Below are 144,179 nucleotides of genomic sequence, written 5' to 3'. Positions count from 1 at the left end.
CTAGGAAAGCAAAGTGGGGGTGGGAGAGAGATAATTTTCAGCAGAGAAGTGGTAGGAGTTATGTTTTTCGCTGCTCGTAACCTTTTAGTTGCAACCACCTCTGGCTGATTGTCCAGCCTTGCAAATAGGAAGAGAAAGAGTTGCAGCAGGAAAAAGTAGCTAACAGGGGAATGGTTAAGCAACCCCTTCCTCCATCATTTCTCCACTGAAAGTCACCCCCTCCCAATGCTCCTTTTCAATAAAGAATTGGGCAGCTGGGGGTTTCTTACATGAAAATGTATATTACAGGTCTGGGAAACCATTGACCCTCCAGATGTTTTTATTTTATTATTTTATTTATTAAAATTGTATCTCGCCCTTCCAGTAGGAGCCCAGGGTGGCCCAGGAGCCCAGTAGTTGCTGAATAACAACTCCCATCAGCCTCAGCAACCACTGCCAACCCAGGGATGTTTGGAGTCATGATACAGCAACATCTGGAGGGCCAAAGGTGCCCCAAATTTGGCATACAAAATGTAGTTTGGCCCCAACTGTGATTACTTAAAAGCAAACAGAATGTCTACTATGGTAAAAATCACAAGTAGTCAAAAGGCTGTCTGAGCATCAGAATGGCAGATGAAATTCAACCAAAGTTATTGCAAGGGGATGTATTTTAGACAAAAATAAAGGCCTAAATCCATATACACATTGAGATGTATTAGCTGTGGTACACTAAGGCCTAAGATGACACTGTGCCATTAACAGGTCCATCAACCTATGGACTTAGGACACCCTCAAAATGGGAAACAGGATATTTCCTAACCAGAGTGGGACAGTTGAGCTTCTGTGCTCAGCTAGTTTAGACTGTGCACTGGAGAGCAGGACTTGAACATTTGTCTCCACCCTCCCATGAACCCATTGTGTGGCCTTGAGCAAGTCATTTACTTAGTCTTGCCATCTATGAAATGGGACTTATGTGGCTTACATTGCAGGGTTGCTGCAAGAGCAGAGACAACAGATCATACAGATAGATCATACAGCATTTTGAGAGTTGTGATAAATATATACTGTTTTTATGCATGCAGTTGTTTTAAGTGTATTGTTATTGTATTGTGAAATTACTTTGAGATGCTTCATGGGAAGCAATTCAATAGATAGATAGATCTCACACACATACACTACACACACATGCTACAGCAACCAATTTCATTTGAAACCCCCTTAATATGTGCAGTTACAAGCCAATTGTTCACAATGCTTCATTCAGCTCTAGGCAGGCCTGGATGCAACTGCAGTCTACGCAGTGTGTTGGTGGTGGGGCTGGGGCTGGCAAGAGGAAGAGAGGGACAGAAATATTAAATGCCAGAATGCAAACTTCTGCTTTATTCTTAGACTCTAGCAAGGGGGGGGGAACAGCCATGGTTCTCCACAGATTTTATTTTTTTAACACAGCAAAGGGAAGCTTGACCCACTGATAGACGAGTGTGAGGATCAGTAACTAAGAGCTTGGTGTGAGCAAGGATTCCCAGATGAGAACAAGTGGCAACTGTCTGTGCAGAGTGAAAGGAGAAGCCTGGAATCTGTAAATCCATTAAAGCTGCCTCATGGTCACCTCATTGTATTTTATGAACAGCATAGAACAGAGAGGCATGTAGGATAGAGAGAGGAATTTTAACGAAGTATCCACTTCTTCTAGCTCCCTATGGGGTGCCTTGAGCTCTGCTTGGCCACATTTCATGTAATTTGTGTGGCAGGAGGTGGCTGAATGGGGTCTACAATGCAATCACCAAAGAGCTGGTGTTCTCAGAGCTCAGAAGCCTGGAAATGTCTCTCTCTCTCTCCCCAGCCCCATTCCTTCTGCTCTTTTGTCACAGGAAATGGCACCAGGCTTTGGCTATTGCTTCTATGGGCAGATTTTCAGAAAGCTTCACTTTGGCAGGCAAAGGCATAAGCGATATTAACAGCCAGAGACTATTCTGTTCTAGAGAATTGTTGAGCACCTGAAAAGGAAAAAAAGACTTGCAAAAAAAGCGTGAGGAGTCACATAAATAAAAAAGGAGTTTGTTGCCTTGGAGTACCTGCAGTGATTCAAGATGAGAATTGGGGTGGAGTAAAAATTAGCACTTCTGTAAAGTGGTCACAAACAATATAGCTATGAGAAAGTTATCTATATGCTTGAATTAAAGAACCTGAAGAATCTATGGCACACTACAGAGAGAAAGACTGTTTCAAACAGACACCAGGTATATCTATGAAATCAATAACATCACTTTTCTTTATGCTGTGGCACAGTGATCCTCTGTGCTTCCTGCTACTTCCTTGGATCTGGGCTACTGCAGGCTAGGACAGGGATGGGCAGCTTTCAGCCTTGCAAAATCTTCTTTGCTTTATACTGGAACCCCAAGACCTACCAACTAGAGCCTTGTGCAAAAGACGTACATTGAAAATTAAAGAATCCTGAGCCCAGGAATTCATTCTGAGTGCCAGAATGGAACAGAACGCACAGCACTTCCATACAAAGATTCTCTCCTGATCACCCCAAGCTTTCCTCATTTCAGGATACTTTAGGACAGGAGGGCTCATTTTGTTGCTATGTTAAATGATTGGGAGCCAGAAATCTTTGCTGATGTACTACAAATTACCCAGAGATCTACCAGGAGATCCAGCTCTACTTTGTGCCCACCCCCAGACTTAAAAAAGCCCAATTCCAATCATTTTAGTATGTAGTACTGCTGCTCTAGAATACTTCCCATTTTTGACATGTTGATTTTATTATCCCTAAAAACACCACAAGGTAGTTTTCCCTGAGATAAATGTATCAGAAATCACATATAATTTACTTCTGGGTGTGCCATTCTTTGCTCCAGGCCTCCCTGCAAAGTGTAAAGCATAGATTTGGGGAGTTGGGGGTCAGAAATAGTTTAGATTCAGTTTAGTCAGCTTGATTTGTTTCTCAGTGGCTGCCTTTTAGGTAGCAGTCTCCTCCACTACATTTTTCAAAAGGCAATGAGTGTTGGGACCTCTAGATAATGAAGGCCTCTGGATAACTTCAAAATAACCAACAGCCATAGGTCTGAGGACTGCAAACCTGTAGGTTTCTCACATGAGAGGCATGGTGGAATGAGAAGAATAATTGTAACAGGACAATCAAACTCTGAATATGTATAATGCTGGGGAAATGGAACACTCATTACAAGCATATTTTCCCTTTCCTCTCTGCTGCTGCTGCTGCCAGTGTTGAGCAGGCCAACAGAATTAGCCAGGATCTGGAGGGAATGTTTTCCAAGAGTTAACGGCACAGATGTTTTGGAAATTTAAACAGGCTGTCAAATGTAACATTTGGGAAGCAAAAAAGCTGTTTGTGTTTAAAGCAATAATAACACCACCATTTAGTTCTGTGTTTTTTATTTGTAGAAGGACCATCTTTCCAATTCACACATGAGGCTTTCATTGTACAGCTCTTGCCATGGGGTAAATGTAGCATCTACACAGCATGAATACCATTGGGTAATGACAACATCCCCTTTTGGTAACAACTTATGGCAGTGTCCATGTGAACTAAGTTCAAAAAACCAAAACAGTACTCTCCCCACTGATAGTCCTCCAAAGGAGCCTAGACTTGACAAAATATGTAGGCAATTTTGACCCCTTCTCCAAAGTGTAGGCTGGGATATCATCTGAGATTCAATGTTTTACAATGTTTCTCAATGTTTGTGTGGGCAATTTTTTAAGAGATTCAAAGCACTTCTGAATGTAACCACACATAAATGCATGGAAAAGCTGAGTGGAAAATCATAGAATGTTTTGTTTTCACTTTTATACAGGGTAAATGACTGAGACATTTGTGTGGCTATGTCCTAAGAACACACAGAAGAGTCCTGCTCAGATCAAAGGCCCATCTAGTTCAGCATTCTGTTCCCAGAGTGGCTGATCAGATGCCTCTAGGAAGCCTAGGAGAATGTGAGGGCAATAGCTCTTTCTCCCCAGCAACTCATATCCAAAGGCATACTGCCTCTCACACTGGAGGTAATATCACTGGCGATCACTCATAGCTGAGTAAGATTGTCTTCCAAGATAAGGTCTTTAACAGTGGGTAAGTGACTATGGAGGTCAATTCTGGATCCACACAGCCTCCCACAGTGAGGACATAGGTTTCCAGATGGAAGATGGTCACAATGAGGATTTGTTTGACGTGCCTTCCGCTTAGCTCGTTTGTCCTGTTCGCCCTGTATTCATGCTTCTTCAAAGTCCACAGCACCTTTGATAATAGCCGACCTCCATTTGGGACATTCATGGGCCAAGACTTCCCAGTTGTTGATGTTCATGTTACATTTTTTTAGATTCGCTTTAAGAACATCTTTAAACCTCTTTTGCTGTCCACCAATGTTCCGCTTTCCATTCTTAAGTTGGGATTAAAGCAGTCGCTTTGGAAGACGGTGATTAGGCATTTGAACAACATGGCCGGTCCAGCGAAGTTGAGGTTGAAGGATCATTGTTTCAACACTGGTAGTCTTTGCTTCTTCCAAAATGCTAACATTAGTCTGTCTGTCTTCCCAAGTAATTTGCAGGGGGTCTGTAGCACCATCGAGGTATATACCCATCATGACTAGTTGCCATGGGCTATTAGTGATCACAGCTATTATACTATTCTTGTATACAACAAAGATGATCCCTTCTCTCTCCCAAAAGACGATGGAAAATCTTCAGAGTTAACAAAATGTGTCCAGATGCGGGGAAAACATGTACAGAGGAGATTGTTGCTAAGAGGCTTAAGAGAGACCTATGTAACTTTAAAGTTGACAAGGAGGACATTGAACTTGTCAAGGATTATCAATACAGTCATTAACCAAAATGGAAACAATAGTCAAGAAATCAGAAGAAGGCTAGGACTGGGAAGGGCAGCTATGAGAGAACTAGAAAAGGTCCTCAAATGCAAAGATGTGTCACTGAAGTCAGGATCATTCAGACCATGGTATTCCCGATCTCTATGTATGGATATGAAAGCTGGACAGTGAAAAAGGCAGATAAGAGAAAAATCAACTCATTTGAAATGTGGTGCTGGAGGAGAGCTTTGCGCATACAATGGACTGCGAAAAAGACAAATAATTGGGTGTTAGAACAAATTAAACCAGAACTGTCTCTAGAAGCTAAAATGATGAAACTGAGGTTATCATACTTTAGACACATAATGAGAAGACACGATTCACTAGAAAAGACAATAATATTGGGAAAAACGGAAAGAAGTAGAAAAAGAGGAAGACCAAGCAAGAGATGGATTAACTCCATAAAGGAAGCCACAGACCTGAACTTACAAGATCTGAACAGGGTGGTTTATAACAGATGCTATTGGAGGTCACTGATTCATAGGGTCGCCATAAGTTGTAGTCGACTTGAAGACATATAACAACAACAAAAAAGACTGGGATGGTTTTTCAGTACTTGAACTGAAAACCTAGACATCTCCCACTGAACACAGTGGGACTTACTGGCATGTATAGGACTGCACAATCCTTGCTCTTGTTAGTGTGTACGGATAACATTCTGCCTTATTCAAAATATATTTCTTACAATATAGTACTCATTCTTTTGTCACCGCAGGAATACTTTTCTTGCTTTTTTGATGAAAAAATATAATTAGAAAGTACTTATGGGGGAAAAATGGAAAAAATGTCATACCAGAAATTATCTTCAAAAGTGGAAGGCACTAAGCAACTTGATTAATTTAAGTTTGCTAAAACTTTGATCACAAGGAGCTCACGTACTAGATGCATGATAAATAAGCATCATGTAAAGTCAACATGGCTGTAAACATCTCAAGAAACACAGTCCTGAGCATGTTTACTCAGAAGTCCCACTGACACACAGACAGCCATTTAGACTACAGTCAATGACATGCTGAAACTTTAATGTTATCCATCGTTGATAAGTTGTCTGATTTTGAGCTGAGTACAGCAAGTGATCAAGACCTTTCTGTTGCTTACACAAGCTATCCCTCTTACATCTGTTGCATATTTTTTAGCCAAAGCCAAATAACATTTTAGCAGATCATCATTGTTCGCTAGTCTGCAGGTGTTTGGCCTGAAGTATGTCCAAGTACTGTAACTTGTTACAGTTCTCATAGCAGTCTTTCTCTTACTTAAAGTGCCTTCAGACATGTTCTTACCATACCAAAAGACCATAGCTTTTGATGTGTATGGTGATCTTTGCCACACACACAAATGCACACCTGAAGTGCCCATTTCCAAGGGAAAAAGTGCCCTGTGGCTGCTTGTCAGTGTCACATTACCAAGGAGACTACAGTCCTCCTGCGAGGTGCAAGCTCAAACCGTGTAAACAAACCATGTAAATTTCAATGGCTTTCCTGATCCAGGTATTTCTTAGTTTGTTCCGCAGAGCACCTGGTTCTAATTAGTAAACTTTATTAACAAATCCTGGCCAGCATTTCTGCTTTTAAAATTACACGAGGAAAGTCCCCTAGCAGCCAAAAGATGCAAATCGAGGGAGAAACACTAGTGCAGTCTAATTTCAGATATGGTTCCAGGAAGACATTAGGCAAGTTACACAATGTGTAAGGTGCAGTTAGCAAAAGAGCAGACAGGGCAGGGTGTTTCCCTTTCATTTAATCACCTGGTTAAGTGGGCAACTGCAGGGGAAAGGCAGCATGTTTACATGGGATTTTCACCTCGTAACCTCACTTAGTGACGACACTCAACTTCCTTTAAATGGCAAAAAATATTAAAGCACTGTCCAGGGCCTACTAATCTGCTTCCTTACTTAAGGGCTGGAAATGTTGGAAAGTGCTTTCGGGAATGTTGTCAGCTGTGTAATTATTATCCACCCATTAGAACGTCATTCTTTTATGTTGCAAAGGCTCCAGAAACCCATTGCAAAGAGAAGCGGTGAGAAGGTGAATCCCCTGGTTAGTGATGAGATGCCCTGATAATCCCCACCTACTTCTGCCTACCAAAAAAAAAAAAATGGTCTGCATTCAGCACAGGGAAACTTGACTTTTTAAATAGCTGCCTTTTCTTCTCCAGTAGATTCTCTGTAAACTAGGAAATACCTGGATCAGGAAAGCCACAGAAGTTTGCAAGGTTTGAGCTTCCACCTTGCAGGAACACTGTAGTGTCCTTGGTAACTTGACAGTCCTCCAGTCTTTTACCTAGATTCCATGTGATGAATGCAGACCATTATCTGGTTGGAAGAAGTAGGTGAGGAATATCTCTTTTCTGTGATAGGCCTTTTAGCTAAACGAATAGAAGTTCACAGCTTATAAGGAGCTTGTTGTAGGTTCCTTTCACCGTTTCTCTTTATCTCTCCCCCCCAGGAGCGTAGCGAGACAATTTTCATTGGGAGGAGCAGAGACAAAATTGGGGGGTGGGCAGAAAGGTGAGGCATTGGTCACTATAAAAGAGATTTCTGGGGGGAAACGTTTTCATAGGTGATGACATGTGAAGTTTACAAAAAAGCAAATCAGTTTAAATACAATATTTTCCACATACAAGATAGGTGTGTAAACTAAATAACAGTGACTAGGAAGTAAATGTATATTGTGTAAGTCATCCTACCGTAATGATCTGAGCTGTTAATAAAATCTAATGCACGGTGATTTCTCTGCAAACCTACAGAGGAACTGTTCACTTGAAATTCCTTCAGATAGGTTACTTTCAAAAGCCAAGATTACTAAGTTTGCTTTTCTCTCATGAAGCACGGAACACCTGTATGGTGTCAGCGCATGCGTCAAAGTTGAGAATGAATTTTCACACACAGCTGTAGATGCACGAAAGGTGAGTCCTGCAGTACACAAAGTGTACATGCATGGGAAGGCTTCCTTATACAAGTGCAATGTTTTAGTAAGCTCGTGAACTGTGAGTTCAAGTTTTCCTGAGGCAGCTGCTTCTTGGAACTAAATACCCTGGTCTCCCTTGCCATGCCAGGAAAGCAATGAAGAGAAGTTTCACTTTAAACATTAAATGAATACCTACAAACATCATTTTTCATAAGGAAATGCCTGACAGCATCACATAGGAACTATAAGTCTCTGAACTACAGGTGCTGGAATTAACTGTACAAGCACACGATCAATGTTCTACAGAAAGGCCCTGGGCCAGCCAGCTAACACTGCTTCTGATGCCTCTACCAGCAAATGTCACATGCCCTATTTTGGTAGTACATAATTTCACATGAGAAAAGTTAAATAAGCTGAATTGTTTATAATGATTTGCACAGTTGGGTGGAGGTCTAAACTGTTGCAACTAAGGCTCTAGCCGCATTATACTCTTCGAAACCATTTTTAAATGGAACCAGCTTGAAAGGATTGAAAGGATATATTTTTCAACTTTTTAAACAAACTGGGAAGAAATGCCCCCCAGAAACTCACGTACACCCAATATTCCAGCTCCCCATTGCCTGGGCTGAGTTAATAAGGTCTCATTAGGCTTCCTGGGCCTTGGAGAGCTAGTTCACCCACCTCTCTGCTTCTTTTCAGGCCCTGCCCTGGACTTGGCTAGGCTGCTGCACAGTCTAGGCCCAAAAGCCTAGGCACACCCACCAGATGCACTAATAGCACCCACCACCTACAGACAGGGCCGCATTATGACTTTCGTCGGCCCTAGGCACTTTTGCCTTCGTGGGCCCCTCCCACCATAATAATATAAATATTAAAAAATATTTTTGATATAACTTTAAAAAGTTCAACATTTTATTTTTTTCCTGTTTTAGGCAAAATTTAATAGATTTTTGTGGGCCCTAAAAAATTCATTTTTTTCTGATGTGAGAAAAAAATTAAAAGATTTTCTTCGACCCTAAAAGTTCATTTTTTTCCTTCTGATTTTAAAAGAAATTAAAACGTTTTCGTGGGCCCCTAAAAGTATCATGGGCCCTAGGCACTGTGCATACTGTGCCTAATGGATAAGTCAGCCCTGCCTACAGAGGCTGCCTAAGCACTACAGGGGAGGGGTATATAAGTGCTGCTGCCAACAAGAAAAATGTTTTCCCACCAGACCCATGCTCCAAATCCACTAAAATTTGACCTTAACCCACTACGCACCATGTTTGAAAACATTTTTGCATTATGTGAAACAGTTTTATGAGGAATTGCTTAACAAGGTGGATAATAGAATTTAAAAGTACTAGCAACCACTGGTGTGTTGTATTTAAGTTTGGAACTGCCAATATAAATATGTGTGCGTCTTTTAGATCTGAGAGAAGTATGGAGGTTTTGCATTCCTGGTTTCTTTAGGTTTAAAAAATGCTCTGTGTGTGTTTGGTTGGCTATTCTGAGAACAGGATGCTGGACTAGATGGGCCTCATTTCCATAAATGCTTTCTCTATGCCTTCATTTGTGTTGTCCCAGCAAATTCTAAGAGAACGTGCATTTCCCAGATAAGGTGTACTTCATCCTCTGGACCACACTAGATATGACATAAAATGTATTCAGTGTGATTTAAAAAAAAATGTAAATAACAGCTGTGGGGTGGGTGAAGGTGACAATTATCAGGATCTGAGCATGTAAGGAGGGAGAGTTTAATGCCTTCCACCCCTGCTGTGATACTACTGAAAACCACTCCTTTGAAATTGCTATTTGCATTTTTAAAAACTTGCACATTAAATACAAAGACACATTTAATGTCATATCTAGTTTGACCCTAAGACAGGAGTAGGGAACCATTTTGGCCCAGCAAGCCAGATCCTTATCTGTCTCCACCCCCCAGGGCAACTATGATGGGTAGGACAAGCCACCTGTCAATTACTGGATGTCATTATAACACTAGATAATTGACAGGTGGGCTGTTCTGTCCACTTGTCACAGTACCTTGCATAGTGCATCTCAGGTGCCCAACAGCCAGCTGGTTGCTAGGCACTTGGGAACCATAGCACAAGGGGCTCTGTCAGCCCTATGCTTGGAGCTTAGAAAGTGCTGAGCACAGGGCTGGCAAAGCTGTTTCTCCAGGGATCTACTGCAAGACCAAGTTCCCCATGGGGCAGCCAATCCAGCAGGCTTGAACTCACTATTCACTAGCTGATGGGCAGTGACTTCAACCCTGCTTTCCCCATGGGGAACTTGGACAGTCCAGATATATCTCTTCCTGTTCCATTCCTGACATTACATATGATGGACATGGTTTGGAAAAATATGACTTGTGTTTTACTGTTTTCAGTTTCTGAAGAAAGATGTAGAATAATCAGAGAAGAGCCATTGGAGGGCAACATGTTGAAAGTTCTTGAAATCATAGCCAGCATTGAAGGTCAGCATAGTTGTGCATCTCCTGAAGTCCCACACCCAGGAAGGGGACCACTTACAAGAGTTCTCTGGATCTGCTTCTCCTCCTTAACACTACAGTCTGCTTGTTGGTTCATTCACCTCTTGCTTTGGCCCAGACAACTGTGGTGGTAAGAAGGAGGAACGGTAGACAGCACTACCTGATTACTCATTGGTTCTCTGTCTGGCAAGCAAGCAGGTGATGATGAGGAAGAAAAGGAGCAGCAGATGGTGATAATGGCATGTGACTCACAGAGAAAGGAAGGCCCATGGGGGTGTGTGTCTTGTCCAAACCTGGAGCTGCCTGGCACTGCTAGAAATCAAAGTCACATGAAGAACCTTCAAAAGAACAAAAATATGCAAAGTTTTCAAATATTATAAGCGACAATAAATGGCAGCTGGTAAAACATTACTTCTAATGGAAATCCAGTTGTAATTTAATCACATTGCCAACAAAAACTTCCTAACTGTATGAACAGCCACATAGTGAAAAAATTTCCATTGCCAAGATAATTGGTGTAATAATCTTTTGTCCTCAGTGCCAAGGACTGGATGCAAGCATGTTATTATCTTCAAAATGTATCATCCGTTCCATTTTTTTAGACCTTGCTTACCTTATAGTTTTGCAAAAACAACCTCTACAGTAGTGGCTGGTGGGGTGGTGTTGCTGATATGGCTTCCCAGATGCTACTTGTCAAGTTACCAAAAGGAAGAGGGCAAAACACTGGGGAGTTCAGTGTGGGCACAGTGAGAGGAATGGTGGATTGGCTCCACTGCTGCACCCCCAACTGTGCCAAGCTCTCCACTGCCTTGCCCTCTCAGTAACCAGCAGTGATGCACAATGTTGGAAGCCAGGTAAGCAATGCAGCTCTGCCTGCACTGCCCTGCACAGAACCTTTAACAAATTGTGCTACTGGGAAACTGATGCGAAGGTAGACAACAAACTTTTGCTGCTTGAAGCAAATAGCAAGATGTCACCCTCCCATTCCACTTAAGAGAATCCAACTGGACTGGCAGCTTACTTCCACACTGGTAACAGGACAGCATCCTCTGCCACACCACACCTTGGGGCAGAGGCTTCTGGGGTGCAGGACAGACAAGGTTAGATGATGCAAGTGGAATGACAGGGAGTTGTCCCTGCCCCCAACATCTGCTGTTTGAGGTGGATGCCTCACTCTGTCTAATGGCAAGGCCGGCCCTGAGCCGATGTCTGCTGCTTAAGTAGATTTAATCAGTTGAGCCCTTGTGCTGTACCTCAAGGAAAATTGTGTGTGATTAATGAAGTGCAGACCTGTGTTTACTTGCATTTCTGCTGTTGAAAATCAGCTGAAAAGAGGCGACAAGGAAGAATGATTTATATATAAACAGCATCCTGTTGATAGGTGGGAATGGCAGTGGATTTTGCAAAAGAACTTGTTAAACATTATATAGCACTTTATGCCTTTGAGCTATACCAGTAACAATGAAGTTTTTTCAGAAATGCAATGCTCTGTGGAGGAAATAAGATCACTAATTAAATTGTTTTGAAAGAGAAGAAAGTAAGCCATTTCCCTTGGAAACTGACTTTTGTTTGTTTCTGCCTTAATCAAAAACAAATACTTGTTGCTGCAGAGGCAGCTCACCCAGTGATGCAAGCAAACCAAGCAAAGGGATTAAGCCTGTTTTCCTTCTTAATGCTGGTCATATAAAAGTGCTCACAAGATATTAGAGTTTTAAGTGTCTCTTATTTCAATTTTAGCATGCCCTTGATGTGAGGAGCCAAGAGGGCTGGAACTAGGAGTCTTCAGATCTTTGCTGTTTGTGCTCCATGTGGTGAGCTGCCGAGGGCTAAGCAGCTCTGAAGGCCCATAGATAATGATGCACTTACTTTGAGGCTGATTCAGAAGAACTTTCCCCACCAGTCCAGTGGTTTCTCCTGGCCTAGCAGGGCTATAAGACTTCAAGGTCAGGCTTGCACTTTGCTTGAGTGACAAGCAGTCTTGTCTTGACTGAATCTGCCAGACTGCTAAAGCTAGCTGTATGTGCACAAATCTCACTCTATTGCCTATCTATCCAGTTGCTCATCTGCAGGATTTTCCCTCAGGATTTGTTTGGGATGGCCACTTATATACCAGAAAAAGAGGAAACGCATCACCACAAAAAAGAAAGAGATGACACTGTTTGCATAAAATTTGTATTATGATAATGTCTATAGATGTATATTTAGAAATAATGACTATACTTTAAACAGAAATACATTTCACAATAACGTGAGACTGACCAGGTGACCTGTGTGGTGTAGGGATGCTGTTGATGGGTAACTGCAAGGCCCCTCCTGTTCTCCCTTCTTAGGGTTCTTTATCTTTCAACCAGACTTGGACTAGACAGCCCTTCAATTAGAGGGCTACCTCCAACAGAAGACTGTCCTCTGTAACTTAGGGCACATGGCCACCCTATTTTTGTTTCTACCAGCCACTTGCCACTTTTGGAGGTCTTCCTATATCAGAGGGAGAGATAGGCAATTTATTCAGCATTGAAGGTCTTAAGGAAAATAAAGTGAATCAAAAACTCCTACCACAGGGGAGCAGTGGCAAAGTTTCTCAGTAGGCCTTCCTCCCTTGTGTCCAGAGTGCTACCGCAGTAAAAATGTGGCTATTCACCCAGGCATAAGGCTAAAGTGGTGCCCCTTGCTTACATTAGTTGTGTTTAAATGAATATTTAAATATTTATTTATTTGATTTATTATTTGATTTATATCCCGCCCTTCCTCCCAGCAGGAAACCAGGGTGGCAATATTGTTTTGTTGTTTGTTATTTCCCATTCTGGGATTGTGTGAACAATGAAGAGTGGGTTATAAATAATTTAATTTAGAACATAAAAATATACAAGAGCAGTGTCACAGGCACCACAGAATCCTAAACCTCCTTGTTATCCCAATGTACCCCCAACAGGCTCAAAACTATGCTAGCCCTAGAATTAGCGTAGTTTAATTTTCTTCCTGTTGCAGTCAAGTGAAGAGTTTTTAAAAATACAATGTGAATGTGGCAGGAGAAGGAAAATCTGTCCCGGCTTCTGCTCTGGCCAGCACGGGCCGATAGGGCTCAGGAATTGGCAGTTTCTCTACCCCACCACCTTTAGATTGCTTTGCCTTTTATTTATAACATTTTGACTTCAACTTATCATTTGATGGCTTCTCAATATAGTTTACAATAGCAAAATTAAAAACACAAAGAAGATGGTGAAGGCAGCAGATATAACACTAAAGCAGGGCTGGGGAATTTGTGACCCTCCAGATGTTGTTGGACTACAACCCTCATCTTCCCATCACTGACTATGCTGGCTGAGGATGGTGGGATTTGGAGTCAAATGACATCTGGAGGGCCACCAGCTAACCTTAGTAAACTATCAATTAGCAGCAACCCTCGCAAAACAATTAAAAGGGTCTCTGACAATATTAAAAGCCATTATTATTTCAAGCTTACTCAAATGTTAGAAAATAAAAAATACCTCTACATCACTGATAGTGAAGTAGTGTGAGAATCAGGAGTCCACAGCCAGAATATTACTCCAATAATTACCATAATGTCTACTTAAGTTAGTTTCAGAGTAGTATTTTAATGTAATTCCTTCTAGATACATTTTTTCCAGTCCCAAAGCAAATGACTGTTCTGTTCCGAGGATGTTTAGACCTTCGCAGAGAAAGTAGAAGTAACAAACAAAGCCTCTTCAAAGTGGGCTAAATCAGATCAGTCACAATCAAAGGAAGTCCAGGAAAAATCAAAAGATGTCTCTCTAAGCAGGTCAGGACCCTGGGCAGCTCCCATGGGCCCTCTTGGCTGAGCTATAGAGGAAGTCTCAGCTAAGAGAGCTGAGGACAGCTAAAGCCTTATGTAGACTGGAGCTTGGAAAAGTTACTTTTTTGAACTATAACTCCCATCAGCCCAATCCAGTGGCCATGCTGGCTGGGGCTGATGGGAGTTGTAGTTCAAAAAAGTAACTTTTCCAAGCTCTGCTATACTACAGTTGGCATTGACTCCTTGAAGAGCTCACTGTGCTAACTTAAAGGGCTCCTGTCCAATTCTGCAGGTGCTGACTTCAGTGCTGTAGAAGCAATGGCAATATTATTGGGGGTTTGCTCTCCAAGTCTGGGAACAAGTCTGGGAAAAGCAGGAGAATGATGTCCTCAGGCTTGGAAGGCCTAGGGAGAGCACCGAGGACCTCCCCAATAAGTGGAACTGCCAGTATCTCATCTTATATGCATTTTCCTCCAGGTTCCAGTGGAACTGCCAGTATCTCATCTTATATGCATTTTCCTCCAGGTTCCAGTGGAACTGCCAGTATCTCATCTTATATGCATTTTCCTCCAGGTTCCACAAAGATTCCATGGTCAGGGGTCATGGCACTGACATCACTCCTGCTCTCCAGCATCTCTTGTGATGTTGACGTGTGGTGGCTTGAAGAATAGCCCCTGCCTGTAGTCATATTCTGGTTAGAAGGAGTCACCAGCAGGAGGGGGGAAAAGACCTTACTTGCAGCAGCCTGGTAAAATGGAGGGTTTCTCTTCCATTTTGTCTGACCCAGTTCTCTGCCTGTATTATAGATATTAACTATATATATTAACTAGATATTATAGCTAAAACCAAGAAAGAGTTCCAGTGAAGTTCCAGTGGCTCTGCTGCTCTTCTGCCCTCCATAAACACAAAGCATGAGGCAGAGAAAACAGGCCTCACCTTGAAGCAGCATGACTGGCAGCACTCAGGAAAATGGCTCATTTTAAATATGCAGTGTTAGGACCAGATTAAGGGTATGAGGGGATTAAGGCTAATATGAGGAAAGGGCTTAAATTGTATGTACCACATATTGCAATAAATAAATAATCAAATAAATTATAAAAATATATTTAAATCAAAGCTAATATCTTCAAACATAAATAATTTGCGGCAATAATTTCTTTGAACAATTTTTCTTTTTCTGGTTTTGGCTGTGGCAAAGTCATGAATCATGTCATTGCTTCAAGGGGATCAAAATGGCATACATACATACATGGATTTCCTTTTCTGCCATTCTCACAACAACCTGCTGAGGAAGATAAGAGAGACCGACTGGGCCAAGGTCACTTAGTTGGCTTTGAGGCTAAACTGGGAAATTAAGGGCATAAAAAATGAGGGCCTAGTGGTTAATCCAGCCCTGTGCAATGTGTCCATTCAGATACAGTTGAATATTCTATGAACATCTATGATTGCTTTTTCCAGAAGCCCCTTGCTAATAAAGATGCTTCCCTCATCCTTTGTCTCATACTTCTTTTTGCCCTTGGACTCTTGCTTCAAATGCAAACATGTCTCCTTTGTCAGGTATTTTCATTTCTAACAGAGTTGTAAGCATTTCTCTTTGGCAGCAATGAGTCAGGGAGGTGGCTTTAGAACTTTAAGCTGTTGCTGTTAAACAAAAATGAAAGGGTGAAAAGACTGGAGATGATATTTACCAGCAGAGGCATCACTCACCAGAAAAATAAAGTCTGCTAAAGCAAAATCAACTTCTTTGTAGGGAGGAAAAACTGAGCATCTCACCAAGACAAGAAGTTTCCATAGTGTTTCACTGGTGAGATATTAGCATCCTGCTGTTGTAGCATGAATGTTTGGTACCGGGGAATGGTTTCATGGGAACACAGAGCATGTGGCACTCCAGGGTCACTGGAAGCTCTGAGCATCCCAACTTGTTGCTGTTATTTATTCTAGGAGTGCCTCCAATAGTATGGCTTAGTAGTACTAAAACTTGTTTTGCTATTTTGGTCTCCTAATATCTAGAGAATGTGATTATCATTATTCTACAGCAGGCAAACATGCTAACCAGAAGCAGCAACACTTCCAATGTGTCAATTCATCTTAAACAGCAAGGAAGAAGAAAAAAAGCTTCTTGCTACAGCATAGCTTGCTCTGTTCTGTATACAGAGAGAACATGGAGGAAAAAGACAGACAAATCACCATTATAATGTGGTTGCAGAATGAGGAATTTACTTCTTTACCGAATGTTGAATTACAACAGAGTTGTTTCTCCAGCTGTCATCCTCTGAAATTGTGAAGCAAAATGCTGGAGCAAAGTTTTCTGCCTCTAGTTTGCCAGTCATCAAAGTCTAGAACTTGTTTTTTTTTATCATTAATTTTTATTCAAAGTTTCAAAAAACAAAACAAAACAAAACAAAAACAAATTAATAACTAATACAATAAAATAAAATGTTGACTTCCGATTTGTCGCAGATCAGTTATAGGTCTATAATATATAACAAACCTGTCTCTAAATATATTACAAAATCACTTTCCTCCAGTGGTTTTCTTAATTAATCATCAAATCTCATTAACATCACTTTATTCTTTCCGCAAAAAGTCAAAGAGAGGTTTCCAGTCCTTGAGAAATATATCCATCAATTTTTCTCCAAATAAACATGTTGATTAATCCATCTCATCAAGTCTGCTAGGTCCAGTAATTTCAATAGCCATTCTTCCATTATCAGTGTTAATTCCATCTTCCATCTTCCATCCTTGCATCCATAATAATCTTGCTGTCATAGTCATATAATAAGAGTCTGATGGGAATTTCCTTCCTCACAAATATTTTCTTGCCATCAATTTAGAATGTGTTACTGAAATGTTGTTGTAAAGTCATATCTCTGTTCCTCTTTTTTACAAAATGCACTGGCACATCTCTTGAGAGTTTTTCCATTGTCACATATCTATAGTTAATTCTATAGATTTTCTCTATTTCAAGCTCCATCACATCATTCCAGTCCAGAAATTTTTTTGAAACATTAATAGCTTTATCTCTGATATCTTCATCAATTTCTTCAAGGACAACGCTGAATTCCAAACAGTAATCTTTATCTCTAAAATCCATAAACTCCAAATCTTTTTCCAGTTCCACATTTGATATATCTGTTCCAATCTCCAGGACTTGCATCTTCCCTTTAATTTTTCTTTCTTCTTCTATTGGTTGTCTAGTTATATCTTTGATCTCATCAACCTCCTCCCTCATAAAATCCCCTATTTCTTTCAGCTCCTGCTTGATTTTGCCAAATTCAATTTTCATCTCTTGCTTGCCATGTCTCAGTTCCTGCCTCGCCATCTCAATCTCATCCATTATTTTCTGAAACATATTTACTTCCAGAGTCTCAGCCACTCTCTTAATCGTCATTTTTAAAACCAAGAAGAAGAAAAAACCCTTCAATTTCCAGCAACAAAGGAGTTAATATTCCAAACCTGATGACATCATAATGTAGACAGCACAAACTGCCTTATCTCTTATGTGTCCAAGAATGCAAAACAAATTTAGTTCACAGCATCCAAATAGTTAGTGGCATATAGAACAAGCAGATTAGTCAAAATGAAATAGACCAGAAAAAATAGTCCCAGACGTATAATACTCAAAAGCTCATATAAATCAATTTTTTTCTCCTCAGATCAGATATCTCTCATCCGTTTGTATCTTTAAAATGCTCAATTCCAGGCCAGCTTTTTGCAATAAAAACAAAGATAAGCTATTTCGATTTCTTTCCACCTTAATTCCGTGTATAAAAGAGAAAAGTTCTAACTCACCCAGGGATTCTTTACTGCTGATTCTATTAACAAATCTCTTTTACTGCAACAATTTAAGCCAAGTGATAAGGATAGATAGAAGAATGCTTGCCTGTTAAAATCTGTTTTTCTTTGAAGAAAAGAAAAACATATCGCTTAATCAGTTTGAGCTTGCTTGAAATTCCCTGGCTCCGTCCGACGTTGCTGGCTGGTCCTTCGTTCCTAAAGAATTCAAGTCCCCCAACAAACACCACAAAGCTTGTGGATAATCTCTTCGTTTCTCCCTAAATATTCATCTTCAGACTCAGACTCTGCATGGGGTCCTATATTGAACTTTACTAATAATACTCTGCTTATGTGAACTAAATCACACTTTTTGCAGAGATCCTGGTAAGGGTGAAACTAGATATTATGAGGAAATCACAGGGTTCCCAAATCTGTGTTACCTTCATAATGCTAATGCAGAGGCTAGGAGGCATTTATAGAGAATTTATAGAGAGGATGCTGGATGAGGTGCCTAACCCTCTCCTATTTGCCAGTTCTGCCCTACCAATGTCCCCAGGACATGTTAAATATGTTTTTCCCCCAAGCCAGCCTTTGAAACCAAAAGTAAGTAGTCAATAGATCTTCCTCTATAAATGCCTCCTCTGAATGCATGTTATCTTGGCAAATGTTGGTTTGGGAACACATTTGTCAAGTTACCATCTAGTTCTACCCTTGGATGGGCACTGAAGTACTTTAAATTAGAAATATTAGAATAAATGTAACTGTACACATTACACGTAAATGTAAGCTTCATGTAAACATTTAAGCCACAAAAATTTATTTATTATTTATTTATTATTTGATTTATATCCCGCCCTTCCTCCCAGCAGGAGCCCAGGGCAGCAAACAGAAATGTTAAAAACAATTTAAAACATCATAAAAACAGACCTTAAAATACATTAAAACAAAACAATGTTACAAACATTTTTAAAAAGCTTTAAAAACATCTTTAAAGAAAGGGTTAAAAACATATTATTTAAAAAAACATATTAACAAGCAATTCTAACACAGACGCAGGCTGGGATAGGTCTCAACTTAAAAGGCTTGTTGAAAGAGGAAAGTCTTCAAAAGGCGCCAAAAAGATAGCAGAGATGGTATCTGCCTAATATTCAAGGGGAGGGAATTTCACAGGGTAGGTGCTGCCACACTAAAGGTCCGTTTGCTATATTGTGCAGTGGGGTGACATGTTGGTGATACCCTGCCCCAGTGAGCAGACTCGCCGCCGTATTTTGCAGTAGCTGCAGCTTCCGGACCAACCTCAAGGGCAGCCTCACATAGAGCGCATTATTTATTTATTTATTATTATTTATTTATTAAATTAAATTTATATACCGCCCCATAGCTGAAGCTCCCTGGGCGGTTCACAACAGACAATATCAAAATACAATAAAACACATATTTAAAACAATTCAAACAACATTAAAAATGGGCTTCCTTAAAATTTTTTAAATTTAAAACGTTTATAACACATATTAAACACATATTAAAACACTTATTAAAATGCCTGGGAGAAGAGGAAGGTTTTGACCTGGCGCCGAAAAGATAGTAATGTTGGCGCCAGGCGTACCTCATCAGGAAGACTATTCCACAATTCGGGGGCCACCACTGAGAAGGCCCTTTTTCTTGTTGCCACCCTCCGAGCTTCCCTTTGAGTAGGCACCCAGAGGAGGGTTTTCGATGTTGAGCGTAGCGTACGGGTAGGTTCGTATCAGGAGATGCGTTCCACCAGATATTGTGGTTCCGCGCCATGTAAGGCTTTATAGGTTAAAACCAGCACCTTGAACCGGGCCTGGAAACATATAGGCAGCCAATGCAGGTGGGCCAGAATCGGTGTTATATGTTCGGACCGCCTGGTCCCCGTTATCAGTCTGGCTGCTGCATTTTGCACGAGCTGCAGTTTCCGAATCATCTTCAAAGGCAGCCCCACATAGAGCACATTGCAGTAATCTAATTTAGAGGTTACCAGAGCATGGACAACTGAAGCGAGGTTCTCCCTATCCAGATAGGGACGTAGTTGGGCCACCAAACGAAGTTGGTAAAAGGCACTCCGTGCCACCGAGGCTACCTGAACCTCAAGTGACAGGGATGGTTCTAAAAGAACTCCCAAACTACGAACCTGCTCCTTCAGGGGGAGTGTAACCCCATCCAGAACAGGTTGAACATCCACCATCCGGCCGGGAGAACCACCCACTAACAGCATCTCAGTCTTGTCTGGATTGAGCCTCAGTTTATTATTATTGTCGCAGCCAGGCACTGGTTCAGCACATTGACAGCCTCACCTGAAAAAGATGTAAAGGAGAAGTAGAGCTCCGTGCCATCAGCATACTGATGGCAACGCACTCCAAAACTCCTGATGACCGCACCCACGGGCTTCATATAGATGTTAAAAAGCATGGGGGACAGAACTGACCCCTGCGGAACTCCATACTGGAGGACCCAGGGTGCCGAGCAGTGCTCCCCAAGTGTTACCCTCTGGAGACGACCCGCCAAGTAGGAGCGGAACCACTGCCAAGCAGTACCGCTGTCAGGTCCAGGATGTGACTCAGGAACCAGACCAGCAGTTGTAGTTAATTCGTGTTTTATTAGGGTAATGTCCAAACAAAGACTGCGTTTTCTCATGAAGCAATACAGGGATACAGGTCCTGCGGCATTGGGAGAAAGTTGACAGAGCAAGGGACTTCTTCCCGCCTGTTCTTTAAGAAGGGGCCAAACGGGTGCGCAATCTTTCGCTCCTCCTTAACTGCCCCTCAGGTACTGCCCGCCTTCCCCCCCTTCTCTCCTGTCTTTTCAGCTGTCTGTGTGTGCGCGGTGAGGGGGGAAGCATCACCCCCTCCTCTTCTGAAGTTTCCGATTCCAGGATGGGGGATAGGGGAGCTGTGAGCAGCCCTCCCTCTTCCCCCTCTTGCTCTGAGCCTGAAAGAGGGGGAGGCGTGAGAATGTCCAGGGAGGGCTCAGGCTCCCCGTTGCTAAGCGACCTTATCACTGGCAGTTCCTCTGTTTCGTCTTCGCTCCAAAGGGGGGAAGTTCCTCCCCCTTCCCTGTGCCATCCATCCAAATACTCTTCTCCCAACTCTCCGGGATCCAGCTCCCCGGGATTGGGACCCCAGCTCTGCCTTCCGACAACCGCCAACTCCCAAATCAGCGAGTCTCCCCAGAAGGATACCATGGTCGATGGTATCAAAAGCCGCATTACAGTAATCCAGCCTGGAGGTTACCAGTGCTTGGACAACAGTGGTCAGGCTATCCCAGTCCAGAAATGGCCGCAGCTGTCTTACCAGCCAAAGCTGGTAAAAGGCACTCCTAGCCACTGAGGTCACCTGGGCCTCTAGTGACAAAGATGGATCCAGGAGCACCCCCAGACTACAGACCTGCTCTTTCAGAGGGAGTACGACCCCATCCAGGCTACTGACCAATTATCCAAACAAGGGAACCACCAACTCACAGTGGTCTGTCTTGCTAGGATTCAGACTCAGTTTATTGGCCCTCATCCAGGCAGCGGTCCAGGTCTTGCACAGCCTCTCCTGATTTAGATGTTACGGAGAAAGAGCTGGGTATCATCAGCATACTGCTGACACCTCGCCCCAAAGCTCCTGATGACTGCTCCCAAGGGCTTCATATAGATGTTAAACAGCATGGGGGACAAAATGGTATCCTGCGGCACCCCACAGCACATCTGCCTGGGGGCAGAAAAACAGTCATCCCATGCTATTCTCTGAGAACAACCCTGGAGATAGGATTGGAATCACTGTAAAACAGTGCCTCCAATACCCATCTCACCAAGTCGGCCCAGAAGGATGCCATGGTCAATGGTATCAAAAGCTGTTGAGAGATCAAGTAAGAATAACAGGGTCACACTCCCCCTGTCCTTCTCCCGATAAAGGTCATAAATATTTGCTATCCATTTGTGTGCAGGATGGTACACTAATCCCTTAAGTCAAATTTCAGAAAGCCATATGTCTGGATTTAACTCTACACAATTAATTTCCAGGTCTGGCTTCTAGGTCCAGGTCAGGATTTTTATCTAAGCAGAGAGAATCTATTTTTAGTTAGAAAAAAATGAAGAAATAATAAGCAAATCACTAGTTACGCAACTAGAGAAAAAGTGGTTTTTCATATACTTCCAGTGGTGGATTTATGGTCTGTGGGGCCCTGCATGTAGCCTTTTTTTGAGGGACCTAGTCATTCATCTGTATTATTATATTATTAAACAGCTACTAGACTTTAATCGGGGAGTAGGAGAAATGAAGAATGGAAACAATGCGACCAACTAAAATACTAGAATTTAACAATAGCAATTCATTGTGGCTGAGATATTAAACCCAAATGTCCGTGTTCAAGAGTGAAGTTCACTGGTGGACTGAATGCTCTGAGAACTTTCTAGAATGATCCAGATGAATCCAGTATTTTGAACCCAATGTCCAGTTTTTGTTTTTTTTAACCTTGGGGGACTTTATGGTCAGGCTGGGAGGCAAAAGGCAAGAGCCAGATAGAGGGATCTTCTTGGCCCAGCCAGGGCTATACCCTCTTCCGGTGCTACAAAGAGGGCAACGCAAAGAAGAGGACAGTGTGAGCAGCGGCATTTGGGATAAGCAAATAAGCTCTGCCCTCCTGTCGCTGTTTTTATTACTTTCCAACTTGTGGATAGTGACGGCTTCTGAGGCTCCATGTATACAAATATTTCCCCCTGCACTACACAGTCATCTTCGACGAATTGGAAGGTGATGAAAATAGCAAGTGTGTGTGTGTGTGTGTGTGTGTGTGTGTATGTGTGTCAAAGCCAGTGCACTCATCTCCACTGTCTCTCTTCCCAATCCCCATGTGTTTGCATTGCCTTTTTAAAGGCTTGGTTATGGGAAGTTCAGGATCAAACTTCTGCTCAGCTATGAAGCTCACTGGGCAGCCTTGGGAAAGTCAATACTTCTCAGTCTTATTTCTCATCATTATCAAAAGGCTAAAACACCACAGCACACAACCACAGTAATAAGTAACACCTCATGTGCTACAGAGGCCACCACAAGTATTATTTGATTTTCTTAAGCAAACTTTGGTTTAAATTCCTGTTCATCCTTTTAGCCCTTTATAAAAAATGTTTTAACATAAAATAGTACATTGTCTGTGGGAAACCAAAATATACCCACACCTACGCACCATGCAAGTATTCTGAAGCAATATAATTATTTGCTCAAAATTCAAACCAAAACAACCACTCAGGTGTTCAAACTCTGAAATATGAGGTATTTCTAGAATTCAGCAACAGAAAGTAAAGTGACATCTGCACTATACATTTAAAGCATTATGATACCACTTTAACAGTCATTGTACAATTCCCAAATTTCCCTGGGAAGATGGATTGATTGTTAAAGCACTCTGGGAACTGTAGCTCTGTGAGGAGTTTCCATACAACTCTCAGAAATCTTAACAAACTACAGTTCCCAGGTTTCTTTGGGGGAAGCCATGACTATTATGATACTATTATGATAAAGCACTATGATTTTATTTATTTATTTATTTATTAAACTTGTATACCGCCCCATAGCCAAAGCTCTCTGGGTGGTTTATAATAATTAAAAACAAATACAATTTAAAATACATCTTTAAAAAAACAATTTAAAACACAATTTAAAAATTTAAAACAATATAGAACACATGCTAAAATGCCTGGGAGAAGAGGAAAGTCTTGACCTGGCACCGAAAAGATAACATTGTTGGTGCCAGGCGCACCTCATCAGGAAGTTCATTCCATAATTTGGGGGCCACCACTGAGAAGGCCCTCTCCCTTTTTGCCATTCTCTGAGCTTCCCTCGGAGTAGGCACCCGGAGGAGGGCCTTTGATCTTGAACGTAGTGTACAGGTGGGTTCGTATTGGGAGAGGCGTTCCATCAGGTATTGTGGTCCCAAGCCGTGTAAGGCTTTATAGGTCAATACCAGCACCTTGAATTGAGCTCGGAAACATAAAGGCAGCCAGTGCTATGGTATCACAGTGCTTTAAATGTATAGCATGTATGAGGCCTAAGTTTACAGCTCTAATTTCTACAGAGCATGTAAGAGCACTTCTGCTGGGTCAGACCAAAGGTCCATCTAGTCTAGCAACCTGTCTCCTACAGCAGCCAACCAGATGCCTTCTGGAAGTTCTCAAGCTGAGCATAAAGACAATTGCTCTCTCCAGTTACTGCTTCCCATGCAACTTGTACTTTGAGGCATTCATTTTCTGAACCTGGAGGTTGTATATATATCCATCATAATTAGTAGTTATAGTCTTATCCTCCATGAATTTATGTAATCCCCCTTTAAAGCCATCTAAGAATGTGGCCATTACCTCATCTTGTGGGAGTGAATTCTATAAATTAGTTATGGACTGTGTAAAGGAGTACTTCCTTTTTGGCTAGCCTGAATTTTCCTTCAATCAATTTCACTGGAAGAATATGCCAGTAAAATTTCTCAGGCATGCTTAGGGGACCTGCCAGCCCCATTTCACCATTCTCAGGTAAGAAAATCACTTTTTGTTCATCCACAGACCTAGTGTTTATGGGAAAGGGCTGTAGCTCAGTGGCAGAGCACCTGCCTTGCATGCAAAAGGCTTCAAGTCCAATCCCTGGCATCTCTACGTAGGGCTGGGAGAGATGCTCCGCCTAAAACCCTGGAGAGCCATTGCCAGTCAGTGTAGACAATATTGAGCTAGGTGGACCAATGGTCTGTCTGACTCAGTATAAGGAAGCTTCCTATGTTCCTAACTTTCTCGTATCTAGTTTTCCCCACACATACTAGTAAAGGAATTTCAGTAGTTTTTGCAGTTGCTTAGTTACATCATTTGCAATCTGAAAAACCCTAGCAGATTACACAGCATGAATCCTCTCCCTATATTTCACATTCTGGGTTTCCCCACTTTTCCCCTTGGCATGGACAGATGTGCTTCCACAGAAAGATCCTTACAGGATTTCCTGTGATCAGTATGCCACAGGAGTCATTTGTAGCTTTGTTGTGGATGAGCACTAAACCCAGTTCACACATGAGTGTGGCTTAGAGTGAATAAATGACAGCTAAGAAATATAAGATCCTAGCACTGCTCAATTGACATCCATTGCACTGAGACAAATGGCTACAGTGTGTAAACAAAGTAATTTTATGCAATAATGTGTCCACTTGTATCATTCCAAATATAGAATGTGGGCTAGCTTGTACCAGAAGTTTGAGAATTTAGCACAAAATTATATAGGCTCTAATTCTTTTTCCTGGCTAATTCACCTGTCTGGAAATAAAAAAATGTATGGCCTTCTTAAATGCAAAGAACATTGGGTTGAATGTAGGTTTTGACTTCCAGGCTTAGTATGATAAGTCTGTAACAATCTACCAGTTAGCAACCACTGTTGTGCAGATTCTGTGTGGTGATCAGGCCATGCTGTCTGTCTTATTATGAAACTATTTTTGCAAATAATCCTTGCTTTCTTTTTATTCTTTTCAATGGAGAATATTTGTATCACCAAAAAAGGCTGGTCCAACAAAAGATATTACTGTTACATTTATTTGTTCTGTCTGTTTCATTGGCTGGGAGTAACATGGTGACGGGGTTCATACCAAACAGTTAAACTTGGTATTTGGAATTCCAGTTGTGAATGCTAGGATATCAAGAAGATGCAACTGTTTTACATTTTCAGTTTCCTCTGAACTTCATGATTTAATGCAGATGTACTACAGAAACAGTCTTTATCTCAGTCTGCCATGAGTGCAGACACAAAGTACACACATCTCATTTCTTTTTAGTAGAGCTTCTTAATGTTGGAAATATGTAGTCAACAGTTCAGTTGGACAAGGAAGGATGGCTAGTGATTTTAACAGACATCTTTTGCAAATGAACTTGATTGGCAGCTATCTCTCCCCCTGGCAAGTATAGGTGTAACTGGAAGCAGTTGGAGTAGGCTAGATGCACTACACATGCCAGTCCTCCAGCTTACTATAACAATCTGGAGAGGGAGCCCATGTCAGAGTTCCCAAGCTCTTTGAAGAGCCGCCAGGTCTCACACATGTTTCAGATTAATACAATCCGTAGACAGTACTGGAGCTGTAGTTTTGTTATGTTAATGGTAACATAATGGCTGGGCTCGATAAACCAAAAAAGCTCGAGCATTGCTTGGTTAGGACTGCATTTCTTGCCTAACTGCAATGCAGTACAGCTTAGGACTTGGAGAGGTCATGTAAGCTGGTCTGCACAACTTCTATCACTTTAGAAGATTTATTTGAGGCCCCTGAGTATTTTAGGGCAATAGTTTCATAGTACCTGCAAGTGAATTCTCCTTCACCTTTCTCCACTTAAATCTATGAATTCCCTACATAGCTAGCATCTAAGGCAGAATGGCTGCCTTAGAATCCTCCCCTCATGTTACCTTTTCATATGGCACTTGCTGCACATCTTTCCCCTCTGGAAAATGAAGCCTTAATTAAATAAGGAGCTACCAACCCTTCCACAACATAATAACGTATCATGCATATATTCATTTTATTTAGCTGCTCGGACAGTGGCTGCTCCAGCCCAGCCCCCATATACTTTTTCACAATATTACCAGCCAATAGAGGGTGCTGAAAAGCAGCTATTGCTTTGTGTCAGTTCCCCAAGAGAGAAAACATCTTGGAGGGCCAAATTAAATGTTGCGACCCCAGTGTGAAAGCTGCTGAGAAGCACTTCCACAAGATTGTACTCCATGTGGCAAGCATAACATTGGAAAAGCAATTGCCACATGCACCACTCAAATCTTTGAGGCTGGCATATGTGTGAAGACACTGTATGCTACTGAGCCTTACTGTTTCAACCATTTTATCAGGATATGCCAAGGGATTAGTACTCAGTTTCAGGGATTTGTAATAGTAAGCTAGTATCTTCTTATGGAGGTACTACCCTGCTGTTCCTTGCATTATCTGTCTCGACCCGAGACAGGCATCCTAAGAATAAAAGTTTACTGCTTAGAATGATGCACTTGCAGCTAAGCATCCTTGGCTGTAATTTCAGTCTGGAACCCAGCAAGCCACCCATTACATGAGTGAGCAAGTATTTCAACAGATTCACTGGCGAGGAGTACTTCAGTCTGCTGTACTATATTTTATTTTTACTTTGGGAATAAGACTAAGACCATAAATGGAATGAATTGTGATTGTTGTTAGGATCTGCTTGTGAGGAAGAGCGCCAATTGCAGTGCCTACCTAACGGTAGTTACTCTTCAGTAAATATCTAAGCATGTTCCTTAATATGATAGGCTGAGAGATGCTTACTCGAAAATTAATTCCTGCCTACTCCTTGCATGTATAAACTAAAAATTCTCAAAAAGCAGCCCAAGAATATACCTGGCCTAGGAGGGAAAAGTGGCTCCTCTTTGTTCTGGAAAGAAACACAGATGTGTGTGTGCAAGAGTGAGAGCGAGAGCAGTGGTGCAAATATGCCCTGACAAGAGCTTGAACAGCTAGTCTAGCCAAGAGTGCATACAGGTGAGAATCAAGTCATATTGGGTCGGGCAGACCCAGGTTCACCACTCAGCCAAAAAACTTACTTTTCCATAGGTTGTAAAATGACAGCCATTTTAATTTCCCAGAATGCTATTAGTGGGGTCTGCCATTTTGTGGTCCACCCCCCCTGTTCAGAATAGGGTATTCTGGTAAATCTAAAATTGTCACCAGTGTGATAGAGCTTTGAAGCACTCCAATACGTTGCCCCACCAGAAACTGGGGACTCCAACCCCTCAAAATGCACAATAGGAGAGGTGGTTTTACTCCACTTCCACACACATGCACCCCCAGATAGGGCTGAAGTTACAGCCTTTTAAAATTTCAGCCTTTCAGGAGAAGCAGGATTATCCTGATGATGATGATGATGGCAGTGCCTCTTCTTCTTTGTGCACTGTGTAATTTAGGGATCAGTAACAGGAAGCTCCTAGGCCAAATCTGGCTCTGTTGGGCATGATGCTGAGTGGAAGAGGGGCATGACCGGGAGTGGCAACTATATCAAAAGGACTTGCTGATAGTGTTTTTGGAGGGACAGGAGTGATCTCATCTTTCTTGTATCATGGATCCCAAGGCGGCGTATATGTGGTTTATAGGTGGTCACCTATTCAGGCACTAACCAAACTGGTAGTAGCAGCCAGCATGGTGTGGCAGAGCCACCAAGCCACCCTCCCAGCACCAGCTTACCTGGATGGGGTTGGGGGAGGGGAGAGGTCATGGATGCTCAGATGCACCTGCAGGAACACCAGATTGACTCCACCAGTCCATGCAACCCCACATTTGCTGCTGTGCTGACCCAGCCCTGTCAGGTAAACTGTAGCGGTGTCGGAAAGTTGGCTCTGCATCACCACACTATGGCAGCTACTGTCAGCAAGGTGTTCCTTCAGATCATATCACCCACCCTCTACTCCTCTTTCAAAACAGACTCCTGGCAAAATTAGTTGCTGGCCAGGAGCCTTCCACAAATCCAGCAATGCAGCAAGTAGAAATGTATAGTGGCAAACCCCCTTTTCCCTTGAATTTAGACATGTCTTCCCTGAATTGGGACCCATGAGAGCCAAAGATAAGATACTGACTTGTTGAAAATACGAGTGAAGCTGTAACTGTAGAATTGCTTTCTTTTTCATGAAAACACAGGTATTATTAGAAGAGGGATACTGCTCAGCATGGCTCCTTTATCTGAGCACAAAGAGAGGTCTATGTGGCTGGGAAGAGAGCAGTGTGCAATTACAAAAAACAAAAAAACCCAAAAGCTAAAACTAGTTGCTCTCCTGAGTTCTGAAAGGCTCTATAACTCGAGTTTGTGTGATATTTATCTTGATCTGGTTTCTTGAATAGACAGCAGCTGCTTTTTCAAAGAAAACAATGGAACTATGAAGGTTTTTGTTTGATGCAGCCTGTATGGTCTGGAACATTACAGGTTTTAGCCCAACGGTTACACTCTGGACGTCTCAACGCTGAACAAGCTTGCTCTGTCCAGTCTGGGAGCAAAGGAATCAGGAAAAGAAGGGTTGCTTTTGGATTGTATTCCCTCATAAATGGCCAAAATAATCTTTTTTTTTTTAAATGCTATGTAAACATACTCACTTCTATCCCCATTATTATTTGGCAAAAGGAAGCCATCTGTATTTTTACAACTATGGTAGGAAGAAGAATGCTTCAAGGCCCATCCTTTTAAATAAAAAAAGATTATTAATCATAGTAACATTTTTGTCACCCAATTCATAAATGTGTTTGTACAAACAGGAAAGATTTTGAACTTCTCCAGACAATCTTCAAACTACTGGCTGCTCTCACTGCAGTACTCAAGTTCATTTATTCTCTGAGAACCATTCATACAATTAGTAATTGTGTGAATGGCTTTTAAAAAATAAATTACAGATGCAAGTTGGTGGTAGTCCAGATCAGGACCCTGGCAGGAGGGTCAGAGGGCTTTAACACTATGTCCTCTGCTGGGGTCCTAATCTGGATTGTGTCACCCCTCTCCCCGCACTAGCAGTTTTCAACTGGAAGCTTTCCCTCCTGATGCAAATAGCAGACACAGCAGCCCCAATCAGGACTGAGCGCAGAAAAGGTAGAAAAGAGTTAAAGCCCTCTAACCCTCCCTTCTAGGGTCTGATGCAGATCCATGACCCCGCTCATCCGCTAATTGCATGAATGATGTCTTTTCTAATTCTCACGGGACAGAGTATCTTCAAAAGCGCCAGGATGCTATCTACATAGTTTTGTTCCTAAATGCAATTAAGATAGTGTGTGCTTTTATTGTGACTGCAGGAAGAAGTGGGTGCCTCAACTATCCACTAGCATTTTTTTATTTTTAAAAAACTGGGCTACGATAATAGGAAGTTTGTTTCAGATCTGCCAACCCTAAACTTTTTGAAAGATAAACTCTTAAGTGTTTAGGCTAATCCAGCTGAATGGTCATTGAATTCTTCTTTACTTTTGGTCTCAATCCAGTGAAGTTGTTTTATTTATTTATTTATTAACATTTCTGTCCCATTTTTTATCACAAAAATGATCTCAGGGCAGGTCATAACATACATGTTAGCTATACCACTTGGGAATAGGTTCAATGGGCATGAGAGTTAACCTGCACAGGCCTGTGGTGTAAGACAGCAATTCTATGTACACTTATTTGGGAGCAAATCTAATTGAAATCAATAAGACCTACTTTGGAGTAAAAATGGGTCCAGGCTGCATGTTCCATTGAAGGCAACAAACTAATCATAGCTCATTTGTTATATTAGCTTAAATGGGACTTTGTTAGAACTGAATTTAGCTGGATCGTTTTAATTTTAGATTCAGCTGACCCCAAAAAATAATGTAGAAAGGGCTGATGCTTTTATTACACATTGCAAACTAGATCATTTCTCTTACTACAAAGTATCTGCCCAAATGTTTCCTTTAAAAGGGTTTTCAAGGTAGTACAATTAGAGATAGGGAAAACTAATTAAACAAGCTTTGTAAGAAGTTAGCTACAAATCTATTAGAATGTATAAATAGGAAGACCACCACAGAATGGCTTAAGATGTGGTATTATGTATCTACTGATACACGGTCTGAATGAATATAAACATTAAAATATGGCTTTAATTCTGGCCTTGGTGAAGATCTGAAGGTTTCTGAACCAGGGATATGTGGAATTCTTCTAATGGACCAATATGGCAACTTCTGCTTTTGTTCAGGACCATAGAATGTTGCATATAAAAATGTTTGATGGAAAATCCTGATGTGGAGGGCAAAACGATCAAGTATTTCATTTTCAAAATCTTGGTACAACAATCATATTAATATTTCCAAGGAATGTTGTGGCTAACAAAATTGTGGAAAGCAACTTTCCTCCATTTTAATGGAGAGAGATGCCATTAAAGTACACAACACATAGGCAGTTTCCAAAAGAGTTTAATAAATAATGAGGATTCATTTCTTTACTGTATAAACTATAAATATACCATAGAGTCCTCATAACTTAAAATAATTTACAGGCTGAGGTAGGGGGCTGGGAGGTGGTGGGCACAGGGATTGGTCTATCTCAGAGGTTCTCTGTTTTCCTACTGATTACGCATACGCAGGCTGTGTCAATCCGGATGAAGCGCCAGGCTGCCTGTTTGCCTTCCATTGTCAGTGCCTTGACAAAGGTGTGTGTAGTGGTGCAGTAGGAATTCCAATGCCTGGCATCAATGCCTCTGCATCCACTGGACACTGGCTTAGGGTCTCTGCACTTGGTCTCAAAAAAGTACTGCTTGTAAGCATTGTTGTTAAAGTTTACATCCACCATCACAGTCACTTCTTTGCCTTTAATGTCTGTCGCTGTGGTTTTGTTGGCAACCCACACACTAACACTGTCACACACAGAGTACTCTCCTCGGTTGTGCACCGGGTGAGTTGCACGCTTAGCTCGGATATTCCTATTGAGAGAGTCTGTGCTGTCTAGGAACTCCACACTCTGCTCATCCCTTGACAAAGGTGGAGGCTGAGTGCTGAACAAAACCCGAGGTGACTGGAACCTCCTTTTCTGAAAAAGCTTTGGATCCACTATGATGTTTGCAGCTTGCCCGGATACTTTGTCCTCTACCTTCCCAGTAACAGGCTGGCTGTGGTCTCTGTGCTGAGATGTTTTCATAACGCGGTGTGTTTTAGTCCGGCTGCTTTCAGAAATGTCAGATGTTGCAGGAGACGCCAGTGGTGCATTATCTTCAATTTTTGGTGCTGCCCATATGCCGATCAGAAATGCTATAATCAGAGTGTAGCACAGCATGGACATTACGCTATGCACCTAGGAGAGAACAGACCAGGAACATTACTGTGAGCAGAAAGGTGTCATACAAACAGGGTCCATTCCAGGTCTAGTTGACAGATATGTGCTGATACAGCATTCCCAGTGAAAGTGTACTGTTAAGGTAGTTCATGTTCTTCATGAGACCCTTGCATGTGGATACCAGATGTGGCTATCCTCCCCACCCCTTTCAAAAAGACTCATTCACATAGCAGTAAAGTGGGAATACTAGGGAAAATATTATTTATTTATTATTTTATTTATATCCTACTCTTCCTCCCAGCAGGAGCCCAGGGGGGCACATGAGAGAGAATCTTCAGAAGGTCTATTGGGAAATACCCAAGAACGCCCTGCACTCAGCCCAGGAAAAATAGCTGGATTATTGTTAATTCCTGCGGTGTTTGTTGTTATTAGATGATGACTTATAGAGCAATTGTTTGGGGTTTTAATGTGGAGTGCAGATCCTGGCAAGACTTTCCATTGGTCACATTGGAACCTCTGTAACAAGAGCCTCTTGAAAAAAGAAAAAAAAGTCACATGAATTATTTATTTCTTCTAAATTGGAATGAGACACAAAATTAACAAATATAGCTAAAGTGCATTAGAAAAACCAGCATTGGTATATCTCCAAACAAGATACTAGACAAAGTACTTGGATGGATAGGGGGAACATAATCGTCTTCTAAAAACCATCTCTAAGTAATGAGTAAGAAACATAAAAACTGCTATACTGAAATAAAAACCATTATACAAGCCCTGACCTGTCCTGGCCATTAACCCATGTACAACTGTCAGTTTCCACAGTAGTGAAGCATTAATATAATATACAATCCAACCCACAATTAAGATGGCTTAAGGGCACTGATTTCAGGGTGCTTAAGTACATGTAACTCTGTGCTGGATTGGGCACAAGTATAAACGGAGTAAATGCTGTCAGTACTGATATCCCCTTCTTCTCTGTGTCTTGTTTTGCCTGAACACACTGAGTGGGTAAAAGACTTGAGCAGCTCTCATAAGGAAATGGTTCAGACTCTCATACTAGGTGGTTGTTTCACTATATGTTCTGAAACCCTCGTAGGCAAAGGTCACTCATTAGAGAGGCATCTTTGACACACCTCCAGTCCTTCTTATGCCCATTCGGTGTTGTCATGGGCCACTAATGGAAGAACCGCTAATTCACGTCAAACTCAAAGTCCTCTGGTCTTCCAGAGTTCTATGGAGAACTCTCACCCCCAGTCTGACACTGGGGACATGCAGGGTTTTTTTAATGGTACAAACTATCACTCGGAGTTTCTGAAAGTATCTGCTGCAATGAGAAGAAAGAAACATGGCAGCCTATTACTCTTCATCATACCAATCTCACCATAGAAGCTGAAGAGGTAGAGAGGCAGATCTTGTTACTGAAGGAGTTAACAGCAGTCCCAAATCCAGTTATGTTTAGGCCCACAGTGAAACAATGTGTTCTGTTGGAGCAAGTGGCATTTGCTGTTTGTTTGTGTAAGGGCAAAAGTAGCACATCAGCCATATACTGCAGGAATCTGCAAGCCTCCTTTCTCTAACAATTAAAATAAAAGTCAGATGTCTTAGGACAGCTCAAATGAGTTTTCCAGTGTCAATACAGATGCTGATGAAAAAAGGTTTGCACAACAAAATCCAGATAGAATTTACACACACCCAGTAGCAGCCTCTATTTTTGGTGTTTACATGTAATCCTATGGTTTATAACTCCCCTCTGAGTAGGAAAAAAGAGGTTAGGGATGGCAATAAAATGTTTAGGGTTGAGCAAGGTGTAATGTGCTGCTTTGAACTGAACTGAATTCAACAAAGGATTTACCTTCCTTCGAGTCTGTTTACTGCATAGTTAAATAGTATAGGGTCTTTGCTTCCAGACCAGCCTTCTAACATTACAAAAAACCAATTTGGATCTTCTTGTTGATTATTAGATCGGCAGGCGAAAGACCAGCATGCAAAAGATGAAGAATTAGAAAGCAAAGGCACAAGTCAGGTACTATGATTTGGACATGCAGATCCAAGCAGGCCACATTCTCTGCAATATCTGCAATTAGCATGCTTTAGTATAGAGACCAGATCACAGGTATTTTATATTCTTCCATTCACAGACCCTATAACTTCTTAGTAAGGAACTTTATATTCACAGAGCTTAGTGTGCACAGATATATATGTTCAGGCAGGCATACTTTGCAAGCATATCTCCTTGTAAGCCTTATCAAGGAGGATTTTCACAATAGTTTCAACAGAAAAACATCAGTGCTATATTAATAGGGAGACAATATAGTCTGAGAGATGGTAATGCCAACTGGATCAATCTCCATTGTAGTAATTAGCAAATTGTTTCTGTATATATTGCAGTGTAACCATGGCTGTCCCAAGACATTTTGTTGTCTGAAGCAGAAGAACAAGTTTCTCTCCACCCATTCCTGGGAAACCCCTGGTCCCGTTCCAGAATCAAAGGTGCTTTTGCACAACCAGAATCCTTTCCTTTGCACCCCTCTCTCCCTCCCCGTTACCACTTTTCTATGGAAAAAATAGCTTAAATACCTTAGTCTTTAAAAGGCGTTTAAAAAGGGTAATTAGCTTGGAATCAGTGAATTCATGTACAGTATACTTCCTTTTCTAAAACTGAAGGGCATATACATCAATTCACTGAGCCAGACGAGTTATCTCTTTTGGTACCCTTTCAATTATTTTGCAATTGATTGAATGATTAAAAGTAATGTAATGACTTTAATGGCTAGCTGTTGATTTGAACCTAGGTCTCCACAGTCTAAGTTCAACCACTACACTTCACTACACACTCTTTTTTGTGTCGGATTACCAAGGGAGGAGGGTGCTAAGACTCAGAGAAGAAGTAGCTACTGCATTCATGGAGTGAGAACTGTCACATGGTGAGGATGGGCAGGCAAGCAGCTGGAGTGCAGGGGGAGCAAGCAGCGGGGCACTGCCATTGCATGCTTTGGCTGAAACTCCCTGGCTTCCCTTTCCAGGTGATGTTGAATGACAGCCGAGGATGGGAACAGCCGAGGCATTAGCAGCGTGGAATGGTCAATAGTGGATTTTAAATGATACAACTGGGCAGGCAGATGGCTAGAGCACTGGACACTGAGCAAGCGGAGGTGAACGCTGTTGCTTCCTCCACCATGAAGAGCATTCTCCAACCATGTTCATCCTTGGGAAGCAAGCCTGGGTCCATACTCCTGGTTTATCTCTCCAGTCAGGACTTGAATGGTGGTGGGGTGGGCAGTAGGTCCATCTTGATGGTGGTAGCAGAATGCTTTCAGTGGGGGAAGCAATTAAACTCTAAAATGTATGCATCCTAAGCAGAAACCTAGCCTGGGCCACTGTCCACTATCTTGTCTATGTATGGGACCCAGGAAAAGAGACAGATTATATATGTGGCCATTTAAAACTTGGTATACAGCAGCTGCTTCCTGGCTGGCTTCCCTGCCTAGTATGCAGAAGCCAACAAATTTTGGTTGGCCTTAGCAGCCAAATTTTTGTTGTTGTTGTCAGGACCTCTCTCCCTAAAAAAGCAGGGTCTTGACTCAGACCTCATGTGGTGACAGAGCCCTGAGTTCAGGGAAAATCCTGTCCCTCTCTCCAGCTCTAAGCTTGGAGATAGGGAGGGGGGTTCTGCCCAATGTAAAAAGGAAGCCCACCCCCTTTAACTCAGAGCTGGCTCTGTGCTTGCTGCGCAGCTGGGCACTCAGAGACACCCATGGACCACCAGGTGCAGAGACATGTATCTAAGGTTTAGGAAATGGGAGGTGGAAGATTATTATCAAATGTTCTTGTACCGACCAAGCACAGTCAAAACAAATTCCAGACTTTGACCAAACTTTGGGGACAGAAACTGTGCCTCTCCTCTGCAGCCCAGTACTTTTTAAAAGGAATTTTCACTAGTGGGGAATGAAGTCAGAAGGCACTTTTAACCATGCAGAAGCCACTTTTAAGCTTTCATGAAAATACAAATTACATAAGAAAGCAATATTATTGACAAATTTGGTACTTACATTTAACAATAATTTTCTCCATTCAGCTCTCACACCAGTAGCAATTAGAACAGATCTATTCTCTGATGATTTTTTTGTTTTATTTATATTCTAGCTGCTGTTTACAAGCCACATGCACACACTTTTCTCATTCTTAAACAGCTTCAAGTAATTTCATTACTGTTCCCCACCCACCCAAAAGTAAATCTCTCACCAAAGCGTATGCTTTGAGAATAACCAATTGCCTTTTAATTGGCAGGACCGGCGCCAGGTGTGACTGGACTCTTGGGTGCTAGCCTGTCCTGAGCCCATGGCACTGCACAACCCAACACCACCTTTCAATACAGGCAGCATGGGACTAATAATAACCCCTTAAGAACACCCCCACCACTATTTTGGGTGATGGCAGGAATGCGCACACAGCATGCACACCATGAACTTACAGGAGAGGGAGGTGGAGGAGGCGGAGTTATTGAAGCCTGCGCTGCCTATATCAGATGTGTGTGTGTGCCTAGGAGCTCCTGCTCCACAATCTGCAGCAGTGTTGGGTTGCAGGACCTGCTGCTGCCACAGATCGCGGAACGGTAGCACTATCCTCCCACCCTAAGGGGGCCCTCTGGGTTGTAGGGGCCCTTGGCCAGAGCCTAACCTGGCCGCCTGCTGGTGCCAGGCCTCTTCATTGGTTGCCTCTTTTGCATGGTCAGTTTTTGCTCTATCTTTCATCTCATGCTGTGATTGTAATGCTTGTTGGAGAGGAGTGGTTTGTCCTAAATCTTTATCAGGTATTCTCTCTTTTATCTCTTTCATCATCATCATCATCATAGAATAGTAGAGTTGGAAGGTGCCTATAAGGCCATCAAGTCCAACCCTCTGCTAAATGCAGGAATCCAACTTAAAGCATACCCGACCGGTGGCTTTCTAGCTGCTTGTTGAATGCCTCCAGTGTTGGAGAGCCCACCACCTCCCTAAGTAATTGGTTCTATTATCATACTGCTCTAACAGCTAGGACTTTTTCCTGATATCCAGCTGAAATCTGGCTTCCTATAACTAGAGCCTGTTATTCTGCGTCCTGCACTCTAGGATGATGATCAAGAAGAGATGATGATGATGAATTGGTGAATTGCTTTCCACATGTAAGTCTAAAGGCGATTTACAGACATATCCTTAAAAAGAGCTACAATATTTTTTAAAAACAGTACAAAACAACCAAGTATAGATTTAAAAACAACACAGAATGAACATCTAGGCAAATAACTTTGCAACTAGCTGGTAAAGCTTATCAAAACAAAAATGTCTTTCATTGTTTCCATAAAGTACACATAGAGTACTAATTCCAAATTCATTCCTAATTCCAAATTAATTTGTCTCAGTGATGGTAGCAACATTAGCAGCTGAAGAGTGCTTGGCAAAAAGACATGTCAATTTAATACAGTAGGGCCCCGCTTCCCGGCGCTTCGCTTCCCAGCGTTCCGCTAATGCGGCGGCTTTCATTCCCCGTTTTAAAGCCGCTTTTGTGGCATTTTTACGCAACGCACCCCATTATACTCAATGGGGTTCCGCTTTACGGCGATTTCTGCTTTATGGCGGGGGTCTGGAACGGAACCTGCCGTATAAGCGGGGACCGCCTGTACATTTTTCAGCAGACTGTTTTATTTCTGTATGCTTCTTTTTGCATTTCTTTTAGCATTTGCCATCATGGAACCACCTCACCCAAGTCTCTTAGGCTGCTTGACTACTGACTTAATCTCACGACTCAGGGTGTTTCCAGGAGACTGTTGGTATTTTGGGATGGAATTCAATCACACACAAATTCAGGTTGTAAATTACAGCTGATTTGGATGTCTTGCACAACAAATCTGCTCCCCCCAAATATTGGACTGTTTGCAATAACGAAAGTGACGAGAAAATGCACTAGAATGTGTAGGATAACACTTACTTGAAGCAATGTCATCTAACCTGTTTGCAAACAAATCAGGAGGAATGCTCAATAACCAGACCATCTGGAAGTGACCTCAGACTCAAACCTAGGCCATTCTTACATACAAGAAGAGTGCCTAGAGGTGCTTCCTTGCACTCCAATTTGCTCTTGCATGTCAATAACACCTCCATGTTGGCATTTAGGTGTCTGTTTTTTAAAGTGGGGCAAGAACAGTATGAAGTAGGTCAGGGAGTTACATCTGTACTGGACTACTACTTAATCTGCAAACTAGGAAAAAAGGAGGCTTGCAAAGGATTCAAGGAATGCATGCAGTATAAGAGAATCTCTGAAGTAGATCCAAGCAAGCTAGCTCTCTCCTTCTCTTCCCCTTGACCTCCATTTAGCAAAGTAGGGTTAGATTCTCCCCTGCCCTCACCATCCTCTCTAGTGCCAGGAACAATACATAAGCCTGGGTATATTGTCCACATTATTTTCTGTCCATTTTGTATTGTCAGTTTTCATCACATTTAACATTCAAGTTTCTATTTATTTCAATGAATATTCACAACTCCATTATTTCCAATGAGGTTCAAATAGGTCCCATTGTTTTCAATGGGCATTTTTGTAATTTATTTTAGGATATCACCTGGCTCTGTGGTACTATGAACAATACATTTTGGAAGGGACAGTGTGAAAAAAGACACATGGGAGGGGCAGCTTGAGCTTACTGAAAAGAGACACAGGATGGGTCAAGATGGGCAGAGAAGCAAAGGGACCCAGGTTCTCATATTGAAGAAAGGAGTGGAGTGAATGGAACAGAGCACTTTACTGATGGGGAAGTCTGAGGTGTGGTGGGGAACTTCCCCACTACTTTATATGTTTAAAAATGCCAGAGTCTGTGAGTTCAAATCCCCACTTGTGTCTCCTGGGTGTCAAGGGCCAGCTAAAGATCACCCCCACAGTGAGTGGCTCAGGGGTTACGTGCCCTGCCACCTGTGTAGCCGTGGGCAAGCTGCATAGTCCCAAGGAGCCCAGTTGCCCCCCAACTGGCAGTTGCGGACAAGGAAGGGGCTGGCTTGTGCAGCTGTGGCAAGCTGAGCAGGTCCTAGCCCTCTGGGGAGGACTAGCCTCAGAGGGAGGCAATGGGAAACCCCCTCTGAATACCGCTTACCATGAAAACCCTATTCATAGGGTAGCCATAAGTTGGGATTGACTTGAAGGCAGTCCATTTCCATTTTCCCACAATCTGCCACCTAAGTAGCCTGCATCAATCTGTTTCATAGTAGGGTTGGCTCCAAGTATGATATGCAGAATAAGAAGCAGCAGTGATTCATTGTAGTGTAAAAAAAGGCAATTAATAACAAACACATCACCCACAAGGTTTATGGATTCTGTGGAGCCAACTACACGACAAGTAATACTTGAAGCAAGTTACTAAAGGTACATGTTAATAGTCACCTGCTTAGCTCTTCCTATTGAAAGCAACCAACAGTTACATTGTCAAATCTTACTTCTCTGTGTGATGAACTAAGCACACAGTAAGAAAAAATAGGTACTGAACCAAAAGAGACTAATGAAGAAATTAAGATAGGAATAAGCCATGTCCTTTGGTCTGTATGTCTCAGCTTTCTTTTGTATCCATGAAAAGCCCATGACATCCTAGGTTGAGCTTTCCTGTAAGTCCAGGAAGGCTGCCTATCATGTGCCTGACAAATATATATATTTGTAAAAGGATTTACCTTAAAAGCAAAACTGCAGAGTTCACTGATCTCAGGTGATCAGTAGCCTCCTCAGCAGAAGTGGGTCATTCAGAGGTACAGAGTCACTATGGCAGCTTTCCAGCAGATGGCTCACTGTTGCTTACCAGGAGGGAGAGGGGTGAGACAGCGGGGCGGTTGGAGTAGTGTGAATGCACCTGCGGAGTCAACCTGATGCTCTTGCACCATGCTGACCTTCCTACTGAGCTAGTGTAACCGATCTGTACCACCTAGCGAGCTGTTTCTGCTCTCCAGCTATAATTTTTCAATAAAGCCCAGGGGAAGAAGTCATGGGTAACTTCTCCAATGGGGCTTTTTCAGATCAGATCAGGAATAGCAGAACTGCAGAGCACTGGAGAAATGTTTAATAGGAAGAAAAGCACACACCATCCATGGCTACCTTGCAATTAAAAAGTAGGCTCAGTCCTGTCCTCACTGAAAGTGCCATGTGAATGAGACAGAAAAACAGAGTCTCTTTCCCAAGCAAAGAAAACTTTTTGGAGAAAGTAGAGGATAGGTTTCGACACAGTACTAACCTGTACATTCTTATGCACTACTATGTTCTCCCTCCTCCTTCCTTGGGAAACTAAGCTTAAGAGTATGTAGGAAGTCACTTATATTTGGGTGTTAACCAGAAAGTTGCTCCACCAGCAAGATCTTTACTGCAACCAGATAGCATACTGTACCTTATCTTAGTTCTATATCAGTTAAAGCTGTCTTCACAGCAAGCAGAGACTAAAATGTCTTATGCTTCATGCTCATGGAGAAGTAGTATCTATTTGAACAATAATTCTAGAAATAAACAAAATTAAGCAACCTTTCCCACTTTTTAAAAGGCAGCGCAGGGACATAGCTTGTGTGGTGTCTCTAAACTAAGCTCCTATGTAACCAACAAGTCTATTCATTTTTCTGAAATTACAGAAAAAGCTGGTATGAAATATCCTGTCTTACACAAAGCATAAAAAACACACCAATAATCAAACTGATCCTTTGAGCTACCTTAAACAACTGATTGCAAACACACTGATGTGTTGAAGTAACCAGTTCTTCAGTATCATTATGTATTTACTCAGACTTATGACACCATCATTGATACAGTTCCAGAGGAGGTGTCCAGAGTACCATCTGGTCCATTTTTGTGGGGTTGGTTTTGGTTGTTGAAGTCCAAGATATGGAAAAGGTGCTTGAAGAAGTTCACCTAACCACCTGTATTCTTAACCCTTGCCCATCTTGGCTTCTTGCATCAAGCTACAGGAGATTGATTGGGTGAGCCCAGGTGGTTATAAATGTCTCACAGACACACAGACACACACACACACACACACACACAGAGAGAGAAAGAGAGAGAGAGAGAGAGTATGTGTGTGTGTGTGTGTGTGTCATAGCTACCTGGAAAGAGATGGCTGTAAGACTGCTCAACAAATCCTTGAAGAACCCAGAAGATTGTAAGAACTATTACTCAATTACAGATATCCTCTGTATGACCAAGGTGCTCAAAAGGGTGGTGGCAGCCCAACTCTGCAATCATCCATGATCTGGTGAACTCCAGGTTAGACCACTGTAATGCATTATGGGTGGAGCAGAATTCAGCTGCTAGAATTCTGGTTGGGTTACTTAGAGGGATCGATGTTACATCAGTTTGGAAGAAACTATATTGGCTCCCTATTTGCTAACAAGCCAAATTCAACTTACTAGTTGTTTTACTTCAAGTCCTAAATATCCTTTTCTGATGGGACTTTGGGGTGCGAAGTGGAAGTGGAAGTGATTACCAGAACCTCTTCCAGTCCACATCAATTGTGGTGCAATGCATGACAGATCAAGACCCGGGGCAGCTCCCAGTGGGTCCTGCTGCCTGAGGTATGGAACCTCATGACCAGAGTAACCTTAAGGCTTCTAGGGCTTTTTTGAGTAGCTCAATCCCCTTGGGAGAGCTGTAGGCAATTCTTAAGGAGACCACAGAAAACCCTGCAGTTGCATGCTTCTGCAGTGGAGCAGGAGAAGCTACAGGGGACTCATCCTCAGAGTTTGAAGATAATGGAAGAGTCATGTCCTCACTGTAGAGGCAGTCTACAGGAGGGTGCTGGGAGTGCCCTACAAGTAGTGTAACAATGGGACTGTGAAAGGGAAATAGATGACACTAAATGGCTTAGGGCTCAAATATCTGAAGAAGTACTTCCTCCCACATCAATCTGCCCATGCACATTGTTAGAGGAGCCCCTTCTCTGTATTCCAGCTCCAGGAGAAGTGCAATATGTATGCACAAAAGAGAGGGCCTTCTTTGTGATGGCACCCTCAATGCCCTCCTGAGGGAGGCATGCCTGGTGCAGACACTGCATTATTTTTGTTGCCTGCATAAAATGTTTTTATTCACCCACACATTTTAAATTTTAGTATTTCTAATCATTTTAATAGTTGTATTCCTCTCAATTTTATTGTACTGTTCTTTATGTTTTATATTGTATTTGTAGATTTTAAATTTCTATGTATACTACAGTTTACAATTTTTTTAAAATAAAACAAATAATAAATTTATTATATAGTGTGGTCTTGTTCTGGAATTCTAACTTTGTTAATGGGAATTACTTCAGAATAAACACTGGTTGCTATTCCATGGACACATCAAAATTAAGAAGTGTTCTCTTCCCACAAAACACAAAAACTTAATGCCACAGAATGTACAAAACTACATTTTTGTAGGACTATCCTATTAAAATAAAAACATTTTTGCAATAAAGTCCACCACTTTAAGCAACGATAATCACAGAGCTACTATTACGGGTGTATGCCAAAAATAATTCAACAGCATTTCCAAGCATTGCCACCCTAAGAAAACACAGCCTCTATTTCAACTGGCGGCTTGTTTTAACCACAAGAAAAAAGTTCCAATTTCAGCAGTTTTTTTCAGTGTTTTTTTCCTCTATATTTTCTGGATTCACAGTCAAGGCTAAATTCAGTAAATGAAACAGTGTCAAGCAAACGATGCTAAAGACAGCATCTGTCAGTGTTTCCATTGTCTGTCCAAGTCTCAGGGATTAACATCACTCACTGAAAACTTTCTTTGCAAGTTGTCAATCCAGATATAAATTCTTTTCCTGCTATTTTTCCTTGCAATTTTAACTAACTGAAATCCATTTAGTTTAATAGCAAACAGCTACACTCCTCCACCCTCAAAGGCTTGTTCTCTTTGCTCTTGTAGATGATACCACCAGAGGTTACTATAATTCTTATTGAAGATTTACTTAGAGGCATCAGTCATATGCTGTTAACTTCTACAAAGTAATAATAATAAAAGCTGGAATGATAATTCTCTTATATTTATGCCAATAAAAGTAGCTTTGTCTAGTTATCCTCTTACAATTCTCGTTTGCTCCCCCGTTCTGCAAAATTTGTCCCTATATAAGTGGATTGCCATTGCTACATTGATATTCACTGCTGAGATACCCTGAACTTTCCTATAAACGTTGTGTTAATGGACTGTAACACTACTGTAGAAATGTTATTTGTCCTTGCAATGTCTGTTTACACTTCTATAATACACATATTTATTTCTTGCATTTATAGCCCACCTCTCCTCCAAGAAGGTAAAGGTGACGTATATGGTTCTCCCACTCTCCGTTTTATCCTTACAATAGTCCTGTGAGGTAGGTTAGGCTGAGAGGCAGTGACTGGCCCAAGATCACCCAGTAAGCTTCATGGCTGAGTGGGGGTTTGAACTCCTGTCTCCCAGCTCTTAGTCCAACATTCAACTGCTACACCACACTGGCTCTTTATATCCAAGAGCTTCCTATAGATTTGTCAGTCTCTGTTTAGTGGTGCTTTGGGGTTGTAATTTCAACAGTAACCCCTTCCTCTTTTAAAAAGTTGTTCACATTGCTAGGCATCCAATCTATATTCCCTTCCTTCTTTATGGCTTTCAGAATCCCAGTGTTGATTTTTGATAATTTATTCCATAAAATGTAGATATATATTAAAGGAAATGAGACAGTAACTTCTGCAGAGTGGGGCCTGCTCTGTGTGGCTATACTACATGAATCAAGGATAATCCAGAGCTTGGAAGATTACTTTAAAAAAGTAATAAATTACAGTTACAATTACATGGCCCCAAAAAGCAGTAATTACTGTTACAATTGCAATTGCTCTGAAAGTAACTGATTACTTTACTTTTACTCAAAAGTAATCACTACAATTACATTTTAGTTACTTTTTAAAAAAATTGCCTACAAGGTGCTGGCTTTGGCTGCTGCACATATAAGTAGCCTAAAATAACATTAAAATAAGAATACACACATAGAGGGTAGTAGAATAAAAAAAAATATCTGTAAGATTAACAGAATGGCATAACAGAATCTCACATCCCCCCACCCCACCCCCAGCAATGATTATACTCCAACACACATGTAATTCACTTGAAATCAAATTTTACATTTGAAATGCTGCTTTTACAATACATTTCAGTTATGTCTCAAAAGAACATCATGCTCAAAGAGCACGTCAGACAACAGATTTTTTTTACAGATTATGCTGCCATCAGTACTGAACAGGCGTTCTACAGCGGCGCTTGAAGGCATGCCTGTGTTGTGCTGTAAAAAAACGCAGCACCCCTTTCAACTAAAACACATTTTGATCAATATGGCAATCCCCTATCATCAAAGAAAAATGCAGACTTTAGTACCTGTACTTTACTAGTTGCCTTTGTAATTTTTTTTGTCAACAGTATAGCTTAGAGGTAACTTAATCCTGTACATACTTACCAGGAAGTAAGTCCCATTGAACTCATTGGGTAGACATGTATGCACAAACTGAACTGTCAGAAGCAGAACTTAAGAGACATAACGTAGGTAAACAGAAAATGCACATATCAAAAGTAATCCACCAGCATAAACGTTATCCCTTCTCCTGCAATTAAAAATGTGGTCTTGCCCAGCATATAGTGAAACTATGGAATTTACTACCACAAGAAGCAGTGATGGGCACCAACTTGGATGGCTTTAAAAGAGGATTAGAGAAATTCAGCGGCACCTAGCAATGATGGCTATGTTCTACTTCCACTGTCAGAGACAGTACACTTCTGAATACCAGTTGCTGGAAATGCAAGTGAGGAGAGTGCTGCTCGTGCACTCAGGTCCTGCTTATGGGCTTCCCTTTAGCACATCTCATTGGCCACTGTGAGAACAGGATGCTACGCTACATGGGCCACTGGATGGATCTAGAAGGCTCTTCTTAAGTCCTCCTTTATCCATGTTCTTGCCCACTGGCTCCTTTCTCCCTCCACTCCATTCTTCACCACCACCATCCATTTTTTAAAACAATTGTTTTCTCCACTCCACCCCCACCTCGCTCTCCACCTCCTCCCTCGTCGCCTCCTAAGCACCCATAGAGCACGAGGGAAGAGCGATGCTGCACAGAAGCCCAATTTGAAGCACATGATCCACAAATCAGAGGAGCAGAAGACTTCCCCTGCTCCCCCCCCCAAGTAATGCCCAAAAGTAACTCTGGAAACGTTACAGTTACAGCTCAAAAGTAATGAAGTTACTACTTGTTCTATTACCAGCAAAATGTAATGAAGTTACCCACTCGTTACTCAAAAAAGTAATACATGACAAGTAACTAGTTATTTGTAACTAGTTACTTCCAAGCTCTGGGATAATCAGTAGACAGGGGCAGGCTTTTACCACAGTTGTTCTGAAGTTATGGAACAACCTGCTGAATGAGGTTGAAAATTGTGCTTTTCTGGCAGCTTTTCCAAATGGACAATCTCATCCAGAAGTTGTGTAGCTGCTGAGTGGGTGTTTTGCTTTTGTAGTGCTGCTGCTAGAAAGTGCACTGTTTTAGCGATGTTTATGAACTTGTTATTTTAAATTGCGTTTTATTGTCATTGGTACTGTTTTATGGTTTATTTGCTAGAAGCTGCTTCAAGACCTGAAGAGACAGAATATAAATGTTTATATAAATAGATACATCATATAATGCCAATTGGTTTCTGACTAAATGTCAACAATATGGTTAGCTGTAATAAAGACTAGACTATCAAGGGTATTTTGAAGCTCATATTCAAAGTGGATTCATCTAGTCTTTCATTAACTCAGTAGCAAAGGTCAGGGGGAAGATGAAAACCTGCTATCCTAAATTTCCTTGATACACATATAATTACATTTCAAAAACAAAAAAAGCTCACAATCTTCTAGTGTTTCGTGTTTCTGGTTCCATTTGACCATGACATCATGAACAAAGGACAACTCTCCACCCAGGGAATTAGCTCTGGGGTTAACAAGAGCTCCATAGAACCCATCTGCCTCAAGAGACTTGGTTTATTTGAGTAAGAGAATCCTTGAGATTAAGAGCAGATTTCTTTTTTTCCCACACCTATAGAATGAAGGAAACCAGGCGCTCTCTCCCTCGCCACTAACTCCATGCAATTTAGATATTTAAGACTCAAAGGAACATGAATTCAAACAATTCCCAGCAGAAATAGCAGACTCCCTCCCTCCCTTTCTGTACTGAATTTCTTGTTTCAATTATAACCAATGCCCAGAGCTCAGTCACCCACTTTTGGGAAAGAAAAATCAGTGCAACTTCTTAATGAAGAGTGTTCTAGCACACCCCCCCAACCAGTCACAATATGGAGAATTCAAGTGAAGAAAGAACTCCAATTCAACGTGAAGAGTCTAGCTTTTGACTTTATGTTATTTATGACCTCTGGCTTATCGATATTGCAGTTAATATAATTCAGGTTTCCATCTCTTCCTAAGCATTTATTTCAAGGGATGAAGGAAAAAATTATTCAGTCCATTTATTTTGCAACGAATCAACCCAATTTGCTAGTTCCCCTCTTGCTTGCAAATCAGAACACAACTATCAGTTGGATTACTAATTTCTCTGACTTTTGTGATGCAGTTTCAGTACCAAAAATGCACAAACAAAAACATGTATATTAAGAAAGGAATGTGTACAAAACACATATAATTTAAATGCAATTTAATGCATTCTTTTAAAATATTCATAAAAAACAACAACAGAACAGACCTATGGTTGAACACACTGACATGGAAGAGAAATAGGCTGGTCTATCCATCCCTTCATACTTCTCTCTGTTGATCTCTAATTTTCCAAGCCAAATTTCTCTATTGATGCTGTGGAAAATATATAGTCAAAATGAAAAATTATATATCAAATTATGAGTTCACTGCTATGTAACATTTCCCACTCAGTAAAATGTAACGATACATACAGGGCATATTGTTAATATTTTTATGAAAAATCTAAATGCAATAACTTGTTTTTACATCTCTAATGCTCCTTTTAGATTATGGATAGGAGACTAGATTGAGGCCCCAAATTTATTGAAGTATAGGAGATATAAGGCGAACCAGGAGACCATGTTTTACATGTCCTTTCAAAAGTGCCCTGATTTTCTGTGATACTGGGGGCACTTGAAACAAAAAGAAAATATATGCACAGGGTTAAGTGGAAACACATCCTTAAGGCCTCAACAATTGGATTGATAATCCTTATTTTGCCAAGCTGTGGTCTGGCAATGGAACCACCAAAGTACAGTATTGCAAAACAGAACATTGGGGCTTTCAAATGCAATTAAATATACATTAATACATGCAGCTAAGTGTGGATTCTGACTATTGGAGCTATATTTCCATTGGTAGGATGAGTGCTTGAATTCACATTCCAGTGTGCATTCCGTCATGACTAGCGCTGAATCAGAGATTCAGAATGAGCCATGCAGCTTCTTTTGCATTCTCTGATGTCACCAAATATATAAATTTGACTGGCTACATGATGTCATAATTTTCACTATATGGTTCCTGATGGACTGGAATCATGTACTTGGAGGAGAAAGTACCTTTAAACTTTTCAGTGATGACACCAGAGCCAGGAGCAGGAGAGCAATGGCTGTCAACAGACATGAAAAATCACATGCAAACATTAAGGCAAGGCTTTGGAGAGTGCTTTTGTACTCCTTGCAAATGTTAAAAGAATGAAAATTCAATATCTCTTTGATGGATGGCCTTTCACGTGGAAATATTTTTATCTTTTCTTTTTTTCTGCTTCCAGCTGAAAAATCATAGAGACCTGCATTTAGACTCATACATATGCATTCAAGCTGCTGCACAGTTGGTTTTTTGCAAGGCTGATTATGTGATATAAATGCTGATAAACTGCTAATTCCTGTGCAAACATGAGTACTAAAATGTTCCCATTAATAACCTAATAAAGCCAAAATGTGCTCTAACTATTAACTTGTAAGTCTTACTGTGACTAGCTGGAAAGTATTCACACTATCCACATCTTTATGGGCTGCAATGCTTGGTTTTCTCTTTGAGGCCTTGCTTGTCTCATTCTACAGCTCTGTACAGAAGGTGATTTCATTACTTTGTCATTGGCCATAATATGAAACATGAAAGACCCAGAAACTGTATTAAAACCTGAGTTGTGCAATCAGTAATTAAAGCCATACAGCTGTGTTGTGCGGTTCTCAGTGTGAAATGAAAACTAAGATCTTGAGTTTATATAAGGACACTCCTGAAACCTTCATGTAATTAATGGCAAAGTCCCTAGAATACATAAGCAGCACCAATGGAAATCTGGTACGTTTTAATTGGAAACAAATGGGAAAGAATCTTCCAACAGCATCTGCACCCCCCTTTTTTCCTACATAGTATAGCGTACCAGCAATTCTCTCCTGCTTCTAATTAACAGGGATAGCCACACTTGATACATACCTTTATGACAACCAGTACATTAATAGTTTTCTCTGTTGAAACAGAGCCCTTTTCATCTTTTTTAAAAGCACAGTAATGTGCCATTTCCCCTTCCCATACACACACCATCACCCATGCTGTGTACATTCTTAAGTTGTGCATACGCTGATGAGGTATGAAATGGTGATTGCAGCAGATCACATCTCCAGGAAGACACCTTCAGAGCAGACTCAGGTATCTTAAATTTGGAATACCTTGGCTACTCAACTCTTCGTTTTGGTGTTTGCTTGTCAGGGGTTTCCAGCAAGTGAACCAAAATGCCAGCCATAAATTTGTTTTTGTCTTACCTAACATGGGGTACAGCACATATACAAAGGCATCTACCCCATTCTTCACATTTGGGGAGATTTTACTACAATACCTTTACCTTTTCAATTTCCACAGGCATCTTTGAGACTCACAACTCACATATGAGGTAATACTTTTTCCTGGGAAGAAAGATAAAAAAAAGGATATAGGCTTGCTCAGATCAGACCAATTTTGTTTCTATATCATTGAATACTGAGACTCATTGCCATCACATACATCTGATAATTTGAACAAAATTATTTTGCATATGAATGTTTTTATCTGCACTTATAGGCACTTATAGGTAGATATCATTATGTATATGAATATGATCCTCTTTCTATTCAACTGATTCTTGCTTACTACCCCAGAGGAGTTTGAAATGAATCACTGTGGTCCAAAGAACAAAGCATGTATTGGCTAAGAGCCAGCAAATCCCTGGTTCACGTCTCAATTTTGTCAAGGTATTTCTACCATAGGGTGGACACTGTGTTACAGCCCCAGAACCCACATCTGCAATGTGGGATCAGGGCTTTTTTGTGTGATAGTACTCACTGATACGAAGTATTGGCACCTTTTTCCCCCTGCTCATAGCAGCCACTTTGTGCTGAAACCAATTGCACTTTTATCCAGTGTTGAGTACCAGCACGTAATTTTTTACTAAAAAATCACTGGTGGGAATAATACTGATCTGCATAACAGAGTGATGTAGGAATTCCTAAAAATGTATGTTGATTGCTTTGAAAGTATTTATTCTTCTTCTTCACCACAACCAATAATGGTCACCCTGGTTCTTCAAGCTCTCTTCCCCATGGAAGATACAGGAAATCATCTTTGTGGGTTGCACAGTAGAGCAGGCTAAAGCATACGGAATGTCTGCATTATGAAGATTTGAAGTTTCTCACAATGAGAAGCATCTGACTGTATTATTAGACCTCAAAGCCTAGAGTTTGAATCCTATTTTAGCTCCAGCTTTACTGAAAGACCTTGTGCAAGTCATTCATTCTGGGTATCAGTTTTCCATTTATTAAATTTGAATAATAATGACATTCTTAAAGATGAAGGAGATGCTATATAGTGCTTTGCACAAGAAATTTTAAATATGAAAAACTATTTTTAAAAAGCAAAATAAGCTTTCAGTAACTGAAGGGGCAGCTAGTTGCTTGTCCAAGCTGCTGTTCATTAATTTATTTTCTTTTTCTTTTGAAACTCTCTATGGGTCTGAGTAGGGAGGGAGAAATTTGATTCAGTTCACAATTAAAGCCAAATTTATCAAATATGCACTTTCCAAAACAATATGAGAACTGAAATACAGCTATATGCACTTATCTGAATTTTGCAATACAGTTCTCCAACCAATGTTTACAAAAATGCATATATTCAGGGAAAGTGTACGTAAAAATAAATATATTAGTTGAAATAATACACAAAATGCATTATATTAGGAGATATTGGTTGAAAAAATGAGTGCACTAGTCAAAACTGCATACACAATTAATTTGTTAGGAGAAATTCTGTATGAATGAAGAATTTTCATAAATATTTTCTTTTAAATTGCAAATTACTGCAGAAATGTGGAGAACTAAAAATAAGATTGGGAAAATGAGAAATTGAGAGATCTGAAACTAACAGATCCTTCCATCACTAGGCCTGAGTCATGCTGAATCTTTCATCACAAACTGCACCTTTATAGCCAGGGGTATAGTTGTCTGGAGTCATGGGGGGGTCATAGCCCCCTTACTTTTTTGAAAGCAGGGTCCTAGTCAGGTCCCTATGTATGACCCAATCAGCATGAAAGGGGAGAGTGTTAGCCACTAACAAGAGTCCTTGTCCTTCTGTACTGATTGGAGCCAATCAGAGTGAAAGGAGGTAAACTAGCCACTGAGACGACTCTTCTCAATAGCTAACATGCAGACTCCTCTTTTATTCTGATTGGCTCTTAGAGACATCTGTTATAATGAAGTGTGGGCTCTGAGATGACATGGAGAGCATGTGGAAAAGTGGCTATGGCTGTGAGAGGACATGGCATGACTATCATGAAGGGCCCATGCACTTCTGAATTTGCCACTACACTACTGCTTACAGCCAGTAAGAATGAACTCAGTGGGACTTACTTCACAGCAGATTGCATTGTTAAATGAAAGTAATTTCCATTGAACATAATGGGAGTTACTTCAGGATAAACACATAGGATTCTGCTGTAAAACACATTACCAAGCACATCACTGAAGGATGATGGGATGTATGGCAGGCAACCAGCAAACAAACCAACAAAATGCAAGGAGCGAAATTATATTCTACTGAATTTATTTATTTATTTATTTAAAATATGTGGAGCTTATGAAGTAGTAAGTGTACTTCTCTAGGTGTAAATTATACATATGGTGTTGAGTGTCCCACAATTAATGCTCTCTGCATTAAGTGTTGAGACAATAAACCATGCCAGAGTAAATAACTTTAGAGATTTTATCACCAGACACAATGACATGGAGTTAGATTATAAACAGATTGGAGCCAAAACCATAGTAACAAACCTGAGGACAATTCCTATTTAATAATTAAATATGTATTAAAGCATCGGCTTACAATTCTCTTGCATGGGTGTTCTTGCCAGAAACTCAGGGTTAATAATGTAGTCCTCTCCATTCTTTCATCAAGATGACTACATTATTAACCCTGGGTTTCTGGAAATCAATAAAGGTTTAGCCTAAAGATTTTATACTTGATATGGATCAAGGATGCTGAGAGATACATACCCTACATTTCTCAAAAACTAGTAACTTTCAAGAATAACCGCTTGTATAGTACTGCTAACTGGCATCAATGGTATCTTCTATACAAGTATAATTTTCTTACCAGTGATCTACATTCAAGAGGGACCCACAACATAATTAAACAGTGCATATTTGAAAACAAATATTGTACCAGAACTGCCCCCTAGGGTCAAACTAAACATTATGTTAAATCTGTTAATGAATTTCAAGTGACTATTTAAAAACTATAATAGCAGGTAATTCAGGGGGTGGTGACAAGAATGGGTACTATGGTGGGTGGAGAGGGGGTGTGTCTATCCCTCCCATCCCACCACAAAATACGCTCCCCACCTGCATTGGGAGAAAAACGTTCTCCACCCAATACAAATTGCAGGTTAGAGTGGGAGGTGATGGTGGATTTTCATTGGGACTATGGTGAGAGGGGAGGGTCAGTCTCCCGCTCTCCTCAGTGGCCATTTGATTACCAGACTGCTGGCTGCTATTTTTGTTTTTTATGCAATGCATAGTTCAGTCTTAGGAACACAGAAGAATATTTCCTATCATTTTGGTCCTATCATTTTAAAAAAACAAAACCCTTGTCATATTTGCCTTTAACAGATCCACAGCCATATCATGCATTAAGTGAAAAGCTATGTAATTTTGATTTGATCAATCAAAACAAACATTTAGCTTATCACAAGCATATCCCTCTATTCTTGTATTGATGATTACCTACTTACTTTTTCTGGATTGTAGTTGAGTGTTTGTATCTCTCTAATAATATACAGTAATACATCAGTTAACGAAAAGGGGGGAGCCTGGGGCACACACTCTGCCATGGTCAGAATGTGGCTCCTTGCCTGCTGGATTGCAGCTGCCACAGAGAGCTTTCTCACGCACAGCTGGAATTGCACTCTTTACCAGATGGCATGAAATCTCTGCAGTAAACAAGGTTTTCTGGTGCAACAGAAGTACTGTTTACTGCAGATGCACTGTGTGACCTGGCAAGGATGTGATTCCAGCCACGTGTGCCAGAGTCACCTGCAGTAGTTGCGTGTGCAAGAGCTTTGGATGTTCAGTTCAGTGAGCATTTGAGCAAACCCTGTGCTCTTTGCCTGCTGGACTGAGGCTGCTGCAGGCGGCTCTCAAGCATGCGGCTAGAATCATGCTTCTTTCTGGGTCCCGTGCCCAGCAAGGACTGCGATTCTAGCTGCATGCGTGAGAACCACCTGCAGCCGCCGCAATCCAGCAGGCAAGGAGGATGGATAGATTGCAGCTGCCGAATCATGCTGGTTTTGCAGAATTTCACACCATCATAAACAATCAGGAGTTGTTTACCTAACTCTTTTAAAAGACAAAAACACAAAGTGCATGTAAAATGCATGTTTTTGACTACAACTCATGCATGTTTTGGATAAAATAAAATGAGAAAATGAACTGGGGTATGGCATTTGAGTTGAAAATGATCTACAGGGGGAAAGTATAAAAGCCAATCCCCCCCACTACTCCTCAAAATCATAACCTCCTAAGGCTGTTTTATTGTCATGAAAAGCAGCCTTAAGAGGTTATGATTTTGAGCAGCAGCAGCAGCAGCAGCAGGCGTTGGCTTCTAAACTCCCCCCACCCGCAATTCATTTTCAACTTAAATGCCATGCCCCACTTCAAAATGCATGATGCCACGCAAAGCACCAACCAATGCCTGCCTCCATTTGCTACCCACATAATATACCCTTACCCCCTGAGTTTGAGAGAAATTGGATGATGATGAGAACTGGGCTCAAAGCTTCAGATTGCTACAGTGAGATGCTACATGATAAAAGAAAAAAGGCAAGGCAGGCATCCCTGGATGCATTTTGGAAGAAGTCTTCATGTGGTCTTCAGAAGGTTCAAAATGTCTTTGTTTACTTATGCAAGGCTTACCTGACCTGGTTGTTTCATTTCAGACATGTGTATTATTAGTTTTGAATAAAAAAATTGCTGCCATATGTTGAACTGCTCTTCTTTTTTGTGATGTAGGAACCTATCCCTATTCTTTCCATGCAATTCCACCTCTGGTACCAAAGTTTCTGTTAAAGAAATAATGTCTAATAATGCATCTCCTTCATTAACTGAGGTATTACTGTATCGGATTCAGTCCATTCTTTGAAACCTTCATTTCAACCTTAAGAAGAGTTACAATCTATTAAAAATATGGATGAAAACTCTTCTGTTTCATATTGAAGCAGAGAGTTGTCATTCTCTGTACTTTTCCCAAGATCTACTGCACCTTTCTGGAAGGGATACACCCAGAGTAGGTTACAGAATGTTCAGATTATGAGCATCTATTATTAATTTATTAAAATAATTCTATCTTGCATCTCCTTCAAAGCTTCCTGAGAGGGCTAACAATAGGTTTAAAGAAATACACATTTTAAAATAGGTAATAAACACTAAGGATAAGGCCCACTGAACACAGCACAACTTGCTTCTGAGTAGACATGCATAATATTGCATTGCTAAGCAGTAAGAAATTATAGCCTCAACAGCTGCACAAAAACCAATATAAAGTACTATTAAAAGCCAAAGAAGGTAAAAATCCTTCATCACTAAACACCATTAAAGAGACCAATGTAATGCATGAAAAATTGCACAAAATTGTTTTCCATGCATGGAGTAAACTTTCAGTATACTCTCATGTTTGTAAGTCATGTTTCACATGCAAGACAGAAGAAAAATTGAACCTAACATTGCAGGAATGGGCTTCCTCTTGCACTATGTGACTTTCCCTTTCTCTCCCAACCACAGCCCGTCGCATCTCCCATCAGCTCCAGAGTGTGCAACAGCCCTTCAGAGCAGATTTTGGGGGCATATGGAGGCTGCGGGGGGGGGGAGGACTGGAAAGAGACATCCCATTGAGCAAATGGAATTCCTTTCTGCTAGTGGATGTACACCACTGGATGTCATGTCACCTCCCATTTTTCTTGGGAAAAAAAGAGCAATATGAAATACAAATCTGTTCCTGGACTTCTAAAGACCAGTCAACGTCTTTGAGAACAAATGATTTAACTTGAATTATTTGCTAGTGCTGAACTAAAAGGGGTGGGGAGATAATTTTGAGAAAAGCTTTTTCTGAATTGAAAGCCTGCCCCCCCTTTTATCCTACTGTAAGAATGTTAGAGTGATCACTAATGGGCAAGTCTAGCCTATGTGACCAATACAGGATGCACTGCTGTCACTGTAATGTCCTACATTAACCTTTAGAAATATTAGGATACAACTAAATAGGATTGGCTACATGGTAGTGTGATTTCATCACATCAAGAACATGATATTTAATTGCCCAGGATCACTTGAGAAGGAATTAAATACAAGAAGAAAAAGGCACTTCAAGTAGCAGTACATATGGTAGTGAGAACAGACATAAAAATAAAAGGAGTTTGGGGGTGGATTTCAGACCCCCTGGTAACTTTTCAAGTAAAAATTGAACCTGGAGAATATTTGGCTCAGTACTACTGTGCGAAGCCGTGGTTTGGCTTAGCATGCTGTCCGAATCTGGGCTTGTGGTTTAGCTCTCTTCAGACAAACAAGCTATAAACCAAAGGGCAAAACTTGGTTTCAGGTCATGGTTTGTTTGGAGAGAGTTAAACCATCAGTTTGGACTGGATGACAAAGTAAGCCAGACTATGGCCTAGTTTATCGCAGCACAGCAAAGCAACCAGGAAGGAGCAAAGCAGTTAAAAGTCTCTTCTCTGCAAACCCACACATTTGTTCTAACCCGTTGTTTGCCTTAGTGTTGTGTACAAACCAGAGCTTGGAAAAGTTATTTTTTGGAACTACAACTCCCATCAGCCCAATGCTGTCTGGGGCTGATGATGGGAGTTACAGTTAAAAAAAGTAACTTTTCCAAGCTCTGGTACAAACAGGATCAATATGTTAAAGTTTAAATATAAAATATTTAATTATTGACAGTAACGATTCACAAAGTTGATGATAGTACAAAAGCCTGGACTCTTGTCATTTTTGCTGGCTAAAATGGACTAACAAGGCTACATCTCTGGAAATTATACAGCCATGAGAGTGGCTGTGTACTATAGCCAGCATGGGGTTTTTGCGTTCCGCAATGTTAAATTGAAAATACCCCCCATACCATTCTGATGCTTCCCATAAGCTTACCATCTGGAGACTGTAGCTGTGGGAGGGGAATAGGGTGTCTCCTAGCAACTCTCAGCACTCTTCACAAACCACACTTCCCAGGATTCTTTGGGGAACACCATGACTGTTTAAAGTGGAATAAAGGTATGGTCTGGATGTGGGCAGGGACAGCTTTAGTTTAAATTCGGGTGGGAGACTTTATGTGCCTGCTGTAGAATAAAAAGGTGGGGGAAACCCTGAAAACCAATGATACTATTCATAATGTTTTCCTTTTGGAAAGGAAAGGAGCTTTTCCTCTGCCCAGTGCCCACCCACCCAATCTCCCCCCTTCCCTTCCCCTCCCCTCCCCTCCCCTCCCTCCCTCCTGCTCCCCTTCTCTTCCCCTTCCCCTTCCTCCCCCTCCCCTATATCAGTTTCACCTATCCTAAGCATGACTGTACAGGAGTAAATCCCATTGAACTCAATAAGCATGCAAATGATCAAACCTGCTCTCCCCTCCTCCTCCCTCCTCTCCCCTCCCTCCCCCTTCCTTTACCTCTCCCACCCCACCCTCCCTTTCTCCTTCCCTCTCTTCTCCCCTCCCCCTTCTCCTTCCCCCCATGGCCAGCTTGACCTATGCTAAGCATGAGTAAATCCTGTGAATTCAATAACCATGTAAATGATCAAACCTGCCCTTCCTCCTCCCCTCCCTCCTCCTCCCCTCCCCCATGGTCAGTTTCACCTATCCTAAGCATGAAATCCCACTGAACTCAATAAGCATGCAAATGATCAATCCATTCTCAGCAAACTTGTACAGGATCCCATTTCTTACCTCCTGGATTAAAAAGCAGAGAAATTCACTAATAGGTAAAAACCTTGCAATTTAAAAATGTACCTATAGTCAACAGATATTTCTATCAAACTTTAAAAAGCAGGGAAATTGGTCAGCTATAGTGAATACACCAGGGGAGGAGGAGACCTGACCTCCTCTCTGAGATATTGGACTGCCCTACAAATCTATCAAAATGCAAACACAATTTGGGTTGGGTTTTCACAGTCCAATCCATTTCCTGTGCAACTTGGAATAATTTGGTAACATGTGCCTCTGAGCATATGGTGAGTGGTGGCAACACCTGCAGTCAGCCCACATAACAGAAACAAGACATGTGCTATGCTGATCTTGTTTTAGGAGGGAGAAAGCAACAATATGAAGACAGTTGATATAGTTCAGATAATCACTTGAAATATGTTTGATTTACTTTGCAATTTTAGTGACGTTTCCTATAGTAAATTATTATTTTTTGCTTATGTTTCTGTGAATATGTGAAGTACAGCAACACTTTGCATAATTTACAGTAAAAAAAACTAAAAACAATTGTGGAATAATGGCACTGACTATTCTGCAGAATAGTCTCTAGTGGACATGAGGAGTGTCTCAGTTTGCACAAGATAAAACAGTGGGAGGTGAAATATATTCTAGGAAATTTCTAGGTGTGCTCTATGTTTTTAATTGACCATGCCCACCCTTCCTTAAGTGGAGTAGTTTAAGCATAGCTCGCTGGACAAGTTTGTTTTTCCCAACAGCTAGATTAATTGCTTAAGTAGCAATGTAATCAGTTTGATTTTACATCAAAATGCAGTTTCAGATCCTATTCAAAATAGAACATAACCTCCAGTTTGAAACACAAAAGGCTGTCTTTACCCATCATATGACATTGAACAATAAAAAGACTTTGAAATTCATAAAAATAAATTTGACACAGATTTCTAGGATGAATAAGGAGAGAAATATAATTTTCTAGGTTTGATTCTCTAGAAACATTACTAACACAGAAAAGAAGCAAAGTAAGAACACCAACAAACGTACCCCCCAAAAATGTAATTCTCCATCTTTGGAGATGTAGTCCTCATTGCATGTGTTTCCACCACTCATCATATGCTCAGAGGCACAAGTTACCAAATTCTTCCAAGCTACACAGGAAGTGGATTGGACTGTGCAAGACGAGCCCAAATTGTGTTTGCATTTTAACAAATTTGTAGGGTAATACAATACACCTCAGACAGGAGGTCAGGTCTCCTGCTCCCCTGGTGCATTCACTACAGCTGCCCAATTTTCCTGCTTTTAAAAGATTGATCAAAATATCTGTTGGCTAAAGGTACATTCTTAAAACACAAGGGTTTTTTTTGCCTATTAGTGAATATATATTTTATGTACAGTAGCAGGACATTTACAAACATGTGTCCAAATAAAAGCACTTTGCTAGGGTGTGTAAACTACAGGGGTAAAATAACACTTCAAAGGCCTGAATGAGTCACTTATAGCACAATCCTGTCTACACAGAAATAAGTCCTACTGAAGCCATTAGGGCTTACTCCCAGGGATAAGGATTGCAGCCTTAGTTGGCAGTTTTATCCTGTACAGCTAGTAAACAGCATCACATAAATCAGGACTTAATTTCTGTGTTATCTTAGACACGATAAAACCACCTACCTCCCTTTTAAGGTTCATAGGGCAGCAATAAATTTAATGTCATATAATTTGCATTGCCTCTTCTGCTTAGCTGAACTAAAGCTGCGCACAGCTATATTAGCTATGCAGCATGATGCTCTTTCACCAATGTGGTGCTAGTGCCGCTACATTAAAACACCTCTACAAGAATGTGTACTTTATAAGAACAGCACTGCATAGTAGCAAGGGCGGTTGCATTTTTCTGCTTTACAGATGGTTGGGTGTGGATAATTAAGATACAAGGCTTCCCACCTCTTCATTTTTTAGCACCCAGCCCAGACTATATAGCAAGAATAGTTGGTGGCCTGCTTGGCAAACAGCACACTCTCTGAGAATCACATTTAAAATCATGCTACAGGCATTGCTGGGACTTCGGTGGCTTTGGAAGCCAAGTTCATCTGGTGAGAAAATGATGGTAGAGAGAATCACCCTTTAGGGCAACAACAGACTGTTACAAAACTGGATGCATCTCAGAGTGAGCAATAAAAAGGAGAATGTTGATCCTGGCAACCTCAGCCCTCTCAAACTGCAAATAAAAAACAAAGATAGACAAGCACGCACACGTTCACATACGCACACACACCCCTAAACAGAAAGAATATATACATTTCTAATGACCAGCAACTGTCTATGGGAATCCATCACCACCAGGACACTACCATTCTTTAATTGTTTGCCCACAAGGCTAGGCTGTTGTCTCTGATAATCTGAAGTGCTAACAGGGTGACACTGCCACTGCTGAGCTACTCTGACAGAAGAGATAATATAATTCACATTAGATACCCAAGACAAAAATGACCTCTGCAGAACAAACCGTTCTAAAATTAGCACTGTTAAGGCTAAACATACTGAGGCGCCTTTCAAAAAAGGGAATGAGTTAATGCCCACACTCCAGACCTGTAGAAAATGCCTCCTTAAATAATAAGCAGAGTGTTTCTGTATGATTCTTCAGGCAAGAAAATATATGCACCTGTAATACTGGAGGGACAGGGTACACCTAAGGAGCTGGGCATGGAGCCAGGTAGTTTTGGCAAATGCACAGCATTAAAGGAAACAAGAAAGAAACAACTCTTCCACTCTGTACTGAAGATAGCATGTATACAGTCACAAGCACATGAAACGAGATTATGAAAGATATGAAAACAAACCTTAGAGTACACTCACATTCTGTTAAGCGAGACTAGTATTTTTCAGTGGTTAAGAGCATTTTAGCTTTGGTAAAAGTTTAAAAATACCTTGGATTTTTTAAAAAAAAGCAAATTAAAAAACATAAATCAACAGTCCCAACATATCCTCGTACTAGATGGGGTCAGGATATCCTGAGAAAAAAGTTGTAATCACTTTCAGAATTGTTGTGATTTGTTCTATGTGAATTTCTCCTTCAATATTTCAAATAAATCATGCAGTGCCATAGTACACCTGTTTCAAATGCAAGGATTTCATGATCCTTTGAGAAGTAGCTTGAATGGGAGGTTTATCAGCCATTCTGACCCTCAGCACAGTCAAGGCACTACAGGACACATGTTCAGGAGTCAGCTAGGTCAAGAACCATGTAAGTTGGTCTGAAAGTGAGGGTCATCAAAATGTGTGAGGCCTAAGCTATGAATATAAGGATGTCACTTAGGGCCAAAGTGACCGAGCAGAACTCACAGTATTATACTACATCATCTCAAAAAAGTCATGCATCAATAGTCAGAGATGGGCCAGCTAGAGCAAACATAGATGCAGTTCTCAGATAAGGATGGAGGAGTTTCAGGCTGCTCTATAAGGTCTTGTTCAGACAAGCATACACATTCTTAGACATTAAACAGGAGTGAGGGACTTGTGGCCCTTCAGATGTTTCTGAACTCCAGCTTTCATCAGCCTCAGCCACCATGGCCAACGGTCAGGCATAATGGAAGCTGTAGTCCAGCAACATACGGAGGTTCCTCACACCAATGCTAAAGCACCTACGCATTTTTATTTACCATAACTGTGCAGAGCTTAAAAAAATCAAATTATATCCCATTTTTAAAGTACCTAGATAATCTGCCACTGTGGCGAGAAAAGTCAGACTATAGGATGCCTTGCCTTATTTACTTATTAATTTTTTACTTATAATTTATATCCTACCTTTGCATGAACATGTGCCCAAGGTGTACAACTACAATAAAATCAATACTAAAAGACAATCCTATAATTTATAAAATACATCACAATATACCTTGAAGCATTTAAATGTACAGAAACTTGCTTCTGGCAATAGTAATTAGCAAGACTGAGCTGTTGGAAATCCTTCTAACTGACCATGACAAAGGCCTGGATTATATACTGAGGCCAAGTAGTCACTGAACTATTGCCCAGTGGACAAAAGCCACACAATTTTTTAAAAGGTAAGGTTTAGTTAAATGACATATCCCATGAATCACCAGGGCGGAGTTGAAGCTGTGGTAACATGGTTATTATTTCTAACCATGTTCCTTCTATGATTATGTAAAAATATATATTTATAAGTTTATAAAAATTGCCATGCCTGAGCCTACACTTACTCAACACATAGTCTGTGGGTTGCAGATAGCTCCTGTGGTCCCCTAACTGTTGTTAAAATTATCTGAAGAGGCCCAATTTTTCCTTTTAAAGTATTTCTACCTGTCCATCATAACTACAGAGATAAGTCTGATAGTCATCTTTCATTGAGAATGTAACTTGGAAAAAATGTCTAAAATAAACAGAATCCAACCAAGTAAATGATTTTCAGGGTCTCAAGGACAAGTAGACTAACTTGGGCTACATTCAAAATAAACAAGCTGTTGGGATGTTCATTTCTGAAATAGTGATCGAATAACAGAGCACAAAAATTCTCTCTTCAGGACTGAAATCATGTTTTTGAGGGAGAAGCTATCAAGGTTATTGGCAGGATTACTCCTGAGGGTCCTGTCCAGTTCTGCAGAGCTCGTTTTGTTCCATGATATTCTGGAGAGTTGCAGGTAGTGAAGCATGCAACTGGTGTAAGACTCACTGTAAAGATGAGTAACATGTCTAGAGCACAGAATTGTGCTACTACATGGTAGAGAAGGTGACAAAGGCACCTTCTCTGCCTCCATGGCATCCTTCAGTAGCCAACCAGCAGAGCTTTTCAGAGTGGTACAGGGCCTGCTAGTTTGGTAAAAAAGGGTGCTGGAACTCTTGGAAGCTTGCTATGACAAGTTTGCAAGGCATTTCAAGGATTAAGTTGCTTGCCTCCATGATGACATAAGATGCTATTGTTGGTACAGGTCCAGCTGAGGTGTCCGACACACCATCTAGCCTGGTTTTATGGGATCACTTTCAGCTTTTGTCATCTGAGGATACAGACACAGTGCTTGTAATTGTGGAGTCAACCACATGCCCTCTCAACCCTTCCCCATCATGGCTGATGAGAGCTGGGGAGAGTTGACAGGATGGATTCAGGGTGTGGTGAACACTGCCTGCTACCCTGAAATAGGAGATAGCGTGTTCACTCTTGAACAAAATGCTATGGACCTAGAAGCTTACAATAACTACCACGTGGTTTTGGGAAAGGTGCTCAAGAGGATGGGGCCAATGGAGCTCCAGGCACTCCTGGAGAAAACTGATTATTTCGACCTTTCCAATCTGGAGTCGGACCTGGTTTTGGAATGGATTGGCTTAGGTCACCCTGATGATGACCTTTTTTGGGAGAGGGACAGGGCAACTGAGACCATGTTGCATTTGCTCAATTTTTTGTAGAGCCTGGTACCATCAACTTGTGATATCTTGCTGTTCAGGCTCTGTGGGTTAGGTGCACTGTATCTGAGTGGTCCTACTACTATTTGCAGGGTTGGTTTCAGAGGGTGGCACTGGATTACTATACCTTGGCTGTTATGTTGTGGTAACACAGGGACCCATTCTGTTCCTGATGCTGCTTAACATCTATATGAAGCTGATGAAAGTGATAATTAGGGGATTTGGAAAATGGCATTATCAATATGTGTATGATGCCTAGCTCATTTCTCTGTTACAACGGATTCAGATATTGATGTGCAAGTCTTCAGCCAGTGCCAAGACACAGTGGTGACTAGATAAAGGTCAACAAACTATAGCTGAATCCTGACAATATGGAGATCCTATGGGTAGTTGGTTCCCAGGTCTGGGAATCAAGCTGTCTGCCTTTCTGGATGTCATTGTATATCCCCTTAAGGAACAGGTGCATAGTCCAGGGGTGCTCACTGAACAATCATTTTCATTGGAGGCCCAAGTGGCTAGGAGCATTTTTTCTAACTTTGGCAGGTGCTGCATGCATCACTAAGCTCAAGACTACTGTGCCCACTGTGAGGCTGCCCAGAAACTGCAGCTTGTGCAAAATGCCATAGTTAGGCTGCTAACTGGAGCAAACTATCACGATCATGTAACACCATTGCCTAAAGAGCAGTACTGGCTGCCAATTTGCTACTGGGACAAGTTTAAGTTTATAAATGCTTCAATAATTTGGAACCTGATTATCCAAAGGAACACCTTCACCCATATAGACCTGCCTGGCCATTAAGATCTCAGAATGTGGCCCTTCTGCAGCTTGCTAAGTGTAGCTGGTGGCAACCAGGGGCAGGGCTTCTTCTGTTGCAGTGCCAATGGAACTATATCCCCACCTGAAATAAGGGAGGCACCAACTCTGTTGACTTTTTGGTGCCTCCTGAAAATGGGTTTATTCATTAGGTTTCTGCAGATTACTAATGCCAATCCTTGAGAGACTGTCTTACTTCTGTGATTGTTATTTGTATGTTAGTGTATTTACTTAGTGTGATTTGCTTGATTCATTTGGCCACCTAAAGAAAACATAGAGGAGGATGGACTTCAAAAATGGAAGCAATGCAAGAGATACATTCAAGAATTCCATATCATCGACTTCCCGGAAGGAGTGCTCTGCTGGTGGTGCCTCTGAGTGAGCTCTGTCTCAGAGGAAGCTTTTTTCAGTTAAAAACCAGTCAAGAGGAATTTTTGACTGGCGTAAATGTTCTCCATGGCAAAGGTGAACCGAAGAGATTATCCACGGAACTACGTTGAGCTGTAGATAGCTGGAATTGATCAGGAATCCCCTGAGATAAGAAGGCTTATCTAGCAGCGGAAGACGAAGTCAGGACTTCCAGCAAGCTGTGCTGAAAAAAAGCGATACTTTTTTCCCCCCTTAAAAACGTTCTATAACGAGTGAGCCTCCTTTTGTCTAAATCTTATCATTTGGTTTAAATTACTACAGTAAAAGAGACTTGTTTACGAATCAGCAATTGAGAAACCTGGGTGAGTCACACTTTTTTCCTTTTATATAAAATTAAAGAAGAAAGAAAATTTAAAGAACTTAATTTATAGTTTAATGACAAAAAGCTGGCTTGAATTTGGAATTATAAAGATTAAAACGGATGAGAGGCAACTTATCCGATAAGATGATTTGATTATTTGAAGGAAATATATCTGGGACTATTTTTTTTCTCTTTTTTTGGACTATTCTCTTTGGACGAATCTGCTGTTCGTGTATATTACTGACGGTTGGGTGCTGTGAACCAAACTTGTTTTGCATTCCTGGACGTGCAGGAGATAAGAACTGTGCTGGCTAGATCAACTAACAGGCCTGGAATATTAACTCTTTTGTTGTTGGGGAAAAAAAAGAAACAGACTGCCTCTAGGTTTGGGAACATTGGTTAATAGCAGAAACTAAAGGTTTTTTTTTCAAGAATGACAACTAGGAAAGCAACTAAAGCCCTGGAGCGAAGAGGTTCAACTGATGCACAGGAAGGGGCTGTCTCCCCAGACATGTTCCAGAAAATAATGGATGGGATTAGTGATCTTAAACAAGATCTCAAACAAGAGATGAAACAGGATAGACAAGAAATCAAAGATGAATTTGGCAAAATGAAGATGGAATTGAAAGATATAAAAGAACATATAAAAATAGAAGTGGATGAGATTAAAGGCACAATTGGGCAAATAACACAGGAGGCAAAAAACGTTAAAGGAAAGGTGCAAATCTTGGAGAACAGAACAGATATATTAAATATGGAATTGGAAAAAAATTTGGATCATATCGCTGTGATGGAATTGAGAGATAAAGAATATTGTTTGAGATTTCGTGCAATTCCTGAAGAAACAGGTGAAGATATCAGAGATAAAATGGTTAATGCTCTGGTAAATTTTTTGGATTGGAATGAAGATCTGATGGAATTTGAAATAGATAAAGTTTATAGAATCAATTCAAGATATGCAACAATGAAAAAAATTCCAAGAGATGTGCTTGTGCATTTTGTAAAAAAGAGGACCAGAGATATGGTACTACAACAACATTTCAATAATATCTTTGAAATTGATGGCAAGGAAATACTGGTGATGAAAGAAATCCCTATTAGACTTTTACGCAAGATAAAAGAATATGCTTTCTTTACAGAAAAACTTAAACAATGTAAAATTCAATTTAGATGGGATGTTCCAGAAGGAGTGATTTTTACATTCAGACAACAAAAATATCGATTGAATACTGTTCAAAAAGCAAGGGACTTCTTGAGAAAAGCTTCAAAAGACATGGAAGAAGACAAAGAAATGGATATAATTCCTGGGAAACAAAGACAACAGGAACATGCAGAGGAGGGAAAGGAAGATGATGGATTAAAGGGAGCATCAGGTACTTTTTAAAATACATGCTTAAAGATGGATTACAAATATCTAACTTGGAATATAAATGGAGCTAATACGTCGCAGAAGAGAAAGTGTTTCATTATTTGAAAAAATTAAAATTGGATATAATTTGTCTACAAGAAACTCATATCAAGAAGAAAGATTCTAAATATTTGATTTGGAAAAATTTGGGTGAAGAATTTATTTCAGCTGGATCAAAAAAAATGGTGTTGTTCTTTATATTAACCCACAATTGTTTTCTAAATTGATATTATTGGACGACAGTGGTAGATTTGTGGGGGTTGAAATTACTTTACAAGGTACAAAATTTTTGATAGTGGGCATTTATGCCCCCAATGAAGATAAAACAAGGTTTTACACAGGACTTATGGAAAAATTGTCAGAGTTTTCATATGATCATTGGTGTGTTATGGGTGATTGGAATGGAGTAATTTTACCAAAAATGGACAGACTTTCTGAGAAAAATATTAAAGAGACACAGGGTAAATTACCGAAGATTTGTTTTGAATTGATGGAAAATTTAGAATTGGTGGATGCTTGGAGATATATAAATGACAATGCAAAAGAATTTACTTATTTTTCAGAAAGACATAAAACATTCTCGAGGATTGATATGATTTGGATGTCTAAAAACCTAGTGAAAGACATTTCCAAAATGGATATATTACCAAAAACCTTTTCGGATCACAATCCAGTGATATTGACTTAAAAAAAAATAATCTTGGATTTAGATGGAGACTAAATGAATCTTTATTACAGAATGATAAAATAGTGCAAGAATGTAAGAAGAAATTAAAAGAGTTTTTTGAACATAATTTACATAAAGGAACAGATGAAAATATTGTTGGGATACAAGTAAAGCATTTATGAGGGGATATTTTATTAAATGTAACTCTGAATTAAAAAAGAAGAAACAACAGAAAATGCAATTAATCTTGGAAGAAATAAAACAAAAAGAGGAAGAATTGAAAAAGAATCCAACTAAAGTTTCTATTGTAAATCAAATTAAAATGTTACAGAAACAAGTGTCAATGTTGACAGTTAGAGAAATTGAAAGGAAATTAAACTTTGCTAAACAAAGGACTTTTGAATTTGCAAATAAACCGGGGAAATTGCTAGCATATAAATTAAGAAAAGAACGACAAAAAAATCTTATTTTAAAGATACAAGAAGGAGATGAGATGTTGACAGACAATGTAAAAATCCAAAGGGTTTTTCATCAATATTATTCAACTTTGTACAAGTGTCAGGAAATTCCCTCTGAAAAAATAGAAGAGTATATATCTAAACAGAATTTGCCTAAAATTACAGATTTTCAGAGACAAGCTATTAATGGTCCTATTACGTCAAGAGAAATATCTGAGGCTATAAGTAAAATTAAATTAGGAAAGGCGCCAGGACCGGATGGACTATCAGCAGTGTATTACAAATGCTTGGAGGAGGAACTCTTATTACCTTTACAGTATACAATGAATTCTATTTTGCAAGAGGGGAAGATACCGGATAGTTGGAAAAATGCCAATATAACATTAATACCTAAAGAGGAGCAGGATCTAACCAAAACAAAAAATTACCGGCCGATATCTTTATTGAATAATGACTATAAAATTTTTACAACGATTTTGGCAGAAAGAATGAAAATAATATTGCAACAATTTATTCAGGAAGATCAAGCAGGGTTTCTACTTAAAAGACAACTACGTGATAACGTCAGGAATGTTTTGAATGTGTTGGAATACTTAGAACAACGAAATGATAAACAAGCAGCTTTGATCTTTTTAGATGCTGAGAAAGCATTTGATAATTTGAATTGGAAATTTATGTTTAAGGTCCTGGAGCAAATGGATTTTGGAGATAACTTTATAAAATGGATTAGATCTATTTATACATCTCAGAAGGCACAGATAATTGTTAATGGGGGGTTAACGGACTCATGTGAAATACAAAAGGGTACAAGACAGGGATGTCCATTATCTCCCCTTTTATTTATTTTGGTCTTGGAAGTGCTGCTTAGAGATATAAGGCAAGTTAAAAGGATTTCGGGAATAAAGGTAAAAAAAGAGGAATATAAATTGAGAGCATTTGCTAATGATTTGATAATTGTATTAGAAAACCCTTTGGAAGGAATTAATGCATTGATGGACAAATTAAAAGAATTTGGACCGTTAGCAGGATTTAAGATCAACAATAAAAAAACAAAGATGTTAGTGAAAAATTTATCTTCAAGGGAACAACAAGAGTTGATGGACAAGACAGCTTTTAAAATACAGGAAAAGTTGAAATATTTAGGTATTATTATGACAAATAAAAATTCAAAGTTGTTTCATAATAATTATGAAAAACTATGGACAGAGATTAAGAAAGACTTGTTAAGATGGGATAAATTACAATTTTCATTAATGGGAAGAATATCCGTGATAAAAATGAATGTACTGCCGAGAATGTTTTTGTTTCAAACAATACCTGTAATATCCTCTGATTTACCTTTTAAACAATGGCAAAAAGATATTTCTAAATTTGTTTGGCAGGGAAAAAAACCAAGAGTTAAATTTAAATTATTACAAGACGCCAAAGAAAGAGGAGGACTGGGATTACCGAATTTGAGACTTTATTATGCTGCCTGTTGTTTAGTCTGGATAAAGGAATGGTTTTTATTGAGGAATAAAAGGCTATTGGATTTGGAGGGCCATAACCTGAAGTGGGGATGGCATGGATATCTATGGTATGATAAAGTAAAAGTTAATGTGGATTTTAATAATCATTTTATAAGACGTCCTCTGTTGAAAATATGGAATAGATATAAACCAAGGTTTTATTCGAAAATACCATTATGTGTCTCAAGTCAAGAAGCGTTTTATAGAAGAGAAATGGCTGGAAAAGAGAAATGGTTAACATATCAAGAACTATTAGAAAATGTACATGGAAAATATATAATGAAAGAGAGAGAACAACTGATAAAGGAAGGATATAGTTCTCAATGGTTTGCCTATTTACAATTGTTAGAAAGATATAAAATGGATAAGAAAATGTATGGGTTTGAAATAAATAAATCTGATTTTGAAATAGGTTTGTGTACAAATGATGAAAATATAATTGCGAAAATGTATAAACTCTTGCTGAAAATGGATATGGAAGAAGAACAAGTAAAAGAGTGTATGGTAAAGTGGGCAAAATTTTTTGGTTATAATATACAAATGGATCAATGGGAATATATGTGGAAAAAAGGCTTGAGATTTACACTATGCTATAATCTTAAAGAAAATTTCTATAAAATGATGTATCGTTGGTACATGACACCAGAAAAGTTGTCAAAAATGTATAGTAATGTTTCTAATGCTTGTTGGAAATGTAAACAACAAGAAGGATCATTTTATCATATGTGGTGGTTGTGTAAACAGGCAAAATTATTTTGGGCACAGATAGGTAGGATGATGTAAAAAATCCTAAAGATAAATATTCAGTCAAAACCAGATTTTTTTTTACTGGGTTTTATGGATAAACAAATAGAAAAGAAATATGGAAGAATAATATTATATATGATTACGGCAGCAAGATTATTATATGCACAAAAGTGGACAATGGAATCAACACCAACAACGGAAGAATGGCTATTGAAATTAATGGACTTAGTAGAGATGGATAAATTGACATGTTTACTTAGAGAAAAATCGACAGATACATTTCTTAAGGAATGGAAGCCTCTCTTAGACTTTTTGTTGAAAGATAAAAATGAAATGATGATAATGGGATTTGACGATTAATTAAGATAGACTATGGAGAACAGTGATTTTGTATGTATTAATGGGCAGGTTTGATATATATTATATATTTATAGCTGATCTGTGACAAATCGGAAGTCAATTTTTTATTTTTATTTTTATTCTTATTGTGTTATGTTTTTTTGATTTTGTTTTGTTTGTTTTGTGAAAATTTGAATAAAAATTATTGTAAAAAAAAAAAGAATTCCATATCATCATCAGATGGATTACTACGGTGCCTAAAGTTATGCTGGAAATAGAGAGATAATTTTATTTCGGTCACAGACCAGCAAAATGCTGGAAATAGACTTGGCTGAGGAAGCCCAAAATCCCCAAAACGAGCACTTAAAAAAGATAGGAGAGTCATGAAAATATTGTGGAAACAGAGTTATCTGAAGACAACATGAATTATTTTTCATTTGAAAACCAAACACATCAGTATACAAAAATGCTTGTACTGAACAAAGATTGGGCTGATCAGGAGCGGTTTGCCTGGTGGGGTGGAGCCTCAGCAATAGCTTCCCAGCAACAGAGTCACTGCCAGTTACTAGTGAGGTTGGAGCTATGCAGATGCACTGGTGGAACCAACCTGGTGTAATGGTAGTACCTCCATTGATGGGAGGCTATTGCTATGATTCTGGTTGCCTGGCCTGGCCTCCAAGAGGTCTTCTGTATCTTTAAAAGTTGTGCAGGGGGAAGGGAGAATTCCAGCTTGTGGTTTTTCCCGTTACAGTATTGCAAGAACACCTGTACTTGGCTGACTTTCTCTTTTCCTAAAGATACAGGATCAGTCTCAGCCCAGGAACCTGGCAACCCTACTCTGCACTGACACTAACCTTCGTTTCAAAGACTCATATTAGTTTATAGGCATGGACAAACTCACTCAACCCATCATGTACCATATACAGACAATGAACCAGGGCAACCAGGAAGAAAATCCCAGAACTTAACCTCATGACAAATAGTATCTCTCCTTCAGAGTAGATGGGCTCCCTCTTTTGTTTGGTTACTTCAAGGAGATTCTTTCCTGTTTTGAACTGAGAGGCCTGTTACCCATATGAGACATTAGGGGCTTGCTCTTTCTGCCACATGAATTCTTTCTTTGTTGCCTCATGTTACAACTCTGAAAATACACTCGATGGGTTGGAAAAAAGGTAACGGAAAAATCTAATGAAAGCTTGGATTACATGTTACTTTACATTTCACTCAGTGTGCGCATCAAACAGCTGAAGAGATCCAAATCTCTCTGTGCAATGAATGGTCATCACCATACAGGGCTAGCCTTGGTCACATATTTAAAAATGGCATACCAATTTTAAAGTTTTTAATCAAGGGCAGCTGTTTAATCATACATTATAACTGGTGAAGGATTAAATCCTGCCTTCACTCTGTTGTACAACCTGAAGTCAGATATTTTAGTTGTTACATTCCTCCAAATACAATGTAATGAAGAATAACTTCAGGAAACTCTCTTATTTATCAACACGAGCAATTTTTAGTTGCATGAAGTTAATAACTGACTACATGTAATCTTAAATCACTATTGGGAAATAATTACAATTTAATTTTCATGCAGTTACGATGCATGAATTTAATTTAAATCCCAAAGATTAGATTTAATTTAATTTAATTTAAATCCCAAAGACACTCTACTAGATTTATATTTTTAAATGCAGGAAACAATATTATGTGGTAAATATTGTAATTGCTATTTTATCTTTTTGTTTTAAAGCAACAATGAATGGGAATACTTGTCTCTGCGCTTGCATTTGAAATTAAATTAACTTCACTTCATCAGATCAATTAAAGGTTGTGCATACTGCAACAGCTCTGTAAAAAAAGAGCTAGGGTTTTTCAAATGGGAAAATAAAATAAATACTTAAAATCTATTTTATTTAGAAATACTTATATTGCTCCATTTAAGTACTTCAACCAACCTTTTGCAGGTGCTGCTCACAGGTCCACAACATTTCACTTACTTGATAAGCTTGGTCCTGGAGTTTAGGCTAGTTCTGTTCAGTATAGAAAGAAAAGCACGTGTGCTTGAGAATATAGTGGACTCATTTATTTTGGGGCTTAGATAATTTCCACATACAAAATCTTTCTCAGGACAGAGAAAAGTCAAATAATAGATCTATATCTATATACACACAGAACCATGTCTATGTCTGTAGCAAATTCAAATGGCATGGTTAGTGAAAGCAAGCAAAGCATATTCTTAGTGGATTTGCCCACAGAAAACAAGATTTGTGGGCTACTCAATCACCTTTTAATCTACATTTTAAGGTCCCCATCACTCTGGGGATGCTTCTGCTAGGAGTGCCAGAGAATTCCAATGGAAGCAGAAACAGGAGTAGAAATTGCTGATGTTTGCATATTCATTCTACATACGAACACAAATCAATCCAACAAGTACAATCAGTATTTGCCTTTATTGTTTTCAGTTCACAAACAATACACAATTGAAGATTTCCCTTTCATTTGCATTGTCTTTCCTTTGCATGGAAAGGAATGGTGTGGAATAACATAACATAGTTGATTAATACTGTAATTAATTATGTAATTATGTAATCCACCACGGTAGACAGCCACAGTAGTCAGCAAGACAAATAACGTAGTTTTTTTTCGGAAGCCGAACTGCAGTGGAACAAAAACAGCACTGCATGTGATAAACATGGGTGAGAAAGAAAATTTGATGCCTTCTTCTATTCATACTCTTTTCTTGCTTTTTCTGTGAAACATCTAAGGACAAAGGTGTACCCTTTTCATTCTGGGCTATGCTCTACAATGGGAGAGGCATGCAAAAAGATGGCAGCATGTAAGTACGAACTCCTCAGTTGTGAGTTGATAACATAGCCCATGAGAACTCCTTTGTTTCTCCAACACAATTAGTTCATTCACAAAGGCTTCCAGCTGTGTTAGCTGAGGTCTAATAAGAAATCAAAAGGGACCCCATCAAGCCAGAAAAACCTTTTGTTCTATATTGGATTTAGTGTGAAGGTGTCAAGACTGGAACAGGTCATCCGCTGCTGCCCAGTTCATGGCTCCCAGAGAGAGAGAGAGAGAGAGAGAGGGAGAGAGGGAGGGAGGGAGGGAGGGAGGGAGAGAAAGGTCTGAATTGAATCCACTTGGCCGGATCTTCCCAGTTCCTGGGAGTGCAGGGATGAGTGGGTGTTTCCATTTTCTGTTTGCCAATGCTGGAGGGAAGACATCTGTTACAGACCTCATGTCATTTTTTTGCCCACAGAACACATTAATGAAAAGGGGAGAGACAGATAAGAATTTTGAAAAGGGAAGTGGAAGTTACAGACTTCTGGAGTGGATTTTTCTTGGTCTATGGCTGTCTCCTTCCCTCACCATCCTCTGCAGGTACTCTCTCCACCTTATAATAGGTATTCTATAATAGGTGTTCTAATGAGAGGGAGAAGAAATACCTATGGCTTGTGGTCTTGGGCCTGAGAATTGGCAAACAAAGCCATACACTTCCCACATGGTATCTTTTCAGGTCTGGCTTTATCTAGCCTATGCTCCCCCATTCAAAATGGAAAGGGATTTGATGGGATATAATTTGTAGGTTCAATTCTCATTTAAGAGAAGAGGTCACATAAAGATTGCCACTGACAGGTACTGTTATTTCTGTGTAATGAAGTGTGCCCCAAACAATAAGAAGCTGAGTGACCATTGCTATGACCTGGATGCATTGACCTAAATATAGTATCTGGGTTGTATCCAACAGAGTGCTGGATTGTATCCACCGGTGCAAGGATCACCACTAGTAAAATGGGACTTCCCTCCTCTCCTCCCTCCGCATACCCCCTAAATCTATTCTAGGGGTTCCCCCAACCCTCTAGAGCAGTTTTGGGAAGGGTATAGGGCACACAGGGGGGATGGGGTGAGGTCCTGTTGCTCTAGCAGTAATCCTTTCGCTGAAGGGATGCATTAGTTGGATACCGCCCTCTAAATACAGAAACTGAATGCAATCTCTTTCTCCAGAACCAAAGCAAATACTTCTCAATTCACAAGTGCCAGCCTGCCCTGAAATCAAATTTTGTACCTGTAGTAATCAGCAGTCTCTTTCTCCCTGCCCTTCATAGCCTGTACAAATTTTCATAGATGATGCAGCAAATTTGTTTTCTGTTGCTCCAAAGGGTGGGACAAGGACCAATGGATTCAAATTACAAGAAAAAGGATTTAGATTAAATAATAAGAAAAACTTCCTGATGGTGCAAGCTGATTGACAGTAGAAAGGACTGCCTCAGAAGCTGGTGGACTCTCCTTTGTTAGAGCTTTTAGAGCAGAGGCTGGATGGCCACCTACCATGGATACTGTAGTAATGGATTTCTTGCATGGGGGTTGGGCTAGATGGTCTTTGTGGTCTTTTCCATCTGTGATTCTACGATTATGATTTTATGAAAGAATAGATAAAAAAACAAGCTGACTAAAGATGCATCTGCACAATAGTTTTGAAGGGTATCCAATGTGCACCAGATTTATTTATAAAAATATTTGTATACCGCTATTTCATTAAAAACATTGGTTTACAACACAAAAAAAACCCATAGAACAAAAACATTAAAAATACAATAAAAACAAAGGTCAACTGTTACAGAAAAAAGCATCTTCTTAACTGCCTGCATATGCTTGATGGAACAGAAAGGTTTTTAGCAGGCACTTAAAAATTAAAACGGAACGTGCCTGTTGAATCTCTGTTGGCAGAGCATTCAAGAGAACTGGGCTGATAACACTAAAGGCTCAGTTTCGTGTCAGTGTTAAATGAGCCTCACCAACTCAGGGGCAACCAAAGCCGCTCCTGTAGATGATCTCAGTGATCAAGGTGGGATATAAGGGTTCAGGCGGTCCCTAAGACAGTCTGGACCTAAGTTGTTCAGACCTTTGTAAATTAATACAAGGACTTTGAACCTGGCTCGGTAGTGGATGGGCAACCAGTGCAGATGTTTTAAAAGTGGTGTCACATGTTGTCGGCCATGTGCTCCCATTAGTAATCTGGCCACCACACTTTGCACCAGCTGGAACTTCCAAACCAGACTAAGGGCAGCCCCACATAGAGCTCATTGCAGTAATCTAGCCTCGAGGCTACCAACACATGGACAACAGAGGTCAGGTTATCCCTGACCACTAACGGCCACAGCTGATGAACCAGACAAAGCTGGTAAAAGGCATTCCTAGCTACAGAGGATACTTGGGCCTCCAGTGACAAAAATGAATCCAGGAGTACCCCTAGGTTATGAACCTGTTCCTTCAGAGCGAGCACAACCTCATCCAGAACAGGTAACCAGCCTATCTCCCAGACATAGGAACCACCTACCCAAAGAGCCTCCATCTCCCCAGGATTCAAGCACAGTTTATTGGCTTTCATCCAGTCCACTACAGCATTCAGACACTGATCCATAGTGTTCACTGATCCAGAGTATTCACAGAGTGTTCCTGATTTAGATGTTATCGAGGAACAGAGATGCGTGTCATCAGCATATCGCTGACACCTTCCTCCAAAGCTCCTAATGACTGCTCCCAACAGCTTCATATAGATGTTGAACAGCACTGGGAAGAGAATAGTACTTTGTGGAACCCCATAGCACAAGTGCCAGGGGGCCAAGGAAGACTCACCCAATGTTACTCTGGATGCATCCCTGAAGGTAAGAGCAGAACCACCATAATACAGTGCCTCCAATACCCATCCCACTGAGTCGGCCCAGGAGGATACCATGGTCAATGGCATCAAATGCTGATTGAACAGAAGTAACAGGGTCACACTTTCCCTGTCTCTCTCACACAAAAAATCATCCATCAACACGACCAAGACTGATTCTGTTCCAAAACCAGGTCTGAATACAGATTGTGATGGATCTAGATAATCAGTCTCAATTGTTCTACAACCACCTTCTCCGCTACCTTTGCCAAGCAAAGGGTGTTGCCAACTGCTCTATAGTTATTACACTCCATTGGACCCAGTGTGGCTTTTAAAGAAGTGGATGCACCACTGCCTCTTCAAGGGCAGTGGGCATCACACCATCACACAAAGATGCATTTACTACACCTGTGACCCCTTCAGTCATCCTACTCAGGGTAGCTTTAATAAGCCAAGATGGACAAGGATCTAAAGAGCAGGTGGTCAGGAGCATCACTGCAAACATCTTGTCCACATCATCGGGCTGCATTAACTGGAACTGATCCCATAACATTGGGTTCAATGCTGCATTGGATACCTCAGCCGGTACTGCCACAATAGGAACGTCTAAATCATTGTGGAATTGAGCAACTTTGTCCTTGAAGTGTTTAGCCAGCTGGTTACAGCAGGACATTGTGCGCTCTAGAGTCCACCCCCTGGGGTCAGGAGTAACCAATCTCTGATCCACACAGAACAACTCAGCTGGATCACTCCTAGAAGACAATCCTCAAGGACCAATGACCAACGGAGGCAGCAAAGCAGGATCTCTTTGCTGCCCCCGTTGCCATGTGGTAGGCCCAACTGTGAGTCTGAACATGTACTCAGTCAGCTCCAGAGCAAGATCTATGCCACTTATACTCTAGCCCTCGTCCAGATCGTTTAATCGACCGCAGCTCCTCAGCATACCAAGGAGCAAATAATAAGGAGGTGGTGGAGGAGGAGGATGTCATAATCCACAATCACATAAGATTTCAGCTTCTTTTTGTCTATGCATATCACAGATAGGAGATTTGGTTGGGTCATGGGACATGATGTTTGCAGGTTAGGATTCAGGTTTATGGAATGAGAGAGAAGCTACCTGCTTCTTCCTGGTATCAGCTTTGTCCTCTTTCCTAATCAAATGACCAAACCATCAGTGGAAAGTTACTACATAGACACATTCTGTTCTGAGACTTTTAGAGGATGTCACACAACTGCATTGCAAAAGGCTCTAAACACAATCAGGTTTCACCTCATAGAATACACTCACTGTGAATTCAGTACTTAGGCTGGCCAGATGATAGCTAATGTTACCATTTACTTTATTTGTAAAGTGGGACTCATTGTTGTGAACCAGGCAGAAGGGGGGTAGATAGACGAGAGTGAATCAGAGGATGAGTACTTGGACTGGGAACCTGGGGGGGGGTAGCTAGTGGGATGGTCTCACAGAGTGCCCCAGTCCACATCTTGGACAGCTCAGCCCCCTCAGTTTGTGACCCCCCCTGTGGAAGCACCGTTGCTGCCGCCGCCACTAGAGACTCAACCTCACAAGTCAGATATTTCCCAACTGAGCACCCAGCAGCTTCCCATGTTTGAACAGACTGTTAGCCCCCCACCATTTGGAGGGGGAAGCCAAGATCCAGCACCATTTGGAGGGGGAAGCTCAGATCAATCCAGTAATGTTTCATTTATGTCTACTCTCTTCTCCCAAGATCCATCACATCTTTCATTGCTCTCTTTTAACCCCAGAGCAACCGCCAGACCCCCATCAAGCACCAGAGACTCCACTCATCCTGGTCAATGGCCAGGAGGAGTTTGAAGTGGAGCAGATCGTCACCTCTTGCTGGCGCAGAGGGAAGCTGCAGTACCTAATCCATTGGAGGGGTTTTGGGCCTGAAGAAAGATCCTGGGAAGCAGAGACTGATGTTCATGCACAGGATTTGGTGAGGGAGTTTCATGATGCTTACCCAGACAAGCCCAAGCCCCCAGGATGGGGAATCGGCATGGACAGGGGGGATGATGTTGTGAGCCAAGCAGAGGGGAGATGGATAGACGAGAGTGAATCAGAGGATGAGTACTTGGACTGGGAACCTGGGGGGATAGACAATGGGATGGCCTCACAGAGTGCCCCAGTCCATGTCTTGGACAGCTCAGCCCCCTCACCTCCTGACCCCCTGTGGAAGCACCGCTGCTGCTGCCGCCACTAGAGACTCAACCTCATAAGTCAGACATTTTTCAGTCAAGTGCCCAGCAACTTCCCATGTTCGAACAGACTGTTCGCCCCCTCCATTTGGAGGGGGAAGCCAAGATCCCCTTCGCCCCGTTCCTGGCGGATCCAGAGGTGTGAAGAGCAACAATCAGAGTTAAGGAGGAGCCACAGGCTTTACGCGAAAGTCAAGCCTTCTTAAGGAGGCGCGGGGGGTGGTGGTGGTTTCCGTTGCTGCGTCAACATCTGTGGCTGCGAAGACAAGCTTAGTCAGTGTTAGAGAGGGAATTAGTTCTTAGAAAGCATAGGTGAATGAGCCAAAAAGCTTTTGACATTACTGTAACCTTAATAAAAAGAGAAAAACTCACAGAACCAAGTGCGACTGCATTTTGGAGCTTCGGGAAGGACAGTTTGTTGCAGCCACCTCCTCCTCCTTCCAAAGCCCCCATGACCGACAGGATGGAAGTGAATGGCGGAGCAGGGGAGGACCTTCACCAAGCCATGCAAGCCATGCTAACTGAAGTCCAGAGCCTTCAAACTGAAACCCAGTGTCTTCGAACCAGGAATCAAGCCTTGTGCCTCCAGATGACTCAGCTGGTGACTCAAGGACTCCCTGTCCAGCAGGTGCAGGGAGGCATCCAGCCCCAGCCAGCTCCTGAAGCAAGTCTCCGGTGGGAATGCCAGTCCGCTATGGGGGGAAAGTCAAACAATTCTCCAAGTTCCTAGCCCAGTGTGAACTGTACATGCGAGTGTGACAGTCAGAATTCCCCAATGATGATGTAAAGGTGGCACTCATCATCAGCCTTCTGAAGGAAGAGGCTGCTCAGTGGGCCACACCGTTGTTGCTCAGAAAAAATCCTGTCTTGACCCAGTATACCACCTTCATTAATGCCATGGCAAGGAAACAGTGTCCAGACAACTGTGGCACCTGAAGAAGAGGAAAAACTCGGTCGGAACTTATACCAATTCCTTCCGCATCCTGGCCCAAGAGACAGACTTCAACGACTTTGGACTAATATATTTATATCATCAGGGGCTCAGCTCAGAGGTACTGGATGAGCTGGCATGAGCCCCACAGCCAGGCACTTTCCCAGGACTTGTCCAGTTGTGCCTACAGATTGACAGCCGGCTAGAAGATCGCCACCAGGAGCACAGAGCTGAGACGGCTCAGTCCTTGCCTCCCATCCCACTCCCCCACACCCACACCCTTCCCAGTGTGGGAACCTTGATGTCACCGGGGGTGGAGCCCATGCAGATAAGGGGGAGTGGCCACATGTGACAGAAGCAGAAAAGAGAGGTGGTGGAAGAAGGGGCTGTGTCTATATTGCGGGGAGACAGGGCACCTGGCCCGGACGTGCATCTCCAAATTGGAAAAGGTGCCAGTGAAAGAAAACTCCAACTCCCAGCTCTCATAGAGGTCCACAAGCTGGGAACAAGCAAAAGCCAGTGACCACAATGTCAGCCATCTCATCAAAGCCTGCCTTGCTTTTACTGATCTGCTCAGGATTGCCTACGGGTCAAAGTGTACAAGTCTTCACCATGGTCAATTCAGGTGCCTCTGGTAACTTTATGGACCTGGGCTTTGCCCAGAAACTCAGGGTATCGACTGTCGAGCTTGAGGCACCTCTGTCAGCGGAAACTATAGATGGGCATCCCCTGAAGTTGGGTAAAGTCGTTCTGGCCACAGCTGAACTGTGAGTGGACATACCAGGACACATGGAGAGGATGCTGTTCTATCTGGCTGCCCTACCCCAGTTCCCAGTGGTACTCGGAATGGCCTGGCTGGCGCAACATGATCTCCTCATCTCCTGGAAAAAGGCAATGGTGACCTTCTGCTCGGACTACTGTAAGCGACACTGCCGGCCACCAGAGATGGCCGCTCCAGTGGTGCTGGCAACAGTGCTCCCACCAGGGGAGGCGTCCTTGTCTGTGAAATGCCAGGGCTTCCGAGATGTCTTTGACAAGCACAAGGTAGGAGCCAGCACCCCCTCAAGACACAAGCGCTCTGTATATGGGCTGGAGTTGGTGGCAGCTTGCCCTGATCCATGGAGTTACATGGTGCTCAAGAGCAAGACCCTTACGCTCAGGAGAGGGTACAGAAATTGCAGCAGCCCTCCAAAGACAGTGTGCCAGGCTTCTTCCAGAGGGGAGGGATGCTCTACCACTATGAGGCCCTGTATGTGCCACTAGGAGAGCTGCGCACCAAGGTGCTCCAACAGTGTCATGATACCCCCACAGCTGGACATTTTGGGATTTTTAAAACTTTACAAGCTGTCACACATGATTTTTGGTGGCCACAGGTTAAACATTATGTGGAAGTGTATGTTCAGTCCTGTCCCACGTGCACAAGAGCAAAACACACTGGTTTACTGAAGCCTCTCCCTATGCCTGGGGGACCCTGGTAAATGGTGACTTTGGAGTTTATCACAGACTCCTAGGGCAAGATGACTATTCTGGTGATAGCGGATGTCTTCAGCAAAATTGCACATTTCATTCCCTGTGAAGGACTGCCCACTTCCTGAGAGACTGCCCAGCTGTTTGTAGAGCGTATTTTTCGTCTGCACGGTCTCCCCAACAGTTTAGGTTTGGATCGGGGAGCCCAGTTTACAGCCTGATTCTGGTGCGCCCTATGGCAATTGTTACAGACTGAGCTCTGGCTGTTGTCCGCTCACCACCCCGAGACCGATGGTCAGACAGAGAAAGTGAATGCTACCTTGGAACACTATCTCTGTTGTTATGTAAATTACCAGCAGGACAACTGAGTGTCTTTATTGCCCCTGACAGAGTTTGCTTACAATAACTAAGTACACGTGTCTACTCAGCAGAGGCCTTTCTTTGCTAACTTTGGGTTCCATCTGCATACTTTTGCTGCCCCTGGCTCCATCCTTGCAGTTCCAGCAGTGACAGAGTTTGTGCAAAAATTGCAAGCAATGCAGCAGTTACTGCAGGAGCAACTGTCATGGTCAAAAGCCAACTACAAGCGGGTGGCGGATCGGCATCACCAACCTGGCCCAGAGATACAAGCTAGAGACAAGGTGTGGCTTTCCACATGATATTTGCGCACCTGAGTTCCTGGCCATAAACTAGAAGCTCGAAGACTGGGACCCTTTGAAATGGAAGCTCAGATCAATCCAGTAATGTTTCATTTATGTCTACTCTCTTCTCCCAAGATCCATCACATCTTTCATTGCTCTCTTTTAACCCCAGAGCAACCGCCAGACCCCCATCAAGCACCAGAGACTCCACTCATCCTGGTCAATGGCCAGGAGGAGTTTGAAGTGGAGCAGATCGTCACCTCTCGCTGGCGCAGAGGGAAGCTGCAGTACCTAATCCATTGGAGGGGTTTTGGGCCTGAAGAAAGATCCTGGGAAGCAGAGACTGATGTTCATGCACAGGATTTGGTGAGGGAGTTTCATGATGCTTACCCAGACAAGCCCAAGCCCCCGGGATGGGGAATCGGCATGGACAGGGGGGATGATGTTGTGAGCCAAGCAGAGGGGAGATGGATAGACGAGAGTGAATCAGAGGATGAGTACTTGGACTGGGAACCTGGAGGGATAGATAATGGGATGGCCTCACAGAGTGCCCCAGTCCATGTCTTGGACAGCTCAGCCCCCTCACCTCCTGACCCCCTGTGGAAGCACCGCTGCTGCTGCCGCCACTAGAGACTCAACCTCATAAGTCAGACATTTTTCAGTCAAGTGCCCAGCAACTTCCCATGTTCGAACAGACTGTTAGCCCCCACCATTTGGAGGGGGAAGCCAAGATCCCCTTTGCCCCGTTCCTGGCGGATCCAGACGTGCGAAGAGCAACAGTCAGAGTTAAGGAGGAGCCAGAGGCTTTACACGAAAGCCAAGCCTTCTTAAGGGGGTGTGCGGGGGGGGTTGGGTTCCGTTGCTGTGTCAACATCTGTGGCTGCGAAGACAAGCTTAGTCAGTGTTAGAGAGGGAATTAGTTCTTAGAAAGCATAGGTGAATGAGCCAAAAAGCTTTTGACATTAATAAAAAGAGGAAAACTCACAGAACCGAGTGCAACTGGATTTCTCAGCTTTGGGCAGGACACTCATGTGCTTCCAAACAGAACTGGGCTCGGGCCAGAAGTCAGAAAGAGAGATGCTCATAGTAATCTGAAGGGAAGTCTGAGACTCTTCCTACTAAGAGTAACAGTTCCACATGGCTGACAGGAGATATAGCAGGACTTGGAATCATTAACAGCATTTGTCAAATGCAGAGTTTCGTATCACAACTTGTAATTCATTTTATGCCTGTTGGCTACTCAGCCAGCAAAGTTAAAGGCAGTAAGCACATGTTTTTCACTGATTCCAAAGAGCCATAAAAAATGAAGGATTTTATTAACTCTAGGGAAAACAACCTATTTACTGATATTGAAAAAACGATGTTGTAGAGTGCAATATTCCTAATATTCAGCTAGCATGAATAGCACTTTTAAGTACGGTGAGATTTTCAAAATATTAAAATGCAATGGATTAGAATACAACTTTTGTCATAATACACCCTTCCAAATCAGAAAAAGGTGACCTTTCCCAAATGTAAATAAGACAGATTAGAAACATGAAAGACTATTGTTTATGACAATTAAAATGCAGAGAGGCAAGCACTTTTTTTACTGGGCCAAAACCAAGGCGCTTATGACCACAACAATAAAACAATTTTAAATGGAGTTTTACATTTGAGATCAGTGGATGTTGTTGAAGCATCCTTGTTTTATTCCTGTAGCTTCAAAAAGGGCACTCTGGAACTGGGGGGAGTTTCAAATGCAATTTGTGAGATGGCATAATGGTTTACCGTTCAAAGAAAAAGTAGTAAAAGAAAGAAAACTAAAATGTTCACTGAACATATGGAATCTCATGGAAGTTCCTCAAGCAGCTCTCGGGATCCTGATCCTAAAATCAATATTCTATTTTATTACATACAGAAAAACTAATTTCTCTCTCATCCGACCAGTGTCATGCCCAGATTCTCAAGTGCATTCTTTCCCAATTTTTAGTGCATACTTTTTAAGCCTGCTACACAGCATTTACAGAAGGAATGGCTTTAATTATTCATTTAAGAATATTTCTACTCCAAGTTTCACAGTCCAGGGACTACAAAGGCAGTTTTCATCAGAAAATTTCCTGAAAATAACAGTTTGAAACAATTAAAAAACATGAACAAACAAAGCAAGCTAAAATTTCCTGCACCAAATGATTTAATTTCCAGTGCCTACTGTCTGGCCAAACATATATAGTTTTCCTCTAGGAGGGCACTCCATGTCTGAGTTGCTGAAAATGAAAAGGTCTTGCCTTTAGTGCTCACCTCCTGTAATTCTGATGGCAGGAGATCCATAGATTCACATATAAAGAAGCAGTCCTTCAGATATCCTGGTCCCAGACTATTTAGGGCTTTCAGTGTCAATATAAGCACTTTGAATTGATCCCCAAAACGGTTAGACAGCCACTGAAGAAGAAAATTGGTGTTATGGGCTCTAGTCAGTGCACATCTTCTATTAAACTGGCTGCTGCATTTTGAACCAACTGCAGTTTTCAGATACATTTTAGAGACAGCTAGCTATATGGATCAGCCTAGTGGCTGATCTAGTCCAGCATCCTGTTCAGTATGCTTCTGAAAACCACTTGCTGGAAGCTGCAGGAGGGAAGAGTGCTCTTGCACTCAGGTCCTGTTTGTGGGCTTCCTATGGGCATCTGGTTGGCCACTGTGAGAACAGGATGCTGGACTAGAAGGGCCACTGCAGGCTGTACTTAAATTCTTAGGTCCATGTGATGGTGGTAGCCAGAATTACCTTACATCGGCTTCAGATAGTACACCAGTGCCACCTTTTTCTGGTGAAATAAATAGAGCTAGTGATGGTCATTCATGCCTTAGTCACATCTAGAATGGATTATTGAAACATGCTGTACTTGGAGCTCTTCTCTAAACTGTATCTGAAAACTGCACTTGGTTCAAAATGCAGCAGCCAGTTTAATAGCAGATGTACACCAAGTGGAGCACATAACACCAACGTTCTTCTTCAGTGACTGCCCAACCATTTGGGGGTTCAATCCAAAGTGCTTGTATTGACATTGAAAGCCCTGAATATTCTGGGACCAGGATATCTGAAGCACCACACTTGATTCGTGAGAGTGCAACCCTATTAAAAAAACAGACTGTACAACTATGCTTGGATCAACAGAAAACCTAACAGAAATCCTAGCCAACAGTTCTTCCATCTTGTCTGGATTCAGTTTCATCTTGTTCACCCACATCTGGCCCGCTGCTATGTTCACGCACTGCTTTAGGACCTAACCCATACACTCCCAGGATCAAATGGAAAAAAGTAAAGAGAGCTGGGTATCAACCAGAGATTCTATGTACATGTTAAATAATATGGGGGGATAAGATGGATCGTTGTAGGCTCCACAGCATTACTTTCTGACACCTACCTAATAGAAAGGGTCACAGCCACTGAAATACAGTGACCTTCCAGTCCAATGCCAGCGAGTTGGCCCAGAAGGATACCATGGTCAATGATAATAAAAGCCACCAAAAGATCCAGAAGAATCAACAATGAATACTCCCAGCCCATATCTGTCCATCATTTCCTGTGTCCATCATATGTCACTGAAGACATAAGCCCTCTGTAGAAGTCTCAGTCCCCAAACAAATTAAGCTAAAGAAGGACTTTGAGTCCTATGTCAACAGACCTTTTAGGATTACTGAGACAAGATGAAAACAAGATGAGATAGCTCTACTTCAAAGCATGCTGATATGCTTTTGGGTTACTAGGAAACCATGAGTAATATCCAATGCCACATGAGTGGACTTCCTCTCCCTCTCCTCCTGGAAATCCTCATGTCCCCCCAATCTACTCCAGAGGGTCCCCCAATCTTCAGGAATACATTTGGGGTATGTGCAAAGTAAACATCCACTTTTCAGATGAACACAATTGGATATCATCCTTTGTTATGAATCTCCTTTCACCATGATGAAGTCAGGGTTACATATTCCAAGGCTTACCTATTCTAAGACATTTGAAGGTAGAAATACATCAATTCCTATCAATAATATCAGAGCAAGTACAGGTTCAAATATCCATTTGGAATAACCAAAAATGAAATAAATAAAAGCAATAGACTCCAGATGATATTGCTCAAAAATTTTGTATCTAACACTTTCTGTTGATTAGAGGAAACTCCCAGTTTTACTCAATGCAAAGCAATTATAGATATCATATCTATTGTTCCATCAGCAAAGAAAAATAAAGCAAAAGGGATATTATGATTCACTTACTGCGCTGCAGGCATTTAGGCAGAAGGAAGCTGATGCATAAGGAATAATCCTTTTTACTTCCCTCTGTATAATAACAGCTTTTAGATGGCTTCATGCTTTGATGCAAGTGTGGTGTTTACCATTTAGGGGTATATCACCACAACTGCACACATAGGAAATGCCTCACATGTTGCTAGGATGTCATAGCTAATGCAAGAACGAATGTCACAACTATACAAGTACAGCCCTGCAAGAAAATGTTACCATGTGGAGTGCTCCTATTTAGAATTCTAGCCAGCCATACCCTTCTCCAGAATACTCCTACCCCCGCCTTTCTCTTTTCCAACTGACAGTCAACATTCTGTGGCTACTGATCATAATCAGTCTTTTGAGGGTTTTGTCCCCTTAGGGTATTTTTACAGATTTTTAAAAATACTTCTGCAACCCTCAGGGCTCTCCCAATGAGGGATTTTAACTGGCTTGCTTTAAAGCCCTCCATTAGGTTTAGGAAAGAAATCCATTCTAGAGCTACTTTGCATTATATGCACACTTACCCATGATAAATTACATTTGGACTTGATTTCAAACAGGCCCACACCAGACCAGGAATTTCAAGGTATAGAGAACGTGAAAGGACCCATTGGTTCCCTCTCTGGAACCATTTAGGGGAGGGGAGGGGAGCTTTAGTCCCATGGGCTAGATTTAATCAATTTCTCTGGTACCCACCCATCAACAATTCAGCAAGGAGCTATGCTTTCTCCCTTTATTCAGCTGCTTCCTACTCAGCAGATGGGAAACAGCTCAGGAGGGAAAGGGAAGAGGGAGTATGAGTAAAAGATAATGTATGTGCAGTAGAGCTTCCATGACTATTGCAATGGAGAGGGGAAACCCACTTGCAATCCTCCCTCTACAAGGAGATTGGCTGAAGGAAGTAGAAAACAAACAAACTTCTAGGTGCATGAAAACTGAGCTTGCAGTTTACAAACATGAAAAAAGTCACCCATTCATTTTGCAATTGCATACATGCAGTTTTTAGGAGTTTCCAAAGTTGAGGCTCTGAATAACTGAATGGCAGGACTTGCCTTTCAGCTGTGCGTTGCCTTTGAATTCCTGCTGGAATGACTAAGGGAGGTTTGTTGCCTTTGCAGTCATGATTGAAAAAGGGACAGCATATATATGCACATATATACATAAATACACACACTTTGTGAAAGTCTGTAGAGAAAATGGAAGATGGAAGTTCAGTGGAGTTACTGAGAATATATGCATACTTCTGTTTCCATGAGAAATGGCTTTAGGTGTGTGTGTGTGTGTGTGTATTTGTGATTGTGTGTGTTAATAGTCTGTGCAGGTCTAGCTTACTTTTAAATCTGCCCCTTCCTGCTACTGGAATGCAACCCTCCATAGCTTTCCACTGGGGTGGGAAAAGGTTTCCTGTCCTTGATTTGGAAATGGATATTGGGAGGGGGGTAGGGCTCCTATATGTTCTCTCACCATGGTTATCCCTCTCTGAAGCCAAGCAGAAAAATAGTTGGTGAAGAGGAGTAGGCTTGGAAGGGCAATATGCAGAAAGATGAGCAGAAAGTGTCATACTTGTGTGGATGCGAAAGATAATAAAACTGGTAGGAAACAACCATTCATTTCTTACTGCACTGAGTGCACACTCATTTTGCTCACATTGCTTTTGATTAATTAGAAGTGTTTTGTGCCCATCATAATCTTTTCACTTCCTCCATGTACTCTGTCCTTGTGTGCACCCAATCCTCATTTCACTGTTTTTGCTCCCCCCTCTTCTCTTCCTTCTTCTCTAAGAACCAACACAAACCTTTCCCCTCCATAGTTTGGAAGTGGTTTGTGCAGGAGTGGGCATTCTCACTGATTATTCCTACAGTTCCACATTTGATCTGTGTTCAGTAGTGTAGTGGCAAATTTAGTAGTCCAAGGTCCCTTCATGAGTCATCAGGATCAACCTCACAGGTCAAATTTGACAGGTGACTGGGAGCACTCACCTGTCAATCACATTACATCATTATCCAACCCACTTATCAAAATCCCTTGTAGGGGTTTCCAAGCCACAATATCCTGCTGGCGATCGGGTGCTTAGAAATTGCTGCACATGGGGCATTGCTAGCCTTGTGCTTCACACTTCCCAAAGCACCAAACACAGAACTAGCAAAGTGGTTGTTTCTACCCTCCCCATGTGGGGTGGGAACAAAAAAGCTGGTATTTTACAGGCATTGCTGCCTGCAAGAAAGGTAATTCTCAAAGCTTATCTGCAAAAAGCAGGGATCTTCTCCCTGTATTTTGCATATCAGCTGAGAGGACTTCTCTCATGCACATGATGCCTGTAAAATACAAGGGGCATTGCTTGACAAGTGTTTCTTTCTCCTTGCACAGACTCACTGCAGCCAAAACAGAGGGTACACGGGGAGAGAGGGCTAAGAAGAGTGGGTGGAGAATGAGGTGAGGTGGCATTTCCTCACAGAGAAGGAAGGCTGAAGAAGGGGAGAAGGAAGGCTGCTGGTAAAATACAAGAAGAATTGCTTGTAAAGCTGTTCTTTTCCCCTAAATTGTGCTTTTTGCAGATTGTCTGTGAGAATGTGTAGGTGGGGGACAAAGAGAGCCACACGGGGTGGGGAAAGACAGAAGGAGCAAAGAAGAATGAGGCTGCCTGTATTTTACAAGGGGAAGAAACCTGCTTTTTGTAGATCAGCTGTAAGAAGTTCTGTCTCATGCAGTAATGTCTGTAAAATACCCTCACTTTTCTTAGCCCTTTGTCTCTCTCCCCCCACCCTCCATTTTCTCCTAGACAATCTGCAAAAAGCACCATTGAGGGACAAAAACAATACAAGCAATGCACCTTGTATTTTACAAGCAGCCTTCCTTCTTTCAGCCTTCTTTCCTTCATCCCCCTTCTCGGTGAAAAAATCTGCTTTGCCTCACTCTTAGACCCTTCCTCCCCCCTCCCCCAGTGTGGCTGGATGTCTTCATCTACCCTCCATGTTGGCTATTATGGGTCTGCATGGGACTGTTTGAAAGTCCTTCATTTTAGTAAGGTTCTGATGCAACCTCCATCTTAAATCAGACTTGGATATCCCTCCTCTTCTCAGTAAACTTTCCTCTCTTAACTCCTGTTGACTCTCTCCCTCTTCATGTTACTCTCCCCTCCAAAACAATAGATGGTGGGAGCCAATTAGCATGCAAGAAGATTCATACTGATCTTCTCCTGATCTTGCTGGATTCTCCGGCTCTCCAAGGCAAGGGGAAGGGCATAGCTTTTAAATGCAAACATACACTCCGCATTCGAGAATTGCAGTGGCTTGATATTATTGTGAAAATGGTATACATCAGAGAGGTGCCTCTAGGAAAGGAAGCTGCAAAATTCCAGAAGTATAGTTCTCAAACCCCTGACCCTCCACTTCTGGTATTTTCCTTTTGTGTCATGGAAAATTAATTCACCCCTTTTATGGGAATAAAGTGTGTCTGAAACAAGTTAAACCTATCTATGCATTTTTTAAAAAAATGTCCAAATATCCAGATGGCCCCAAATCGCTTTGAAGATCTCTGCTTTAATTTGGGGGCATTTCAGAGAGATCCTACTTTGACTTGGACAAGCCCCAAATCTGTCCATAATGGTCCACTTCAGTTTAGGATTCAGGACTTGCCTGAATCAGATGCACATTCTTACTAGAGTCACTGTCTCTCAGCCTAACCTATCTCATAGAGTTGTTGTGGGGATAAAATTGGGAAGGGGAGAACCATGTATGTACACCACCTTGAACTGTTTGAAGGAAAGGTGATATATAAATGTAATGATAAAGAAAAATTTAAAAAATCAATAATGACGAAGATGTTGACATTTGTGACAGAGAAAGGAGAAAGATACCAGACATGGTTGAATTATCTATGAATGCAGCAGTCTTAAGAGACAATTACTGAACACAGTGAACTCCTAAGTAAACCTAAATGTGATTGCACTCCAGGTCTTGGTTCAGCTAAAGTTATTTGTGACTAAGGTGGCAATCGTATACATTTATTTAGGAGTAAGCACCATTGAACTCGATGGAACTTACTTCTGAGTAGACATGCATAGGATTGTGTTGCACATAACATTGGAAACAATGGGACAAGTTAGTTGAGACAAACTTAGTTTAATTGTTCTCAGTAGGATTTTAGTCATGACTAATTTTAGCAGGATCAGAATCTCAGAAGGATGGCACTTTTTATATTAAAAGAGCTGCCATGATACAGCAAAACAAATTAAGTAGTATATTTTCTGACTAAGAGCCTGAGCTGGAAACAGAACCTGCTCCCTGTGTCAGGTGAATAATATGTGTATATTTAATTATGATGATAATCTTATCATCCTGGGGTAAATTGTGAGGGAGGATAGGAATTACCAGCAAACTGATGGAACAGATATCTGAATAGATCTGATAACTACAGGAAAGCATCTCTTCACCTTCATAGCAAATGAAGATCTAGCTTTTCTAGAAGCATGGGGCAGGTTTTAAATATTTTATTGGTAAATATAAATGCAGCATTGGTTTCATTCCCTTTTTAGTTATTTCCCTTTTTAACTATTTGTATTATCTAAGGATAGATGTTACCTGTCCCCTTAGAGTTCTTCACAACTACTACCCAGTTGACTGTATCCCCTTTTGGGGCAAGGTGACAGCGCAGCAGGCACTCTTGGGTGGGACTGATTTGCCAGACCCATTTCAATCTGGATTCAGGCCTGGTTTGGGGACCAAATCAGCTCTGGTCACCCTGATGGATGACCTTTATTGGGAGAGAGACAGGAGTGTGACCTTGTTGAGTCTTCTTGATCTCTCGGTTGCCTTTGATACCTTTGACCAAGGTACTCTACTGGACTGGCTCTGTGTTACAGTGGTTCTGTTTCTACCTTCATGGTTGATTCCAGAAAGCAGCACTTGGTGATTGCCTTTTAGCCTGCTGGGAGTTTTGTCTTCAATGCTATTCAACATCTATGAGGCCACTGAAATAGGTCATTAGGAAATTTGGAGCACAGTTTCATCAGTACACTGATGACACATAGCTCTGTTTCTCTGTAACATTTGAAACAGGAGGTGCTGTGCAAGTCCCAAACCAGTCCCTGGCCTCCGTAATGAGCTGGATGGAACTGAATCCTAGCAAGACAGAGGTCATGTGGGCAAGTGATTTCCAAGTCTGGGAAATGTAGTCAGTTGCTTGCTCCAGATGAGATTGCACTCCCTCGGAAAGAACAGGTGTGTAGCTTGGGGGAGGGGGAGTTCTCCTTGATCCAGCATTGTCACTGGAGGCTCAAGTGTCTTCAGTGATTATGAGTGTCTTTTACCACTTTTGTCTGGTAACACAGCTACAACTGTTCCTGGACAGGGATAGCGTGTTGACACTGGTCCACATATTGGTAATCTCTAAATTTGATTATTATAATGCATTTTATGTGTGTTTGCCCTTAAATCTGATCTGGAAACTGTGGTTAGTGCAAAATGCTGCTACATGATTGCTCTTTGGGGCAACCGATCATCAACATGTGACACCTCTACTCAAAGCATTGCATTGGCTGCAAATGTGCTATCAAGCTAGATTCAAGGTTTTATTACTGGCATATAGAGTCCTATATGGTTCTGGACTAGGATATCTAAGAAACAGACCTAGTCACTTAAATCTATGGAGGAAGGTCTGTTGATGGTGCCACACACACACCCTTGCAGTAAAGCAAGCTGGGTGACTTGAACACATGCTTTTAGAATTGTGACACCAGTTTTTGTGAAATTCTCTTCCCTTAAATGTAAAGCAACCCCAACATTGTTATTGTTTTCAATGTTTGTTGAAAACTTTTATTTTCCCCAAGGCTTCCCAAATCAGTCTATTTCTACAGTTTGTAATTCTTGTTGGTTTTTATGTTTTATATTCTATGTCTCTGCACAGCTCGGATATTCTCTGAATGAAGTTTATAAATTCTGAAACAAACAAAAACCAGGACTGGTCTTGTCCTGTTAAGCAGCAGATGGAGCGATCTGCTTCATACAAAACCATGTTGGCCCTAGTAGGATTAGGGGGATTTGACCTCCACCCCAGATAGCAAAATGTCTTGGAGCAGTATGACATAAAATCCTTAAACAGTTACCCCAGGAGTGTAGTGAGACAATTTACATTGGGTGGGCAAAGACAAAAACTGGGGGTGAGCAGAAGGGTTGGGGCACTGGTCACTATAAAAGAGGTTTCTGGGGGGAAAGTCTTCATAGGTAATGACAAAAATAAACCTCAATTATTTTAATTAGGAACTATGACTTGTGAAGTTTACAAAAAAGCAAATAAATTTAAAATACAATATTTTCTACATGAATATTAGTTGTGTAAATTAGTAACATTGACTAGGAATGAAATGTATATTGTGCAAGTCATCCTACCATAATGATCAACTGTTAATAAACCCTCCTTGGACCCAGAAAATCTTAATAACTATAGGCTGGTAGCAAATGTTCCATTCCTGGGCAAGGTCCTTGAACGAGTGCTTGCGGGCCAGCTCCAGGCACTCTTGGATGAGACCAATTATCTGGATCCATTTCAGTCGGGTTTCAGGCCTGGTTTTGGCACAGAAACAGCCTTGGTCACCCTGTATGATGACCTTTGTCGGGAGAGAGACAGGGGGAGTGTGACTCTGTTGATTCTTCTTGATCTCTCAGCGGCTTTCGATACCATCAACCATGGTATCCTTCTGGGAAGACTGGCTGAGTTGGGAGTGGGAGGGACTGCATGGCGGTGGTTCCGCTCCTACTTGGCAGGTCGGCTCCAGAAGGTGGTGCTTGGAGAACATTGCTCGGCACCCTGGATTCTCCATTATGGGGTTCCACAGGGGTCAGTTCTGTCCCCCATGCTGTTCAACATCTACACGAAACCGTTGAGTTCGGTCATCCGGAGCTTTGGAGTGCGTTGCCATCAGTATGCTGATGACACGCAGCTCTATTTCTCCTTTTCATCTTCTTCAGGTGAGGCTGTCAATGTGCTGAACCAGTGCCTGGCTGCAACAATGGACTGGATGAGGGCTAATAAACTGAGGCTCAATCCAGACAAGACTGAGATGCTGCTAGTGGGTGGATCTTCTGACCAGATGGTGAATGTCCAACCTGTGCTGGATGGGGTTGCTCTCCCTGCTGAAGGAGCAGGTTCATAGCTTGGGGGTTCTCCTAGAACCATCTCTGTCACTTGAGGCTCAGGTAGCCTCAGTGGCACGGAGTGCCTTCTACCAACTTCGGTTGGTGGCCCAGCTGCGCCCCTATCTGGACAGGGATAACCTGGCTTCAGTTGTCCATGCTCTGGTAACCCCCAAGTTAGATTACTGCAATTCACTCTACATGGGGCTGCCTTTGAAGACGGTTCGGAAACTGCAGCTTGTGCAAAATGCAGCAGCCAGATTGGTAACAGGGACCAGACGGTGCAAACATATAAAACCAATTCTGGCCCGCTTGCATTGGCTGCCTGTATGTTTCCGAGCTCGATTCAAGGTGCTGGTTTTAAGCTATAAAGCCTTACACAATACCTGATGGAATGCCTCTCCCGATATGAACCCACCCGTACACTACGCTCAACATCTAAGGCCCTCCTCCGGGTGCCTACTCTGAGGGAAGCTCGGAGGGTGGCAACAAGGGAGAGGGCTTTCTCAGTGGTGGCCCCCAAATTATGGAATGATTTCTCTGACGAGGCACGCCTGGCACCATCACTGTTATCTTTTTGGCACCAGGTCAAGACTTTCCTCTTCTCCCAGGCATTTTAGCATGTGTTTTTTAAATTGTTTTAAAAAATTTAAATTGTGTTTTAAATTGTTTTTAAAAGATGTGTTTTTCAATTTGTATATTTGTTTTTAATGTTTTTAGTTACTGTAAACCGCCCAGAGAGCTTTGGCTATGGGGCGGTATACAAATACAATAAATAAACAAATAAATAAATAAATAATGCTCTGTGATTTCTCTGTAAACTTGCAGAGGGCCTGTTAACTTGAAATTACTTCAAATATATTTCTTTCAAAAGCCAAGATTACTAAGTGCTTTTCTCTGATGACACCTGTATGGTGTCAACACGTATCAAAGTTAAGAATGAATTTTCACACACAACTGTAGACGCACCAAAGGTGAGTCCTGCAGCATACAAAGTGTACATGTGTGGAAAGGCTTTCTCATACAGGGACAATGTTTTCATAAGGTTGTGAATTGAGTTCAGTTTTCCTGAGGCAGCTGCTTTCCGGAACTAACTACCCTGGTCTCCTTTGCCGTGCCAGGAAAGCAATTATGAGAAGTTTCACTTTAAAAATTAAATGAATTCCTATAAACAACTTTTCATAAGGAAATGCCTGACAGCATATCACATAGGAACTATACGTCTCTCTGAACTACAGGTACTAGAATTAACTATACAAACAGATAATCTCTGTTCTACAGAAAGGCCCTGGGCCAGCCAGCTAACACTGCTTCTGATGGCTCTACCAGCAAATGTCACACACACTATTTGGGTAATATGTAAGTTCAAATTAAAGTTAAATAAGGTAAATTATAATGATTTGCACAGTTAGGTAGAGGTCTAAAAATGTTGCAGCTAAGGGTCTAACCACATTATACTCCTCAAAACCATTTTGAAATGGAACCAGCATGAAAATATATCTTTTTTAACAAACTAGGGAAGAAATGCCCCCCAGACATGCTCATATATGCAATATTCCCAGAGCTTGGAAGTAATTAGTTACAAAAAACAAATTACTTGTAATTCATTACGTTTTTGAGGAACAAGTGGGTAATTCCTTTACATTTCGATTGTAATAGAATGAGGAGTAATTCTATTACTTTTGAGGAGTAATTGTAATGTGTCCAGCATTACGTTTGGGCATTACTTGGGGGGGGGAGCAGGGGAAGTCTTCTACTCCTCTGATTTGTGGATGAAAATCATGTGCCTCAAACTGGGCTTCTGTGCAGCATTGCTCTTCCCTCGTGCTCTGTGGGTGGGTAGGAGGCGATGAGGGAGGAGGTGGAGAGCGAGATGGGGTCGCAGTGGAGAAAACAATTGTTTCAAAAATGGACGGTGGTGGAGAAGAATGGAGTGGTGGGAGAAAAGATCCAGAGGGCAAGAACATGGATAAAGGAGAAGGGGGCAGCAGCAGAATGGAGATAAAGAACGGTGGAGGTGAAAGATGACTCTGTGTGTGTGTGTGTGTGTGTGTGTGTGTGTGTGTGTGTGTGTGTGTGTGTGTGTGTGTGTGTGTGTGTGTGTGTGTGTGTGTGAGAGAGAGAGAGAGAGAGAGAGAGAGAGACAGACAGACAGACAGACAGACAGACAGACAGACAGACAGACAGACAGACAGACAGACAGAGAGAGAGAGAGAGAGAGAGAGAGAGAGAGAGAGAATACTGTGTTTGCACTTGGCACACAAAGTGGCCTCCGCTTCCCTCCCTGGCTACTTTGCTGTGTTTTAACTTTTTTGCGTCTCAAGGGAAAATGTTAGCTTGGGTGGGTGTCCCTTAGTTGGTGGCAGGGCAGGGTCTGGGAGGCAGTTAAGTGCGAGAGATTATGCTTGCTGTCTGAGAGTGTGTGTGTGTGGCTGGGTTGCACTTGATTTGACATGCAAAGATCTGAGTAGTGACTCTGCCTCCCTTCCCACCTCCCTTACCAGCGGAGAGACGATGACTGCTATCTTATGGATAAAAAGAATTATTCTCAGTGTGTGTGTTTATTTTTAATACCATAGGGCCCCACTCATCCGGCGGGTTAGGTTCCAGACCCCCTCTGAAAAGCAAAAACCGCCAAAAAAACAGATCAGCTGTAGCGTGGGGGTCTGGAACCTAACCCGTTGATCGCGCAGCAGGGGAAGATCAGCTGTAGCGTGCTACAGCTGATCTTCTCCTCCTCCAGCGTCATCAGCTGTAGCATGCCCTTGTCCTGCTCATTGCCTTCATCCTGGAAAGGGATGAGCTCGTCTGGAGCACCCAGGTCATTGTTGGTACTGCCGCCGCCGCCAGGCTGCAGCTGAGGCATGGTGCGGCGGGGTCCCGGTGTGGTGGTGGGGCACTCCCTGCACCCCTCCTGCCTCAGCCTGGCCTCCTGCCTCAGCCCCATCCCGGCACCACTGCCGCCACCACCCAAACAAAGTTTTGACACTTGCAAGAAGAGGAGTGGGACAAAGAAGAAAAAGAAGGCGCCACGGAGCTTTTTAAAAATCTTTTGGTGTCGAAGGAATGGGATATGCGGGAAAAGAAGAGATCGAGGGGAGGCAGCACCCCAGAGGGGGGTTGGGAGGGGAGGAAGGTGAGCGAGGCAAAATCCCCAAGTTGTTCTGGCAGCAGCTGGCGGGGACCGCTGCCTAGCCCACCCAGGGAGCATCAAAAATGCAAGCGAGGGGCCGGGATGGAAGAGGAGGAGCTCCAGCTACAAACTGATACCTTGAGCCAGTACTGGGGGAAGGAAGGGAGGGGATGGAAATGCCCCCCCTCCACCTTCGAGACCACAACCAGGGATGGCAACCACTACCATCCCTATGTGCACGTGCACACACATGGCTCGGGGACTTCCCCCCCACTGCTTCACTCTGCTGTTAACTACGCTTTTTTCCACCACCACCCGTAAATACATATTTTCCCCATATAATACACTTATACTCTCTTCTCCATTTTTATTTTAATTATTGAACAAACAATGTTACAACTGAAGGGAAAGGGGGGAACTCTTAAGAGGAAAAGATATTTTGTACAAAATAAAGAGTACAGTAAATAAAAAAGGCAGGAAATTGGACCCACTTGTGTATCTTCTCCTCCGGCACGATCAGCTGTAGCGCGTGATCGGGGGAGCTACAGCTGATCACGCCGGAGGAAGAGAAGAAGGGGGCGGAGGACAGGGTTGGTGCTGTATCAGTGGAACGCTGAAGAGCAGGGCGTCGAAAAGCGGGGCCCTACTGTATTGTTTTAGGAGACTTAGGTGTGTAGCAACCAAGGACATCACTTTGTAGGCACTCTAGTTTTTTTAAAGTAACTTGAGTGTAATGGTAGTGATTATTTTTGAGTAACAGTCAAGTAATCAATTCCTTTCAGAACAATTGTAATTCTAACGGTAATTTATTCCTTTTTGGAGCCATGTAACAGTAACTAAATTTATTCCTTTTTAAAAGTAATCTTCCAAACTCTGAATATTCCAGCTCCGCTTGCCTGGGCTAAGTTAGTAAGGTCTCATTAGGTTTGCTGGGCCTTGGAGATCCAGCTCACTCACCTCTCTGCTTCTTCTCAGGTCCTGCCCTGGACTCAGCTAGGCTGCTGCACAGTCTAGCCCCCAAAGCCTAGGCACACCCACCAGATTCACTAATAGCATTCTTCACCTACAGAGGCTGTGTCAGCACTACCGGAGAGGGGGCTATCGGTGCTGCCAACAACAACAAAATTTCCACCAGATCCACGCCCCAAATCCACCAAAATCTGACCTTAACCCAGTGGACATTGTGTTTGATAACATTTTTGTGTTATTGTGAAACACTGTTATGAGAAATTGCTTAACAAGGTGGATAATAGAATTTAAAAGTACTAGCAACAGTTGGTGTGCTGTATTTAAGTTCAAACATAACTTTTCATAAGGAAATGCTTGACAGCATGTCACATAGGGACTATACATCTCTCCAAACTACTGGAGCTAGAATCAACTGTACAAGCACACAATCTCTGTTCTACGGAAAGGCCCAGCCAGCTAACACTGCTTCTGATGGCTCTACCAGCAAATCTCACATGCCCTATTTTGGTAGTACATAAGTTCGCATGAGAAAAGTTACATAAGGTGAATTATTTATAATGATCATCTGCACAGTTGGGTAGAGATCTAAAAAAAATGTTTTTTGTTTCAACTAAGGCTTTTGCCATATTACACATTTCAAAACCATTCTGAAATGGAACCAGCTTGAAAGGATTTAAAGGATATATTTTTCAACTTTTTTTTAACAAACTAGGGAAGAAATGCCCTCCAGACACACAATATTCCAGCTCCCCATTGCCTGGCCTGTTAGTAAGGTCTCATTCATCTTCCTGGACCTTGGAGAGCCTACTCACTCACCTCTGTGCTTCTTCTCAGGTCTTGCACTGGACCTGGCTAGACTGCTGCACAGTCTAGGCCCAAAAATCTAGGCACACCCACAAGATTTACTGATAACACCCACCACCTACATAGGCTGGCTGAGCACTACAGGGGAGGGGAGATGCTCTGCAGTGCATAACAACACTGTTCTTCCCACCTTTCGTTCCTCCAGTTGCAAACACTTAGGCTCATCACATCCATCAAGCTTTGTGTTCATTTCAACCACACCTTTAACTCTTATATTTGCTGTGTTTCCAATCCCTTGGTAACTTTGCCATCTTCGGATGCCTAAACTGTATTTCTGAAAGCTCAACAAAAGTTTTAAGTTACTGCAATGCTAGAAATTTGGGGACTGAAGTGAAATTTCATGGGGGGGCAAATTATCATTTGGGGGCAATGCCCTCATTCCCCCCATTGCTACACCCTTGCGTTACCCCTTCCACCAAATATAGATGAATGTGTAGAAAGAAGATCAGTACCCCGATCTTGTGCACCATGTTTGCAGCAAGGATGTGCACAAACATAAAATGTCAAGACTATGCACGATTATGTATCTACAGAGCAGCAGTTAAGCAAAGCCTGATGGAAAATCCATATTCCAATGTACTGCAAGTCAGTATTAATTAGACAGCAAAGCAGACAGTCATGGTTGCAGTCTGGCATCATTATACTGCAGTGACTATTCACTATAAAGGTTCATAAACACTTTTCCTCTTGTCTGGTAAATTTATGTGCATTTTAATCGATATTAAACAAACTATCCTCACTAATCTGGAATATTTTGTTCAAGATATATAACTGAACAGCCATGATCTTATGCCCATTCTTCCATTATCAGAATTTTGGACCTGTCAGAATTCACACACTAAAATTGATTCATGCTGGGTGAACACACACAAAAGCTGTGACTCCAGTTCACAAGTTGATTTTGCACAACCACAGTGTTAGCATTCAACGGCTTCAGATTACACAATATTTGTCCTGTATGTAGGGCACCTTTACTTTGAGGAGCCCAGAGCAGCATTATAGAATTACTCCATTTCCCCCACAATGACTTTGTGTTGTAAGTTACGCTGAAGGGCATGAATTCAAAGAGAGTAAGTCACTAGCTACAAAATGACACTTATCATATAAAACAGAAGAGCGATACCTTCTTGTTACACTTCTAGGATGACAGAGAGAATATGTTTTGCTCAAGGTCATGTGGTCAGTTTAAGGGCTAATTGGTCTCTTCTGTCTGATGCCAGAACTCTCAATCATCACTTTCCCACAGCAATTGGAATGGAGATGCCCCCCTCCTGTGTGGCTCCGAGGTTCAGAAAAAAGGTTCCTGTTGGCACTAATTGGGACTTTCCCCCCCTAAGGTTCCCAGCTGCACTGGGGAGGGCAATTTCCATTCCAGTTATGAGGTGGGGTGTGGCGAGTGAAGAGAGAAGCCTCTCCTCTGCACGCACTGCCCTCTTGGTGAAAAGCAGGCTCCTCAAGTCCTGTAATTAGTTTTTTAAAAACACAATATGTGTTCCAAGATGCTATAATGTTGACACAACACCATAGAATTGGAGACCATCATATTCTTTCTCAAGGAATTCTTCTGAATGAATGACATAAGACTCATGTTCTAACTGAAACAGATAGGAAATCCTGCAGACTCAGTGTCCTAGAGAGAGGGATTAGCTATTTACTGTTGAGGTTTAATGGACAGATTGCTGATACCCAAAGAATGACAACCAATTTCTACTTTGTGATTGCCTCTCCACTGTTTATAACAGAAATACTTGTCAATTACATTCATTTTGCCATTTAAAACCAATTGCAATCACGCATTATGATATGCTTGAAGACACACTCATGTGTGCTCATGCAAATATGGAATAATTCTCACAGCCCTAAATAAAAGGAGTGCAATAGCATCAGGTAGCTCCTATCACAAGCTGATTTCTATTTTTGGAAGAAACTAAAGTCCCACCAAGATGCAGCCCTCTGATAATATAGGTTAGATCAGCAGCTTGTAAATGGAATTCTCTCTCCTAGATACTTTTGTGGCTTAGCTTTCATATGCTTCAGCAAAGTCTGTCTAGGTTTCATTGGGCTCAAAATACCACTTTGCAGTTAATCTTGTTCCTTATGCCTGAGAGGGCACTATCAAGAGGAGCCAAAGGTGGTGTGACTTGGATATGGGCAGCACCGAGGTACTTTTGTGTTTAGATAACAGATAACATTTAGTAATGCACTGGGTTGGGGCAGGTATTTCACGACAATAGGATGAGGAAATTATCTCACCCTCCCATATTTCAGCTCATATGTCTCTAGTACACATACACACAATTTGGCCAGCTTTGGTTTGCGTTAAAAAAAATCCTCACAAAAATTTTGTCAGCATTTTAGTGCACATTTCTCCTAATATACATATTTATGTATGCAATTTTGCCTAATACTATGCATTTTGTATGTTATTTCTACTAACACATGCATTTTTATGCACAAATTTACCTAAGAGATGCATTTTTGTAAACAGTTTTGGGCTGCATTAAAAATTTGGAGAAATTCAAATTTTGAAGGCTAGCTGTTTCAGTTTGCATAATTTTTGGAAAATGTGAATTAGATAGATTTGAATTAAAATAAAAAGCAAACTGAATACCTCCCCCAACTCTAGCTCCAAGTAAAATGCATCGGACTGTATGGTTCATCTTGAATATATCTAACAGTTGCCTTTAAATCTTGCTGTGGATATCACCCACACACACCAGAGTCTGACACAGTGAGGAAGCCCCTGTGAGGAAGGCTGCTCAAGACACTGTTGATAGCACCTTTTATTTATCTATGTTTTTATCATACATACCAGTGACATTCCCAAAACAGGAACTAAATTTTTCTTCTTGTATCATCCATGGCTATTTTCTTTGTATTATATTTTCTTATACCTTTTCTGGTTGGGTTCCAATATACACATATAAAATGCACACATACAGTGTCTGCTAAGAACAATGCATGCATGTATAATTGGAGGCTGATTATCTCAATATTCATTAATATAGTAATTTATTTAAAAATGTGTTCCATCAGGCACAAGTTCTAAAGAGTGGCTGGCACAATTTAAAAAACAGCAATACATTAAAAATCACCAAGATTGTTTAAATAAAAAACCCCATAACAATATGAAGCAAGTTAAAACCCTACTTAAAAATACAACTAAAAGGTCTGGGTGAATAAGATATTTACCTGCTGCATGAAAGATATGCTTGGCACCAGGTTAAGCATTGCTAAAGAGGGAGTCTGGCACAGTCACATGAAGAAAGAAGCTTTTGTACTGGGAAACAAGATACTAAGGAGGATGCTCAAGACAACTATTAGGTGGACCACATCAGTAGCCACTTGGGAAGAGCTAGTCTCAATATGTGTTTGCCCAATAACTAATAACAATATGCATGTATTTAATTCTCCAGCACTGGAACCCGATACAAAATGCATCATAAGCTACTTTTATTTTCCTGTGTAGCAGTTGTTAATCTGTGCCATGCCAAGTGGAAAAATACCTTAGGAATAACACAGGAATAAAACAAAACAAATAAAATAACATTAAGCTTCACTCCTGTCTGTCAGAAAAGCTATAGGGAGTTATCTTTCCTCTCTTGTCTCTCATGACTTATTTTCAGTGGAACAGGAATGAGCAAACAGTAGAAAAACAAGGATGCATGGGACAAAGGGAAAATAAGATTGTCACAGAACAGGATGGAAAGTTGGTAGGAAGAAGCTAATCGAGGAAGAAAAGCAAAACGGAAGAGAGTATGTCAGTTTTAGACTAGCTCAAAGATCTAAACTTTTTAGGCATGCACTATTGGAAATTTTTTACTGCTTCACCTTGGTAACAGTACACAGGCCCATCCTCCTCCTTGGCCAATAACTTGAAACAATGAACAGAGGGGAAATCCTAATTTTGATGGCTTTTGGATCAGGCCTCAGGAAAATGACTACATGTCTGGGCTGGTTGTTTTGTAGAGGAAAATTGGAAGGGGAGATCTGAGAAGAACATCCCCTAAAGCAGAATCACATTTATGCACTCTCTGCATAGCATGCTATCCTCCACTGATTATTGAACAGTGTATTGCTAATAGGTTAATTTTACAAGGAAGAGGAGGAGTGGAAACAGCATCTTTTCCCTCTGACCTAGAGAATTATTCACCTGGAAGTTCTTCTACACAAGTAATGGGGTTGCACAGGGGAACTTTCTTGTGCAATCCTCCCAGGTGATTGTGCCCTTTGAGTTTTATGCGTACCACTTATTGAGGAGCCTGTGCGAAAGGTGGTTGCATTTTATCTCTCATCTCATTTAAGGGTAATTACTTGTGATTATTCTTCAAGGGAAACGTATCAACAGATGTTTAGAGTAGCTAAATATATTCTCCTGAACATTTATGTCAACAAATGTCATTCCTTATCACGGCTATAACAAAAGAAAGTACTTCACACAGTGCCTACTAAACTATGAAATTCACTCCCACAGAGGCAGTGAAAGGCACCAACTAGCATGGCTTTAAAAGAGGATTAGACAAATTCATGGAGGATAAGGCTATCAATGGCTTCTAGTCATGATGGTTATGTTCTGCCTCCATAGTCAGAGGCAGTATGCTTCCAAATACCAAGTGCAGGAAACTGCAGGATGGGACTGTGCTCTTGCTTGCAGGCTTCCTGTGGGCATCTGGTTGGCCACTGCAAGAACAGGATGTTGGAGTAATTGGGCCACTGGCCTGATCCAGCTGGCTCTTCTTATGTTCTTATCTTTTTATTGTTCAGTCTGCATTGTCCGCCAATTCATTTCCCAGTCCAGTTCAAAATGGTGATTATTACATATAAAGCCTTAAACTGTTCGGGGCCAGATGATTTGATAGACTACCTTCTTTCACAATGACATGCCTATAAAATGTATTTATCACTGGAGGTCTTGTTCTGTGCCTAACTGCATTCAGGCTCATCAACAGGATGCAGGATAGGGCATTTTCAGTTGCAGTGCCAGAAAACGGAACTCCCTCTCCAGGAGGCCAGACTGGCCCATTCTTTCATTACTTTTAGATGCGCTGTAAAAAAACACATTTTGTTTTCCCAGGTGTTCAGTCTAGGTTGAGTTTCTCTTCTCCTGTCATGAAGTGTTTCATTGGTTCCAATTTTAGATGGTACCACTTTTTATTAGTTATTGTACTGTTGCATTTTATTATTTATTTTTAATAGTTGCAAATTTCCTTAGAGACCCTTCTGAGTCAAAAATCAGGGTTAAAATGTTTAGATAAATAAATAAAATGAAATAATGTTAGAGAAAGGGCACACAAACACTTTGTCTATCAGAAGAGCTTAATCAAAAGATGGATGTCTATTTGGTTGCATTTCTTTTCTTTTTTGGACTCCTAGTCAAATCCTGGCAAACATGTTAAGGCATCTAGACATCACCAGATGTATTATTAATAGCTGTTGGCCCCACTAAAGCCAATGAGAGGAAATGGTGGCAAAAGGTTTGAGCATCCAATGCGAAGTGCTATTATTACAGCTATCAATACTTAAGATTAGGGCCCCAAAGTCCCAGTTCTTAATCGTTTCAACTGGATCTAGTAAAATTACTTGGGGTTTTCCCATAGTTTAGAGTGATGCAGTAATATTACAAGATGTTTACTCCTATGATGCAAGGAAGCAGTGTCATAACTGCAAGAAGCCAAGTACTTTGGAATGAAGGATGTTTGTAAGCATTATAAAATTAGCTTTAATAGTAATCATGGGAGTATTGTTGATCATGAGCTATTTGTGGATTTGGCTCTTTTGGGCTTATGCTGGCTTACACAGATACTAGGCATACATCTTTAGCACATGCCATCTCTGCATTCTGCTATATAAAATGTTGTAAATTAGATGTGATGCCAGTAAGGACTGCATCATTTCACATTACTAGAGCTGCCAATGGCTTTAACAGTAGTTTCATCTGCTGCTTTTTATTAAGTGAAGCTTTTTCTACTGCTTATCTCCATACCAGAAAAGCTTCACCACCTACATTTCTGGGCATCAGGGTGACATTAAAGGCACAGAAGCAGTCCCAGATTATTTATTTTTTTGATTTACCAACCTTACCTGCCACTGCCACTTCCAAACTGAACATTCCTATAGTTTACAGGAAGCCAACTCCTCCTTAGATTGTGCTTTAGTGCACAGGCTTCTTTATTAATCCCGAAGAGCCTCTTTCTTTTGAGTTGTTTGTATTTTTCAACTAGCTTCTCCCTGACGTACAGTAATTTTGCAGTTGTTGAAAATCCAATACAAACATATGGAAGAGAACAGCGCCCAAAAATGTTCTAAATGTGCCACTGAGTCTTAACTCAGTTTGCTTTGGAAAATGGCTTTTGTCTGGTTGGAGCACAATAAATTTTGAGGACTATGCATTTCCTGACATGTTAACTTCAAACTTGTCAGAGCAATAGCTCATAAATTAAACAGCACTGAGATGAAGCAAAGACAATAATTAGAGCAACATGATATTGTAGCACTATCCCCACCCCCTCATCAATGGAAGAATAGCTTTATTGCTAAAATAGGATAAACAGGCCAAACTAGATGTAATGTTTGCAATGTAGTTTAGATCTGTATAGCTGTTTTTTCTTTTACTAATAGCTGGCACTGGGGTCCCTCAAGGCAGATCAGGACAGTAGTGTGTTGGGGAGGAGGAAGGCTTTAACACTTTGCCCTCCCCATGTCTGTTGTTCACAATGGGCAACAATGGATGCTTTCCCTCTATTGTAAATAGGAGGATGGAAGGGTCAGTTCCAGTCAGGAGCACAGTAGGGCCAGTGAAATGAAGCTCATCACACCATTTCCCAATCCAACTCAGGGACTCCTTGTTCTGGCTACTAGTTAAACAAAAACAAAAAACAGCTATGCAGATCCAAACTGCATTACAAATGTTACGTATAGTTTGGCCCTGAGATAACTTGTATTGATGGAATCCTATTAAATCAATGGGACTACATCAGCATAAGTGAGGCCTGAGAATCGCCAGCAATGAAATTTATATCACTACCAACTTTCTCTGCACAAATGTTTTCAATTGCTTCACCTAAAGAGAGGTAGAGGCAAGATGTTCCTTATAGGGAAGATACAGTTACAAGATGTGCTTGGGTAAATTCTCAAATGTTAAATTAGAATTGCAAGAATGACAGAATGAATATGGGTGGCAATATATACAAAATGGAATAAGTCCATCCCGACTTATGGCTACCCTATGAATAGGGTTTTAATGGTAAGCGGTATTCAGAGGGGGTTTACCATTGCCTCCCTCTGAGGCTAGTCCTCTCCAGCTGGCTAGGGCCTACTCAGCTTGCCACAGATGAACAAACCAGCCTCTTCCCTGTCTGCAACTGCCAGCTGGGGGGCAACTGGGCTCCTTGGGACTATGCAGCTTGCCCATGGCTGAACAGGTGGCAGGGCACGTAACCCCTGAGCCACTCACTGTGGGGGTGATCTTTAGCTGGCCCTTGACACCCAGGAGACACAAGTGGGGATTTGAACTCACAGACTCTGGACTCCCAGCCAGGCTCCCCTCCCCACTGTGCTATACCAGCTAGCAGAACAATAATCAAAGGGGAGATAAGATTTTCAGATGGAACAGACAGCAGGGTTCCTTCCAAATAAGTAATATTCTGTCAATTTATATTCTTACTAAAACATTTTACTCATGTAACGTGTACTCTGCCTAGCTGTGAACAATTAAGAGATCCAGCTAGCAATATATTTTGGCAACACTGCCAAGCAGTTATGCATGTTATTTAACATTTTAATAATCTATAGTCACGGTTTTGCCTTACTGTACTGAGACCACACATATGGAAATAATTTGGCTAGTAGTTACCAAACCCTTTAGTTCATAGGCAGTCCTAATGTAAGACATTCTACCACACCAACTTGAGTAGAGAGCTATTTTGACTTTTTATATTTATTAAAATAGCTCTGTTATTCAGTATCATATCCAGTGGATTCAGTTACTGTGGACTAGTAGACTAATGTATTAAAAGAAACTGAGGCAATCATTGCCTAATGTACACTTCTATAACTTTGTTTTATAAGTCTATAATACATATAACTTGAAATTCCTCTGCATGTATTTTGTTTGTCAAGTATTTAATAGATCTAGCTGAAGCAGAAGTTTCAGAAGTAACTGAAAAATATTTTCTATCCTGTACTCATGTGTGAAACTTCTTTAAATTGTTTCTGACAGTTGTAACTGTAAAACCCAAATATGTGCTGCATTATCTCATTTTGAAGCTGGAGCCTCTGATTCTCAGAAGATCCTGTTGCACACATGCTAACCAGCCTCCCTATTCTAAAGTAACACCTTTTGATGTCCAGTCTTAAAAACAAGCATGCTGCACTGCAAAGCTTAAGACCTTGCAACTGAGATTACAGGATCTTTTAATAAATTCAGTTATCTATTAATACCAAAAGCCTGTTCTGAAATGCATTACATGGAAGCAGGTTTGACTAAAACAGATTAATTTTGAGAAGGATTGGAAACGCAAAGGGGACATGAATGTTTTACAAACTTTCTATGGCTGTAATCCTGGACAATTAGATTGTTTAAATCTCACTGAATTCAATGGAATGTAAACAGCCTAATACACAAAGGATTGTGGCATATGTTGTATTTTTTCTTCCATGATTGAATGCCATTGTTTTTGGCTTGTTCTTTGAATCAGACGGGATAAAGGCCAATAAACCAAGTCTGAATCCTAGCAAGACAGAGGTGCTGCAGGTAGGTGGCTCCTGCTTTGGGTGGGGTTGTACTCCCTCTGAAAGAGCAGGTTCATAATCTGGAGGTGCTCTTGGATCCATCATTGTCAGTAGAGGCCCAAGTGACCTCAGTGGGTAGGAATGCCTTTTACCAGCTTCAGCTGGTAAGACAGCTGCAGCCATTTCTTCACTGGGATAGCCTGACCACTGGTCTCCATGCACCTCAATGCACTCTGTGTAGTCCAGAAGCTGTAGCTGGTGCAAAGTGCGGCAGTGCAACTGCTCACTAAAGCAGGATATTGCCACCATGTTACCTCATTCCTGAAAGAATTGCACTGGCTGCCCATTAGCAGTCAGGCCAATTTCAAGTTGCTGGTTTTGGCATACAAAGCCCTATACAGCTTGGGACCAGGATACCTGAAAGATTGTCTTGCCCCTTATATACCCAATCAATCACTATGCTCTGCAGGTGAGGGCCTCCTGCAGATACCATCTAACCAGGAGGTCTGCACCACATAACATAGGAAGCAGACCTGTAGTGTTGTGGAATGCCCTTCCCTTAAATATTAGACTGCCACCATCTCTGTTATCTTTTCGGTGCCTACTTAAGACCTTCTTCTTTCAACAAGCCTTTTAAGTAGAGACCTTATCCCAGTCTTTTTGGAATTGCTTTTTAAGATGTTTTGTTTTTAACATTTTTTTTTAGTTTTATCAATTGTATGACATCAAATACAGAACAATAAACAATAAACAAATCATACCCTCCCCTGACCTTGGGTCATCAATTACACACATCAATCTTTTTATACATGAAGAAAAAGAGTCACATAAAATAAATTAAGAAAATATGACTAAACTCATCTATATAGCCTTACATAAAGAGAATAATAATGTTACTGCTTATCCCATACATGTAAGAATGTACTGGACAAATATCCTATGCCTATTGGTATTGAAATAGTCTGCAAGAGGATTCCACATAACATAATTCTCTAATGCATCTATTATCCCTTTAGCGAGCTTTATATTGAAAATCAGTTTCTCAGCTAATGTGATATTCCAAAGTCTGGCAAGCCAATTTTAAAAAAACAGTTTATCTGCTAACTTTTAGTTCCTTGTGATTTCCATGCGTGCAGCCAATAGCATAAAAGAAACAATAGATTTGCCTGCTAAATCTTCATTAGCCCCTTCCCAAATATTAAGAAGGGCCAATTGCAGGCTTAACTGCACATCTTGCTTCAAGGCAACTCCTATTTCATGAAATATCATCTTCCAATATACAGAAACATTAGAGCATTCCCAACATATATGAATAAAAGATCCTCTCTGCCCACATCTTCTCCAGCAGTAGCCATGCACTGACTTAATAATATGTGCTAAATGTAATTGGTTCCAATACCACCTATGAATCAATTTCAGAAGATATTCCTTGGCTACTGCAGAAATAGATTTAATCAGCTACTTCTACCACAAACACCTCCATGCACTAACCAATACAGTTTGTTCAATATCCTGCTCCCACGTCTCTCTCAATACCACAAAAATTGTTGTTAGCTTATTATTTAACAGAGCATGTATCTTAGAAACTAACTTATTTGTCAAATGCTCCTATTCCAACATAAGACTTTCAAAAGGAGTAAGATTTCTTATTACTATGCATTTAGTGACTCGTTTAGAAGTAAAACAGGAAAATTTATGCAAGTAAATCCTGTTAACATGCAAACCATGCTGCTTTGCTTGAAACTGCTCTACCAACATAGGCTGCCCATATTCAAAGAAGTCCTTTAATCTCCATAAGCCAGCCAGCCAGCTTCCATTTTGCATATTGTAACATCTTATCCTGCGACAACCTTATGGTGTGGAGAAAATGGACAGTTAAGTTGATGAAAGAGATATCCCCTCTTATTCCACTGGTGTTGTTTTACGATGCTTTTAAAATATTTAAGGTGTTTTTAGTGTTTTGTCCCTTGTATCTGGTGCTGACGGGAATGAAAGTCCAACAACATCTGGAGGGCCACAGGTCTCCCAACCCTGTAATAAAGGAATGTTAGGAGGGAAGCTTCACAGCTCTGCTGCTCTGGTCAAAAATAGAACTGCATTTTAGTTACGGTAGCACACATACTGCAGCTTGTGCCACAACAGAAGATAATTGGGAATGCATCCATCATGGAAGGGAGGAAAATCTATCCACACTTCTTACCGACAACATTAACTGTAGACTTTCAGATCTTTATATTGCCTGCAAAACTTGGAATTTTGAAAAAACTTGACTTTCACTTTCACATTATCTGAATTCTTCTGATTACTTTGCTGCTGTTAGGGACTACAGTATGGTGTTGGGGGGGCTGTTGGGGGAAGAGCAATGTCCCTAATTTGGTGCCTAAATCTAAATCGACTTCTCTTGAAAGTCTAGTTTTAAGTATGACAGTTCAGGTCTTACTTGAGCGCCATGCTACAAGTGTACTGTAATCATTAGCCACTTTCATGCTGTGAAGCATGCAACTTGGTTCAAAGCTGCAATCATCTGCACACACTTGTGGGAGCAGGAGTGAAAAGAAGCAGGGCTGTTTTCTATCAGGAACAAATCACAGTATAAAAATGAATGGGGCTCACATCTATTTAAAATGTCATTGAGACCCATAGTTTGACACTCTAAAAGAAACCCTGTGAAATTAATGAGAGCTGTTTAAAAAAAACCCCAGCAGTGATAGTCACAGTACTGGTTTTGAATACCGAAAATTCAGTCTTAGGTAGCCGCAAGAAAAAAGGAGATACATTTCACATAACATGAAACTGGCAGAGCAGTAGTCCCCCTGTCATTGGAATATGAATTCTACTCATTTCGTCTGTGCAGTTCAAAGCTGTCATAGAGAGTCTATTCTTTAGTTTCCCAAGCAGTCACCGGCCACCTCGCAGAGAAGCTAAATAAGCCTTAAGCATAGCAGCTTTAAAACTGGAACTTGCCTCACAACTGCAGCTACTCAAAAATAAAATAAATGACCCTCTGCCAGGCTGCAAATTTTACAGTCATGTTTGTTGCACCTCAATGTTAGAGGCAAGGCCTGTGATTATATTTTTGACAACAGTTGTCACATTGAACCAAGACAGAGAAAAATCCCCCAAAGCACAGCCAAATAAATCACCATACCTGCTATTGAGTGAATTCCTGTAAATATGCCTGAACCCTGTTCAGTTGAAAATCAGTGCAGTCTCCAGTGCTTAAATACGTATATATCAACAAAACAATACTTGAACCAGGACAGCAGAGGGGAATTTATTGATAGCTTAATACTATTGGCTTCAATGTGATCTACACCTGGAAGCTTCAGCTCCTGACATATTCTGGGCATATATATATTAGGGCAAGGAAGCTATTAGAGGCAAGATGAGTTCCTTCAGAAAAAGGAAGTCACTTGTCCAAATTATAACGAAAAGAAACACAGACTTGTAGATTAACACACACATGATGCAAGTGGATGAAAAGGGATGCAAAAAGAAAGAATTTGATGCACACTAAAAATATTGAGACTAAGGATATTTTTTTTAATTCAAGTACATTTGAAGTAGGAAGCCCCCTAGGGAGTCAGTTAGATAACAAGGAAATTAAGGATGGGCTAAAGAAGGATAGAGAGCCAGTGTGGTGTAGTGGTTAAGGTGTTGGATTACGACCTGGGAGACCAGGGTTCGAATCCCCACATAGCCATGAAGCTCACTGGGTGACCTTGGGTCAGTCACTGCCTCTCAGCTTCATGAAAACCCTATTCATAGGGTCACCATAAATCGGAATTGACTTAAAGGCAGTACATTTACATTTAAAGCAGGATAAGGAGATTGTAGAAAAGCTGGCAAAAATGTTTGTGTCCCTCTACACTGAAGATATAACACAAGTTGTGCTTTTTTAATTGTTCATGAATGATGGAGTTAGGAGTGAGAGCAGCGAGGAGTCAAATTTGCTGATGATACCAAATTGTTCAAGGTAGTTAAAACAAAATGAGATTGTGAACAGTTCCAAAAGGTTCTCTCCAAATGGAGTGAATAGGCATTGAAATTGTAAATGCAATACAGAGTAATGTGAGTGTAAAATGATGCACATTGAGGCAAAATATCCTATCTTTGCATATACACTAACAAAGTATAAACAAATTGACTAAACTTGTAAAACAGTATATAGTTCTGGACACTGCACCTCAGAAAGGATATTGTAGAGACAGTAAAAGATCAGAAAAGGGTAACCAAAATTATCATGGGGCTGGAACTCTACTATGAGGAAAGGTAATAAATATAATTACAAATGTAATATCAGGTAGTCTTGGAATTTTCAAATTGTTCAGCTTTGTTTACTAAATTCAACAAAATAGTTGAATTTCTAGGGCATCAGAAGATTTCCTTATGTAAACTGAAAATTTTCCTTTGCAAACTAGCCTATCCAAATTAGCCTGATTTGCACAGGAAAAAAATGCTGAAAACCTACATCACTAAGGAAAGGGGCTTTTTAGTTTAGAAAAAAATGAATAAGGAGGGCATGTTAGAGGTAAGGTTTGTAACATTGAAATAAAGTGGATAGAGATAATTGTTTTGCCCTCTCTTATAGTACTAGAACCTTGTGGTCATCCAATGAAGCTGAATGGTGGGTAGGGATGGCAGAGAAATTTGACTTGATTCGCATTTAAAGCTGAATTTATCAAATTCACACTTTCTGAAACAACATAAGAACTGAAAAACAGCCATCCTTCTAAATTTGCACTTATTCAAATTTTGCGATGCAGTTCTCAAACCAAGCAATATTTACAAAAAAGCATATATTAGGGGAAAGTGTTCACAGAATGAATTGTTGTTGTTGTTATGTGCCTTCAAGTCGATTTTGACTTATGGCGACCCTATGAATCAGCGACCTCCAAGAGCATTTGTTATAAACAACCGTGTTCAGATCTTGTAAGTTCAGGTCTGTGGCTTCCTTTATGGAATCAATCCATCTCTTGTTTGGCCTTCCTCTTTTTCTGCTCCCTTCTATTTTTCCCAGCATTATTGTCTTTTCTAGTGAATCATGTCTTCTCATGATGTGTCCAAAGTACGATAGACTCAGTTTCATCATTTTAGCTTCTAGTGATAGTTCTGGTTTAATTTGTTCTAACACCCAACTATTTATCTTTTTCGCAGTCCATGGTATGTGCAAAGCTCTCCTCCAACACCACATTTCAAATGACTTGATTTTTCTCTTATCCGCTTTTTTCACTGTCCAGCTTTCGTATCCATACACAGAGATCAGGAATACCATGGTCTCAATGGTCCTGACTTTAGTGTTCAGTGATACATCTTTGCATTTGAGTACCTTTTCTAATTCTCTCATAGCTGCCCTCCCCAGTCCTAGCCTTCTTCTGATTGCTTGACTATTGTCTCCATTTTGGTTACTGACTGTGCCGAGTTATTGATAATCCTTGACAAGTTCAACGTCCTCGTTGTCAACTTTAAAGTTACATAAATTTTCTGTTGTCTTTACTTTAGTCTTCTTGATGTTCAGCTTAGTCCTGCTTTTGTGCTTTCTTCTTTAACTTTCACCAGCATTCGTTTCAAATATATTGGTGAAAATAACATACAAAATGCATTAGGATAAATTGTTTGCAAAAATGTGCACATTTGTCAAAACTGCATGCAAAATATATTTATTAGGAGAAATTCATTTTAATATGCTGAAAAAAAATCATGAGGATTTAAAAAGAAATTCAGAAATTGCTGCAGAAATGTGGAGAACGAAATTTAAGATTAGAAAAATGAGAAATTGAGAGAACTGAAGTTGACAGACTATTCCATCCCTAATGGTGGGCAATTCAGGCCATACAAAAATAAGTACTTCACATGGTGAATAGTTAACCTATGGAATTTGTTTTCACAGTATGTGGTGCTGGCCACCAAAGTAGATGGCTTTAAAAGGGGATTAGATGGCCAATAAGGCTATCTTAAATAAGAACATAAGAACATAATTTTACACTTGTTTATGTTGAATTGCATTTGCCATTTTTCCGTCCATTCACTCAGTTTGGAGAGGTCTTTTTGGAGCTCTTCGCAATCCCTTTTTGTTTTAACAACCCTGAACAATTTAGTGTCGTCAGCAAACTTGGCCACTTCACTGCTCACTCCTAATTCCAGGTCATTAATGAACAAGTTGAAAAGTACAGGTCCCAATACCGATCCTTGAGGGACTCCACTTTCTACAGCCCTCCATTGGGAGAACTGTCCGTTTATTCCTACTCTCTGCTTTCTGCTTCTTAACCAATTCCTTATCCACAAGAGGACCTCTCCTCTTATTCCATGACTGCTAAGCTTCCTCAGAAGTCTTTGGTGAGGTACCTTGTCAAACGCTTTTTGAAAGTCTAAGTACACTATGTCCACTGGATCACTTCTATCTATATGCTTGTTGACACTCTCAAAGAATTCAAGTAGGTTACTGAGACAGGACTTTCCCTTGCAGAAGCCATGCTGGCTCTGCTTCAGCAAGGCTTGTTCTTCTATGTGCTTAGTTAATCTAGCTTTAATAATATTTTCTACCAGTTGTCCGGGGATGGAAGTTAAGCTAACTGGCCTGTAATTTCCAGGATCCCCCCTAGATCCCTTTTTGAAGATTGGCGTTACATTTGCCACTTTCCAGTCCTCAGTCACAGAGGAGGACCCGAGGGACAAGTTACATATTTTAGTTAGCAGATCAGCAATTTCACCTTTGAGTTCTTTGAGAACTCTCGGGTGGATGCCATCCGGGCCCGGTGATTTGTCAGTTTTTATATTGTCCATTAAGCTTAGAACTTCCTCTCTCGTTACCACTATTTGTCTCAGTTCCTCAGAATCCCTTCCTGTAAATGTTAGTTCAGGTGCAGGGATCTGCCCTATATCTTCCACTGTGAAGACAGATGCAAAGAATTCATTTAGCTTCTCTGCAATCTACTTATCGTTCTTTAGTACACCTTTGACTCCCTTATCATCCAAGGGTCCAATCATCTCCCTAGATGGTCTCCTGCTTTGAATGTATTTATAGAATTTTTTGTGGTTGGTTTTTATGTTCTTAGCAATGTGCTCCTCAAATTCTTTTTTAGCATCCCTTATTGTCTTCTTGCATTTCTTTTGCCAGAGTTTGTGTTCTTTTTTATTTTCTTCATTCGGACAAGACTTCCATTTTCTGAAGGAAGACATTTTGCCTCTAAGAGCTTCCTTGACTTTGCCCGTTAACCATGCTGGCATCTTCTTGGCCCTGGCGGTACCTTTTCTGATCTGCGGTATGCACTCCAGTTGAGCTTCTAATATAGTGTTTTTAAACAACTTCCAAACATTTTCGAGTGATGTGACCCTCTGGACTTTGTTTTTCAGCTTTTTTTTTTACCAATCCCCTCATTTTTGTGAAGTTTCCTCTTTTGAAGTCAAATGTGACCGTGTTGGATTTTCTTGGCAATTGGCCATTTACATGTATGTTTAATTTAATAGCACTGTGGTCACTGCTCCCAATCGGTTCAACAACACTTACATCTCACACCAGGTCCCGGTCCCCACTGAGGATTAAGTCCAGGGTTGCCATCCCTCTGGTCGGTTCCATGACCAACTGGTCTAGGGAATAGTCATTTAGAATATCTAGAAACTTTGCTTCTTTGTCATGACTGGAACACATATGCGGCCAGTCTAGGTCCGGGTAGTTGAAGTCACATCTTATAGTGTGTTGTACGAGATGCTAAGGCCACGGCTGCACCAGACATTTAAAGCAGTATTATACCACTTAAACAGTATTATACCACTTAAGCTTCCCCCAAAGAATTCCAGGAACTGTGGTTTGTTAAGGATGCTGAGAGTAGATAGGAGACCCCTATTCCCTTCACAGAGCTATAATTCGCAGAGTTCCTGGGATGAGGGATTGATTATTAACACCCTCTATGAAGCGAAGAGGGTATATTAACTACTTTAAATGTAAGGCCTAAAGTATGTATTAACTCCATTTCTTTCAAGTGCCTTCAGCCTCTTTTCTTCACTCAAGACCTTCCTCTGTCTTGTCACCAGCTGCAGCTTTATTCCTCTGGGGAAGGCAGTCTCTTCCCCTGTCACTGCCAGTCCATCCCACTCACTTTCCAGATGTGCCACCAGGTTCTAAGAACAACAGAGCACCTGCTGCACCCACCATTCTGCACACGCACATCGCTGCTTCACCCACTGTTGTTCTCTCTCTCTCTCTCTCTCTCTCTCTGTCTCTCTGTCTCTCTGTCTCTCTCTCTCTCTCTCTCTCTCACACACACACACACACAGAGCTATGCCACTCTGCAGAGTCACACTGCCACAGACCACCTGAATGAAGCTCATGGACCACTGGTGGTCCACAGCCCACACTTTGGAAATTCCTGCTGTAAATCAGAAAAGCCTTGTGGAGAGGTTAACATCAATTCATTAACAATATTGATGCAATTGTGCTTTTCAGACGAGGGAAAATGACCTCTTTAGGCTTTTATATATAGTGCCTTGCAAACGTAATCAGACCCCTAAACAATGCTCTCATATTACTGAACCACAAATGATACATTAAAATACCACACAGAACAAAATTACATTTTGAAACACTGAAATTCAAAATCAATTATTGTAAGGTGACATTGGCCCTACGCTGGGAAATGTTTGTAAGAAACACAACAAACTGAAACATGTTGCTTGCCTAAGTATTCAACTCCTGTGCTGTGGAAGCTCCCAGTGCACACAGATGAAATAAATTGCCCTCTCCAGGACACAGTTACCTTACCACTGGCCTCCACCTGTGAACCATTAAAGATGCTGTCACACTGTCAGGATAAAAAACCCACTATTTATTTATTTATTATTTAATTTGTATCCCTCCCTTCCTCCCAGCAGGAGCCCAGGGCGGCAAACAAAGCACCAAAAACACTTTAAAACACCATAAAAACAGACCTTAAAATACATTAAAACAGCGTTAGAAACATTAAAAAAAAACACTGTTGAAGGATCATTGGTCAGGCTGTGGATGTGAAGGAAAATGAAGACCAATGAGCATTCTTCAGAAGTGAGAGATAATGTAATACAAATACATAGATTAGGAAAAGGATACAAAATAATACCTAAGGTGTTTGGATATCCGAGTGAGCATAGTTGGATCAATAATCAGGAAGTGGAAGCTGCATCACACCACCCAGGCACTGCCAAGAAAAGACAGTTCCTCAAAACTCAGTGCTCAAACAAGGAAGAGACTTGTGAGAGAAGCCACAGAGAGGCCAATAATCACTTTGAAGGAGCTACAGAGTTCAGTGGCTGAGAGTTGAGTAATGGTGCACCAATCAACCATATGAAGAGCTCTGCATAACACTGGCCTGTATGGGAGGATGGCAAGAAAGAAACCAGGACTCAAAAAGTACCACCTGAAAGCATGTCTGGAGTTTACCAGAAAGCATGAGAGTGCCCCAGCTGTGATGTGGGAAAAGGTTTTGTGGTCAGGTGAAACCAAGATAAAGCTTTTTGGCCAAAACTCGAAGTGCTATGTGTGGCCTAAACCTAACACTGCCCATGCCTCAAGACACACCGTCCCTACAGTGAAGTATAGTGGTGGCAGCATCATGCTGTGAGGATGCTTCTCATCAGTAGGGACTGGGCATCTTGTTACTAGTCATCTTAGCCAATAAGGCTATCTTGTTACTAGCCATCTTGTCACTAGTCATGATGGCTATATGCTACTTCTAAGATCAGAGGCAACATGCATCTGAATATCAGTTGCTAAGGAACAAGAGAGAGAGAGAGAGAGGGCAATTTCCCTCATGTCTTGGTTGTGGACTTCCTATGAGCATCTAGTTCACCACTGTACTGTATATCTTAAATGGGTAGGCAACCTTTCAGGATCTGAACTTGGCAACCCTACAAATAAATAAATACATTTTAAGTGCCCTAAACCCATTAAGAAAACTCAAACCACTTCCAACTTTTTACACCCATATGACTACTTCAGAAATCGAGACATTTCTTTGTGCTCCGTTCTAGCTCTGTGCTGACTCCAACCAAGAATTTGTTGTTTGCTTTCAGAGCTCCACAGCAGCAAGCCTTGTCTTCTTCTCCACCCAGTGTGAACTACAGCTGCAGTATAGCTTTTTATAGCTGAGGAGGAGAGGAGGAGAAAGAACGAGAACTGGTCCATTAAAGCAATAGATACTACATCTGGAAGAGTGCCTAGGAAGCCAAGTTGTGATGGACACCTACTTATCACACCCCTATAGTGTACTGCCTGCCTGTCAAGCCAGGTATCTTTTAAATTTACTACCCAATAAGGCCTGAGGTCTTTAGCCAGAAATGCTCAATTCAGTGGAAACCAAAGTTCTGGAAGCATAATTAATTTTGAAAAGTAACTATACACATATATCTTAAATTATGCAGCCTTTCATTGGAACATTATTAATGAAAGCACAGCTTGTAAAAGGAGATCTTCATCATAGATCTTTCCAAAGAGCCAATTCAAGTTACTTTTGAAGGTTCACATTCAAGAGTTTTCAGTAGTAGAAACCTCTCTAAGCATGTAACTGCATCAACTAATTTTGAAATTGCAGGGTTTCAAAGCAAATGCCTTAGATTTCAGGTGAGGAACCAATGTGGTTTTGTAACACTGTTGCTAGACAAAACTACTGTTATCATTTAGCGCAACAGATGTAGCTTATGACTGCCCATGATTCTTCCAGTCATGAACTAGAATACATTCTTCCCTCTGTGCCCTTCTAACCCAGTATCTCTCATCTTCCTTACCACTGCTCAAGGTAGATTTGTCTGAGTAACCTGGAAAGTGTAATCATATGTTGTTACTGTTTCCAGTAAAGGAAAATTGGATTTTGATATGGCTACTTGCCAATGGATCCTCTTTTCTCTAAAGCCTGTAATACCATAAACTCAGAACCCTTGGAAAGAGAGAAAAGGATGTTGCCTGGGAAGCAAATATTTCTCTCTTAAAGTTTCCAAGGTATTTCGTAAAGTGAACACTGAGACAAGTTGAGAGAGAGAGAGGGCAAAAATAAAAAGATCAGTACAAACTCAGATTCTGTCTAAATTTATGGAAACTCTGCTACTAACACTTCTCTCCATTCCTTGAAATGTTACCCACAGTATTCTGGGCATCGTAAGTGAGAGGTGACTCAGTCTGGTAAGGTTTTGTTTTATTAAGCACCCCCATCATTCAATACAAAAGAAGCCTTCAAACACATAGGAAAAACAGGTCCCTTTCCATTTGCAAGTTTTAAGTCAAAGACTCCATACATTTAGGGTTGCCAGCTTTTTAACTGGATCTGCTACTGTGTCTTTAGCAGCAGTTATAGAAGCAGTCATTGAACAGGTGAAGTGAAGCTTTTCTCACCACTTTATCTCTATTTAATATATGCATGTCAGCTGCTGTCAAAGGCACAGGAATAACAGAAGTAAAAAAAATGTGACTTTACACACACAGTTCATAAAAGCCTTTCTTGTTGGAAGACACACTAGCAAAAACTAAGTTCTATTGGCATGCTAGATTTGCCCAAAAAGAGACTTTCCCCCACCCCCAAAATAAATTCCAGCTACTGGGATCCAAGATTATGCAATCAGACTGATTTAAATAATTAAGGATACAATCTTTTACTTTAATTTTTGTTCTGTTTTGTTATTTGTTTAAATTGTTTTGTAATAATTTAATATAAATAAACAAGTCATAAAATCACAATGTTTCAGCTTCAAATGTTTAGATATCCTGTCCATGACAGTTTATATATTTAAAATTCCTGGGAGCCAACATCATTCTTTACCTAATATATAAAAATACCGGCTCCAGAAGGGTATGGGAGCAGAGCCTGCCCTGTATTAATCTCCTTTTCTATGTTACAAACCAACCCAGATTTGTGGGAAAGATTATAATAATAGAGGATTCTTTTCTAAAGCAAACATTAATACTGGATCAGAACTAGAATTACAAAATGAATCCCAAGCACAAACACTGAAGATCACAGCATTATAGCAACATATGTATTACATCTTCCTTAGTTATTGAGATGTTACAGTCACTATCATCTCAGTTATCTTATGATTTGCTGCAAAGCCTTAAGAAGGTCCCAGGCTATGGTCTGAAGGCACATAAGGCCAACTCCCTGCTGAAGCTAAGCAGGGTCAGGTCTGGTCAGTGCCTGTATGGGAGACCACCTGGAAACCATATGTAAGCCGCCTTGGGTTTCTATCATGAAAAGAAAGGCGGGGTAGAAATGTAATAAATAAATAAGAATTAAACACTTATGCTTACCATAAAAAAAAGTTAAGAACTAACCTTTTTCAGACCAAGGATCAAAGCCTGAAAGACATACACAGACAGGAAGACACAGAGACACAACCCTCTCCCCCTCCCTTTGCTGGTCCATGTAGATCACTACAGGAGCAGAGGGATTTTTCTCCCCACCACAGTGCTGGGCAGGGCAGAGGGAGGAAGATTGCTCTCTCCACGCTTGTTACCATTGTGGTGCTGGGCTGGACAAAGAGAGGAAACTCTAATCCTAGCCCAGAATTGCAGTCAGGAGAAAGATATATCTCTGCACCATCCAGTCCTCTAGCTCGAACTCCTCTGCTAGCCTTACCATTGGTGAAACAGGGAACAGCAGTGCTGATGCTGAACAAGGCTCCTCTCTTCTTTCCTTTTCACACCACCATTGCTAGTAGACTGGAGTGCTTTGGAAACAGGAAGGAGCACTGCAATTTGCTCCAATGTTCCCAGAGAGGGCTTGGGAACCATCAGAGACCCATTCTTGTTTCTAGCGTGCTCCAGCTTGCCAGCAATGGTAGCAAAATGGAAGAGAAGAGAGGTGCCTGTTTCAACACTGTTACTGCCACTGATTTTGCTGTAGCCAGTAAATTGAGTCTGAGTGTATGTGGGACCATGGGAAGTGGCTTGGACTGCACTCCTAACCCCTCCTACCTGTGGTAATTGGACTTACCTCTGAGTAGTCATTTTAATTGTTTTTTAAATGAAAATTTATTAAGGAAAGAAAACAAGGAAGGGAAAAAACAGGAAAAAAGAGAAAGGGGGGAAAAGGGAGGGGAAAGGGGGAGAAACCCATCAGCTCACATTAATAGTACAACTAAACTTCAATACAACCATCTTAGTTTACACATACAGATCGATATGCCATCCAAAAGTGCCAAATAAGCAACCAAGCAATGTTAGTGTTCATAAAAAGCACATTCATATAGCATGGGTGTTAAGGTCTTCAGACCATTGTGTACTAAATGTTGTTTATCCTTCTAGGCTCAAAGTATAAGTCTCTTAGCAACAATAAGGGCTCATAAAATCCATTTTATTTTCCTGCCATTACTCTCCATGCTGCAGGAATATAATTTAAAAGCACATGAACATCCACAAATATCAAGGATTTCACCAATACAAAGTTGATTTGGACAGCACCTTTAGACCAAAAAGGAATAACACTGGAGAACCTACATCATATGCCTCGGCTAGGCATTTCCAGCATTGCATCTCCAGCATCTGAATTAGATAATATCTTCCTATAGAAATGTTGTGGAGTCCAATATAACCAAAATATAAATTTTTGCTGACTCAATCTCAGTTTTAAACCTAAGGAACCATGCATAATGCAATGCAATTTCCCATTGCTTAGGTTGTATAGCACATTCTAATTCCCTGTTCCATTATTTCCTAAATTCCTGTACTTTACAAGCTTCCAATAAACATTTGCAAACAATACTTATGGGTTTGGCTTTTTGAAATGATGCAATTATTCTTTCCAGCAATGTTCCACTCAAAGTAGACAGACCATAAATAGGCACCAACACGTGTTGTAATTGAAAATATTGCCATTTAGCACTCATTGATAAATGGTATCTAAACTGCAATAAACTGCCAAAAAAATCTCCATCTTCTGAATAGTCATGATTAGTATGGTGCTGTAAGTCATATGGACTGCAGGCCACTGTTTCACCATCCCCAGTTTAAAAAGACATTTATATCTTAATTTTGAAAGACCTATCTAAAACTCAAAAAGTTACAATCCAAGGAAGATCATAAATGGAATATATACAAATCTTCCTCCATTTCTGAGACACACACTTTATGATGGATGTAGACAAATTGGGATGGGTTCAGGGGAGGGCAACAAAGATGACCAACAGTATGAGGAATGTTTGAGGGACCTGGGTAGATTTAACCTGGAGGATACAAGGCTGAGGGGAGACATGATAGCACTGTTCAAATACCTGAAGGACTGCCATACAGAAGAGAGCAAAGTTGTGTTCTCTTATGCTGCAGAGGACAATATTGGTCCCATGGACTGTAATGTAAAATTTTCCTTCTAGTCATTATGATGTAGCTTTACTGATTCAGCTGAAGCTTGATATCATTTTAAAAGCACAGAAGTTACATATTGCATGCATGAGGCATACTGCTTTGCTCCATATTTTAGGCAACTCATAGGAGCTACAAACTCCTGAGCCAATGCGTTCTGAGCTGTCCAGTACATACTTCAGTTCTACTATAGCTCTAACCACACACAAATCTTTTTAAAATCTTAGTATGAAACATAAACCAAAGATTGTAATAAACAAGAAAATTGAGCTATTATATTAATATTACTTGCCTTTAAATTAATTTCATTTGTAATTTTCTGTAATGAATGGGTAGGTGCAAAGGCAAAACATATGTCTCGGCCACAGAGGCTCATTTCCATTGTATCAATATCCTAAACATATTTGTGCTAGTAAGTGTGCTGTGGATGATTACATAAAGTATTGCTATGGGTTTGGAGGCTGAGATAGATGATTTCTATGAGCCCCCTTTCAGCCTGTGATTTGGAACCCTGCACCTGGAGGTGAGAAACCTGCTCCGCTGGTCAGATGAGTCTCTTTTCTTAACCTAATAGAGTGGCCAAGTGAGTTAATGTGTCCATTAACTGGGGAATGGGCCAGGGAGATCCTATTGTTGTTGAAACTCTCCAGGAGAGCCCCCTCCCTTCCTGGGGCCTAGGAGAGGCTTGTGTTTTAAGTGGAGTCTGAGGAAAGGTTGGGAACTAGAGACACACAGAAAGGCTGGCTCCCTGCACCATGGCTTTAGGATGCCTCTGTAATCCTGATAGAAAAGCAAGATCTATTGGACCGCTGATGCTTTGAATCCCTCCATCTTAAACTCAGGTTGGAATGTGTGTAGATAAACAAACAAAAAATATTTCATAAAGACACCATAGTCTCCACTAACCTTCTTTCCAAGGAAACCAAAACCTGGGTAAGCACAGGGATCCCTGGAGATCTCTCACCGCTTGGAGATTGGGGTGGTATGCAACAGTATCCTAACTACACTTACCAAGAAGAAAGCCCCATTCAACTTAGTGGCACTTCTGAGCAAACATGTTTACAACTGTGTTGCAAATACTGTTCTGTACATAATGTGAAAATGAAATGTTTTTCAAGTTCACTTTGAGATAATCCACTGTTACCTTTTTAGTTATATAGAAAGTGTCCTCATTGTAGTACTATAGAGATTAAATTTTAGTGCATTTCATACACGTTTAGACCTTTTACTTCTTACAATACCTCTTGATTTTGCTTAATACAAGTAAATAATTCCAGGTTTTTAAATCCCTTTTCTCATTTAAAAGCTATAAATTGTGTCTCTATATAATTCATCTTTGTTTACAATTAAATACACACAATCAACACCCATTCTGTGCCTTTCACTTCGCTCTTTGGAGGAAAGGAAATTAATCTTCTCTAGCTAATCCTGAGACATAACAAATACAGATTTTACTTATCCTCTAGTGATAAAATTGCACAATCTACAAGTGAAAGATTTTACTAATGAATTAGTTTTTTTTATAAAGTGCAAATTTGTTGGTTTCATAAAAATATGAGAACATGATGGTACTAACAAAATTAATACATCTTATAGGAGTTAGAGATGGAAAACAAAAACTGATTACCTCTTTGTGATAAATGAGTGGATTTATCACCCACTGTAAACAATTTGCCCGGCACTTTGCAGTAAAAATCTCTGGGATGAGTTCTCACTTGGATGCTGTAGTTGATACAAGCCTAGTGGATGCAAGTTTGCCCCTGCTTGTCCATTGTTAATGGATACTTTCCAATTTGTACAGCCTGAGGATGTGGACAGGATCCTTTGAGAGGTGAGGACCATCACACATGTGTTAGATCCTAGCCTCTCCTGGCTCCTTAAAAAGGCTGGGGGGGGGGAACTGGCCAAGTGGATAAAGGGAGTGATTAATGCCTCTTTACAGCAAAGCAGGGTCAAACATGTCTAAAGGAGGCAATTGTAAGTCCCCTATTGAAAAGTGTTCCCTGAATCCCACTGTATTGGATAATTACTTGCCAGTCTCCCTTCTTCCTTCCTTCCCTCCCATTTGTTCGTTGCTTTTCTGCATATATATGCACTCAGAAAAGCGACTTACAGTTAATAAAATATATTAAAAATTAAAGAACAAAACAAGTACACAAGGTGGTGGATCAAGCCTTCTTAGGACGGCTACATAACAGAAGTCCTCCAAAAACCTTTCAAAAGTTAAGAACCAAATGCTTGGGAGAAATGTTTTTGCATGGTGCTTAAAGATAACATCAGGCGCACCTTCTTGGGAAGAGCATTCCACAAATGGGGGACCATGACTGAGAAGGTTTGTTCTCACGTTGAAACTCTCTGCATCTCCTTTGGAGGGGCACACGAAGAAGGACCTCTGATGCCAAGCGCAGGGTCCGGGTTGGTACATATACGGAGAGGTAGTCCTTGATATATTGCCATCCTGAGCCATATAAGGCTTTATAGATCAAAACCAGCACTTTGAATTGAGCCCAGAAATTACTTGGTAGCCAGTGCAGTTGTGCCAGAATTGGTGTTATGTGTTCAAACCGGCTTATCCCAGTGAGCAGTATGGCTGCTGAATTCTGCACCAGCTGGTTTCCAAACTGTCTTCAAAGGCAGCCCCACGTATAATGCTTTGCAGTAATCTAACTTAGTGGTTACCAGAGAATCAACAACAGAAGTCAGGCTATCCCTGTCCAGACAGGGTTGCAGCTGGGTCACCAACCAAAGCTGATAGAAGGCCATCCTCACCACTGAGGCCACTTGAGCCTCAAGCGACAGTAGTGGATCCAGAAGTACTCCCAAGCTACGTACTTGTTCCTTCAGAGGGACTTCTTCCCACCAAGAGAAGGCCACTACCCCTCCATCTGGTCTAGGGAACCACCCACTAACAGTGCCTCAGTCTTGTCTGGATTCAGCTTCATTTTATTGACTCTCATTCAGTCCATTACCAAGGCAAGATATTGGTCTAGTACATCTACTGCCACACCTGGAGATGTAAAGGAGAGACAGAGTTGTGTGTCATCACCATATTGCTGACAACTTACTCCAAATCTCTGGATGATCCCATTTAGCAGTTTCATGTAGATGCTAAATAGCATGGGAGAGAAAATAGAACCCTACGGAAGCCAAGGCTGAAGGTTCTTCGGAGCTGAATGATACCCCCCAAGCATCACCCTCTGAGAGCAACCATCCAAGTAGGACTGGAACCATTGCAGAGCAGTATTATCCACCCCAATTTGGACAGCTGCTCCAGAAGAATACCATGGTTGATGGTATCAAAAGCTCAAGGAGGATTAAAGAGACACACTCTCCTATCTCCTGACATAGCTCCATCCATATTAAATTGCATCTTTGATTTCTTATATTGTATGTTATTGTATTCCAAGATGAATTCTATGGAATGCAAATTGTAATACTATAAAATATAAGAAATAAAAGAAGCAATATGAATACAATTAAAAATCATACAACACCTAACATAGCACAATAATTCAATGGTCCACCAAGACCATGAGCAATTTTGAAGTGTCTGTAGGGGGGAAAAGTTTGGGAACCACTGATCTAGATCCATTTCAATCTGGCTTCAGGGTTGGTTTTGGGGCAGAGACAGCATTGGTCGCCTTGGTGGATGACCTACGCCGGGAACTGGACAGGGGGAGTACGTCCCTGTTGGTTCTGCTGGACCTCTCAGTGGCTTTCAGTACCATCGACCATAGTATCCTTCTGGGTCACCTCACTGGGATGGGACCTGGAGGCACTGTTTCACCATGTCTCAATTCCTTTCTGGTGGGGCAAGCCCGGAAGGTGGTGCTGGGGGATTCCTGTTCAACTTCTTGGCCATTGGATTGTGGAATCCCTCAGAGTTCTGTCCCCTATGCTATTTAACATATATATGAAACCTCTAGGAGATGTTGTCCAGAGTGCTAATGACACCCAACTCTATTTCTCATTTCCATCTAAATCCAAGGAAGCTGTTTCAGTTCTAAACCAGTGTCTGCTGTCAGTAACGAATCAGATGAGGGCAAACAAATTGAAGCTTAATCCAGACAAGGCAGAAGTGCTCCTGGTCAGTCGAAAGGCAGATTAGGGTATAGGGATTCAATCTGTGGATAGGTTTACAATCCCCCTGAAGACACATGTTTTCTATTTGGGTGTATTCCTGGACTCAGCCCGGAGCCTAGATGCCCAGGTCTCAGCAGTAGCCAGGACTCGCATTAAACACAATAGAATGACGAAGAGGTTGGAAAAAGGTGACTTCAGAATTAGTGTGATAGAGACAAATAAATGATGTACCAATATAAAATTCTGTTTGAGTAAAATTCTGGAAACACCTAATTGATAGTGCCCCTTTTATGTTTGAGCCACTCAGAGAACAATGTTATTGGGTGCCTTTATATATAAATATAGTTAATAAATGCAATTAATTAATCAGCAAGAGACATAAAAACTGGTACTCTGAAAATAGAAGTAAAATATTCACTCCTATGCTGTTTACTGTTACTTCTGTGGGCAATGAGCTATTGACTTTCCTCTCTGTTCTTTTACTCATGGTGAGAAGAAAGCAATACCAGTTTGCCTGCATTAAGCAAGGGGAATATTGCCATTGTAAAAGATTCCTGCCCAACCATTTTGGTCCAGGAGACAGAAGAACTTTACAGCAACAACCCACACTAATTCTCCTAAAAAATGTCTGGAAGTATTGCTGGATCTCCTGGATGTGATGTTAATACTTTCCAGTTGAAGCTCCAACCAAAATAAAAAAAGTGTGTGAATACATTTTAGAAACTAGAAGAATGAACAAATTTAGGCTAGGTGATTTTAACAACAGTTATAGAAATGTTGTGGTCATTCAGTATCTTAGAGCATTTAATGGATGGCCAGGTAGGACTGTTTGCAGGGAATAACTCCTACCAACTTAATCTTATATACCATCTCTTTTTTTTAACCAGACCTCCTGTCAGTCATTCACATTCTAGCCACCTCCAGATTAGTCTACTGTAATGTGTTCCATGTGGGGCTGTACTTAAAGACAGTCTGGACGCTTCAGTTGGTGCAAATTTCAGCAATCAGAAGTTCAGACTGGAACCAGTCAATTGGCTCATATTACACCAATCTTGTACCAGCTTCACTGGTTGGTATTCAATACTAGCCCTACTCAGAGTAAACCCATTGAAGTTAACAGATATGGGTTCATTAATTTCAATGGGTCTACTCTGAGTATAACTTAGTTGAATACAACCCACTGTTTCCAGGCTTAATTCAAGCTGCTGGTTTTGACCTCTGAAACTTTAAATGGCCTAGGACCAGTATAGCTCAAGAATCACCTCCTTCCACATGCTGAGAATGTTAGTTCACTTCCAAGGCCTTGTTCTGGGTTCCCCCCTTCCAGCAGAGATGTGGTGGGTGGGTATCCAAGAGTGTCTCTTCGCTCAGCAATCAAGATCTGGAACAGTCTCCCAAGGGAAGTTTACTTCATGTTTTAAATGGGTGATGAAGAATGTTTCATTTTAACGAGTTTTGCAGATTATCATTCTATACAGCTACTGCCTTTTTACTTTCTCAAACTGCAATATTATATATTTCCATTGAACTAAATGGGACTTTGTTCCAAGGAGATTTATACAAGACTGCAGTTTAAAGATTGTCATTGATTTTATTGGTATTTTGTCATGGGTGTTATTGATATTTTCTGTTTTTCAATCATTATGCTTCCCCCCCTTTTTGCCTCACAGGGGCTGCATGTTGACCCCTATGCTGATTCCAAATGGAAGATGGGAGCAGTGTAATTAGAGCAAATGGAGCAATCTAAATGAGTGACCATTGCACAAGAAGCCTGAACCAGTTGAAACATCTTTATTATTATTATTTATTACATTTATTTGTCACTTTATACAAAAAAGTCTGAATAAGATTGAACAGGATAAAATAGATAAGGAAAGATTTTAGGTACTCTTACAATCATTTACATCCCTCTACTTTATCCATTACTTCTAGTTTAACACTTCAGTATCAGGGACAATGCCATTTGAACAAGGTCTCCAAGTTATTTTCTTAGCAAAATATTTTTGTGACACTATTTAGAGGTTACTGTTATCTAGAGTCTGATGTTCCAAGCACAGTAGCTTTTATCAAGTCCAGATCTCAGATTCTGAGCCATGAGCTATGCGAATTCTCTCCTTGCTAGAAAAAACCCCCCTAACTTTGATGTACAGATCCCTCCCCCATTTCCCCCCATGTTCTCTAGTTCATTGCTATAGTTAATTTTTTTTTTGTAATTTGACCCATCTATTATTTCCACAGACCATCATTTGCAATCTTATGGGTGGTCTACTATTTCCACTGAAGTTCCTCTTGCTCTGTAGGCTAGAAGACCAATGCAGGGTTAAATTAAGCAAGCATCATTAATTTCAAATCAGCTGCATGAATACACAGAAGTAAGTTCTTCCTAATCTACCTGCATATCTATCCCTTTTGTCTCCTTATAATCATACAAAAGCCAAGAGAAAAAAAGGACAAAAGGCAGAGAACCTCCTCCTTGCTTCTATAGGTGAATTAATTCCAGACCATGAATCGTTTAATGTTTTACCAATAACAACGGCAACTATTTCCATCTGAAATGCCAGATATTCATGTGGAACAGTCTTCCCCCTGCAATTTTGTCTTACTATTTACATTACTTTTTCACCTCAAAGACAGACTCACAAAGGTTTCTGGCAGAGAAAGTAAAGTAAAAATGGGTCTATATGTGATCTGGCTCACAACTCAATACACAACTGAAGAACACATGTAGAAATGTGGTAGTGTAGGGCTTTTTAAAAAACAGTTTGATCCTGTGTATGTTTACTCAGAAGCAAACCCCATTAATGCCAATTCAATTCTATGTAAGTGCGCTTAAGCCTTTGTGGTTTTATTTGCTAACCTACTTTAGTGAACATCAATAAAACATCAATCAGGAACAATTTATATTTATCAGAAGTCTATGCTCAGCATGTATTTGTTAGATAGGAATTGCCAGCAGAGGTCACCATTGCTTTAAATGACATGATAGACAAGGGCATTCTTAAAAAAAAAACACCCTGAAAAACTTTAAATGGATGGTCTTGGAGAGCTATATCAGCAAAGAGTGGGGTGACAATAATGTGACAGAACACATCTTGTATTATTTCCATGCATGTTGTATTTCATCTGGACTATAGGGATCAGTACATGAATCTTGAAACAAACATTATTTCTTTTGAAATCCATGCAATTGACAAAGAATTTTAAAGTGTACAAAACCAAAACAAATCTGTATCAACAAGTGGGTTTATCCTATCAACATCACAGCCATAGACATCATATCTATCTATACCTGATGAATTTGTCCCTACATGTTCTGTAAAGCATAAGCACTTTCCATTCAGAAACATGTTAGGTTTTCTGAATCTAAGCTCTGACAGTTTAAAGCAAATAGGGAAAAATGATTCTTAAAGTTAGGACTGACACAGGCATATAATAACTTCTATGGGACAAAGCAAAATCTTTGAGCTCTCTGCACATCCTTTAAATGAAACTGACAACTCAAAAAAGAAAACCAAGGATGCTGTTCAGCAAAGTTGTACTTATCTAATGCTAGGAGAAAGTAATGAGCAATAGAGACATCATGACTTCCTCTCCCTGCGTCTTGTGAAAACAGATTTCATCCCTTAAGGGCGAGTTCCCTGCATTTCTCAAGTTGCTGAATTATCATTATCCCAATTTCACTGAACAATGTCTCCGGATGCTTCTGAGATCGTTAAGCAATGATTCAGACACTTGATGCTAAGGTCCTGATCCCCTTTGGCTCATCACGTGACTCATCCAACTGATTTGGCCTTTGGTCATTATTGTCTTTTTTTTTTGTCATGGAGGTGAAACAGAAACCCCCAACCCCATGGCCCATAATGACATGTTTCTCATTTTATAACAGTACAGTATAACTCCATATGATGCCACTGATCTGTCACCACAGCTGAGTTACTTAATTATGAAATATTAATCAAACAACTGAACACTGAGAACATCACTGGAACCAGGTGCCTTTAAGTTATCAGAGAAAGTGAGCCTAACAGGAAGAGTGCTGGACAGAATCTCTTATTGCAACTTAACAACCACAATCTCAAAAGTTCTGCTATACGTTTTGTTAGGCTAAGGTGCGAGGCTACATCATACTTAACAGGCGAAACCCCGCACCTAGCTCTAGCTTATACCACAAAGGATTTACACTAATACACTGCCTGCAAACTTCCAAGCTTGCGACAATTTGAAAAAACAAACAAAACAAAAACAGCCTCACAAGAAGGCACATTCTTATTTCTGTATTCATTCATTTATTTCTTACAAGTTCCTGATCAGAGAAGACATTGCTTAAAAGTTAAGTGGAGGAAGAAACAGATTCATAAAGTGTCCCACCTCTTTCCCTCCTATCTGGCGTTTCCCTTCGAAAAATACAGCTTAATCACCAAACATAAATCAGTGAGCACCGTCAGTTTCCGTCCTGTCCCTGCGAGGCAAACAGCAGGGAGTTTGTAGCTTGTGGGGAAACTGGCTGCAGAAATGCAACCCTACAAGTGTCTAGTGATTTTTTTAAAAAGGTGTAAAGAAGTGCGAGAAAGCAACAATCGGATTTACACGAGAATGCCATATACACACTTCTCTGTGTCTATTTGTTTGAGAAATGACCAATGCACTCTTTAACCACAGACTTTAGCACGGGGCTGCTATCCAGAGAAATACGTTCAGACGTTCCCCTGAGGATGTTACAGCGGCTGGCTTTTCTGTTCCCACACAACATGGACCTAACACCCAAAGGTGGTGCGTGCAATTTCGAGTGACAGCAAAAGGAACGGGCTTCTGAGCTTGGGAGTTTGCTGAGTGGATCCCGTCCCTTATGGCAAGCTGCTCCATGCCAGGGCAACCAACCAGCCCCTTGGCAGTCAAACCTCTCCCACTCGCCTGTCCCCCTCCCTACGTCCATTGGCCAAAGCTTAGCTCACTCACCTCAGCGCTGCAGCCGCGGGCAGGTGGAAAGAGGCCCCCTAGGAGCTGCTGCTATAGGCGCCGTTGCCCAGGCTGCAGGGAATCCTAAAGCGCCTTGCTCCGTGGCCACTTTCCCAACGCACGCGAGCCATTCACTTCACACGCGCGCCGCAGCCTCATTCACAGCGTCTCGCTCATCTCCGATGGAGCTGCTGCTGCGGCGGCGGCGGCGGCACTGACTCACGAGAGGGACTTGCTCCGGTCGCGCTCCGCCTGGGTCCTAGCGCCATAAAACACACGCCCGGGGAGCTTTACAGGCTCGCACCAAGCAGCCCAGATACTTCGGGAAAGTCCCCTGAAGGTGCTGACTGACTCGGAAGGATCGCACGCGGGTTTGAGGCTGCCCGCAGCTTTCCCGCCGTCCCGCTCGCCCGCCTTGCTTCGCTCGGGATAGGGATTCGCAGGCACGTGCCGACTCCTGGCTCACGCGGGGGGATTAAGAGAAATACAGGCAACTGCCTCAGGGGGCCTTCCCGACTTCTGATAGGAGGAGGTTGGACGTAGCGCCCACGAAGACCTCCAGAACCACCCACACCACTCCGCACATATGAGAGGCGAAAGCAAAAGTCGGATAGTTACATTCTAAGCGCCCTTCACTCATGAACTTGGATGAATATCCAAATTCGCGCCATATTTAACTGGGCAACTTTTAGTTTTAGTGCCCCCTCCTAACATTCACTGAAACAGCCCCTGTTGATGGCCTCTAGTGAGACGAGTGACCGTCTATTATAAAATACGTACCCTGTAAACAAGAACCATCCCAATTTATGTGGAAGAGCTAATAGTTAAGGGTCCTTAATTAAGGAGCAGTGCATTAGTTTTGTAAAGAGCATTCATAAATAATGAGTGTCAGAATAAGCTAGTAAGTAAGCGCGAAAGATTCTGAAATATGCAGTAAATTTACTGAGGGAAAACTGAGGATACTGATGTTGAATCCTTCGTCACCATCTCTCCCCCCCACACAAAAAAAGATGCAACAGGCCAAATTGCAAACTGAAACTTTGTCACTTTTGGAATGTAGGAATGCCATACTGAGCAGCCAACACCAGCCAATAGCAACAGTAAGAAGTTTGCTCAAAGACAACTGGGAATGTTGTATTAGTAAGTGAATGAATAGCCAATTTATTATTCAGAAATTGCTAATCATAGTTAACTAGCCATACACAAGATATACGATGGCAAATTCTAAAGTTCTGAAAAGTATGCCAGACTAAATGGACCTTTGGTCGGATCTGGAAGGGTTCTCCTTAGGTATTTACGTACAACTTCCAAAATAGTAAGAAATTCAATCTGCTTCATGCATCAGAGCAAGCAGAGCTTATGCCACAATAAACCAATTAATTTCCATGATACCAACACATACTTGGTACTATAGCAATAGCAAATTGCATAATTTATCAATAACAAAGCAATAAATCATGCCTTCAGACTGAATGCTGAAACACATTTTACAGGCCATATTTGTTTGATTTCTCTGCCAGCAACAAAGGTGGATAAGGTATCCAAAAGGAATGCAGGCCTGATACTATCAACCAATCTTATGCAGAGACTGCTGCCCACTTTACACTTCCATAGAACATAATGGTTGTCCCTGCATACCTGCAGTGATGTGCTTGCTACAGAAAATCACTTCTATGTGGCTGGGGCTTCATATCGTTATGTCTAGAACTGACTTCTCAGAGGAATTCATTATAAGTGCCATCGCCAGTACTGGAGATGTAATGTTGGCCTGTATAGTTCTCATGCAATTAGTCTGAACCACATGAGAAGTCAAAACCAGGTAGTATCACAGCTGCAAGGAACGTCAAGCACATGATAATTTTCTGTGCCAATTATTCCATATAATGTTTAATACAAACATTAAGCTGGCTCTTCTTTCACAGGACACAGTTGCAAAATATTCCATTTTACAATATTTTATGGCAACTATACTGAAAATAAAAGCATATTTCCAATGTGCTATGGTTTTTTTTAAAAAAGAAAAGAAATGGCAACAGGTCACAGCTAAATGTATACTAGATATGTAAACAGAAAAAGCAAATAACAAGAGAGTCCTGATGAGAAACACAGCATAACTTGGACCCTCTTGCTTTAAAACAGAGAGGACTCAGTTTGTGATCCTAAATTCAAATGTATATGTGATTTAACATGTCTAATTCCATCCAGCAGAGGGAAGTGTTGTGAGATGAGTACTGTATCATTTAACTCTAGCAAGACTGAAACAGGTAATTTAAACAGATTGGAGGAGGAGAGCATAATCCCATTTTTAATTCTGGAGTGACGCTCACTCAAAACTTAAGTATGACCGAAGCAGATTCTCAGAATATAATTATGAGTTTGAGTCTCATTTGCATGTATTCTGTTCTTGCTTTTCTACCATTCAGCTTCCTTCCTCTTAGCCAGAACCAGGCTTACCAGAAGATAATGACGTGACTAGATAATTTTATCACTATATACCTGCTGATATTGTCATAATGTATGGTACATATGCCCTCATCTCAATGAATCTGAGCAAATAAGGAATACATGTTTCTTGATTTATGGACACTGCTAGACAGCCATGCAGATGTTTAATGTCTGCATGAAGTATATTAAGACAGGGTTTCTCAGAATGTAGAAGAAAACAAATAAAAGAATTCCAAATCTGTGTAATGTTAAATAGTGCAACGGCAATTTATGTTTCATACAACAGCATGTTTATATCTCTTCTCCTGAATAATTACAGTCTTCTTAAGACACAGAAGTGGGTTTGGGATTCTGTATGATTAAATGAAGCACTCATGATTTTGAGAAAGACTGCTTAACAGCTGTGTGCACATCAACAACTCTGCATAAGGTGTTGGGCCAACCACCAGAAGGAAAGGACACAATTATGTAAGCAAATAGCTGGTGAATTAATATGCATGCCCAAGATGATCAGAAGTCTGGAAAGAATAGTGGTACATTCAACAAGACTCAATTTCATTGTTATTATAGTACACTTATGTCCCACCTTCCTTCCATTATAGAACTCAAGGCAAAATATGTGTGGTTTTTTTGGGGGGGGCTCCCATCTAACCACTGGCTGGACCCAGACCTCCTTAGCTTCAGCGTAAGGTGAAGGTACATGACATGTGGGAAGTGCCATTAGAGGAACAACATGCTATAAAAAAACTCCACAGGCTGTTGTTAATGAGCTAATGTTCCAAATAAAAGGGATGTGATGGTAGAAAGCATTAAAGCAGGTGTTGGAACCTTTGACCCTCCAGATGTTGCCAAACAATAACAACAAGCATAGCCAATGGCCAGGGTTGAAGGGAGTTGTAGCTCAGCAACATCTGAAGAGCCAAAGGTTCCCAACACCTGCATTAAGTACTACATTTGCAGGTAAATAGATGGTTTACAGAGAGCCAGTGTTGTGTAGTGGTTAAGGTGTTGGACTACGAGGAGACCAGGGTTCAAATCCCCACACAGCCATGAAGCTCACTGGGTGACCTTGGGCCAGTCACTGCCTCTTAGCCTCAGAGAGAGGCAATGGTAAACCCCCTCTGAATACCACTTACCATGAAAACCCTATTCATAGGGTCGCCCATAAGTCAGAATCGACTTGAAGGCAGTCCATTTCATTTTTCAGATGGTTTATGTGCTACAAGGACACATTGGTGTGATGGAGATGTGCATGTTTGCAGAGCTTGGAAATGTTACTTTTTTAAACTACAACTCCCATCAGCCCCAGCCAGCATGGCCACTGGATTGGGCCAATGGGAGTTGTAGTTAAAAAAATTAACTTTTCCAAGCTCTGCATGTTTGTTAGCCTTCCTCAGTCTGGTGACCTCAAAATGTTTTGGACTATATCTGTTTGGGGTTGATGGGAGTTGTGGTCCAAAACATCTGGAAGATGTGAAGATGGGGAATGGTGCGCTATACAGACACCAGCCTGGATTAAAAGGGAAAAAATGGGGAATATATAAGAAGGTTATTGGGGAAGGTTAAAAAAGGGGGAAAGGAAACATGAGGGAGAAGCAGGAAGCATCATAGTACTTACCATTCTTGCTTGCTTGGAATAGGTTGCTGTGAATGGATGATAAATCCGCATCTCAAAAGAGAAAAAGGCTGCATAAAATATTGATGGGAAAAAGGTTTGGTGTGGTGAATATGCTGTATCACTGTTAGAATCCTTTGAAATTAGGGATGTATTATACAAACTCTAGCAATCCTCAGCAATTATGGTTTGGGTAAGCAGGTAGGGAGCAAATAAAAAAAATAAGATGGTAATATGTGGGTTTTATTTTAAACTCCTACACCTGGAATGCTTATGTAATATATGTAATGGCAAGACAGGTCTGCCCATTTCTGCTTTTATATTCTAATTTTAAACACACATGCAAAACTAATTAATGGTGATTTTCCAGACTTGGCTTCCATTTTGACTACTTTTTTCATTTTAACAATGAATATTGACTTGTTCAATGCAAAATCTACATGCTTTTCAATTTCAGTAGGAAAGAGCTAAGCACCTACTTAAATGGTGAAATCAATGGGACTTAAATGTTACAGAAAGAGACATTATTTTGGAAATAAGAAGGTAGCTAGCTAATGTTTTATGGCACACTAGGATCCATTCTGGACCCGGTTGTGCCAAGCACACTGTATTGTAGAAATTCTGACTGCTTTGCATTTATAATTATTATGGGTTGTTTGTTTTGACTGTCTTTATTGTTCTTATTGTATGACAAGCAGGCACACACCCCACCTGTTTTCTACAGAAGAACCAGATGAGAGATATCCTGTGTAGCCTTCCCTTCTCATTTCTCCTCCTTACTCCCAGACCAGGAGGTGTTTGGAGTTGTGGAGGTTCATCTTTTCTGGCAGACAGGAACCCAGTCTGTACTTTCCTTTCACCTTTCCTTAGTATGGTCTTAGTGTAGGTGAATTAGCTAGGCAATGTGAGAAGTCCAGGTCCTGGGTAGGCAAAAATGTAACCAACTCCACAGAATTCAAATTAAAAGAGCAAATGTATTTAAATCAGTGTAAGATAATGGAAGAAATAAGAAGCTGCTTTAAAAGAAAGCAAAGATATAGTCACTAACTGAACTAGTAACTTACAAAATATCCTGAGGTGATGTTCAAACGAAGACAATTTGTAGAAGGCATTCAATGGAGAGACAAAGAACATTAGAGAACTTACTTGTTTTGTTTCTGGAGATTAAGGGTGGAGGCTGGCCAGGTAAGAAAGGGACCAACCAATCAGGAGAAGCCAGCTCTCCTTGTCATCCCTGAGATTTATTATGTATATAGAAGAGAATTTGATCATTAATGCTTGTCAGTGGGACAAGAGGTATGAATGGGACCTATCTCCTCTGGAATTTGCCTTTTTCACAGCTGCCACACACTGTGACAACATCTTTATTAAGCTATCCACTACAACCCCAAGGTCTCATTCCTGGTCAGTCACTGCCAGTTCAGACCCCATTCGTGTATATGACAAATTAAGGATTTTTTGCCCCTATATGCATCAGTTTATGCTTGTTTACATTCAACTGCATTTGCCATTTTACCACCAATTAACTCACTCAGTTTGGAGAGATCCTTTGTGAGCTCTTTGTTTTAACCACCATGACCAATTTAGTGTGATCAGCATACTTGGCCATCTCACTACTCACCTCTAACTCTAGATTGTTTATGAACAAGTTTAAAAGCATAGGTCCCAATACTGATCCTTGGGGGACTCCACTTTCTACATCCGTCCATTGGGAGAACTGTCAATTTATTCCTACTACCTGCTTCCTGTTATATAACCAGTTCCTGATCCATAAGAGGATCTTCCCTCTTATTCCCTGACTGCTAGGCTTACTCAGGAGTCTTTGGTGAAATACCTTGTTGAAAGTTTTTGAAACTCCAAGTACACTATGTCAGCTGGATCGGCTCTATCTATATGCTTTTTATGTACATAATATTTTGAAAAAAAGACAAGGGTGGTTGTCCAGTTCTAGGCAAAGAATCTGAACCGAACAAAAAGTTTAGAACTAAGAGGTGATCGGTATTTAAAACCTCAATTTTACATGGCATTTCCCTATTCTTGTTCCTGTAGAGTTCATCGTGCCTGACAATCTAGATGTGGCAGGGGTTCTTAGTAGCTTATTGCAGGGTTGGAGTAGAATGCCAAGTGGACAGGTATGTTTAGAGTTTATCTGCAGTCATTTGGAACTGAGAGTTCAGTATTTCTGCCCTTCATCCCAGTACACATATGATAAGTGAGGCAAGGACAGAACTCATCCATGCACAGCTGGAATGTTCTGTTTGAAGATCAGTTTAAAATCAGAGCTTGATCTTCAAGAGAGGCGGCGAAAGGAATTTTAATCTGCACTTTTGTTTTGAGTGTGCTATACTCATGAGGACACAGGAAATGTACTTACATAGAAAAGGACAATGGAGTTTGTGAGTCTGCCTAAATATTTTTGTTACATTATGTTTTGGAATATTCAGAACTGGAAACTCCAAAAAGAAGAGCTGTGTTAGCCAGCATTCATAACTACAGCTGGATATTCATTATGATTCACTAGAGTTAATGTGAGCACTGCCATTCAGGGCTAGTAAGCAGACTTGCATAGAATAAGGAGTTTTGCCTCTGTTCTAAAAACCTGATCACTGATTCTTCAAGCACACCTGACTTCCCTTTATGTTGATTTCCTCTAATATTATGTTGATTTGCTCTTTGCCTAATTTTGATTTTTACATGGTATAAGATTATGATTGAAGGAGCAGTTATTTGACACGTATGTTTGCTCTTTTTAACTTGACAAATCATCCAAGTCTATATTATTCTAATTTTGAGAAGCTTTTTATTCAGCAACATAAATAGAACACAATATACACTATAAACTACATTTTTGTGTGTGTTATGTCTTATAACCCTCTGTTTTTACTATTTCAGTTACTACTGTTCCTATTCTGCTATGAGTTTATACAGTACATCCTAGATACTAGTGTTCAACCTACAGGCATACTTTTTAACTGGACATCTAGTTTTGGGAAGTTCTTAGCTGGGGTTTTCTCTGGGGACCAAAAGGAGGGATATAAGTATTTCAATAATGTAACTGAAATAGACAGCAATTATCCCTCATCATGCAAATGTAGTGCCATGGAAATAAAGTGAGCACCAGCCTGGAATTGTACCTGGACCTACATCTATGGCAGCCTTCTCCAACATCGTGCTTTGCAGATGTTTTGGACTGCAGTTCTCATCAGTCCAGTAAGCATGGCCGGTGGTCAGAGATGAGGGAGGTGAATCTATGAAGTTGTTGACCCTGGAGGATGGAATTTCAAGTTAAATTGTTTGACTCATATGTAGCACCTGTAGTTTCTGAATGTATTTCTATTTTATTTCACCTTGGAAAATAGATAACGTCCCCGCATCACTATCCTATTAATAATAATTTCTGATCCGCCCTTCACCATGAGTTCCCAGGGTAGGCTACAACTATTTTTAAAATACAATATTAAAAAAAAAATTAAAGAAAATCTATCTGTCTATCTATCTATCTATCTGTCTGTCTGTCTGTCCGTCCGTCCATCTGTCCGTCCGTCCGTCTGTCTATCTGTCTATATGCATGTGCACAAATCTCATCTTTATCTCCTTCATTCATCTGATGAAGTGGACTCTATCCGCAAAAGTTTTTTTCCCTGTAAGAAACTAACATGACTAACATTTCATAATTTATCTGTACATAAAGACACAATAAAAGCCCTGCTAAATCAGACTATAGTCCTACCTAGTCCAGCATCCTGTTTCCTATCATTCCTATATGTTTTAAAGTGCTTTTAGTGTTTTTGTATGTCGCCCTGGCCTCTTCTTGGAGAAAGGACAGGATATAAATTAAATAATTAAATAAATATAGTGGCCAACCAGAAGCCTCTGGAAAACCCACAAGAGAGGACCACAAGCAGGACATAAAGGCAATAGTTCTGCCCTGTTGTTGCTCTCCAGTGACTGGGACCAAGAAATTTACTGCCTCTGAAACCTGGAGGTTGCTTACCATGGCTACTAGCCATTGATAGACTTTTCCTTATGCATGAGAGTTGTTACTTTACTAGAATAACTTGACAAATAGGGCCATGGGGCTGTCACCGGCCCGACACATAGGGCAGGGCACACTCTCGATTTGGTTTTTGTTCCAGATGGAGGAAGGGGTGGTCTGCAGATAGGGGGAGTGGATGTCACCCCATTGTCATGGTCAGACCATGTCTTGGTGAAGTTTAGACTTACAGCTCCGATCCTCCCCTGCAGGGGTGGTGGACAGATTAAGATGGTCCTCCCCTGGAGACTAATGGAATCCACTGGATTCCGGATTGCCCTAGGGGAGTTCCCAGTAGACAGAGCAGGTGGCCCTGTTGGATACTGTGCAACAGTGAGGCATGTCAGGCTCTTAACAGGGTTGTCCCTGACTGCCCTCTCTGGCATTTTGGAGCCCGGTTTGCACCTTGGTACACCAGTGAACTAAGGGCAATGAAGCAGTCTGGATGATGGCTAGAGTGCAAGTGGCGAAAAACGTACTGAGACTGATTGGGCATGAGTACAACACCATAACCATGCCTACTGTGTGGCAGTGAGGGTCGCAAAGAAGGCCCACTTCTCTGCCACCATAGCATCCTCAAATAGCTGTCCAGTTTTAGATCCTTCAGAGGCCCACTGTGAATTGTTTGGAAAGCACTTTTAGGGTAAAGTTGCTTGCCTCCATAGCAATCTTGATACTCCATCCATATCTATTGTAGTCCACAGTGAAGTGTCTAGTGCAATGTCTGCTGCAACTTCTTGGGATGGGTTTCAGCTGATACAACCTGATGATATGGACAAGGTGCTTGAGATGATGCGTCCAGCAACATGTCCTCTCAACTCTTATTTATTTTTATTTATTTATTTGTTTCATTTTTAGACCGCCCATAGCTAGTAGCTCTCTGGGCGGTGTACAAAACAGATTAAAAATACAATATTATAATAAAATCAATCACATATATCAACAACAATATTAAAATAGAACGTAGACATAAACATTAACATTAAAAACATTAAAAAGCCTGGGAGTACAGCCAGGTCTTAACCTGGCGCCTAAAAGAAAGCACCGTAGGCGCCAGGCGTATCTCTTCAGGTAAGCTGTTCCACAATTCGGGGGCCACTACAGAAAAGGCCCTAGATCTGGTAACAATCCTCCGGGCATCCTGGTGAGATGGTACCCGGAGGAGGGCCTTAGATACTGAACGAAGTGAACAGGTAGGTTCATAGCGGGAGAGGCGTTCCACAAGGTACTGTGGTCCCACACCGTGTAAGGCTTTATAGGTCAAAACCAGCACCTTGAATCTGGCTCGGAAACAAATAGGTAGCCAGTGCAAACGGGCCAGGACAGGTGTTATATGCGCAGACCGATTGGTCCTCGTCAATAGCCTGGCTGCCGCGTTTTGCACCAGCTGAAGTTTCTGAACTGTCTTCAAGGGCAGCCCTACGTAGAGTGCATTACAGTAATCCAATCTAGAAGTTACCAGGGCGTGAACAACTGAAGCGAGATCGTCGCTGTCCAGATAGGAGCATAGTTGGGCTACTAAACGAAGATGGTAAAATGCATTCCGAGCCACCGAGGCCACTTGAGCCTCAAGCGACAAGGAAGGGTCAAAAAGGACCCCCAAACTACGAACCTGTTCTTTCAAGGGGAGTGTAACCCCATCTAGAACAGGATGAACATCCACCATCCGGGCAGGGAAAGAGCTCACCAACAGTGTTTCAGTCTTGTCTGGATTGAGTTTCAGTTTATTAGCTCTCATCCAGTCCATTATCGCGGTCAGGCAGCGGTTTAGCACATCAACAGCCTCACCTGAAGAAGGTGAAAAGGAGAAATAGAGCTGCGTGTCATCAGCGTACTGATGGCAATGCACTCCAAACCTCCTGATGACTGCACCCAGAGGCTGCATGTAGATGTTAAAAAGCATGGGGGACAAAACCGACCCCTGAGGGACTCCACAATGGAGAGTCCAGGGTGTCGAGCAATGTTCCCCAAGCACTACCTTCTGGCGACGATCCGCTAAGTAGGAGCAGAACCACTGCCAAGCAGTGCCCCCAACTCCCAACTCCGCGAGTCTCCCCAGAAGGATACCATGGTCGATGGTATCAAACGCCGCTGAGAGATCAAGGAGAATCAACAGAGTCACACTCCCTCTGTCCCTCTCCCGACAAAGGTCATCATACAGGGTGACCAAGGCTGTTTCAGTGCCAAAACCGGACCTAAAACCGGATTGAAACGGATCCAGATAATCGGTTTCATCCAAGAGCGCCTGGAGCTGACCGGCGACCACCCGCTCCAAAACCTTGCCCAAGAAAGGGACATTCGCCACTGGTCTATAGTTGTTAAGAACATCTGGGTCCAAAGAAGGTTTCTTTAACAGAGGTCTCACTACTGCCTCCTTGAGACTACCAGGGACTACTCCCTCTCTCAAGGAGGCATTTATCACCTCTTTGGCCCAGCCGGTGGTTTCGGTCCTGCCAGCCTTCACCAGCCAAGATGGGCAAGGGTCCAGAGCAGATGTGGTCGCCCGCACCATTCCAAGCACCTTGTCCACTTCCTCGAGCTGCACCAACTGAAACTCATCCAATAATGAAGGACAAGGCCGCGCTCTGGACATCTCAATGGATTCTGTTATAACATCAGAGTGTAAGTCCCAACGGATGCATGCAATCTTGTCCTGGAAGTGCTCCGCGAATTCGTTACAGTGGGCTTCCGATGTTTCTTTAGTATCATGAGGGCCAGAATGTAACAGCCCACGTACTACCCTAAACAGCTCCGCTGGGCGGCAAAGAGATGATCAAATGGTGGCAGCATCTTGGCTTATTAAAGCTTGCCAAAGGGGTTTGACTGAGTGGATCCAGGGTGTGATCAACACAGTGTCACAGGACAGAGTGGTTCCAGCTGCCCTGAAAGAGGCAGTGATATGACCACTCCTGAAAGAGCCCACCCTGGACCCAATGGTTTGTGACAACTACCGCCCACGTGCAAATACCCCCTTCTTAGGGAAGATGATTGAGAGGGTTGTGGCGCACCAATTGCAAGTACTTTCGGATGGAACAGATTATCTTGACCCATTCCAATCTGGATTCAGGCCCGGTTACGGAATTGAATCAGCCTTGGTCACCCTGATGGATGATCTTTATCAGGATAAAGGCAGGGGGAATGCGACCCTGTTATTCTTACTTGATTTCTCGGCAGCTTTTGATACTATTTTATTTATTTATTTATTTAAAATATTTCTATCCCACTCTGCTACCCCACAATGGGCCACTCAGGGCAGCTTACAATAAAATCACACACATACATAATAAAATTATGCAGAATAAAAACACAAGACAAAACAATAAGTTAAAATACATCAAATACAATTATTTTAAATACATAAAATACAATAAGCATATATATACAAACCAACTCAGCAACCTACATGTATATATATATATATGAGTACATATTTGGGGAAACAATAGTAAAAACCACAAGATAAAAATTAAAAAAGAAAAATTAAAAATAGAAAACTTACAGACGGTGTCAGACTCACCCATCAGATCCTCTCAAAGGCTCTCCGGAACAAGATAGTTTCTACGAGTTTCTGGAAAATCATCAGGGAGGGAGCAGAATGGGCTTCTTGAGGCAGCGAACTCCAAAGCCTAGGAACCCAGCGGCATCACTAGCGGGAGTGTGGGGGGGTGCGGACCTCCGGCGCGCGCCCTCCCAGGTGCATGGATGGGGGTGGCTGGTCTTGCTTGCGTGCATGCCGGCTTCACCGCCAGCAAGCGGGCACCTGCTGTCGGTCTCGCCCGCCTGCCTCTGAGGAGGAGTTGGCTGTGCCGACCCAGAGCGCTTCTCGGCTCCTTTGCCAGCCAACGGCACGGGGCAGTGTGGCTCTGGGTGTTACCCCCCTCAGGGTGTCACCCGGGTGCGGTCCGCACCCTCCACACCCCGGTAGTGACACCCCTGTAGGAACCACAACTGAAAAGACTTTCTTGCACATGCCTGTCAGTCTGACTTCTTTAATTCCAGGTCCACAGAGGAGACCAGAGGCAGATGATCTTAAATCCGGAGCAGGAGCATATGGGTGCAAGTGGTCCTTCAGATACACTGGTCCAAGGCCATTTAGGTCAAAGCCAGCACTTTGAATTGGGCCCAGAAACAAACTGGGAGCCAATGGAGTCAGTAAAGCACAGGAGTAATATGCTCCCTGCACTGTGCTCCAGTTAACATTCTGGCTGCAGCATTTTGAACCAACTGTAGTTTCCAAACCATTTTATAATAATAATAATAATAATAATAATAATAATTTATTTATTGGTCGCCTATCTGTCCAGGTTAGTGGACACTCTAGGCGACTTACAATAACAAAAAGCTATACATAATATACATATACAAAAACAAACCACAGTCCTAAACAATTTAAAACCAATTTCCAATTAAAACATCATTAAACAAAAAAAAGCAGCACACAAAAAAACAAACAAAAAACAAACAAACACCCAGGCCACCCCAGCCAGCCGGCTTATGTATCCCTCCAGAGAGGGACAGGTGGTAGCAATCAGTCCCAGCTGGCTGGGTACCTGGGGCCTGGTCCTGCAGGATGCAGGTCTGCCAGGCAGAAGTCCCACAGGGAAGGGTGGTGGAGGTGGTGATCCCACAGCAGCAGCAGCAGCAGCAGCAGACTCTCCTTCCCTGGACGGCGATGTTCTCTTCCTGCAGGCCCTGGGTCTCCCAGGCCACCCCAGCCAGCCGGCTTATGTATCCCTCAAAGGCAGCCCTATGTAGAGTGTGTTACAAAAGTCAAGCCTCGATGTCACCAAAGCATGTGTCACTGTGGCCAATGCTACTACTGACCATGGTACCCTTCTGAGTCGACTTAGTGAGATGGGTACCAGAGGCACTGTTTTACAGTGGTTCCAATCCTATCTCCAGGGTCATTTTCAGAGAATAGCATTGGGTGATTGTCTTTTGGTCTCCTGGCAGTTGTGCTGTTTAACATCTATATGAAGCCCTTGGGAGCAGTCATCAGGAGATTTGGGGTGAGGTGTCTGCAGTACGCTGATGATACCCACTCTGTGTCTCTGTAATATCTGAACTGGGAAGGGCTATGCAAGTCCTGAACTGGTGCCTGGACTCGTTGGTGAGCTGGATGAGGGCCAATAAACTGAGTCTGAATCCTAGGAAGATGGAGGCGTTGTGGGTTAGTGATTCCTGAGTTTGGATAATAGGTCAGTTTCCTACTTTGGATGGGGTTGTACTCCCTCTGAAAGAGCTGGTTTGTAGTCTGGGAGTGCTCCTGGATCCATCTTTGTCGCTAGAGGCCCAGGTGACCTCAATGGCTAGGAGTGCCTGGTAAGACAGCTGCAGCCATTTCTGGACTGGGATAGCCTGACTACTGTTATCCATGCACTGGTAATCTCCATGCTGGGTTACTGTAATGTGCTCTATGTGGGGCTGCCCTGGAGGTTGGTGCAGAAGCTGCAGCTGGTGCAAACTGCAGTGACGCGACTGCTCATTGGGGCAGGGTGTTACCAAAATGTCACCCCTCTGCTGAAAGAATTGCACTGGTTGCCCATTACCTGCTTGGTTAATTTAAAGGTTCTGGTTTTGGTGTACAAAACCCTATACAGCTTTGGCCCAGGATACCTGAAAGACCATCTTATCCCTTATATGCCCAGTCGATCACTGCGCTATGCAGGTGAGGACCTCCTACAGATACCATCTTATCAGGAGGTCTGTTCCGCACAACATAGGAAGTGTAGTGGCATCTACCCTTTGGAAACCCCCCTTAAATATTAGAACAGGTGCCATTCCTGTTATCTTTTCGGTGCCTATTGAAGACCTTCCTTTTTCAACAAGCTTTTTAAGTAGAGACCTTATCCCAGTCTATGTCTGTGTTGGAATTGCTTTTTAAGATGTTTTTAAAGCTTTTTAAAAAGATGTTTTAAAAGATTTTTTGTTTTAATATGTTTTTAAAGGTGTTTTGTTTAATATGTTTTAAAGCTTGTTTTTATTATGGTTTTTAGTGTTTTTGTGTGCCACCCTGGGCTCCTACTGGGAGGAAGGGTGGGATATAAATTTAATAAATAAATAAGTTGAATTCTTGTGCCTGAGGAATTTTTCCACTGAAATATGATGGATAAGTTACTATGACATTCAAGTTCCCTACATATTCCAGCACCATTTTGAGCAGTAGTGGTCAGAGAGGCAGGGCAGGGTTGGGTGGGGCTGCTTACATCATGGGCCCCAAGGAGGACCTTTGGCAAGATTGGGAGGATGAAGAGTAGATTGCAGATGTTGGGAAAAGAGATGGGGAAATCCCCGGTGAGACACTTCCAGAACCCTCTGGCAGCTCCATGTCTAGTGAGGTTAATGTCGCCAGTCACTCCCCCTCATTTCTGACAACTGAGGAGGAATCCTCCCTGGCATGCAGCCCAGACCTAGCTGATGAAGAAATAGAGCCAGGCCAGAGTGATATGATGAGTTCAGAGGGAATGCTGACAATCTCTCCAAGGTCACTCCGGCTGAAGAAAAGACTTCTTCAGTTAGACAAATTTCTTTCCACTCTTAGAAGGAACTCCCATCTTGCAGCACAAACTAGAAAGTGCTAGAGTAACTAATGCAAGTAGAGTGCCTGCCCACCTCTCATATTTATTTATTTATTTATATTTAGCTGGACGTGATAAAGTTGTTGCGACACCGTCTGCTGTTGCTTCCACATGCCTGGTCTGTTCTTGACATGCCTAGCTGGTTCCTGTTCTGTATCCTGAGATATGCCTAGTTTGCTCTGTATCCTGAATCATTCCTAGAGTTCCTGTACTGACGTCTGGAATAAAGCTTCTTATGGAACCCAGTCTTGGAGTCCTGGGTCTGCTTTTCTGCTTGGGAGCCAGGACAGCTTACCTGGCTTCCCAATGCCAGGGTCGCTTTCAGTTACCAAGAGGGGAAGGGGCCAAGTGGCGGGCAGATTGATCTGATGCAGATGCAGCAACGGGAATGGTGGGCTGGCTCTGCAGCTATGTCTGCAGTGCACCAACCTCCCCGGGACTTCACTGCTCCCTCAATATTGGGGAACCAGGAAGGAGCCACCCCACACTGTCTTGCCCCTCCAACTGCTACCGATTTTCAGATTTGTCTCTTTTATGCTCTTTTCTATTTGCTGTTGCCACTCTTTTCTGCCACTCTAATCTGTTTGTTAAAACCATCTAAGCTAGTGGCCATTACTACATCTTGTGGTAGGGAATTTCACTGTAAAATGAATAGTACTGGTAGCCATGCTTTCTGATCCAGAAGTCCCCGCCTCCTCACACCACATGAATGGCCACAATAATCAGTGGTGGATGAGGATGTACCTAGTCAGGCTCTCCTCTTCAGGCAACCTGCAGGTTCAGAGAACAATAGTCCTACCTAATGGACTAAATGGCAGATTCGGCTCCCAGTGTCTGATAGCAGCTTCAGACCCTGGGAGCCCTGACTAAAATTTAGCAAGGAACCTGTTGTCACTGGAAAAGTTCTCTTAACTGAAGACAGGTGTTAGGGTAGATACATCCTGTATACTAATAGCAAACTCATTATCTAAGTGCCAATTCTTATGGAGCCAAAATGGCACAATCCATACATGAGAGGGAGGTGTCAAGTATCCATGAGCTTAGGGAGAAAAAACCAAACAAACAAAAAACCAAAAGCAGCCCATTGGGGACTAAGCATGCTCATTGAGCAAGGAATGATGATACCTGAGGTAAAGGGAGATTGGAATGGAGTATCCTGGAAGAAGATATGGCTGGCTGGAACCCTGAATAAGAAAGAGTGTTCCACATTGCAGGCCACACATCATCCCTGAAGAATAGACAATATATTGAGTGATCCAGTACCTGTCCTTTCTTAGCATAAAATGCCTTCATGCAGATATGTTAATGTCACTTATTGTAAAGAGAAGGCCAATTCACACATTTATTTTCTTTCTACACATTGATGATCTCTGTTTGGAAACAAAGAGAAGTGTATTCTATGAAATTAGGAGTATGGCACAAGTGTTCCTTTTTCCTACAGAGTTATCAGCTGATATGAAATGATGACAAATACCAGTATACATATACAGTATTGTACAGTATATAAATATTGTAATACATAAAATAAAATAAAAAATACATGATATAATGAGATGCTATGGGCAGCAATTGTCTGATCAGTGTATTTAATTTTCAGTGGGAAAAATGCACATTGCATTCATATGATACAAAGTTTCTTTTTCCCATGCAACAATTATGGGGCCAAAGGGGATGGGGGACTGTGGAGAAGAAGGAAAAACGGGAGGAAATGCTCTCTCTAGGCTCTCCTGAAAGCGCCTTCCTCTACTAAATTTTTAAATTGCTTTTTTAAAAAATGTGTTTTTAAATTTGTATATTTGTTTTTAATGTTTTAATTGTTGTAAAGGCAAGTTGACTTTAGACATCTAGTAGCTTCGGAATAAATGAGAGGAATGGACTATTTGCCTCTTTTGCCAGCTTTGTGCTATTGATTATTGTGCTATGGCGCAGTACCTCTGGTAAGTACAGAAATGTAAATATAATCTCCTGGTTAGTATCATGTATTAATTTGCTCATGGCTGCAATACTCGTAACATCTCCCCCATATTAATATACCACTGAGACT

The 144,179-nt window shown here is 41.4% G+C and overlaps 1 protein-coding gene across 4 annotated transcripts; it reads right to left on the bottom strand.

Annotated features, from left to right (window-relative positions):
* Positions 1 to 30,709: 30,709 nt before the first annotated feature.
* Positions 30,710 to 132,644, bottom strand: NGF (nerve growth factor). Of its 4 annotated transcripts, XM_061631895.1 has the most exons (3): positions 132,589 to 132,644; positions 131,528 to 131,595; positions 30,710 to 31,585 (listed from the first exon to the last, which is right to left on the bottom strand). In XM_061631895.1, the coding sequence occupies exons 2-3, from the start codon at positions 131,576 to 131,578 to the stop codon at positions 30,842 to 30,844; spliced, it is 795 nt and encodes a 264-aa protein (XP_061487879.1). In that variant the 5' UTR covers positions 131,579 to 131,595; positions 132,589 to 132,644; the 3' UTR covers positions 30,710 to 30,841. The 4 variants fall into 4 exon arrangements, with proteins under 4 accessions (XP_061487879.1, XP_061487881.1, XP_061487882.1 ...); XM_061631897.1 differs by lacking the exons at positions 131,528 to 131,595; positions 132,589 to 132,644 and adding an exon at positions 127,465 to 127,869; XM_061631898.1 differs by lacking the exons at positions 131,528 to 131,595; positions 132,589 to 132,644 and adding an exon at positions 75,945 to 75,985.
* Between the last annotated feature and the right edge of the window lie 11,535 nt (positions 132,645 to 144,179).

Source organism: Rhineura floridana, chromosome 6 (genome assembly GCF_030035675.1).
Source record: "Rhineura floridana isolate rRhiFlo1 chromosome 6, rRhiFlo1.hap2, whole genome shotgun sequence".
Classification (NCBI taxonomy): Eukaryota; Metazoa; Chordata; class Lepidosauria; order Squamata; family Rhineuridae; genus Rhineura; species Rhineura floridana.
This window is presented reverse-complemented; position numbering and strand designations above follow the sequence as displayed.

What these genes read in the sequence shown, in the direction of transcription:
- NGF (XM_061631895.1), bottom strand. Translation starts at nt 131,578, where the DNA reads ATGCGGATTTATCATCCATTCACAGCAACCTATTCCAAGCAAGCAAGA. An exon ending in ATTCCAAGCAAGCAAGAATG is followed by an intron (nt 31,586 to 131,527) that starts GTAAGTACTATG and finishes GTTCTCTCCTAG; the next exon opens with GTGCATAGCGTAATGTCCAT.